At 58.1% G+C, this 114763-nt stretch overlaps 3 protein-coding genes and 2 long non-coding RNA genes across 12 annotated transcripts; 2 read left to right on the top strand and 3 right to left on the bottom strand.

The window, feature by feature from the left end:
• Positions 1-6957: 6957 nt before the first annotated feature.
• On the bottom strand, positions 6958-12461 carry LOC123809643. Of its 3 annotated transcripts, none has more exons than XR_006784035.1 (4): positions 10581-12461; positions 9700-9861; positions 8532-8627; positions 6958-8219 (listed from the first exon to the last, which is right to left on the bottom strand). XR_006784035.1 is itself a non-coding variant. In XM_045824862.1 (4 exons), exons 1-4 carry the CDS (start codon positions 10657-10659, stop codon positions 7722-7724), a joined length of 849 nt encoding a protein of 282 aa, XP_045680818.1. In that variant the 5' UTR covers positions 10660-10927; the 3' UTR covers positions 6958-7721. The 3 variants fall into 3 exon arrangements, 1 of the variants encoding a protein (XP_045680818.1); XR_006784036.1 differs by having other exon boundaries at positions 6958-8231; XM_045824862.1 differs by having other exon boundaries at positions 8518-8627; positions 10581-10927.
• Positions 12462-12662: 201 nt separating this feature from the next.
• Positions 12663-63970, top strand: ZNF710 (zinc finger protein 710). 6 transcript variants are annotated; one of them, XM_045824811.1, is made up of 6 exons: positions 12664-13058; positions 14471-14551; positions 53814-55305; positions 57871-58062; positions 58491-58665; positions 60448-63970. In XM_045824811.1, exons 3-6 carry the CDS (start codon positions 53842-53844, stop codon positions 60615-60617), a joined length of 2001 nt encoding a protein of 666 aa, XP_045680767.1. In that variant the 5' UTR covers positions 12664-13058; positions 14471-14551; positions 53814-53841; the 3' UTR covers positions 60618-63970. The 6 variants fall into 6 exon arrangements, with proteins under 6 accessions (XP_045680769.1, XP_045680767.1, XP_045680768.1 ...); XM_045824812.1 differs by lacking the exon at positions 12664-13058 and adding an exon at positions 13339-14080; XM_045824813.1 differs by lacking the exon at positions 14471-14551 and having other exon boundaries at positions 12663-13058.
• Positions 17179-20775, bottom strand: LOC123809655. The gene is made up of 3 exons (XR_006784049.1): positions 20676-20775; positions 18934-19143; positions 17179-18095 (listed from the first exon to the last, which is right to left on the bottom strand). It is a non-coding gene; the product is annotated as an uncharacterized LOC123809655 (long non-coding RNA).
• Positions 63971-64115: 145 nt separating the features above from the next.
• Positions 64116-79692, bottom strand: IDH2 (isocitrate dehydrogenase (NADP(+)) 2). The gene is made up of 11 exons (XM_045824837.1): positions 79488-79692; positions 70561-70652; positions 69436-69601; positions 67842-68002; positions 67614-67757; positions 67051-67187; positions 66718-66869; positions 65231-65343; positions 65000-65097; positions 64807-64899; positions 64116-64473 (listed from the first exon to the last, which is right to left on the bottom strand). The coding sequence occupies exons 1-11, from the start codon at positions 79600-79602 to the stop codon at positions 64386-64388; spliced, it is 1359 nt and encodes a 452-aa protein (XP_045680793.1). The 5' UTR covers positions 79603-79692; the 3' UTR covers positions 64116-64385.
• Positions 79693-104029: 24337 nt separating this feature from the next.
• On the top strand, positions 104030-109797 carry LOC123809652. The gene is made up of 3 exons (XR_006784045.1): positions 104030-106405; positions 106539-106778; positions 109215-109797. It is a non-coding gene; the product is annotated as an uncharacterized LOC123809652 (long non-coding RNA).
• Positions 109798-114763: the final 4966 nt, after the last annotated feature.

Consider the following 114763-nt stretch of genomic DNA (forward strand, 5'->3'; position numbering starts at 1 on the left):
GTGGAAATCCACAGGCGAAAGAATAAAATTGGACCCTTCCACCAAGTACCAAAATTGATCCAAAATGGATCCGAGACCTAAGCATAAGACCCAAAACTATAAAACTCCTTGAAAAAAAAAAAAAGCACAGGGGGAAAGCTTCGTGACACCGATTTTGTGACAAAAGCATGGACTGGAACAGGTATTTATTTGCATTCCCAGTACACAGCAGCATCATTCACAGTGGCCGGAAGATGACAGTCACCCTAACGGCCATCGACAAGTGAATGGATAAACGGAATATGGTGTATTGTATACAGGGGAATATCATTCAGCCTTAAAAAGGGAAGAAATCCTGTCACGTGCTAAGCATGGGTGGAGCCCGAGGACACTATCTAACTGATACACGCCAGTCACAACAAAGTCAATGTTGCAGATTCCGCTTACACAAGGCATATAAAGCAATCAGGTTCACAGGAGACAGAACGGTGGTTACCAGGGGCTGGGACAAGGGGAAGGCGGGAGTTTTTTCAATCCTCATTTGAGGATGTGTTTATTGATTTTAAAAAGAGAGCGAGGGGGAGAGAGAGAAATATCGATATGAGAGAGAAACATTGATCGGCTGCCTCCTGTACATGGCCCAAGTGAGGATCAAACCCGCAACCTAGGTATGTGCCCAGCCAGGGGATTGAACCTGTGACCTTTTGGTGTATGGACAATGCTCCAACCAACTGAGCCATCCAGCTGGCACAGGAAGTGGGGAGTTTTTGTTTCATGTGTACAGTCTCAGGTTTTGCCAGAGGAAAAAGTTCTGGAGATCTGTTCCACAACAATGCAAAATACACTTAACACTACTACTGAACTGTACACTTGAAAATGGTGAAGATGGTAAATTTTGTTATGTGTGTTTTTACCACTAAAAAAAAAGTTTTTGTCAACCATGCAAAAAAAAAAAAAGGAAAGAAAGAAAGAAAAAAAGAAACCTTTTCACCTTTTTAGGTGAATCTTAAGTGGCCCAGGTTTGTATACCATGGGCCCAAAGCAATCCTGGGTGGCTTCTGGGAGGAAGAGGAGCTGGAAGCTGGGCGGTGAAGGGTGGAAACGTTCGGGCTGGGTGAAGAAGGGGAAGTTACAAAGGGAGGAGTTAGTTCAGCAGCAGCAGCAGCAGCATTATCCTCGTCGCAAACATCTATTACAAGTGCCTGTCATGTGCGGGGCGTGTGGTTCATGCGTGTTCGCTAATTCATCCTCTGTGAAGTGGGGCAAGTCCCGGCTGCGCCCCTGTGCTCTGCAACAGGGTGGAGTCAGCCCGCCCCTGACACTCCCAGACCTCACCTCTGAATGACTCACATCCCCAGGGGTGGCAGGACACCCGATACCTGTCCCGCTCTGGCTGGCTGAGCAGGACCAGGTGGCCGGCACTAGGGGCATGGATTGGCATGGGGGCACCTCAGGTCCCTGTGAGCGCCCTCTGCTGGAGGCTCCTGGCCTGGCACGCATCTGCTGGCTCTGGGCATTGGGCCCAGTTGGCTTTCATTTTTTATTAGAATGATGGGATGTCTTTTCGAGCCTGGGCGATATTAATTACAGCCTGTTGTATAACCACCTAAGGTTTCATGCAGGACAGAGCTCTCTGTCCCAGAGGCCTCCGGTCCCTGGGACGCTCCCCCCACCCCACCCCACCCCACCCCAAAAAAGGACTTTTCAAAGATTCCGGACTCTCTCCACCTTCTGCTTCTCCGCCTGAGACTTCATCCCCTCCTCCGCCCCTGCCCATCCTCAGGCCCATCAGGCAGCCCCCTGGAGCTCCTGGTCATTCTGGAAGCTGCTCCTTAAGCACGGAGAATTCTAGAAACCCGATCTAAAAGCTGGACACCGATTCCTGCTCCGACAAAGAAATGTAGCAAAGCCTACTGTGACAGGGTTCTTCCAAGATGGGGCCTCCACCTCACCGACACCAGAAACACCAGAGTGAATCCACGCGCCGAGCCTGGGGGCTTGCACACCTCCGAGCAGGGAGCCCGTGGGAGCCGCCCGACTGGGCCTTCCAGGCACTGAGCCGGGGCAGCTGCCCGGTGCAGGATTCCCCGCAGGGAGAGGGGAGGGAGGGGGGACTTCTAATTGTCAAGTTCCTGAGCTCCCTGAAAACACTTATTCAATCCAGGAAACAGAAAGCAAACACTCACAACCATGGGCGATAAATAAAAAAGGTTTGGGATCCGAAAACCTTGTCCGTATTCGTCACGAGTGCTGGTTGGTTTGAGCAAAAGCACGTTTAGTTACGGAGACCCAGGGGGAGGCGCCGGTGCAGGTGGGAAGAGGGCTCGCGAGCGTCTCAGGGGCTCTCCTGGGTGAACTTCCCTTCCCGTGGTCTGGTTTCCCTCTTTCCCGACACAGGTGTACCCAGGAGAACACCCTCTCACGTCTGCTTTTTTACCAGGGGACGAGGAAGGCATGAGCCTTTGCCACTCCCCCGTGGTTCCGGTCATTCTGGACGCCCCCCCCCCCACAGGGAAGGAGAGGAGTCGCAGCAGGAGGTGGTCTGTCAGCACCTGGGCCAGAGGCGGCAGGGGGGAGGCGGGGCCTGCAGAGAACAAGACCCACTGGAGAGAGGAGGTGAGACAGCCGTGCTCTGTTCACTCCCCTCCCCGCCCCCCGTCTGTCACAGCCATGAGATGCTCACAGGCTGTGTGGAGCCCTCGACCTTTTGGTGTTTAGGGACAGCAACCAAGCTAAGCCAAGGTCAAGGTTCCTCTGCCGGCTGCTGAAGGCCCAGCTCTGTATCATCTTCTCTTTAACGTTTGAAAAAGAGTCACATTTGAATCAGCACTAAGCCTGTACATCGGTTTGACCTTTCCATCTGTACATTAGACACAGGGCATCCGACACAGGGCATGTCTTTCTTTGTTAAGGTCCTCTCTTGCATCTCTTAGGGAAAAAAATCTAATTTTCTTCACAAGGAAAACGCTGTGTTCTGGGCTAATTTATGTAACTCAGAGTTACCCATGCCTCAAAACGCTCAATGACTCCCCTCTCCCCCCAGTAAAACCATCTGGACTCAGAACTTTGGGGGGCAATGTTTTTGATAGCTTTCTTTTTTTTGTTTTTGTTTTGTTTTGTTTTGTCTAAAGAGAGGGAGAGAAACATCAATGTGTGGCTGCCTCTCATGTGCTCCAAGCTGGGGACCTGCCCAGCAGCCCAGGCATGTGCCCCGACTGGGAATCAAACCGGCAACCCTTTGGTTTGCAGGCTGGCATTCAATCCACTGAGCCACACCAGCCAGGGCTGATAGCTTTCTTAAATCCTTCTCCTGCTCATTTATTCCTGAAACAAGTACTTACTTCAGGTGCCCGCTCTGTGCCCACCCCAGTGTGGTTGGGCGGGGCCACAGCAGCATGCAAACCAGATTTCTTACAATGACCTCAAAATAAAACATTTAATTTAAAAAATCCCACTATTATCACAAAATGCTTAATTTTTTTTTTAAAGAAAAGTTCTCTTTTCTCAGGAAGTTCCTATTCCCGTGAGGAGAGAAGGGAGACACATCAGCAACTGAGCATATGTCTCATCAGCTGCTGAGACATGGAAATGGGGGTGGGGAGGGTGGGGGATGGGGAGGAGGAGGGGTGGGGGTGTCGCTTTAAAAGCTGATGGTGGCGGGGGGGGCGGGAGGGGCAGTTCTCTGTCCAGGGAGCCTTTGAGCAGAGACCCAAGGAGGTAGTTCACATTTTCAGCTTCTGATCCTCTCAAGGAGAGGAAACTCCACTATTTTTTTTTACCCTAGAAAACTATCTGGTTCATTCAAGTTTTCAAATCTGTCAGCAATTTCACATAATATCTTTTTCTATTTTCAGCTTGTGTCTGTTGGGATTGCCACCTTTACTTCACCTTAAGTTGCGTTTGTTTCTGTTTTATTTTTTTCTTTGTTACATTTGTCCCTTGTATTATTTGGACTTTTGTTTTTACTAAGAGAACCAGCTCAAAAACATAGGTATTATGTGCTCAACTGTTTGGTTTTTTTTTTTAGTTTCTAAATTACTCTTTTCTGCTTTGTCCCCTGATTCCTTCCTTCCTTATCTTTAGTTGGGGAGTTGCTTTTTAAAAAAAAATTATTAGTGAATGACTTCATGGATATTTTGTTTAACTTTTTCTCGGTTTCCTAATAACATCATCACAAAAGCTACAGAACTTTTTGGGTAAAACCTAACACGTGTCTTGCTGGTTTTCATAGGGGCAATTCTCTGTCATTTTTCTTAATTAACAGTTGGTTCTTGATTTCCTCCTTTCCCCAAAGGCAATGTTGGAGAATTTTCAATTTCTGATTTCTAATACGAGTTTCTCGTTTCAGCATATTGCAAACAGAGAGCTGGGCCCTCGGATGTCTGCATTTCAAATGTAGTGGGATTTTCCTGACGGCGGAAAATAAGATCTGTTCTTTAAACTCTTCTGCAGACCCTGGAAAGTGGGCTGAGCAACTGACAGCCCAAGCCAGCAGTCACTGTGTCCCCAGGAACTGGCGGACAGAACAAAATGTGAACAGGAAGTAAGCCTCAAGAGGAAGTGATTTGGATACAAAGGGACAAAGCACTGGCCTTTTTCAGAGCTGACTACGGGCCAGGGGCCGAGCTACACTAGGCACACGGCGGGCACCGTGTCCACGAGGGGCCGGGTGGGGTTGGTTCTTCAGAGCCAGAAACCAGGGCTCAGAGGGGTGCGAAGTAACTCCCTAAACTCTGTCCCCCTGCCCAAGGCCCTGTCCTCCCTGCTTTGCTGAGCAGGTCCCCACTTTCCTGTCAAGACCTATTTTTCATTATTTTTTTTTTCTTTTATTGATTCCAGAGAGGGGGAAGGGAGGAAGAAAGAGAAAACGTTGACGTGAGAAACATCGATCGGTTGCTTCTTGCACGCGCTCTGCCTGGGGACCAAGCTCACAACCTAGGTGTCTGCCCTGGCCAGGAATTGAACCTGCAAACTTTTGGTTTGCAAGATGACGCCCAACCAACTGAGCCACACAAGCCAGGGTTCAAAACCCATTTCACAAACTATCACCTCTTCTAAGAAAGCTTCCCAAAAGTGACAGCTAGGTATCCTTTTTCTGCTGACCAGTCTTTTTTAATTTTGTTTAAAGATTTTATTTGCCTATTTGTTAGAGAGGGAGAGACACATCAATGTGTGGTTGCCTCTCACACACCCCCTGCTGGGGACCTGGCCCACACCCAGGCATGTGCCCTGACTGGGAGTCAAGCTGGTGACCCTTTGATTCGCAGGCCTGCACTCAGTCCACTGAGCCACACCAGCCAGGGCATGTTTGCTAGTCTTAGGTTGCCCACCTTGGTTGCCTGGGGGACCCTAGAAGGTGGCTAGCACTTTCAGGGTTCTCAATAAATGTGTGGTGATGAAGTGAGGCAGAAAGGCAAAGGGAGGAGACCAAAAAGAGAACCAATATCTGGAAATTCGACACAGCAAAGCCACCCCCCTGTGGCACCCCTGCCAGTCAGGTGCAACCTGGGGGTTTCCAGGCAAACACAGTAACGTCCGCGGCTCCTTCCACCCACGTGCCGAGTGCATTCCAGTCCACACGGCATCATCCTACGTGCACGATCTCGTTTGACCTCGGCCGCGCAGGTCACCCCGATTCTAGGGAGTGAAGCATCCGCCTCAGGAGTCTGGCCAAGGTCACGCCAGTCAAAAGGGCCGAGAGCTCCTTCGACTCCAGTCCCTGCCGCAATCCGAGTGGAACCCAGGGTTCTCCTGACATTACAGCGTAGACCTACCTTACTCCTCTGGTCTCATCATCATACACAGTACTGTCTTTTTTCCCCCCAGAGACCACATGTTTAATGAATGCCGTCAAGGAAATTCATGCGAGTAACCCCCGAGGTTACATGCTGATGCATTTATCTGTCCTTATGAACGATACACATTTACTGAGCACCCCCACCCCACCCCTCACTCGCAGGCCCTGGACACGGGACCCAGGGGCAGGCTGGGGAGAACCACGTGCAGGGATCTGCAGGGTGGCCCCGCCCACAATCCCACAATCCCACAATCCCTGGGAAGGATGAATAAACCTTCCCTTTTCCTTCCCCACCCCCCCACGGCTTCCAGGCCTGCCTCCTCCTCCCCTGTCCTCCCAGTTCCCACCCCGCAACTCTTTATCTCCCTTCACAAAAAGCCCCATTCTTTTTGCACAATACACTTTCACAATAGAGAGTCTATTCAACCTCAGAGCCCAAATCATCAGCAACCAAAACACTGGTTCCTCTTTCCTGCCAGGCCCTCACACATCTCCAGTGCGGGAGAAGCAACTGCGTCCTGCCGCAGGACTTCCTGTTCGCTCCGCTGTTTCCGACTGTAAGCTCCTTGAAGGCCTGGCCTGGGCCCTTGACTATGGAGTGAACGAGAACCCTAAGTCTGTCCTCTAACTATATGTTGTTGTTTAAAAATAGTATAGCCAGCCCTGGCTGGTGTGGCTCAGTGGATTGAGTGCTGGCCTGTGAACTGAAACGTCACCAGTTCGATTCCCACTCAGGGCACATGCCTGGGTGGTGGGCTGGGGCCCCAGTGGGGGGGGCGTGCGAGTGGAAACCTATTGATGTATACATCGCACATTGATATTACTCTCCCCTTTCTTCCTCTCTTTAAAAATAAATTTTAAAAAATATTTAAAGGATTTATTTATTTATTTTTAGAGGGGAAGGGAAGGAGAAAGAGAGGGAGAGAAACATCAATGTTTGGTTGCCTCTCGCACACCCACTACTGGGGACCTGGCTCGCAACCCAGGCATGTGCCCTGAGTGGGGATCGAACTGGCAACCCCTTGCTTCCCAGGGCCAGCACTCAATCCACTGAGCCACACCAGCCAGGGCTAAAAAATTTTTTTTTAAATAATATAATCATTATAGAAATTTGGCAAATATGCTAAAAAAGAAGAAAATAAAAATCACCTATAATTAAAAAAAACAGAAAAAGCTTTAACTTATTTGCATTTCTAAGTCTTTTTCTTTTACATGTATTTTTGGGGGATAAATATACAAGTGTATACAACATTGCACAAAAATATAGTTCTGTTGCATATGCAATTTTGGATTGCTCTCAATATATTACCAACATTCCCCAATTCATTAAGCAGTCTTCAAAAACATGTTTTCTTAATAGCTATATAGTATCAGACCATTACTTCAACCGTTTCCTCATTGTGACTACTTCGGTTTTTTTCTTCCTTGACTTCCCTTTTCCTTTTATCTGTTTGTAATTTTTGCCAACATAAATAACATTCTGGTAAACATCCTTGACACGCATCTTTGTCCACCCTGCAGATTCTTACACACAGAATTCTAGAACTAAAGTTGCGGAGCCGAAGGCTGTAAACGTTTAAGTTCCCCTTGATCTCGGACATTCAGTGACATTCCAAAGGCTTTGTCCCAGTGAGCTTTTCTGTATGTATTTGTTTTTTAACTGGCGAAGTGAGCAGTTTCCTGTTTACGGTCCACGCCTACGTTTCCTTGGGCGTTATTTTTAGTCTTATATTTATGCAAATAAGGCCAGCGACGTCATTGGGAATCAATCCGCGCCAATACGCACCCTTGGTCCCAGGCGAGGGGGCGGTCCTTAGAGGTGGCTGCGTGGACGCCCCCTGTCTCTTCTGCTGGGAAAACCACCTGCCAATGCCGGATGTTCACCCCGCACAGACTTCGGCTTCCTCGGGGTTCCCCCCCCAAAGCCTGGATCATTCCTAGATTGTTACATACTTCTCAGAATGTAGGGTCGCTGCCCCTCACATTTCCTGTGGGACTGGGTCGCCACTGCAGGTCGCAGTGACGCGCCATTAGCCCCAGGTCCCCCGCCGTCTCCAGGGAGCCCTGGGCGCCCTTCCACTGAAGAAGGGATAATGGGAAGGGGGTCTGTGAAACGTCTGCCTTCTGCAGCCCCCCTCTCAGTTCGATCCCGGGGGCCGACACCTCCCCTTGGCGCATCCCAGCGCGGAGGGGTGGTACTAAACATCGGACAGGAAGCAGGGCCACGCCACCGATAGTTCTGCAAATGTTCGTCTGGATCCGTCGAGGAGAGCCGCGGGTCTGAATAATCCCCCGCTAGCCTCCCCGCGGTCCCTCCGGTGAGCACGCCCCTGGAAACACCGACGAGCGGTACTTCATCGGCGTTCTCAGTGTACGACACGCCTCCGCGTTTCGGAGATGGAGAGGAACATTCTGGGAGGTCTGTGGCCTGCGTGCGTCCTCCCTGGGGGAAACCCTGAGGATGAATAAACCGTGCAATAACAACCCTTCCTGCCCACTTCAGCTCGAGGGGTGGCCACCGTGGGGCTTCTGAAAGCCCCCCCCCCCCCGGGAGACCCCCTGGACGGCTTCTGCATCAGAACAGCCCACTTCTTTCTGTCTAGTGAGAGTCTGGAGGCTTGTTCCTGGGCCTGCGCAGGTCAGGAGCTGTGGCTAAACCCTGGCAGAGTCCGACCGTGACTTCAGGCCTAGTAACATTCACACCTGTTTCCCAATTTACGAAATACACTCTCATGCATTACCTGTCCTGTATTACCTGCCTTCATTCCTCCCAGTCCCAGGACGCTGACATCAGTGAATTGAAAAGGTGCCAGATGCCTTGGCTGGTGTAGCTCAGTGGATTGAGCATGGGCTGCAAACCAAAAGGTTGTGGGTTTGATTCCCAGTCACGGCACATGCCTGGGTTGCGGGCCATGTCCCAGTCGGGGCCATGTGAGAGGCAACCGCACATGGATGTTTCTCTCCCTCTCTTTCTCCCTCCCTTCCCCTCTCTCTAAAGATAAATAAATAAAACCTTAAGTCAGAGAGGGAAGTGGGTCACCTGCCCAGACAGGTTCTCCCAGGGAGGCAACCTGGACTAGAAGAAGATAAAGGGGAGGGAGAGGGGCCTGTCTCTTTAAAGAGAAAACAGATGCTCAAAGGAACTCCCAACTGGACACGGGCTGTGAACCCTGGCTCTGCCACCCCACGGCTGTGACCTCGGGACCTTTTTTAGATTCCTGTGCCTTGGTCCGTCAGAATATGGCATCTGCCTGTCACAAAGGAGACGGTATATTCATCACCCATAAGAGTGAAAACCTGGCAACACCCCACAAGTCCGACGATGGGTTTACACAAGTTAAGATGCGTGCACGTCACGGAGTAATGTTCGTTAAGAACGATAATGAGGATGTTTGTGGAGAGAGAAAGATATTTGGTGATACAGCATTGGGCAAAAGTGGCTGCAATGCAGTAGGTACAGGGTTACATCATTTTTGTCAACTTTGTAAAAATAACGTATCTACACGTGTAGTCACTCGTTTGTGGGGCAACGTTTCCTTTGTACAGTTTTGTTACGTGCACTTCCACGTGACTCCGTGGGCATGGAACGGCCACAGATGTATGTACACGGAACTACAGTGGCTCCGTGGGGGTTCCTCTTCCGTTTTGCTCAGCTGACTTTCCTATTCTTTCACAATGAACTCGTGTTATGAAGAAATAATAGACGTGCCAAATGATTACAGTACAGGACCTGGAACACTGGTGTGCCCGGATCCAGGGGGCAGGCACTGGTGCCAGAGTTCATCTACACGTGGCTTGGGGAACGAGGAACCCAAGCGAAAGGCTGAGATTTACATTGGACTCCAGAGGAGCCAATACTCCTTTCTCGCCTTCCCTCCCCTAGTCTGCCGCTCTCCACTGGGCAAACCCGGCCAGGTACCTACCCCTAGGGGCCCGCTTTTCCGACCCCTGTCTGTTCTTCCGGCAGGCTGCTTCTCCACGGAGGAGGCCAGCCCTTCGCAACCCATCTCCACACCCCAGTCGAGCTCCCTGAGATAACACGTTGGCCACCAAGACGAGACGTAGGTGTTCCGCACCCCGGCCTCCTGTTGGGACACACGGCATGTTTCAATGACCGCTTCCTCCGCTGAGAGCTCATCTCATTTCTGACATGGTGAGTCATTCTGGTTTCACCCCAGAACATAATCTCATGTTACGGGAGTAAAGGCACCTCCCCGTCACTCCCTGATTTATAAAACTCATGAACGGAAGCTACCACGTTATCGACACTCTGCACCGGACACCACGCTGTGTGTGCACGGGCTCATGCCAGCTTCCCAGCAACGCTGTGAGACCGGCGTGTTCACCCCCATTTTACAGATGAGAAAACAGAGACTCAGAGCGGCCAACTGGCCCAGGGGCGCGCAGCGAGGAAGCCTGGGTCCTTTATCAGAAGGCGCTGCCTTTGCAGCCCACTGACCTGCTCTCCCCCGTTTTATAAATGGGGAAACTGAGTCTAAGTCACCCAAGGGCATGGAGTTAGCAAGTCAAGAGGCTGAAATGGGAACGTCTCCCTGGTACCCGCTACCTTCTCCCTGCCCCCCCATGCCTGGTCATCACGATGCCTGGTCATCACGGTGGCCCTCCCTGCTGTCTCCTCCCCCGAGCATTCCCTGCCGCTGCCCTCGCTCCCTACTCCCCCGCACGCATCCACCCTGCAGAGATTACTTGTGGCAGTTCCCAGAATCCGTACGAATGTGCTCTCCTGCCCTGGGGGCTTTGGACAGGCTGTGCCTGCCCACACGTTTGCTCGGCCCAGGCCTACCCATCTCGGTGTAACCTTCTCCAGAAAGCCACCCCTGAACACCCGCGTGGACGCTTCCTTGGCTCCTCTGGATGTGCATCCCCCGGCCTCGTGGCTGCTTGTCTGCTCTCCGCTTCCCGGGTCTGCAAGGCCTGATGGAGGGCCAGGGCCGCTGGGGGTCCTCCGCGCCCAGCGCGAGAGCACGCACCCAGCCGACACTCAGGAGACATGTGTTCAATGGACGCTTGCCTATCAGAGCTACGTTGTGCTTTGTTGGAAGGATGCCGCTTCGGTGCCCTGAGCGGAAGGACCTACGACGGCAGAAACGTGGCTTCCCCGTGAGAGGGCAGAGCGGGCGCAGGCTCGGGGGTCACGGAGGAAGAGGGGTGTTCTCTGAGCTGACATGCACACCAAGGTGCCCTCCTCGCTCAAGCCAAGTCTCGGGCTCCTGTTTCCCCACTCCCAGTCAGAAACAAACCGTGTTCTGAGTGACGGAAGTCATCCCCAGGAGCTGGCTTAGGGTGGGGTGAGGGGCAGTGGCCTTGGGGCTCCAGTCACCAAAGGCCCAGGCCTCCGGGCTGGGGCGTGGGGGGCGGGGAAGGGGTGAAGAGCAGCAGGTCGGTCCCGGGAGGCTGCAGTCACGGAGGGGGGGAGAGACAATGGGGCTCAGCATCTGCTCCTCGCTGGGAGAAGGGACCCTCTAGTGAAAAGCCAGGGAAAGCAGGGAAGTGTGGGAGGAATTGATGAGAAGGGGCGGAGCCAAGGAGATGCAGCCGGGAGGAAGGAAGAGAAGGAAGAGAGGCGGGAGGCGAAAGATCCAGGCTTTCCTTCCTCTCCCTGACATGGTCTTGAAGCCGCGGCCTTCTCCGGCATTGTTTCCTGCGGAAACTCTGGGGGGTTGAGTCGGGGAGGGGGGGGCGCCACGGAGACCTCACGTTTTTTTCCCCAACCCCTGGCAGCAGCCCCAGTCCGAGTCCCAGGCATCCAGCAGGTGCTCAATACTTACTTGGGAAAATGAGGAATGTGGCCAACTTTGCTCTGGGAACTTTTCCCCTGTCATCTCCCCACTTCCCCGGAGAGGCCAAGGGCAGAGCAGGTCTTGGGAGCACGCCCAGGCGCCCCATGAATAATTGACCCTTCGTGGTGGCTCTGCCCGGCTCTGTTCCGAGCGCCTCCTGGGAGTCAAGACGCGGCTCGGAGGGGTGGGCCCTGCTGGTTGGAGGCCGAGGGTCCGGCCTGCCGGGGAGCTGGAGGGAGGCCAGGCTGTGCCAAGACCCCTGCAGGGAGGCGCGAGGGCCTGACCCCGCGCGGAGAGCGGCCACGCCTCGGCGCCCCCAGCCGTGAGAGCGGGGCCCAGGCCCAGGGCCTGGGATTGGAGGGTCCACCAGAGGACGACGACCCCGGCTCCCCCAGCCCCGTCCCCACGCGGGCCGGGCGCGCGCTCGCCGCCCGCGCCGCTCCCTCGAGCCTGGCTGTCCAGGGCTCTGCCAACAGCTGTTTCAAGGCTCTTTTACAGTTCGGCGCGGTGCGGGGACGTCTGCCCCGAGCCCATCTGCCTACTTTAAAAATACAGGAGTACAGAACACACCCAGCCCTCCACCTCGGGGCCGGGGAGGGGCGGCTGGGCGGCACCCGGAGCCGCGCCCCCCACCTCCCAGCTCCCCTTCCTGAGGACGCCCCAGGCTTCCCCTGGGCTGGGGGGTGGCGCGCGGTCCCTGGGGCCCCTTTGTGCCGGGCCGGGCCCCCCCACTTCCATGCGAGGCGCTGCCGCTGCCCCTCTCCCCCGCTTCACTTCATCTTTGTTCCCCTTTTCTGAAAGGAGAAAAAAAAAAAAGAGAGAGAGAGAAAGAAAAGGAGGAAAAAAAAAAGGCGTGACTTGATTTTCAAACGAAACTCCCACAGCCAACAAAACCCTTTTAGAGAAATAAGAAAGGAGGAAGAAGGAAGAAAAGAGGGAAGAAAAAAAAACCCGGGAGGGGGGGCCCCCGCAAACCCTCCAGGCTTTCCATTTGAGTGGGAGAGTTGAACCGAAAGGCAGAGAAAGAGAGGAAGAAAAAAATCCTGTCTGCGGTGGAAAGAGAAAAGAAAACTTGGGCTGACAGGAGGGGGTGGGGGGGTGGAAGGAAGTGAGAAAACAAAAGAGAGATAAAAGGGCTGCTTTTCTGTCTCTCTTCCTCTGCGAGCTGGGTTAGGAGGAGCTGTTTTGCATCCCTTCACGTCAGCCCTGCCTCGTTCCCTTCTTCCAGGGAGGGAGAGGAGCGAGAGGGAGAGAGAGCGAGAGAGAGACGGAGAGAGAGGGAGAGAGAGAGAGGGAGAGAGAGAGAGAGAGAGAGAGGGAGAGAGAGAGAGGGAGAGAGAGAGCCGCGGAGGGCGGGCGGCGGAGCGGGCGGCGGGCGCGCGTGGAGGCGGCGGCGGGCGCGCAGCAGCAGCCCGGGCGGTGGGTAGCAGGAGCCCCCGGCCCGCCGAGGGCCCCAGCCCAGGAGCCGCGCCCGGACCAGGGTGAGTGTCCCGCGCGGCCCCGGCCCCGCAGCCCCGGGCGGGTGGGCGGTCGGGCAGGCGGGCGGCGGCGGGGGCGCGGGGGGCGCGGGGGTGGGTCGCTGCGGCCGGGGCCGGCCCGCCCCCCGCCTGTCCCCGGGGACGGCCGCGCGCAGGCCCGCGCAGCGCCGCAAACATGTCGTCTTTCCCTTTCACTTCCACATTCCCTCCTGCCGGCAAGCTGGAGGGAGAGAGGGAGAGCGGGGGAAAGAGGGAGAGATGGCGTCTGCGGGGGGGGGGCGGGGAGCGGGAGCTGGGAGGAGGGGGAAGGGAGGGAGGAGAGCGCGCGAACGGGAGACGGAGGAGAGAGGAAGAGAGAGCGAGAGAGAGAAGCAGAAATGAAAGGGAAGCGCCGCGGTGGCGGCGGCCGCGCAGGAGGCCCGGGCCGTGGCGGCGGCGGCGGCGGCGGCTGCTGCTGCTGCGGGGCCCGCACGTGGGTGTCCCGGCGCCGGCGCGCTCCCCCCCGCCGCCCGCCCGGGACTCAAAGTTTCACCCCCCAGCCGCGCCGCCCCGCCCCTCGGCTGCCCACAAACTTTACTCTCCGGGCGGGTGGGGTGGCCGCGCGTCCCCGACACCCGGGGTGGGGGAGGGCGGAGCGCGCCTCCGGGGGCTCGGGGGTCCCCGAGGGCAGCCGTGCGCCGGGGGGCCCCCCGCCGGAACGGCGTCGGGGCGCCCCAGCCGGGGACCTGTTGAAGACGCTCGCCGGCTGGCCGGGTCCCCACGGGCCTGTCCGGAGTCTCCCGAGTCTCCGTCCTCCTTCCTGGTCGCCCACTCTCAACGTCTCCTCGCGGTCATTTTCCTAATTGGACAGAGATGGGGGTGTGATCCTCCGCGTCAGATTGGGGGCCTCGAGGCTGCCGGGTTGAGCGCGGAGGGGGGGCCCGGGGACCGTTGGGGCAGCCTTGCGTCTCTGCCCCGGCGCGCAGATCCCGCAGATCCGGCCCTCTGCCACCGCCCCCCCCACCCAACCGCGGACTTGCTAACTAGTGCGTATCGGGGTTTTTTTGGTTTTGTTTTGTTTTTCCAAGTTGCCTTTTAAGATGACTTTTATGGTCGCTGCCACTGTTTGCCTCCAGTCTGAGCTGTAGTTTGGGAAGATTTAAGAGGCCAGGGAGGTGCTTGTGTGGGTTTTAACTAACCCAAAACGGTCATTAATGTCTCTCTAAGCTCCGCGATGGTTGGGGCAAGGCGCAGCGTAAGCCTCACTGCCTCTCCATGGGGACCCTGTGAGGGGTTGGCCGTTCCAGGGAGGGACCCTTCTCCAGGACCTCCCTGGGGCTGCTGGCCGAACGTCCTAAATCCCCACCTGCTGCGATCTGGAGGGGATATAACCAGTGTCGGTGGGCTCCTGGGAAATTTGCCAAATTTCCCCACAGGTGTTCGGAGAAGGACTTTGCACCCTTGAGGGTCACCCAGCCAACTTTGAAGCTACTCTTTCAGCCCTGCCTTGAATACGTGTAAGTAACCACAGGCGGAGTTCGTGTCTGCCGCGCAGAGGGCTTTTGGAGGACCTGCCGGGCCAGGTCGGGAGGGCAAGAAACCCCACCCCACCCCCCAGCGCGGTGAGACCTGTGTGTGCCCTTCGTGTTCGTGACCAAAGCCGTGGACCTGTCTGGTTTTGATTTTGGAGACGAAGTATGGTTGTCTCTTTCTCATTAGGTTTAAAGGGAATGTTCTTTTCTAGAGCTTTTCCGGCGGTTTCATCAGGTGGCGCTCTGGCCAGGTGTCAGTCACCCTGTGCCAGGCACCTGCCCGTCTCGGAACGGGACCTCTTCATCGGTCGCCCGTGGGCTGCCGTAACCTGCAGAGCCTGGCCTTCTGGCCTGAGGGTAGTGTGTGTGGGCTGCTGGCCACTGGGGAGGGGGCGTGGGGCGTTTGGGTCACATGGTCCTCCCTGCAGGCTCCCCCGAGTGCCCGTGGAGGCCGACACAGTGAGGTGCAGCGGGGGCTGGCATCTCACTCTTCTCCCCAGAGCAGATCCCCCCGGGGCGAGTCCGTTCTGTGGCGTGTGGCCAGCAGGTCATTGGTTCTGCCCTTGGGGGTCATTTCCATTCCCCGCCCCCCCCCCCCACCCGGTGAGCCTTATTTTTAGGCTCCGTGTCTGGAGGAGACAAGGAGACAGGCCAGGTCTAGAGTGGTTTTCGAGTTGGAGGAAGACAGACGAGTGGGCCCACCGGAGACTTTGTACAACTTCTATTTTAGATGTGCCTTGCGGCCTGAAGGTGCTTCTCTCAGGGTTGTGCCTGGAAAGCCGGAGTCTGACACTGGGAAGGAGGGAGGGAGGAAGTGCAGGTGCAGGCGGGCGTCTTGGGAGTCGGAGCATGTCCCCCCTCACAAGGGCTCCCCATCAGGCTTGCACGTCCCCCTCCCCAGTCCCTGGGCAGTAGCTGGTGGCGTGGAACTAAGGGAGCCGTGAACCCGCTGAGTCTCCTGTCCTCGGGGGTTGATCCCAGCCCTTGGGTGTCCAAGCCAGAAGAGGAGCTTAGAGGTCGTGGAAACAGAAACCGAGGCAGGAGACCCGCTCCGGGCCCGGAGGCCCGCAGGACGCCGCAGAGCCAGCCCTTGACCCTGGACCTTCCGAGTTCATTTCCACGGCTCTTTCCACGGGGCTGCTGCCTCTCTGCCTGCTGGGGAGCCCTTCCTGGCTTTGAGAACACGAAACCACGGGCAGGTGCTCCGCGCGCGTGAGACAGGGGATGCGTGAGACAGGGGAATGGGGCCTTATTTTCCGAGCGTGTTCCGCAGACTGTCCGGGAGGATTTGACGGGCCGTGTGGCTGCTAGGGGGGAAAACCGGGTGCTTCTGGCTGTTTTAACACAGACTTCTTCAAAGTCTACCCGTTGAACAGGCTGTTCCCAAGTCACGCTTAGCGCCTTTTTTTTTTTTTTTTTAAATCTGGAATGCTTTCTTCATGCTTTGATACTTGCGATTGGTCTGGGGCAGAGGCGGGGTGTAAGGGTCTGACCTCTCCTGGTGGATCAGAGCTCCCTGTACACCGTCATTTCAGGAGGGTCCAGGTGTGTCTTCGTGTTCCCCGAGATGCCCCTGTGCCCAGCACAGGGCCTGGCAGGTAGAGGGCCCTCGGTAAATACCTGTTGTGAGTAAATGCACTGGATAGTTGGCACAAGATTTCCCTCCCGGAAGGGACGGACCTACGACTGAGGCAAGGACGCAGGGACAGGGAAGTGATTGATGGCGGGAGCCGCCGCGGCGTTGTGCGGTGAGTCATTGCTTTTTGCAAGCTCCTGACAGGTGAGGCGGGAGGAGCCGCCGGGGAGAGTCAGCCCGGAGTGGGGTGGAGCCAGAGGGTGGCGGCTTGTGCAAAACAACAGTGAGGACTGGATGCAGGAGAAGGATAATAATTATGTGTCTCGGGCCAGGCTTGGCCAAGCACTCGACGAATATCACCACCCTCAGTCCTCGCGGTTGCTAGCTACGGCGCAGTGATTGCCACTCGGCAGGCCCGGGGCACCGAAGCACAGGGGGGTTGAGTAGCCCATCCCAGGGCACCGAGCTGGCCTCGGAACCCAGGCAGGTCACTGACCGCAGACGTGGCCTCCTTAGGATGACGGCGAGGTCAGACGTCTGTGCTCACCCCAAGGAGATGGGCACTCAGAACGTTGGGACTCCTCGAAAGGGCGGCAGCGGGAGAACTGGAAGAGAAAGCAGCTGGCCTGCCGGGGAGGCGCGAGACTGGTCAGGGAGCGTGCCCCCCCCGCCGCTTTCTCGGCCAGGGCCCTCGCGGCGGCCGAAGACCCCTCTCCCAGTGACGACTCTAAGGGGAAGCATGTTGGGGGGCTTAACTGTTTTCCAAGCAGAGTGATTAGTGCAATGGAGACTGTTTCCCACCTGATAAAGCTTCAGGAAAACTTTTTAGAGGGCCGGGGGGAGTATGCTTTTCAACTTAAACTAGGGTTGTTATGTATTTGAAACAGGTGGGCATTTTATTTTTAAAAAACACTTTGTTTATTTTTAGAAGGAAAGGGAGGCAGAGAGGGAGAGAAACATCCATGTACGGTTGCCTCTCGTGAGGCCCCTATTGGGGACCTGGCCAGCAACCCAGGCACGTGCCCTGACTGGGAATTGAACCAGCGTCCCTTTGGTTCACAGGCCTGCACACAGTCCACTGAGCCACACCAGCCAGGGCTGAAACTGGTGGGAATTTTAAAGCTGGTATGTCCCTGTTGTCCTTGAGGCCAACAGAAGTTGTTTTCCTCACGTGTAAACCACGCCCACCTCCTGCAGGGTGCTGGCCCAGGCCATTCCAGACCCTGGCAGCCACCCTTTCGTCAACAGTGTGTGAGATTGCCCAGTCGCTGAGCCAGTCCCGCCCGCGTGGAGCTTGCAGTCTCCCTGGGAGACAGGCATTAAACTAATAATTACACAAATGCTCTTTAATTACAGTTGTTGCCAGTGCTTCAAAGGAAGGAGTGCAGAGGCCATGGGAGCTGATAGTCGAGGAGGAAGAGGCAGGGAGGCCCTTCTGCAGAAAGGGCATCTGAGCAGTCACGGGGCGGGTGGGCGGAGACGCTTTCACCAGGGTGGGGCAGCCCATTAACCTTGACCTCAACCCTCGCAGCTCCTTGTGGTCTGTGCACTATCAGCACTACCAGCTCCTGGGAGCTTGTTGGAAATGCAGAATCTCAGGCCCCCGGGGCAGACCTGCTGAGTCCGCGTTTTAGCAAGACGTGTGTGCAGGGTCAAGTCTGAGAAACGCTGACGGAATCAAAGTTCAGAACCGGGTGGCTTCGCTGCGAACGAGCTGGGTGACCTCGGGCAAGTCGTTGCCGTGGGTGACGAGGGAATCAGGTCAAGTCACAGGTTCCTTCTGGCCTCGCTGCTCTCGGGCTCTTGCTGGTTGGTTCAGCCTCCGGATGTGCTGAGGACCTGGGCTTACACAGCACCCACCTCGGGGGTGCCTTCCGTGGGGACGCAGCAGCTCTCGTCCACGCTCTGGTGGGACGTCGGGAAGCGGTGGAGAGGGGCTGGGCCCTGAGAGCTCTGGACAGGGAGCAGAACAATCCACAGAAAGCGTGTGGAGCTTTGTCGCACACGGAGAGATTGTCTTAAGGATCTGGCCTGAAGGGAAAGAGATACTGGCCGGGGTCAAAAAGGGCCTTGGGGAAGAAAAGTGTAACATTTTTGCGAAAAAGGGGAACCCAACACGAGAGTGGGAGGAACCTGCAGAACAGTTTGCGTGCGAGCGTGGGTAAAACGCTTGAAGAATCGCCGTGGCCTGGTTGTCCCTGAGGCCCTCCTGTCACTGGAGCGAGGCCCCACGGTCTGAAACTGGGGATCCTCGCGTGTTGCCGTCTGTGGGTGGCCTTCCGTCCCAACTGCCGCTGTGCAAAGCATTACGTCTGTGTGCGTGCGCTTTGCTGAGGAGAAGACCCGTGGCTTTCGCCAGCCTCCGAGGGGTCTCTCTGCAGCCGCCCGGAACTGGGGGCCAGTGTCTTTTTTTTTTTTTTTTTCAGTTTTTATTTATTGATTTTAGAGACAGAAGAAGGGAGAGACAGAGAGAGAAACATCGATTTGTTGTTCCACCTCCTCATGCGTTCAGTGCGTGATTCTTGTACGTGCCCTGACCGTTTGTCGAACCCGCAACCTGGGTGCGCCGAGAGGGTGCTCTCACTAGCTCCGCTGCCCACCCGGCCAGGGCGCCTGGGCGCCAGTGCCCATCTTGACCCATCTCCCCCAGCACTTCCTATGGGCCAGCCGCCCATACATGGGCCACTTTCCATGTATTAGCTCATTTACGTTGAATACCTTTCCAGAAGTCACGCCCTTAGGAAGTGTCAGAACCAGGATGGTACCCAGAGGCCCTGCTCCCAGAACCTACCTTCCCAACAGGGCAGGTGGGACAGGACGCACCGGGAGCTCTTGCTGGTCCAACGGAAGTTGAGCTTGGAGAGGCCCCTACTCCACGGGGAACAGGAAGGGTTTTCCCCAAGGAAACCAACTGGTCACAGTCACGAATACCATGGTCACGAATACGTTGCCGGGCTAGCCCACGAGAGCCGGGGTCACTGCCAGATCCACCACCTCGTGTCTGTTGGCCAAGCAAAAAAAAAAATGAGGAAATAAGACAGGTGCAGTGCTGCAAGCTAGATTAAAACTCCTGGGACCCCGTGGAAGGTGCTGAAAGCATCGCACTGTGGAATGAGGCGGGTGAGGGGGTGGGGGGAGATCGGTGCGGATTCCGAAAGGGGATTAAAGGAGGTCGGAGGCCAGAGCAGGGCCAAATGTGTGTCGGACCGACCGCAGCTTCAGAAGGGACAATAACTGGTTTTTATTACCTGCTAATTAATGTGTGTGGCTCGAGGACCCGACCCCTCCCCCATCCCGAGTGCCGCGCCCCGAGCACACAGGACTTTTTGTCTTCTCTTTTATTCCTTTCTGCGCTCTCGGGATTTTTTCTTTATCCGTGTGCATTATCTTTAAAATCTGTAAAGTCGTCAGTGCAGTGAAAGGGCCGTTAGAAGTGGGTTGACCTCTAGGGTTGGGTTTGGTCCCGTCGCCGCCACCATCCTCATAAAGGGCTTTCTGGTGTGAAGTATCTGTGCTCTGTGGCGCGTGTATTTTGGGAGTACCGAGAGAGCTCTCGGAAACGTGAGGGGGTTTTCGGGGTGCGGTCGGAAGCGGGGAAGAATAAATGTCGCCCCGCGGTCTCCCGCACCCCAGGTAGCTACAAAGTGGAGAATGAAAATCGGGTGACAGTGCTCAGTTCAGAAAACAGGAATGGCCACGTCCTGGGTGTGCACAGGGAGCGGTCACTTCTCCGATGACTCAGGTTGTGTGTGACTCGTCTTCTGGGCGGTGCCTGAGGGCCACCCCTGACCCCGTCCCATTCCCGATGGGGGGAGGGGCCGGCATCAGTGGGATGGGCTGCCAGATGGGGAATGCTGTCGCGCTTGTGTTTGGCAAACCAAAACACAAACAAACAAACAAAAAGAAACAATCGCCAAGGTTTAAGGGTTGCTGAGCCTCTTCCGAGCGACCTCCCAAGGCCCCCATGCCAGCTGGTCTCCCTCGGAGCATCCGGTGTCCTCAGGGGCTGGCGATTGGTTAACCACACCTTGTGACGTCAGATCCTGGGCCACCCCCAACCCCGTCCTCACCCCCCCAGCCTTTCACTAGCTGCATAGCTGCAGACCCCAAGACCTCCTTGGACTTGCCATTATTCCAAAATTCTGGACTCTTCCCCCCCACCCCCCCCACCACGCAGCCCTGCCCCAAACTGAGAAACCTGGCCCGCTCACCTGGGCCACGTGCCCCCGCCCTCGCAGCCGCCTCCCTTGGACGGGGCGCCCTCATCCTCCTGTGCCCCAGCTCCCCACTGCAGCTACCACACGCCTGGCTCCCTCCCCTTTGTCCCTGCTTCTCCTGACACCGCCCCCCCATCACAGATCACATCTCTGCATGCTAAGGCTTCGCAAGGAGGAGTCCACCCTGGCTGTCCCTGCTTCCTCTACCCGCCCCCTCTCCAGAGACTGTGTCACCCCCTATTCCTACCTGCTCTCCCAGAGGTCCCTGGCCACCCCCTGGTCACACCCAGTGGCCCCTTTTGTGGCCTCTGCTTACCTGACTCTTCCGTGGCAGGTACTGTGGTGGGGAATCTTGCCCCCAGTGGGTTCTGGCTCCTCACTCTGGGTCTTCCTCAGGCCTCTCTCTTCTGCTTTTCCTACCCCTCCCTCCCTCCCGGCTACACCCTGGGGCCGCAGCCTGGCTTCTCTGCTCCTTGTTTCCCTGGTCTGTGACAGGGACTCTGACCCATACCCTGTGCTCACGTCCCCTGTAAGCAGCTTAGGGCTGGGTTCCCACGCGGTCGAGCTTTGGATATCCGTGGGTTTCTCTCTTCCCATCTTAGTTCCTGCTTTCTGTTTCTTCTTTTTCTGGTTCTTTTTTTTTCTCTGTGCATTCTTTTACATCGATGGAACGTTGTTTTTTTTTTTCCCTTCACTCTATGTTTTACTTTTGTTGTACCGCTTCAGAACTTACACACTCTATTTCTGTTCTTTGATGCGTGCCGACTGCAGAAGGTTTCAAGTCAGGTCGGTGCCTTTTGGCGTTATTTTTCAAATAACACGGGAACCTCGGGAGGCTTTGTGTGGAGTCACTGTTGTCCCCGCTCACGCCCAGCGGCCGTGCAGCAGGCTCACCGCATCTCCTCTCTTGAACTCCGCACACTGGGCGTTATTTTTGGATGTGTTATACGTTGTTTAATCTTGGCTCTGGTTTTCCACGTATTTGCCATTTTGCTTCCTGAGGTTTCTCCTGGCATCTGAGGCTTCCTTTCTGGGATCAGAACATCATAGGGTGAGGGTCTTTTCATCGTCCACTTTCGGTTCCTGTTTGGCTGACACGGATTGTTCTGCTGGGTATAAAACGTCCGCTTGTCCGTTATTTTCTCATGGTGTTTAAAGATAGTATGATGCCGTCTTCTGGCCTTCCCTGCTGATGCTGAGAAGTCGGAGGCCCGGTTACCTAGGTAACCTCTTCTCTCCGGTGGTTGCTGGTGGTGGTGGTGCTGGTATGGTTGTGTGTGGACATGCACATGCATGTATTTGGTTGTGTGGGGACACGCACATGCATGTGTTTTGCAGTTCACTGTGATGTACTTAGGAGCGTATTTTATTTTATTTGGCTAACGATTCATTGGGCTTCCTGAAACCAAAGGTTGATGACTTTTTATCAGTTCTAGAAAGTTCTAAGGCATTATCTCTTTGAATATTGTCTCTCTATCCTCTGTCTCTCTAGCCTCTCCTTTGGAAACTCCAATTAGATGTACGTGAGATTCTATCCTTTGTGTCTCTTAGTCTTATCTATCTATCCGTTCATCCTTGCCTGGGACTTGCTTGTTGATTTTAGAGAGAGGGGGCAGGAGGGAGAAAGAGGGAGAGAAACGTCGGTATGAGAAACATTGATCGGTTGCCTCTCACACGCAACTCAACTGGGATCGAACCCACAACCCAGGCATGTGCCCTGACTGGGAATCGAACCTGCAACCTTTCAGTTTATGGGACAGGGCTCCAACCAACTGAGCCACACTGGCCAGAGCTTTATTTTCAATCATTTAGTTTTTTTTTGGTGATGTTTTCTGAGTAATTTCTTATTTGTCTTTCAGTTCACTAATTCTCTCTTTAGTTTTCTCTAATCTTCCGCTTAGCCTTTCCATAAGTTATTTTTAATATCAATATTAACTCACAGGTTTTAATACATGTAATGTGTTTTAATCCATTGCAGTTATTACCATTGATGCTCATCCTTGGAGTTTTTAATCTGGATGACTTTATTTTTTTATTTCTATGTTTCTACTTCATCCTTTTTCAAGGTCTTTTTTTTTTAATTAGCGATTCCTCTTTATTTATGTCTTGAATTCCCTGTTTTATTTCCTTTATCCCATTAAGCACACCTATTTTGTATTCTGCATCCGGCGATTCCGGGATCTGAAGTATCCGCAGGCACCCGTCCGTGGTTTGCTGCTCCTGCTGATTCCCACCCTCGAGGGTGGTTTTTGATTGTGAGCGGAGGTTTGCTAGAATCCTACCTGGGAGAGTTCTTTGAAGTATCAGACGAGAGAACGTCCCTCCGGGGAGGGTATGCTTCCTCCCGCCAGATTCCTGAAGGCCCGGCTGGTCCATGTATTTATAATTCTTAGCTTGCGGTCTTGAGGGCCTCCGCTGACCGTGGGTTCTCAGAGGAGGCTTTCTTAAACAACAAAAAAAAACCTCCTTCCACAGCTAACTAGTCCGGACTACTTTTTTCCTGACTCCGAACCACCTGATACCCTGCTTTGCCCCATTGTTCCCTTATGGCAAACGCCTTTTCTTCATCTTTGAACAAAGTCCTAGTCATTCCAGGTCCAGTTACAAACTTGTCTCTTTTCTCGGTCTTCCCCGCGTCACCGCTTAAAGGACGAGCCTCCCCTTCCACATCCATCGGCCACGGCTGCCTTACCTCGCAAGCTGCGGGTGTGTGGATTCAGGCGCTACGCTGGACTCTGAGCTTCTCTTTTCTTTCTTTTTTTTTTAATTGCATTGTGTGCTCAGCACCCCAAGTCAAGTTTCCTCCCATCACCATTACCCCCCCTTCACCTTCTCCTGCCTCCCCACCCCCCTGACTCTGAGCTCCTTAAAAGCCTGGAGCCGTGTCATTTAGTTCTGGAGCCCCGGTTCCTGGCTCCCTGTTGGGCAGAGTAGCTGCTTAATAGATATCTATCGATCGAGCACAATTTATGCCAAAATCAATACTCTCTTCTTCTTTAATAGTAATAAAAAAAATCACAAGCACTGACCTGCCCCCCGTGGTCTGGGACAGGTCCAGAGCGCCTGGTTGGACCTCAGTGTCCTTAGCTGGAGAAGGAAGGGCTGGTTCCGAGATCTCCACCTGCTGGGAGATACCGACATTCCGCGCAACCCGCGTGACTGTCAGTCACGGTGACACCGATCAACTCTCGGGTCACACATGGAGCGGAGGGACGAGGGGGCCGTGGAGAGGAGGAGCGTGGTGGCCGGGCGTGACTTGGAAGAGAGAAAGGAGAAGGGACTCAATGGTAAATTCATGCGAAATGAAGACGGCATTTAACCCTTTGTGACCTGAGGCAACCCGGTGGCTGTCTGAAAAACACAATGAACACGTTATCACGAACTACATTTCCGGTGGATTAAAGAGGATGCATATAAACCAAGGACCTCGGGAAAAGACGGAGTACGACTTAAATCCCAGAGACCATCCGGGGAAGGATCCGTATACACAACCCTGCACAAGTCAGAAACCTTCATAGACAGAGTCAAAGAGTCTCCGAGTTCTCGAGACTAGGAAACCGTCTTTGCAGCGTACCATAGAGACAGAGCTAGTGCCCTTCATATCTAAAGAGCTCCTACAAATCAACAAGAAAAAGACCATCAACGCCATTTTTAAAATGGGTGTGAACATGGACGGGGCACAGAAAAAACAAGTGCTTGTTAACCATTCAAGAACGGGTTCGGCCCACCAGCAGGAAGGGAAATGCAAGGGAACTTGACTGGGAAGAAATGACAGCGAGAACAGATACACATGATTGCTGACAGAATGCCCATCAGTACCACCTGTCTAGAGAGGACTTTGACAATACTTATTAAAATTAAAAGTGCCTGCGTCATTCTGGGAAGTCTTCTCACAGATATGTTGCACATATGTAACATGATGCGTTTTTTTTTTAATTGATTTTGGAGAGAGAAACATCAACTTGTTGTTCCACTTACTGATGGATTCATTGGTAGATTTTTGTATGTGCCCTGACTGGGGATCGAACCTGCAACCCTGGCGCATCGGGACGATGCTCTAACCAACTGAGCTGCCTGGCCAGGGCACATGATGCATTTTTCAAGACCCTTCGTTGCATCATTGCTTGTAAAAGCAAAAAGAAAAGAGGAAGCAAAGTTAACGTTCGCCCATAGAGAATGGGTAAATAAATTATTGTGCAACCGTAGCGTGCGGTTGTGTGCAGCTGTGCAACAGAATGCGAAAGCACCCGTGTACCCACGTGGTCACAGAGCAGTTAAGTGAGAGAGTAAGGGACAGTGTGGCTGGCTGTGCCTTAGCCCTGCCAGGATCCCTCAGAGACTGGTCACTGCGGTTTTCCCACGGCGGGGCTGGCGTTTCACGGTATCTGGTTCTACATTCTGAATCCTGTGCCTTATACATGTATTATCTAATAAAAAAAAGTCATCTTTGAAGAAGGAAAGGAGGTTAGGGTGGGAAGGAGGATCTCGCCTTCGCTGTGCATTTTCGCACGGGCTATTTTAGGCTCTCCCCTCTGCAACCCCGGAGAGGTGACCGTTTCCATAGGCCAAGAGAAGGAAGGTCTGAAGTCTAGAACTTGCCCACGTTCATGGAGAGATCCCTGGAACCTGGCTTTGGAGATCCGTGTTTTCTTGCTTCCTTCTTTTATCTCGAGCTGCCACGTCATGGGTTAAGGGCCAATGGTTGCCCACCTCCGCCTAGGCCCGCCCCCTCCCTGGGAAGTGAGTGTCAAGTTCCATCTCCCTTCACCAGCTGGGTTGCTGGCTCACTGAGCACCTATAGGGCGCTGCTGCTCGGGCGGCAGGTGGGGCCCCCAGCCCGGAGCCCAGGCAGCCACATCAGACACACCGAGGAGGATTAGGGATGGGCTTTGAGTCCTGCATTTGAAGTTCCCAGCTTTTATCAGAGTGTCTGAACCTTCACATTTTTTTTTTCAAGGGCACTTTCATTACTGTCTGTGAACTGGCCTCAGGTGGGTGCCAGGTGCGGAGGGGGGCAGCCCGTCCTGGTGCCTTCACTTCGTGTTATGGTGAACTTCTCGGGGCTCAAGGCACTGGGTACTTGCAAGAGTCTGGAAGAATGACTTTTGCTGTTTTTCTGTCCCCCACCTGCAATCAGATGGCATCTCTTTCATGGAAAGGAGGGAGAGGTGGGGGTTTTTGGGGGGAGGTATTTTTGTTGACTTGTCTCACAAGAACACCTGTGCTTTTTTCAAAGCAGGGTCTTAGCTACTTCCTGTTTGCCGAAGCTGAACACTGTATGGGGAGCACAGCTCTCCATATAGAATACGAGGCTGTATATAATGTATAGGTTACAGCGTCACCCGGGGGGGAGAATCTGATGTCCTTAAGAGACAGAATGTCATCCAGCAGCACCTGTCCTCATGCGCAGTGTCATTTATATGTTCTACGTTGGAGTCATCGTGTCTTCAGAAAGAGGCAGGGTCCTTTGGGGCTGAGGGAGGAATGCCCGCGGGGGTAGGAAGGCCTGGGGGCCCGTGGGCCAGGGCTGGCACCTGTCCCTGTGACCCACGCTGTCCGTGTTGGTTTATCCGCTGACGGAAGGGGAAGCGCTGGCACGTGGCACCTGCCCCCGGAGAGAGTGTGCGCCCAGCTGTGTGCTGAACGCACGCTCGGACAGGAAGCGCCAGTAACCGTCGGCCACATGGATGAGTTTTGATATCTGAGCGAGGCTTTCAAGTGTTTGATCAGAAAGAGGAACAGAGCGACGCAGACGTCCCTCCCACCCCCCCGTTGCTTCCCGGGCCCTTCCCGTCGCTGGGATGATGAAGTGGAGCCCTGCGGGATCTCCCCTCCCCGGAGCGCCCAGCCGTCTCTCCTGCACGCACGGTGCACGGTGCACGGTCCGCTCCCCACACGTCCCGACGCCGTCCCGTGCGGGCTGCTCCGTCCCCGCCTCCTGTCCTGTTGTTTGCTTCTGTTGTAGACCCTGTCACCGTTTCTCCTCCAGATTTCCCTTTTCAGGCCTTTATGTGTCCGGGGTGGAAATTCACTCCCCGTCGCCAGGTAGAGAGAGTCACAGTCTCCGCTCCGGCGGACGCCTCTTTTCTTTCTCCCCTCTGAGTCCATCGTCAGAAGAGATGGCCTTTGTCCTTTGGTTGGCCGAGGGCAAAAGTAGCATTTGTTTTGCCTTTTCACACCTGGAGCTCTCGGCTGGGGCTGTCACTGTCCATCTGTCCATCCGTCCGCCACTGACTTGTACCTTCTGGAGGGTCTCAGTTCCTTACTTGCCCCTGGAAACCACCTCTTAGTCCTTGACACAGTCTGAGGCGGTTTTCAGATGTCTCTGTCCCGTTCTGTGCGGGTTTGTTCTTTCCAAATGGAGTTCACATTTGAATGTCCAAGGAGTGAACCGTCTCCGGGATCTTGGATCTCTTCCTTTTGTTTTTGAGAAAATAGCTTTTATTGATTTCCTTTTCTTGTTACACAGAGATTTATGATTGTTGCAGAAAATTTAGGAAACAGGCAAAAAAGGAGAAAATAAAAACCACCTATAATTATTAATATTTTAGTATCCTCTGTATGCCTTTAAAATATATTTTTTAATTTTAAAAAATGAGGTCATAATGGATGTACGCTCTTACTCCTTTTAATTTTTTTTTTTTTTTGCTTTTACTGAACTGTATGTTATTAAAAATTCCATTAGGTTAAACATTCCCTTGCAAGTGACTTCAAAGGGCTGCGTTGGTGGCCTTTTGAACAGACGGGTCGCACGTATCTAAGCTCCCTCCACGGGCAGGTCGTGTCCTCTCTCTTTAAAGGGTGCTGGGGTGGCACCCTTGCCTGTTTTCACCCTGGGCCTGGGTGCATTTCTAGAAGTGTCTGCCAGCCACGGAGCCCACCACCTTAGCCACCCACCCAAGGACACGTTCTAAACGCTCTTGATTTAAACATAAAAAGTTACCGATGGATTTTAGAGAGAGAACAGATGGAGGGGAGAGAGACACACACACACATCGATTTGTTGTTCCACTTATCGTTACACTCATTGGTTGAGTCTTGTAGGTGCCCTGACCGGGGATTGAACCTGCATCCTTGGCCTATTGGGATAACATTCTAACCAAATGAGCTACATGGCCAGGGCTAACGGCTCTGGATTTAGGGGGTTAAATTGCTCCCTGAGAAATGTTGTCTAGTATTTTTTTTTTTAGTATTCCTTTTGGGTGAGTGTCGTGTCTCATTCTTTCTAAAAACCTGGTTGTATGTTTCGCTCACGCTGGTTAAGAGGGACTGACAGGGAAGGGACCCAGACCCAGGCCTGGTGGGAAGGCCATGGGCTCGTGGAGGCCCAAGCCACCGCACCCCCCCCCCCACAGCCCCAGAGACACCGCGCGCCAGCTGCTGCGCATCGGGGGACCGACAACAGGGACACACAGCCCAGCCACTTGCCGTGAGCGGCGCTTGCGTGTCCCTGAGCCAGGCGAGGCGTGCGCCGGACGAGAGGTGCGGTTGGGAGACGGAGGCTGCCGGTTCCCCTGGGGCGGGCTTTGTTTAAAATTTAATACGCTCTTCCTCTCTCTCAACACGCCGGCGACGGCGGCTTGGAGCTGCTTTGTCCTGTTCACCCCGAGATCTGTCTGTCTGCCGGGGGAGATCGCTCACCTCCTCGGCCCTGCCTCCCTTCCCTGCACGGCGGGTCCTCGCCATCCCATGCCCTCCTGCCCCCTCCCGCCCACCCTGTTGGTGACACAGTGTCCGAGATCCCACTCTGCACCCTCAGATTCCCGAGACACTTGTCACTTTGCTCCCTGGGCGGTTAAGAGTTGGGGAAGACAGGGGTCCACTTTGAATGGTGTTGCACTCACCAAGGGCACAGGTGGGGGACGGCTTTGGTGTCCGTGAGAGGCACCCACTCTTAGCAGTGTGGAGAGGGTTGGGTCCCAGGGGGAGGGTGTTCAGTCGGGGTGGCCTGAGGTGCAGCTGAGTGCGGGTTCCAGCCTCCGGTCCCAGGGGCTCGGCCTTCTGCAGGATGGGAAGCGCAGGAAACACGGGAACCGAGACCTGCCCTTTTTGGCACGAGGGGATGGGTGTGGAAGATTGCTCCCCACGGAAATGGCTCCAGAGCAAGGGGCAGGTCTTATTCCTAGTCAGGGGACTGTAAGCCGAGACTTTCCATCTTGGCTCGCCACCTCCCAGCCCAGGTGAGCCCTGGCCCTGCCGGCCGAGCCTCAGTTTCACTGCCTGTGAAGTGGGTCCGTGAACCCGCTTTCCATAGCTTTGCTCTGTGCTGTGCGATGCGTGGTTGTCGTTATTACCTGTGAAGTCGGGGCAGAGGCCCGGGTCGTTCTGAATCCTCTTTTCTTTCTTACCACTCCCCGTTAGTCACTTCTCTGTTTCTTTATTCAATCAGCAAACATTTATCAACCGCCTCATGTGTGCTAAACTCTGTGACAGAAAGGAGAACAACATGGTCTTGGTCCCCAGCAAGCTCGCCCCCGGAAGGGACGCCGGATGTGTTAACAAGAGCACAGGAAGTTAGTTCTGGGAATGTGGTGCGGGCTGGGAAGACTGCCTGGTGGAGGTGGTGTTTAGCGGAGTCTCGGCAGACCAGGGGAGCCCGGGCAGAAAGGAGAGGCACCCTTGAAGAGTCCGTCAGTGGTGGTTTGATAGGACGGGGAGGGAGGAGGGTAGGCTGGAGTGGTGGGTAGGGGCCGCGCTGGGATGTGCCCAAAGGCCTGGGCTTTGTCCAGAGGCGCGTGGGAGCCGCCGGCGGGCCCTGTGCGCAGAGGTGATAGATTGATCGCTCTGGCGGAACCCCCGGGGCTGGGGGCTTGCGTTGTCATGGAATCTGCGTGGGGAAACCCCCTTGGAATTGCTGATCTGAGGGTGGAGAAACCCCTCAGAAGAATAAATAGAACATTTTTGCTTGAATTCCTTCTCATTTCACCTAATGCGTCTGCTCTGCACCAGCTGTTTACACAGAATTTGCAAAAGCCCGTTTTCTATGCTTGATTGTGTTTTCTCAAACTCCCCAAGAAATAAATAACCCCAACTGAAATGTTTCCACCAGGGTTTTTTTTTTTTTTTTATTAATTGATTTTAGAGAGGGGGGAGGGGGGAGAGAGAGAGAGAGATTGATTGATTGATTTGTTGTTCCACTTATTGATACATTCATTGGCTGATTCTTGTACGTGCCCTGACCGGGATCGAACCTGCAACCTTGGCGTATCAGAACCACACTCTAACCAACTTAGCTGCCCAGCCAGGGCCCAGGGTGTTTTGTTTTTTAACACATGCACATAGCTACTGCATGGACTTCAGAGTGGCTGAGTACTTCTGAAGTTTCACACGAGTGCGAGAGCTCTTCGGGCTGGGTCTCTCCCAGTCCCGGCAAGGGGCGGAGAAGGGGAACCAGTGATGGCTGACCGCCTGCTCCAGGCCAAGTACCGGGCTAGACTCCTCGCTCAGTGACCCTGCCAGAAGCAGCATTCCGGCCCCATGTTAGAGATGGGGAAACCGAGGGTCATGGAAGGGGCCGCTTTCCCAAGGCCTTGCCGGCCCCTGTCAGGGGGAGTCGCGGGATTCGAACCCCGCCGAGTCCGAAGTTCCTGCTCCGTCCATCCGGCCCCTCTGCCACCCGGTCCCTAGGCCACGCCCAGGCGGCGCGTGCGCATTTTCAGGAGCTCGGGCGCCCTTTGAGGAGCTGAGTACACGGCGCGCATGTCTTGGCCCCTCGCTGCCCTTCCTCTCGGCTGCTGCCTTCTTTGCTTGGCCCTCTCTCGAGAATTCCCTGAGGGGAGAGGCCCCTCGGTCCACTTTCTCTTCCGTGACTTTCGGACAGTGTCGTCTCCCTCCGACTCAGGGGCCCAGAGTCCCCACCAGGCTGGGCCGGCCCAGCTGGAGGCCAGCGGGGGAGACCTCTGAAGGCCGGCCTGTGCCCCTCCCCCCTCCCCCCTCTCTGCCTCCGTCTCCCAGCGCAGCGGACTCGGGTCCGTGGGGACGAGGACAGCGGGACAGGAAAGACCCGGGTGCAGCTGACTCCTGGTAAAAAAACTCCAGGGGGAACTTAGCCCAGGTGGCACGTGCCTGCAAGGGGCGTCTGCCCGCAAAGTGCGTCTGCTAGTCCCGGGCTGGTGAAGTGAGGGATCTCCCAGGGAGCACGGGGAGCCTCCTCCATCTGCAATGCCTATCGCACGTGTTTAGATTTATTTATTTATTTATTTATTTTTTAGAGAGGGAAGGGAGGGAGAAAGAGAGAGGGAGAGAAACATCAATGTGCGGTTGCTGGGGGCTGTGGCCTGCAACCCAGGCATGTGCCCTGACTGGGAATAGAACCTGCGACACTTTGGTTCGCAGCCCACGCCCAATCCACTGAGCTACGCCAGCCAGATCACACTTCTTCCTCTCTCATCCTTTCTCATCCCTGCTCTCTTCTCCAAGTGGGCAGTCGCAGGGCGGGCTCCCGGATCTCTCTGGAGTTTTTGGTCAGGTAGGCTGACCGGACAGCTTTGGAGACATGCGGCCACTCTCCCTCCAGAGCTGCTGGTCCTGGGGTACGCTGGTGGGACGGCGGAGGTGAGCATCAGCACCTTATCCAAGTCCAAGGCCAGCGGTCGTCTCAGTTCAGAGGGGCTCTGGCAGTTGACCTGGGGTTGAAAACGCACCAGTCCTTGTGGTTCAGTGGATCGAGCGGCAGCTTGCAAACCAAAGGGTCACCGGTTCGATTCCCAGTCAGGGCACATGCCCGGGTTGCAGGCCAGGTCCCCAGCAGGGGACGAGTAAGAAGCAACCACACATTGACACCCTCTCTTTCTCCTTCCCTTCCCCTCTCTCTAAATTAATAAAATCTTTAAAGAGAGAGAGAGAATGAACTGCATGGTTTAGTCGGTTGGCTCATCCCAACAAAGCGAGAGGTGGACGGTTTGATTCCAGTCAGGACAGGTGCCTGAGCTGTGGGCCAGTCCCAGGTTGGAGGACATGCAAGAGGCAACTGATGGGTGTTCTCTCTCCTTCTCTTTCTCCCTTTCTGCCCCTCTCTATAAAAATAAATAAAATAAAATCTTTAAAAACAATGACCAACACCATTTAGTACCTTTATCTATTTAGTACCTTTATATATATACATATGTATATATATTTCCTCACTGTCTATTTCAACACTCATATGTAAATACACTACATTTTAAACGTGGTTACAAGCACACCAAACTTTATATCCTTTTTCTTTTTCCTTTGCCATAACATTATGGCAAGCAAACACGTTTCAAAAGCACTTGGGCTTTGCAAGCGAGCGTGGGCTTTGCAAACATTTCTGTCAGCCACCAGCACGCAGCTGCAGCTGTAAGAACGCAGGCACTTTCTCCCCAAGACAGAAGTGGTGCCAGTCGGGAGAGCTTTGATCTCCAGTCAGTAAACCAAACTGTCGTAAATGTAAACAGACTGAAACTAGGGCCCAACCACTTGAAAAAAAAAAAAAGTAAGACACTCCCCTACATTGCTATTGGGTGAAGGAAGAAATACAGTATATAGGGACAGATACTTAGAAGGCCTTGAAAACCAGAACGCCACGTCATCAAACCTATGGGAGACAGCTGGTATTATTCTCGTTGCCTTAAATGCTTTTATTATTAAAAAAGAAAGAAAGGGAATAAATCAAGCATTTAGCCTGAGATCTTAGGGAGGGGGAAAAAAAGCAAAAAGAATAAAAAAAACAGGCCCTTAGGAAAACAGGAAGGAAAAAAAACAGTAAAGGCAGAAATAAAGGAATTTAGGAAATAGCACAGTGAAATTAGCAAATATATCTAAAAGCTGATTCTGTTTTTAAACAAACCATAAAGCAGACTAAGCTCTGGCAAATCTATTTGAGAAATAAAAGAGAAAAAATAGAAATGAAACATTGCAGTCGATAGATTTTTTTAAAAATAAAAAATGGATGCACAGGAACCTCAGTTACAGGAATGTGTTTCTGAGTGTGTCTATGTTGCCAATTGAGAAAAAAAAAATCTGTGATCATTATCAGGGCATTGCCCCCTCTACTCCCCAAAAACACTGGTCTCAAGTGTTTTTGCCAGGTAATTACTTCCGATTTGATGATGCTAATAATGCTGGTCTGCTCCATGCCTCAGCACAAGATGGAGAGGCTGCCGATTCCTCCTACAAAGCAAAATAAGCCTGGTATTAAACGTGACAAAGAGGCCATATTAAAGAGTGAAAACGCTATGTCGGAAATAGAATTCAATACCGTATTAAATAAGGCATCCACCATAACCCAGGGGGGCAAGGGGGCGGGGCTGGGGGGGGCTCGTCAATAGGAGAGAAGCTTAATATAGCAACTGCGTCACACTAATGGGTTACAGAAGCAAAAGCCATTGATTCCAATATATGCGTGGGGGAGACTGATTGAAATCAAACAGCCATTTCTGCCTAATCAATATGCCAAAAAAGGGAACAGAAGGGGGCATTGTTAGCATGCCTGAGAGTATCTATTTCAAACCAATATCCACGGTTGGGACTGACTGGGGAGCAGTCAAGGCGTTCCTGCCGGAACCAGGGACAGCACGGGAGGCCGGCCGGCCCCACCCCTGCCGAACGCGGCTGCTTAAATACTGGTCAGCGTGGTGATTCGGAAGCAGAAATGTATCGTAAAGAGGGAGGAAGGGCGACCGTACGTACAAGTTATACCAAGCCCAGAGCTAGAGGCGGATTTCCAAAGTTGTTTATTATTTTTTTAATAAGAGTGCTCTTTTTAAAAATATTTTCTTTATTTATCTTTAGAGGAAGAAGGGAGGGAGAAAGAGAGCGAGAAACATCAATGTGTGGTTGCTGGGGGTCATGGCCTGCAACCCAGGCATGTGCCCTGACTGGGAATCGAACCTGTGACGCTTTGGTTCGCAGCCCGCGCTCAATCCACTGAGCTACGGCAGCCAGGGCTTGCTTATTATTTTTTAAATCTTCATCCAAGGGTATGTTTATTGGTTTGAGAGAGAGAGAGAGAAGAAACTTCAATGTGAGAAACATCGATCAGTTGCCCCCTGCATGTACCCTGCCCAGGGATCGAACCTGCAACCCAGACATGTGCCCTGATGGGGAATCAAACCCACAACCCTGTGTGTGTGCGTGTGTGTGTGTGCGTATTTGAAAATACCAAGTTTTTTTTCAAACTGGAAGGCCAAGGTGTGCTCCACGAGGTCTAAGACCAGGTCAATTCACTGCACGACGGATGCTGTCCGGAATTAATATTTGTTGAGCACGTGACTGAACGCAACGCAAGTTTTCAAAGCACAATACCAGTTTTCACCTTTTGTTTGTTTGTTTATTTTTAAAGATTTTACTTATTTGTTTTAGACAGAAGGGAAGGGAGGGAGAAAGAGACGGTGAGAAACATCCATGTGTGGTTGCCTCTCCTGTGCCCCCCACTGGGGACCTGGCCCACAACCCAGGCATGTGCCGGACAGGGAATTGAACCGGTGACCTTTTGGTTCACAGCCTGCGCTCAATCCAGTGAGCTACACCAGCCAGGGCTATAGTGGCCTTTTTCTTCTGATTAAACCAGCCCGTGCTTGGGCTGGTGTAAACGGAAGCCCGTGTCCATCTGCAGGAAGCCAGCAGCGTTTCAAAGGAGGTTGAGGGCGGTTGAGGATGATGGGTTCTGCCCTCTCTCCTGAGCCCTTGTGAATCTCCCATGGACAGAGTGCTGCAAACAAAGCTCAGCCTCCCGGAGCCCCTCAGGCCGGCCGAGTGCGGTTGAGTGTAAATGCCAAGAACACTGAAGAAACTCAAAGGCCTTACTTTCTGTTTTTAAGAGAGAGGAGAGGGAGGTGAGATGACCGTGGAAAATTGAACGCGCCCCTCCCCCCCCCAAAAAAAGTGGCCATTAAGAAATCACGTTTCAAATATTAGGAAAAGGCAAATTTGAGGCTCTCCTACCTATGAGGAAAATCTCCCTCCAAGAGGAAAGAGATCCATCTGCATTTTAAATCCTGAAATTTAGGAACACTCTCGTGCATTCTGAAGCCGGCAGCACACAGAAGTACGGGTGTCGTGGACCGGAACTGTTCTGCAGGGTGTTACCTGGCCAGCGGGAGCTGGGTGCGGACCTTGAGAATAAGGCTGAGAGACTTTTATAGTTTGACGTTGCAGTGACAACACCCAAGTGGGTGATTGGCAGCTGCCTCTGGAACAGGGCGGGGGGGAGGGGGGGGACCAGTGTGGGCGTCCTGTACCCCCTGCGGCCAGGAGCTGCCTCAAGGGATTCGAAGAAAACGGATCCTCCACCCCAGGGAGTTTGGGAAGCGCTGGGCGTGTTACCGGCAGCGGGAGTTTGAGCGGCAGCGGGAGTTTGAGCGACAGGGGAATCGGGGGAGAGGTGGGAGACCCTCGGTCCCAGCAGACCTGTCCCTGCAGACGGGAGGCAGCTGCCACGCCAGCTGGCCGCTCTATGTCGAGCCCCTCCACGTGTCCCCTAGGACTCGAGTGAACCCCAGGAGGAACGCATGGGCCCGCCGGGCAGCGAGACGGCTCGAGACCCGGCCCCGGGATCTAGCCAGCCCTGGTCCTGACCACTGGGGCTCTTCCAGCACGTGGCCTGGTCCACTCCCTCTCTGTCTTAACGCCTCGGGACTCAGAAAACCGGGAGTGAGCCCTGGCCAGCGTGGCCCGGTGCGCTGCAGCGGGGTCCCCGTACACGGAAAGGTCCTGGGTGTGCCTGCTGGTCAGGACGCACGCCTGGGTTGTGGGTTCGGTCCTAGGTCCGAGAGCGTGCGAGAGGCGGCTGATCGCTGTTTCTCTCCCTGCGGAAGGGCCCTCGCGTCAGACGGGAACGAGACGTGCACACCGGGGGCTCGACGCCCATTGCGTGCCCAGGAGAGAGGAAGGGTTCTTTGGGTTGCTTTGTCGACGGTACTTGAAAGAGTGGATTGCATTGTGCGTCTCCAGGAAGTTGCCAGCTGTCCTCCCATTTCCGAATTACTGTGTGTGTGTGTGTGTGTGTTTTCTGTTTTCTGTGCTTGTGCTGCTGCTGCAGCCGCCGGGGTTGTCAGGAAACAGCCCTTGGTTTCCTGCTGATTAAGTCAGTTCCCGGAGGGTCCTCCCTAGAGCAGCCAGGGGGGCCTGGCCTGCGGGGCCCGGCCTTGCTCTGGCTCTGCCTGGGGCCCCAAGGCTCCGCCCTCCTCAGGCAGGTGCATGTCCTCTGCGCACCTGGCACCTGAGGGGACTCAGGCCTCTTTCAAGTCCCCTCCCCCCAGGTCGGGCCTAAGAGGTTTTGGTCGCCTGCACTGTGAGCCCTCGGAGAGGATGCCGTCAGGTCCCCTGCCCCTTCGGAAGAGGCCTGAAGGCAGAAAGGGCCCCAGGCTGAGGTCTCCGAGCCCAAGATTTCTCTGCAAGTCCAGAGGGCCCCCGTCTTTGATCTTCAGAAGGAAGGTTCTAGAGGGTGGAGGGGCCGGTAGAGTGTTGGGATTTGGGGTCCCTGGCCTGTGAAGGGCCAGCGGAGGAGCACGGCACTGCCAGGGGAGGGGCCTGGGCTTGCCATGGCCACGAGGCCATGATCTCAGCCCCAACACCCTCACTCCCCGCTGCAGGCTGTCGGCGAGGAGCGAGGAGCCGAGACTCCCGCAGAAGGGGCCCAGCCGCTGGGGGACAGGCTCTCCGGGTCTCCCGGGAGCGGGCAGGTGTTTTGGGGCCGGCCCTCGGTCTCAGCACGCCCCACCCTCCCTGCGCGCGGGGACTCGGCCTGGGCCCCGCTGTGCCGAGCGCGTGGACGCCCGCCCAGCCCCTCACGGGCTGCATCCATTTCCCCGGAGTCCGCCCGGCCCTGCAGCCGGGGCGGGAAGCCCGGCGCCCGCTCAGCCCTAATGGCTGAGTCAACAACGCCGGGGGGGACGCGTGTTTGGTGAGCAAACAGGGCGCAGCCGCGGAGCCGCGGAGCCGGACCGCTCACTGCCTTCCCGCTCCCGCGTTTCCAGCTGCGCGTCCTCTGCAAAGGTCACCGAGGCCCGCTCCTTCGAGTGGGAGGCCTCTTGTTGGAAAGGGAGTGAGGGTTTCAGGGTGGGGGCAGCGGAGCCGTGGAACCCAGGCGGGTCCTCCTGGGCCCGGGGCCTGGGGTGCGGGGACGGCAGGCACCCCAGGGCTCAGCGTGCCCTACCCTTGCGAAAACCCAGCGGCAGGCAGCATGGGGCGGCTTCTTGGTAACATAGCGACCAGCATCCAGACCAGCCGCGTCCTGAGACGTGCCCCCCGCCCCCCGCCCCCCAAGCCGGCTTTTGTCCAGGGCTGGGGTGACTTCTGCTTCTCCTTCCTGCCCGTCTCTGCCCTGCGTCTCCCGTTCCCTGTGAACTCGGCCAGCCTCCAGCCAGGCCCTCCCTCCCATTCCTTCTCCTTTCTCCCCCCCCCACCCCCGCTCCTTCTCCACAGCTCTCTTCCTCTTTCCATCTGTGTTTATTGGAGAAAAACCCTTCCTGGGTCCTCTGTGTGACATTTCTCAGCCACGTGCGCATGGTCCTGTTTGATTTTTCACGTCCCTCCTCGGATACCGAAGCCTCTGGCCGGAGTGGCTCCGGCGAGCACCTCCCCCGCACCCCTGCCCCGAGAGGGACGCCCCTTCGGTGGCCTCTGGCTCCGTCCAGATGGTCTCTGTCCACTGGGAGCCTGGGATGGATCCTCATTGTTGGCCGCTGTCACTCACCACCTCCCCCCAACTCAGCTGCCAGCCCTCCTGGCCGCAGTGGAAAGCAAGCTGGCTTCCTTCTTCCTCGTGACACCCCAGGAGCCCGGGGGGCAGACCTGGTGGTCCGAGTTCCCGGGGACAGGCCTGGGGCCGGAGGCAGGGGCTGTGAGGGGGTTAAACAGAGAAGCCCAGGGGGTTATCTGCCCCGCCCCGCCCCCCCACCCTCTTTGCACTGTCACCAGAGGATTTCCACAGCAGCCGCTGCGTGTCCCCTCTGCGTGAACCCCTCCTCTGGTTTCCCCCCTGCCCGTGCATGGCACCCAGGCCCTGTGTGAGGCCGCCAAGGCCCTGCCCTCCCGCAGAGAGGCTGGCCCGGGGCGGGGGGGGTGGCAGGCTGTGGAAAAGACACTGGAGCCACACCTGGGAGAACGCTAGGGGTTTGGGAGGTGGAGAGAAGGAGGCGGGGCCCTTACAAGGAAGGGCTGGCCCGGAGGCCAGCCAGAAGGTGGACATCGGGAACGGCTGGGAAGAGGGGGCCGTGTGACCCTGGTGAAGTCCAGCCCTGCTCGGAGGCCCTGGCCCCTGTGGGGGGTAGCGCCCCACCCTGGTGTGCCCGCCACTCACCCGAATCACCCACGTCGCTGGGGGCGGCCCCACCGTGTGTGTTTGCGTCTGCTCCCTCTGTGCCCCCCAGTCCCAGGGACACCCCCCGCCCCGGGCGCTTGCACCTCAGGAAGGCGGCAGGAAGCAGCTGCCGGGCCTTTCCACGGCGGGGATGCGCTGGCATTCCTCTCCGTGGGCGGGAAGGCTGCCCTGCTCCATCCGCCTGCAGCCCTTGACCAGGGCGAGCCGCGTGAGCAGAGAGGGCCCCCCCCGCCCCCGGGAGGGTCAGCTGGAAGGGACCCGGTTCAAAAGAGGAGACTGAGGCTGGATCACCAGCCAGCGCCTCATTTTCCGCATTGGGCCGCGTGGTAACCAACTGAAGACGGGCCCGTCACCCTTACAGAACAAGTCACAGCCAGCCGGCACGGTCCCTTCCCTCGTAACCTCTGGTTTGGAAGACGCCAGGTGTGGCAGCAAAGCGGAGAGCCTTCCTCTGGATGCTCCCGTGGTTACCGCTTCACCGCGCTGCCTCCGTCTCACTCGCTTTCCAGCGGTTCTGCTGTATCACTTCCAAGTGCGTTACGGGGCCGGGGGCGCGATGGTTCGCCCCTAAACCCTTTGCCGAGGACATTTCCCCACGGAATCACAACCCGATCATCGCAGCTGAAACGGGACCCGTCGTTAGTAACGCCATCTAAAAGGTGGTGCTGTTCAAATCCCCCCCAGTTCGCTTGAACCAGCCCGACGCAGAAAGGCTCACGCGCCGGCGTTGGGTGGGGGTTGCGCTTCCTTAGCGTCTTCTAACCTAGATCGATGCCCCTGCTCTGTGTGTGCGACATGGCTTTGAAGAGGCCAGCAGGCCGGCCGTGCCCGAGAACGGGCCGATGGGCCGTGGCGTTGTCTGAGGACGTTCAAGTTTGCAGCGTTGGGAGACTCCCCCCATGAGTTGCTTCATTGTGTCTGAAACAACCCTAAGGTGACAGATACAGTTGAGAGTATCTCCTTTGTCCCCTGAGTGAGTCATAGGATGTCTCGTCCCGCCCCCACCGAGAAGAGGAGGCTCTAGTAACAGTATTTATAAAACGTTGCAGCAGACCGGAGGGTTATTTCAGTTGACTGCACGGCCAGCCGAGCCCTGGCTAGGCTTGGGCAGGCGTTCTCCTCGTGCCGCGGACGAGTGGGATTCTGGGAGGCCGGGCTCGTGCCCTGGTCTGCGGCGTTAGAACCGGACCGGAGCCCGGCCCCTCGGGCCCTCGCTACCCGCCCTGGGCCTGGCTGCGGCGGCAGCTGGGAGACGGGGCGGAACAGATACCTTGGCAGTGCTCACCCCAGGGCTGGCTCGATTACAGGGCGGCGGCGGCACCGAGCCCCAGCCCTGCACCCAGCCCGTGCAGCACTGAGCGCTAGACTGAGAATATTGAATGTGCTCTAACCTGTCTCGGTGACTCCGAGTCACGGTGAGGAGTTTAGTCACTGAACCGTGTCCCGAGGTGCTGGAACAGCTTGCTCCACCCTGCCGGCTCCCAGGCTGCCATTTGGTCATTTTTCCTCCTGCACCCGAGGAGCGGGCAGCTGTCACCGCCCCCTCCAGCAGCCCTCCCGCCTCCCTGCTCCTCCTCCGGATTTGCATGTTGCCTCTGCCCGGGCTCAGAGGGAGGGGCTCTGTCCCCACCGCACACGAGGGGTGCTGCTGCTCTTCCATGTGTCAAGGTCAAAAGCCCTAGGGGAAACATTGTAACATCCAGCAGGCGAGGCTGGTGGGAACGTGAGCGTGCGTGCGTGCGTGCGGGAGTGCCAGAGCAGGCTGGAGGGCACTTCGGGGGCATCGGGACCACGTGGCTGAGAGGCCGTGCAGGCTCCAGCTGGGCCGTGTGGTGACGGGGGCCCAGGGCCCAGGCCCGCACGCCGGCCGAAAACCACGCAGCCGAAGTCGGATGTCAGTAGATACAGCTCAGCGCTGCAAGCGCGTTTGGTCTCTCGCTGCCTTGACTGGAAGGACACGCTCTGCAATAATCCACAAAACAGACAGAGTAGGCTCACCGGCCAGGTGAGCGGGAAGGCTTCCGGCCAACAGAAGGCAAATTAGCGGCTACGTTTTTTAGGGAATCAACATTTTATATGCGGGTTTTTGACTGCATGGGGGTAGGGGTCGGCACCCCACAGCTCCGGGCTGTACAGTGACTCCGCGAGTGCCTCCTCTGGAACGGCTTCCCGGACCCCCCACGTGCCCAGGGCCCCCCCTCCTCTGGGCCCCCCGCCCCCACCCCCGTTCTCCGGTCTTGTCCTCACACAGCCCAGCTCACGCTAAACTGGAACCCTCGCTTCCTCGCCTGTGGCTCCCACCCCACGGGGGGCCCTGGAGTGCGGGGCTGGGGCTTGCTCACGCCCAGGAACGCGCCGGGGGCCGGTGGTCCTCCGCGGGCGGGCGCTGGAGGTGCACTGGCTGGGATCTGCGTCTGCCGGGTTGAAGTGCAAGGGCCACGTGCTCCCAGTGGTTCAGCGACATTCCTGACCCTGCGCTCCCCCCCCACCCCCGCCCCCGCCCCGGGCGTTTTCCCGCGTCTCTGGTCTCGGCTTCCTGGTTGGGCTTGGGGGGGCCCTCCTGGGCCTGTTCCAGCTCAGAGGCATCCGTTCCCAGAGGCAGGGTGTCCTTCCCGGGATCCGAGGGGTCCACAGCCCTCTCCAACACACACACAGCCCCCTCCACACACGTCCCCCGCTAGACCGGCCTCCAGCCTCTCCGGGCTCCGGCCGCTGGCTGGTCCCGCTCCCTTGAACGTGCCAGCCCAGGCCGCCGCGCTCCGCACAGACGGACCGCTCGATCAGTCAGTCAGTCAGTCAGTCAGCCCGCCAGCCTTCCCCCACTCCGCCTCTCTGTCCCCAGGCTCTTCCCCGGCCAGCGTGGGGCGGTCCCCAGGAAGAAGGATCCTTTGCGTCAAGGTGGCCTCGGGTCAGGTTCCGTCTTGACGGGCCGAGGATTGAGAGACGCAGGAGGAGTAAGAGAAGGAGAGGCCTGGGGGCGGGGGCGGGGTGGTTCGCCCGGGGTCCCGGAGGGACGTCCCGGGAGCCTGTCGGTGACTCGGCTGAGCGCCCGGTGTGGGCAGGGGCCGCTGTCCTGTGCGCCGGGCCCAGCCCACGGGACACCCCCGGCGACGGCTGATGCCGGAAGGGCGGAGGCCGCACACCCGCGCCTGTCCTCGAAGAGGCACCTGGGGTTCTCCGGGGACCCCCGTCTGTCTTGGAATCGCTGGGGCCTTAGCTAACTCCGGGAGGTGCCTGTCTGTGGTGACAGCAAGCCTCGGTGCCCACCGACGCCCCTGCCTTGTAAGGACACCGATGGGACAGTCGGCAGCCAGGGCACAGGGCCCGAGCCGTCGCTGGAGTGGACACCCGTCCTGGGCCCGTGAGAGTGTTGTTCGTTCCGCACGTGCTGAGCGCCGCCCTCACCCCCGCCCCACCTGGACACAGGCCCCGCAGCTGGAGGGCGGAGGGGGCGGGGCCCAGCCTGCAGCCGGAATGGCCCCTGCGCTCAGACCCGCCCCTGCGCCCTCGCACCTGGGCACCTGGGCGCTGGGCCGTCCGCCAGAACAGACCAGAGGGCCAGGCCCCTGGGGGCCAGCTGGCCCACAGCGCCCCCGAGGGGCGGTGTCTCTCCGCCTTGGCTCGCCCAAGGCCAACGGGAGGGAGGCCGCGGCCAGGCGGCCAGGTGGCCAGGCCGGGCCCCTGACGTGACGCTGATGGCCGCCAGCGCCTGTCCCCTGCTCCCCGAGGGGGAGCCCTTCCCTCGGGCATGAGGCGCATTTCGGGGCAAGCCTTTTAAAGCCGCTCTCGGGGGCTTCTGCCGCGGAACCGAATGTGTGTTCCGTCGGGATCAGCGTGCCGCTCGGCCTCGCCCTCCCTCGCCCCCCCCCCCCCCGCCAAAGGAGAGCAGGGGCAAGGGGGAAAAGGTCCGCATTGTCGCCGTGATTGGCACCTCCCGTGCATGCGGGGTCGCCGCGCGCGCGGGAGCTGCTCCTTTTCAAGCCCCCCTCGTCCCCGGGCCGGCCGCATTCACGCCGGGACGCGCTTTCTTTCAAAGCCTCTGTCTTCCTCTCCCCTTTGTAGCTCGGCTCGCGGCCCCTCCCCGCTCCCGCCTTTTATTCTCGGCTCCGCCCGCTCCCCCGGGACCACTCCTCTCCTCTCTTCCCCCGCCCTCCTTTTCTTCTTCTTCTTCTTCTTCTTTTCAATCCCTCCCTCCTCTCCCCCCCCCCTTTTTTGCCTTTTTCTGTAACTTCTTTTTTCTTTTTCTTTTTGAATAGCGCTTCTGTTTTCCAGGGACGGGCCAAGCAGAGAAGTAGGTTTATTTGAGGAAGGGAGAATGTGAGTGTTTGCATTTTTCTCCAGGGCTCTAAATGTGTTTAAAAAAAAAAAATCACCACGCGGGAGGCTGGTTTCCTGTGGCCCCGGCACCAAGAGGGAAGGGAACCGGTCACCGCCGGACAGGAGGGGCGCGTGCACCCCAGGCCGGGTGTCCTCGCTGAGGAGCCCCACGGGGGTCACCCGGGGCAGCCGCAGGCGGGATTCAGACATGGTCCTGGGGGCCGTCTCCCTTTCTGCCCAGGCTTAGGGTGGCCTGGACATGAGGGGGAGGGTCAGAGGGGGACGAGGACCCCCAAAACCTGCCTCCTCTGGGGGGAGCCGGGCCTTCGCGGCCGTGGAGCTGAGTGGGAGGAAGAAAGCCTGGTTCACACACAGCACGAGGCCGGCCGGGCCAGGCCTCCGGGGCGGGGAGGGCCGAGAGCACGGCGGCCAGACAGGAGGGATCGGAAGTGGCCAGGGACCCGAGGGGGCGGCGATGCCTGGAGTTTACACGGGGGCGGGTGGGGGGTCAATGGGAGTTTCGACGGCTGGGGAGGCCGCAGGCCCCGGGCAGAGGCCAGCACCGGGGAGAGAGAGGAAGCCACACACGGGAGGAGGGTTTCTTCGAGGAAGCCCCCGCAGGAGGGGGCCCCAGAGGCCCAGGCCTGAGCCCCCGGCCTCTGGCAGTATGAAGGAGGCCGAGGAGGGGCAGAGAGAGGGCAGCTGGGAGCGGGAGGAGGCGGGACCTGAGCCTCCGTAACCTTCAAGGGGACAACCAACCGAGCCTCAGGAGAGGGGACGGCGAGCAGAGGCCACAGAGGCCGTGGCCGTGGGGCTGGACACCGGTGTTCGGGGGGTGGAGAGAAGGCAAGAAGTTAAGCGGCGCTAGGGGCTGCCCCGGGGCGTGCGTGGAACAGAGGCTGGGTGGGCCCAGGCAAGAGAGGGTCCCTTCCGGACCCGGCTCTTCTCTGGGCGGGAGGGGCCTCAGGCTGCAGGTCTGGGAGGCCCTTCGCCCTCCTCGGAGCACAGGGCCGAGGGCCAGGGCTGCACCTGCAGGCCCCGGGCCGTGGGAGCTGCAGTCTAGCCCAGAATCGCCCAGGGTCCCTCGGGAGCATGTCTGGGAAGGAGCCCTGGGGTGTGAGTGGCGGGGGGACTGGAGTGAGAGTCCCAGGCCTGGTGGTCTGGACTCCAGGAGCCTGCGAGGGCGAACCCCAAGTCTCCACCCTCGGCCACGCCCTGCCCCGCCGGCCCGCGGTATCGTCCAAGTATGAATTGAATCCGTCCACAGGTGTGGACGGGATACAGCTCGGTGCACAGCCCCGTGACGTGGATAGCCCCACACAAAGGCCGGTCCATCTCCCGCCCCTCAGAGCACAGGGCATGGAAGGAGGGGGGCACTATCCTCCCCAAGGGAACCTGGAGGGGGCAGCGCCTGTCCCAGGACAGGTGGGACGGTGCGCAGGCTCCCAGGCGGTGACTGGGGCCCGGGGAGAGGCAGGTCTGGGAAGCGGATCTGAACCCCCTCAAAGAGTTGCAATCCATTCAGGGGACCCCCATTGAGCACCTACTGCATGCCTGTTTGGAGGATGACACACTCTTTGGAGGACAGGCCGGGGCTCTAAGAGGCGGGGCGGGGTGGGGGGGGGGCTGTGCCCTCCCTCTGGGTCTGGTGACTGAGACGGGGTGAGCTGTGGGTCAGGGCAGCCGGGGGTGTGGTTGGCTGCCTGGGGATCCGTTTTCCGGGGACGGCACCTGGACAGCTGGGGAGCAGGTGCATCCTTGCGGCCGCGCCAGGTGGGGCAGGCCACCGCCGCCCTTCCTGGCCCTACCTGCTTCTCGGGCACCTGCTGGCAACCCTGGAGGCTGCTGGAGCAGGCCTGGCTGCCCGGCAGGTTTTTCCGGTTTGGGCAAGAACGCCTCCGTACACCCCATTAAGCACCCACAGCGGCCCTGGAGATGAAAGGCAGCCCCCCCTCTGGGGGCGTGGGGCGGGCTGGGTCTGCATTTGGGAGCAGGCTTTGGAGGCAGACAGGTTTCCGGGGCTCTGTGTCCAGGGTGGCAGAGGACAGAAGCCGGGGGTGGTCAATCCCCCTCCACGGATGGGCATCAGGAGGCCTGGCTCCCCCTGTAACTAGCTTTGTGGCCCCGGGTGCGTTCAGAGCGCTGCCAGGTTCTGCAGCAGGCACCTGGCATATTCTGCTGGGCACCGCCCTGTACACGTCGTGAGACGAAAGTGGCAGAGGTGGGATTTGAACTGTGGGCCTTCGGGGGTTCCAGAGTCTGGGCTCTAAACAGGTGCTTCTCGTCCTGTTTCTTAAATTACCGTTTGTAACCCTTGCAGACTGATCTTGTATCAACCCCACCTGGATGCCAAGAGCAGCGTGCAATTGCCGTGAGTTGAGAGCAGTCCCAGGGAGCCTGCTCTGAAGGCGGCCTTAACCTGTCCGGGCCTCGGTTTCCTTCTGTGCAGGACGGCAGTGAGGGTGGGAGCGCCGGCCACCCGGACAGCGGTCCGTGTTAAAAATTAGCGCCCGTAGTGTCGGCCCAGGCTGGCTCGGTAGCTCTCCGGACAGCCAGCCAGCCTGTGTGCTCCGGTCGGGGTTCTGTGACCTGGGGGACGAGAGGTGGCGTCGTGCCCGGGAAGGGCTTTGTAAACCGTGGAGGGCTGTGCCCGGGTGAGCGGGTGTGCTCCTCGCCCGGCTCATCTTTGAGTCCCAGGGGAGCTGACGTTCCATCCAGGGCTTGGGCCCCAAGCGCACCCGCACTAGGCCCCCCCCGACCAGCCCTCGCCGCCCCACAGGTGGGCACGCAGGGGCTGCCGCCCCTCCTGTGCATCTCATCCCTCTGCTCTCTCTGTGAAAGTATCGTTCGTGAGGCGGCGGAGACGTGCGTCTCCGCGTTGCTCCCGCCTGCAGCTGACGGCGGCCTGCGTGGACGGCTGTGTCTGCGTCTGTGTGTGCGTGCGCCTGTGTGTACACTGTCAGCCCAAACGCTCCGCCAGCTGTCCCTCCCCCCCGGAGACCCACGGCGGCATTACGTGAATGAGAGAGGCATTCTGGACGCCTCTCCTGGCATAAATCCGTCCTCGCCTCGGGTGTGTGGGTGACTGCAAAATCAATGTTGATTACGACAGCGGCAGCTTCATGAGGCGGCGGCGGCGGCGGCTGCCAAGGACCGAGGCCTGGGATGAATCACCACGCCGGCTGCTGGGCGGGCAGGGAAAGGGCTCGGCGCCCAGGCCACACTCCTCGCCTGGCTGGTCCCCCTGGGCACACCTCTGTGTTCCCACTGCCCGGCCTTGGTGCAGGGAACACCACCCATCACGCTCCCAACAGCCCTGGGAAGTGGGCACCACGATCCCATGCCCCAGAAGGGGAGACTGAGGCACACACAAACCCACGTGTCGGGCTGGGGCCAGATGCCACCATGCGTGCTGAGCCTCGGTTGCCTCCCACGTGCCAGTGGACACGGAAGAATGTTCTGACTCCTTAACGCTTAAAAAGGGGGAAAAAAAAGCAGCAAAGTGACTGGGTTCTCTTGTGGTACCCCGCATGTTTATTGCTTGTTTCCTGTCTGGTGTTTTGCTCCGCTGTTCCGCGGTTCTTGTCGCTCTGACCAAAATGTGAGGTCCCCGAGCGTGGGGATCTTTGCGCCCCACCAGCAGCCAGCACCAGCCTGGCCCCTGGGAGGGACAAGAGTGATAAAGATACTGTAATAATAGTCGCTTCCGGTCACGGAGCCCTTGCTGCGCACCGGCCTCCTTGTTTCCTGCACTGCCTCGGTGCCGAGAGCAGAGCGTCTAGGTCAGGTCCAAGGACCCCACCCGTCCGCCGCTCTGCCTTCTGTGCCTTGGTTTCCCCTCCTTCCCTGTCAAGGGGGCTTTGTCTCCCATGATCCCATGCTCTGTATCTGTGACCTCATCGGACACAGGCCCGGCCTGACCGACGCGCTCCGTCCAACGTGGGTCCTTTGTACATCGCTGTCCCCGCCTCTCGGGCAAGGAAACGGAGTCCCCGGAGGGTTGAGGGACTTTCCCCGGGCCACACGGCTCCCCCCGGGGCAGAGCTGGGTCCCTCTCCTCTGTGTCCTGCTCCTGGGGTTCCTGGGGTGCTAAGCCAGGCTTTTAGGGGGGAAGCGGAGCTGCTGTGTCCTTGGCACGTCTGTGGGCTCCAAAGGCCTGGACGCCGGGCCTCGCCATATGCGGGGGGCGGGGAGCCAGGACTTCCAGGGAGGGGATCCCACGCGAAGGTGCTTCCTCTTCTCAGAGGCAGCTTAGGGTCACGGCAACGAGTGACTTTGGAAGAACGGGTGGATCTCACGGTCCCGTCTGGAGCGAGAGGAGCCGGGACCCTGGGCAGCCGCTTGCTGTGTGTGCCGAGGGCTGAGGCCTGGGTTTCACCCCCCACCCGGCAGGTGGGGTGGCAGGGGCTGCGGGTGGGTGGGCTTCCCTGGAGGGCAGGGAGCTCCAGCCACGGTGGCACTGAAGGGTGAGGCTGGGCCTCGCACCCACCCTCTGGGTTTTGTTCTGGCTTCGTCCTGAGGGGCCTGCAGCTCGGGCTCGGGGAAGGGAGCTGAGCCCCCTGGGGTGCCGTTGCCCCCTGGGGTGCCCTGTAGCTCCCCTCTGCCGGTTGTAGGTGAGATCAGTCCAGAGCCCGCACGGTAGCACGCAGGGGGTCCATTCCAGGATTTCTGACTTGACCCTCAGGGATGACCCGAGAGAAAGGAGGCTGGGACTGAGCTGGAGAGGCCGGGCTGATGCAATGGCGTACTGCGTGCGTGCGTGTGTGTGTGCGCGCGCGCGCGCGCGCGTTTTCCCTCCTTCCTTCCATCTTTTTTTTTTTTAAGCGAGAGATAAATAAATGTCGCCCTGAGATGACAAGAGAACATTGAAGGAGATGAAAGGAGAGGAAAAGGGAGTGAGAGCCCAGCAGCAAAGGACAGAGGGGCCCTGGGACCGTGCGCTGCGAGGAGGGGAGAGATGAAAGAGGGGGAAGATGGGAACGCAGGACCGAGCAGCGGAGCGGAGGATGGGGTTGCCACGGAAACGGGAGGAGGGGAGGCTGGAGGGAAGAGGCTGAGGGCGCCGCACGCACGCACGCACGCACTCACGCATGGGGCTGGAGGCCCGCTGGACGGAGCAGGGAGGGAGCCACGAGGGGCTGGCTCCCGGGGCGGAGCCAGGCCCCACTGTGGGGAAACTGAGGGCAGCGGGGGAGGAAGACACGACGCGGAAAGCGCATCCGTGCGTGGACCTGGCAGGGTGGAGGGAGCTGGGTCTGGGGCCTGGGCGGGCCTGCAGGCCCTGCCTCTGTCCCAGCCTCAGTTTCCACTGCTGGGAAACACAAGTGGGGCTCCCCAACCCAGAGGGCCGCCGGGAAGCCTCATCACGACACCTGACCGAGGTCCGACCCGACAGAGGCGCCTGGTGCTCCTTCACTGTGGTTCTTGTCTTCGACCCGTGAACTTGGGAGCCCGGGTTTTGTCAGTTTTTCCCCTGTTGGATCAAGCTGGTAATCACTGGGTCCAGCGTCCTGAACCTGGGTGGGAGACAGAGGTGCTTTCTCGCCCGTGGGGCGGAGCCTGCCTGAAACTGCCCCTGGGCCCAGGCACTGGACCTGAAGCTCAGGGAAGGCATGAGCAGGGGCTGCTGGGTGGGCTCCTGGGCCCGGCCCCAGCCCCCGGGACTCCGTGCAGCCAGGGGGCGGAGGCACGTCTGGGGCAGAGGCCAGCAGCTTTGCAGAAGGCTCAGGCCAGGATTTCCCCCACGTCTCATCCACCCACCCATCCATCCATCCCAGGCCTCAGTGAGGACGTGGGTTCCTTTCCCCTTTCCTTCTCGTAGGGCCCACTCTGCTCACCTCTGACCCGGAAACGGATGCAGTTGTGAATCAGTGGGACCGCACCAGGGTTCTCCAGAGAAATGGAAACGGTAGCATTGATATACACACACAGACAGAGAGATTTATTTTAAGGAATTGGCCCCCACGACTGTGGGCGCTGGCAAGTCCAAAACCTGTAGGGGGGGGCCGGAAACTCGGGCAGGATTCCTGGGATAAGGTCTTGAGGCAGAATTCCTCCTTATCTGGGAGATTCCAGTCATTCTCTTAAAGCGTCAACTGCTTGGATGAAGCCTGCTGGAGTTGGGAAGGGTAGCCTTCGTTCTTTGTGGTCGGCTGGTTGCAGGAGTTAATCACGTGTACACAGGAGCTCGGGGCGTCACCTAGATGAGTGTTTGACCAACCGCTGGGCACCGCAGCCTGGCAAAGTCCCACGCGACTTTAACCTGACCCTCCCAGGCCGTGGAGGGCGCCCTCACCCTGCCCCAGAAGCTGCACCTGATCCTCCGGCGTGAGGATTCTCACCCGCTGCAGGGAAGGGCAGTCCCGGCAGCGCGATCAGCCTGTGCAAAGGCCCTGAGGCAGGAAACAGCCATGGGGCGTGCAGAGGAGCAGGAGACTTAATGAGGGGGTCAGGTGGAGCCTGGTTGGGGGACTTCACCCTACTGGACATGAGGCTGAGGGTGGGCATTCTAGTCCCTGCTTCGCCGCCCCACTGTGTGGCCTTGGACCTGTGTCTTCCCTTCCCTGGGCCGCAGAGACCCTCAGGCCCCCGTGTGGTGTGTGGGAGGGTGGCTCAGCAGGTCTGTCCACAGAGAAAAGGGGAAGCTGGGGCAGAGAGTCCTCTGAAGAAGAGACACGCCCCCGCCCCCACGGCCCCTTCCCCTGCAGAAGTGAGACTGAGGTTTGCACAAGCCTCCAGCTTTTGCTTTCGCTTCCCCTTCCCGTCTGCGGACGTGAGCAGAGCCTGCCCTGACGTCTGCACGGAGGAGACAAGGAGGGCAGGGCAGTTTTGCCGCACGTGGACGTCCCACGGGTGACTTCACAGACGTGTCCAAACCTGGGACCTCCTTTCCCCTCTCGGGGCCCAGGTCCCTGCCCCACCCACTCCAGGTTTACCTCCTCCGGGAGCCTGAGGCTCCGGGGGGGGGGGGGGAAGGGCCCCGAGACACCCAGACATGCGTGCACACACGCACACCAGCAGGTCAGCTCGCGCCAGGGCAGAAAGGGAAGCAGGAGCCAGATCCCAGAGGTCTTGAGTGACAGGAGGAGGAGCGGGCCCCTCTGTTGTCAGCTCTGTGGGGCCCTGACTGCCTCTTCCAGGCCTCCTGCCACCCAAAGGTCGCCCGGTGCCTCAACTGTTGTTTGCACCCACTCTGGGCCGCTCCCTGAGCATGGGAACTTTATTTTGGTCCCTGCTGTGTCCCCACGACCAAGACTGGCACCCAGCAGGCACCCAGTAAATGTGTAGGGAACCAGTGATCCGGCGGCAGAACCGGTCGTCGCACCCTCTGGGTCGCCGGGGGGGGAGTCCAAGCCAAGATGAGGGGCTCGGGGGCCACCCTGCCCTCCCACAGAACCCCTGCTAGGCCCCTCCAAGGCAGTCATCAAAGGACATCCAGGACCGTGTGCTTGGTGACACCCCAGGCAGCGGCCCGGAGACCTCCCATGTCTCCAGCGGGCAGTGGGAGTTAGCCGAACAGGCAGAACCCGCTGGCTCTGCCTTCAAAATGGTTCCTGTCCCGCCAGCCCCGAGGCCAGCCGGGGCCGGAATGCGCCAAATACCCGCGCTCTAACCCGCTGTCCACATTCTGGGGACCCCGGCCCCCCACAGGTCCCTGGCCCTCCCCTGCTGTCAGAGCCAGGGGTGCCTGTAGGGGTTTCAGTGAGAGGAGGTGCGGTCACCAGCGGAAACCCTCAGGGGCCAGGCGACCTGCCCAAGGTCACGCAGCAAGTCACTGATTCGTGTGACAAGCGCACGCGTCAGTGTTGCTAGCAGGAGAGGAAAGAGCGGCGGGAGCTCTGGGCCCTGCCTGGGTGAGGGAGGCTCTCTGCTGGGCCTCAGCCCTGACCCGGCCTCTGGCCCCTCCCCGGGGGCTGGCCGCCCTCAGGCCCCGCTGCAGGCTGGAGGGGGAAGGGGGCCACGCGGAGCCCTGAGAAACGGGGCAGGCCAGGGCTGCGGGTCACACCACACGGCCTTCCTCCCTCTGCACTCGCTCCTTACCCTCCCCCTGCCCGTGCTTTTGTTTCTTGGCCTCCACAGCCTCTTTCTCTCTTCCTCCCTCCCTCCCTCCCTCCCTCCTTCCCTCCCTCTCTCCCTCTGCTGTGGCCTCCCTTCCCCCATTCCTAGTTCACGTCTTTAAACGGTAATCAGGCACCTATTCCGTTTCCTCTGTTTCCCTGCTTTTGCCATTTCCTTCCTCTGCGCCCAGGGGATGGTGGGCTCCCCGCTAGGAGGCCAAGCTGCACCCGAGGACACCCCTCCCCTCACAGCCAAGGGCCAGTCTGAGCTCCCCTTGCCGTGGACATTGTGCAGAGCTTTTGTTCTGAGCCCACAGCACCAGCGGCCAGGCGAGGCCCACCAGCGGCCAGGCGAGGCCGAGCTCCGAGGACAGTGCCGCAGGGGTAGCCCCAGGCGGAGGACAGAGCCCGTCCTGGCACGCGGGGGGTGAGAGCGTGGCCGACCCTCCAGGGCCTCAAACGGGGGTGCTGTTGCCTGTGCGAAGGAGCCGGACGAGGGGTGAGTGGGGGGCCAGGAAGGTGGCCCAGGAGGAAGAGGAAGCGTGACATGGGGCTGCAGAGTCCCCGGCTTCCCACTAGTCACTTCCACGTGTGCCGGAGAGAACGCGCATGCGGGGTGCGGGCAAATAAGAGGCCCTGTGCCTACCTTCTCTCGCGGCCTCCGTCTCAGCAAGCAGAGCCCTCGCTCTGCGCACGCGCGAGCACAAGCGCATGCGCACGCACATGCGCACGCACAGACGCACATGCGCGCGCCCGGCTGCCCCGGCGCAGGCATGGACGCAGGGTGGCCCCTGGGAGCGGAGACTGGGCTCCCGGCCGGGACGTGCTGTCCCAGGGTGCACAGACGGTGGAGCCGGGCAGCGAGCCCGTGCTGCCCCCGCCCCCGCCCCCACCCCCACCCCGTGAGGTTGTTTCATGGCGAAGTGGCTCACTGAGCGTGGCACTCCATGATGGAGACCTAGCGCTGCCACCCGTGTGTGTGGTCGACGGTTGGCAGCTCTGTGTCCTCTCCCCCACCCCCAACACTTGGGCACGAATCCCTTAAGAGCAAGGCCCTGGACACGTCCCCTTGCACACCTGGGACAGGCTCCTAACACAGAAACACCCTCTCCTCAGCCTCAAAGCCACGGCCACCTGCCTGTCACCCTAGGGAGGGGACACCTGGTTGCCGGAGGGGGGGGGAGCAGGCTTGGCTTGTGCGGGGCGGGGGGGTCCTGGTGTTATCGTTAGGAACAGCCCTTTCACTCTAGATGGTCCCACCTAACAGAGAGAGTGAGTCACACGATGACCCTCCCTGGAGGGGACCATTCCAGACATGGGCTCCGGCCCCCACAGGCAGGTGCTGGCCCATTTTGTCCCCAGCTCATCTGCCGGTGGAGTGACCTTTGTCTTTGCCTCTGTTCCCTGGAGGCGGTTGCCAGGGGAGGGGCCGCCAGGGGGAGTGGGGCCCAGGAGGAAGGGACAGGGAAGGGGACTGACATTCACACTGGCCTCATCTCCCTCCCCACCTCGTGTCAGGCATTTCATAGAGACGGAATAGAAACTTGGGGCCGTAGAGACAGAACAGGGACCTTAGAGATGAGGAAACTGAGACTCAGTGGGAGGGGACCTGCCTGGGCTACAGAGGGGCCACATGCAGATTGAACTCAGAACTCAGGGCCAAGTTCCCAGCACAGAATCCACTGCTGAGGGCCAGTTCCTCCCCTCTCCCTGCCCACTGGCCTTGCCCCTGGGGAAGTCTGGGAAAAAAGCTGGGCTGGTCATCTGCTCAAACCCACGGCAGACACGAGGGCGCCGCTGGGCGCTGCGTGAGACCGGTCGAAGGGACAGGGCCCCCGCCTCTCCGCCTGCACCGCCAAGCACAGGGCCCGCCCGAGAGCAGGGATTTAGCAAATAGTGTTTGGTCCCACCAACGAGCAGGTGAGAGTTCTGTTTCCAGAGGTGGTCTGCAGTCTCCCAAACCTGTGCTGAGCTGGGGGCCCCAGAATGGAGATTCCTCTTAGCTCTGTGGCTTTCGTCAGCAAAGGCTCCTTCCAGAGACCTGGGCAGCGGAGAGCAGTGCTGCTTCGTATCTGTGAGGGCGTCCCGAGGAACTGAGCTCCTTCCCCAGAGTGACAACGAGGTCACAGCCCTTCCAAGAATAGGGTTTTCATCCCCACTTTTAGATGGGGGGACAGGCGCAGAAGTGACTTTGAAATAACAGCGCTTAGTCGCTTGCATGTGGCAGTGAGGACCTGAGGCTAAGCTGCCCCTCCTTCCTAACGGGGCTGGGGGTGCGCCCCTCCAGCCTGTTCCAGACGGGCTCGACGGAGCCCCGAGTCCGAGGTCCCTTCCATCGGACCCTTTCCACGAGAGCTCCGCTTCAGGCCTAATGGTTAAGTCTTTCGAGTCTGTGTCGAGGAAGCTAAATTCCTGTCTCGGGGATTTTATTTTTAGCCGGCTTCAGGAAGGGGAGGTTCTGCTGGCCTGCGGGGGGTTGGAGGGGAGACGCCAGGCCAGGGCCTGTTTCCTGAGGAAGGATCGCCGCTGGGCCGAGCGCCAACTGTGGCCCCATTTCGGGGGGAGCGGGCGAGGCAGGCAGGAGCCACCCCAGGAATGGCGTGCCTCCCATGCGCCCAGTCCTGAGCCGGGAGTGAGGGCTTCCATCTGGAGTCTCCAGCTCAGGCCGTGGCACTCCCACATCCGGGCACTGCTCCTGCGAGCTGTCGCCCCTGGAGGCCAGGAGAGGCCGGCAGAGGGCACCGGGCCGCGGAGCAGGGCAGCGAAGCCCCAGGAACAGGTGGAATTTGAGAGCGGAGGCTGCTGGTGGGAGGAGCCAGGAGCTCAGCGGGGTTGGAAACTGGGTGCGAAGAGTGGGAGCCCCAGGAGACGCCCACGCGCTCGCTCGGGGTCTGCGCCTGGACAGGTGGGCGCGTTGGCTTTTTAAAGGACGTTCTAGGCCTCACAGGGAGGGAGGCTGAGAAGCTGGGGGCCAGCGCCCCCTTCAGACAGTTGCCTGAAACAGGTTCGCTTTTGCCCAGCCCTGCTTTCGAATCCGATCTCGCGTGGCATCCCAGCCCGCAAATCAGAAAACAAAATTTTATTTTTCATCCGTACACGTTTGGACATTTAATTGCGTCACATTGAAAACTAGGACCCGTGGGGACCTGGTCACTGAATGTCGGGGTGACCGGTGAGGTGGAAGCCACTGCGGGAGGTCGGCCTTGGCCCTAATTGACATGTGCATTGTTTGCAAAACCGAAGCCCCTCCTCATTCGTATGGACAGGCCGTCGCACGTGGTGACAGTCGTGTGACACCTCACCGTGGTCTCAAGGCCCCGGCAAAATCAATCACCTTGGCAACCACGCCGGTGGGGCCGCGGAGTGCGTTGGAATGAGGTGCGCTGCGTATGCGTGGGGGTAGACGGGTTTTCTAACATCGGCTTTTAAGAATAGAGGAGTCCTTCCTCCTTGTGGTTTCTTCATCAGGAGGACGTGCAGGGCGTGCTTTGAGAACCGCTCCGCCTCCCTGTTTTACAGACGCGAAGACTGAGGCCAGCAGGGGGAGGGGCCGGGCAGGCTGGCCCAGGATCCCGCAGGGAGATGCGGAGATGGGCAGAGACACGAGGAGGGGGAGGGGTGGTCCCTGCTCCCTGTAATTACGTGTGCCCTGCGCCCCAGGCAGGAGTAATTTGGGGTACCCACACACCCCAAATTAGCCGATCCCTTGCTGACTACGTGTGTCTGTCTGTCTGTCTGTCTGTCTGTGCAGCAGCGAGCCCGCAGCACTAACGCGCCCTTCTCCCCTCCCCCGCAGCGATGCCCTCCTAGCCAGCCGCCCAGGGATGGAGGGCTTCATGGACTCAGGGACACAGACGGACGCCGTGGTGGTGCTGTCCTTGGCTCAGGCTGCCGTGCTGGGCCTGGTCTCGGAAAATGAGCTCTTCGGAGCCACCATAAGCGCCGAAGCCTTCTACCCGGACCTGGGGCCCGAGCTGTCCGGGGCTTCCATGGGGGAGCCCGGGCCCCCGGGCCCCGACGTCTACCAGCTGGCCTGCAACGGGCGGGCCCTGGAGGAGCCCGCGGAGGAGGAGGTGCTGGAGGTGGAGGCGGCCTTCGAGAAGCACACCCGGCGGAAGACGCGGCCGCCCGTGCGGCTGGTGCCCAAGGTCAAGTTTGAGAAGGTGGAGGAGGAGGAGGAACAGGAGGTCTACGAGGTGTCCGTGCCCGGGGACGACAAGGACGCAGGCCCCGTGGAGGCGCCGGCCGAGGTGGTGGGCGGCGGCTGCGAGTCGCTGGTGCAGAGCAGCGCCGTCAAGATGATCGACCTCAGCGCCTTCAGCCGCAAGCCCCGGACGCTGCGGCCCCTGCCCCGAGCCCCGCCGCGGCCAGAGCTGGATGTGGCCCCCTACGACCCCCACTTCCCCGACCCGGCCCGGGACGGCTTCCCGGAGCCCAGCATGGCGCTGCCAGGGCCCGAGGCCTTGCCGGCGGAGTGCGGTTTCGAGCCGCCCCCGCTGGCGCCCCTGAGCGACCCCGAGGCCCCCACCATGGAGTCCCCCGAGCCCGTGAAGCCGGAGCAGGGCTTCGTGTGGCAGGAGGCAGGCGAGTTCGAGGCGGACGCGGCGGGCTCCACGGTGGAGCGCCACAAGAAGGCCCAGCTGGACCGGCTGGACATCAACGTGCAGATCGACGACTCCTACCTGGTGGAGGCGGGCGACCGCCAGAAACGCTGGCAGTGCCGCATGTGCGAGAAGTCCTACACGTCCAAGTACAACCTGGTGACGCACATCCTGGGCCACAACGGCATCAAGCCGCACTCCTGCCCGCACTGCAGCAAGCTCTTCAAGCAGCCCAGCCACCTGCAGACGCACCTGCTGACGCACCAGGGCACCCGGCCGCACAAGTGCCAGGTGTGCCACAAGGCCTTCACGCAGACCAGCCACCTCAAGCGCCACATGCTGCTGCACTCGGAGGTCAAGCCCTACAGCTGCCACTTCTGCGGCCGCGGCTTCGCCTACCCCAGCGAGCTCAAGGCCCACGAGGTGAAGCACGAGAGCGGCCGCTGCCACGTCTGCGTCGAGTGCGGCCTGGACTTCTCCACCCTGACGCAGCTCAAGCGCCACCTGGCCTCCCACCAGGGCCCCACCCTCTACCAGTGCCTCGAGTGCGACAAGTCCTTCCACTACCGCAGCCAGCTGCAGAACCACATGCTCAAGCACCAGAACGTGCGGCCCTTCGTGTGCACCGAGTGCGGCATGGAGTTCAGCCAGATCCACCACCTCAAGCAGCACTCGCTCACCCACAAGGTACGGCTGCTGCCCCCGTGCACCTGCGTGCGTGCGCCTGCGTGCGCCTGCGCGCCCCTGCGCCTCCCCCGGGCGCTCGGCCGGAGCCGGGGCCCCGCCCCCTCCTGTCCATCACCCCGCGCTTCCCAAAGCAGCGGGCGAGATTCTTCAGGGCATCCTAGACGTGGTTCGCAGGGGAACAGTTCCTGTTTTTCTAGTGACGTTTATGAAAAACATATAATGGAGAGTAGTTGTCTTTTAAATAATCAAACCTGACTTACTTAAAAAGTTGGGGTTTTTTTTTGTTTTTTGTTTTTACTGAAACGGTTGAGAAACCCTGGGTCCTGCCTGCCCTCCTGCTTTATAGATGGGAGGGACAGAATTACAGACGGCTTCCTTTGTGCCTCGTAACAAAAGTATGGCAAAAACTGCGACTTTCCTTTAGGAAAAAAGCTAAGTATATTTCATGTAGAAGAGAACACATTCAGGAAGAATATAATTTTTAAAGATTTTATTTATTTGTTTCTAGAGAGGGAAGGGAGGGAGAAAGAGAGAGAGAAACATCAATGTGCAGTTGCTGGAGGCCATGGCCTGCAACCCAGGCATGTGCCCTGACTGGGAATCGAACCTGCGACCCTTTGGTTCGCAGCCCGCGCTCAATCCACTGAGCTACGCCAGCCAAGTACAGGAAGAATATTAGCTGTGGAAGAGTACAGCTGGGTTTCGAATGCGGCCAGAGTGGTGAAGTGGATTGTGGGGAGGGAAGACGGGGCCATGCTGCTCTCAACCTTGATCTCTCCCCCTCCTTCCCCCTGCCCCCTCCCTTTAGGCCAGTCGCCACCCCACCTTCCGGCTGGCGTCACCTCCTCTGAGAGGCCCTGATGGCCAGGCAGGTGGAAGGAGGCCTCTCAGGTCCCACATGCGACGCCGGCGCTCGGCCAGCGCCTTGGTTTCCACCCCAAACCCGGCCAGCTGCACACCGTGAAGCGCTGTGCAAACTGTGTCCTCTCTCCATAGGGGTGGCCTCAGAGACGCCCCAGGGCAAACCGGTGTCCCTGCCTCTCACCGTGGACGCTGCCCGGTGACAGGGGAGCAGCAGCGTGCCGGGCCAAGGACCCGCCCCGCCCCGCCCCGCCCCCGCGCTGGGACGGTTTCCGCTAGAGCAGACACGGTGTGTAGGCTCGGGGCAGGTGCTCCTGCGCTCGGCGGGTGTAGCTGCCAAGAGCATCGAGTTAAGAAGGATTCTGCAGCAGAATCTGGGCTCAGCCCCAGCCCCAGAATGTGCCCGACGCACAAACCAGAGGCGGATTGCCAGCATCTGCGGGGAGTGCGAGCGCAGCGTGCTAAGTTCACAGCCTATTTATTTGCCATCTTTCTCCTCTGCTGAAACTCCGCACCTGTCTGCAAAGTGTTAAAGGATACATAATGCAGCGAAGAAAAGCTGAGAGGCAAAAATCAAAGGCTAATCCGATTGGAAACATTCCTCTCGTCAGCCTAAATTTGTACCATGTGCCAGGTGCTTGCTGGGTGCGCTCCCAAAGGGCAGGGCCCCCTGGTGGTCACACTTGTCTCCGCGCCTCCAGCGAGCCTGGGAGGCCCGAGACACCCCCCCGCCTGCTAAGAGAAATAGACACCGGAACCGGAACCCTTCAATTAGGATCCAACACTGTATCAGCGACAGGGATGGCAGCTGCCACCGGAGAAATGTGTCTGTCCCGCTGGGATTCCACTAACTGACTGGGGTTCCAGCAAAGAGCTCAGCTCCCAGGTTTTGCCCTAACATTCCTGGGCCCACAGCACCCTGCCCTGCTCTGGGGCCACCTCCAGACCGTGTGGCAAAGCCCAGTGACAGTCCAAACCAGAGACTCTGTCTCCCGGCGCCGAGTGCCCCACACCCCACCAATAGTGAGAATTGCCTAGGGAGCCTGCCGAGCCCCCAAATCCCACCGAAGGGGAACCTCCAGGGAGCGGCCTGAGCAGCTGCTCCTTCATCGAGTCACACGTGGTCCTTAGCGCCAGGGACGGTTGGAAAACTCTCGGGCGTCAGTGAAGGCCTCCGAGTTTTGAGGGGCCTAAATTCTACATGACTTGAGTGTCACCGTTTCCTCAGGTGCCCGTACGGTGGCTCATACTCTCAGAGGGGTCTGTGAGCAGGAGAGACCACTGAGGAGAGAAACACACGGGTACATTCTGGACGGGAGGAAATAGACCTGCGGCTACCAGGCTAAACCTGCGTCTTCCAGGCCACAGGCCGGCCCTTCATGCCTGGTGTGGTGATCGTTTGTAGCCGCGTGCCTGGTCTGTGGTTGCTGAGTGAATGAATGAATGAATGAATGAGTGAACTAAAACATTGGCCTGGCGAGCCGGAGACAGCAGGTGTGTAGGTAGGAGCACGAAGGCCCAGCCCATCTCTGCCTAATACTGGAAGGCTTCCTGGAGTAGGGGGCCTTGCCCTGGCACTCTCCCCGTGGTTTTCAACTGGTGGTCCGTGTTTGGGACACCACCCCCCCCCGCCCCCGGGAAGTCGTTTCCCTGCAGCTGCACAGAGGCTCTGGCCCTGACCCTCGCTCGCCCCCACCCCCGCAGGGCGTGAAGGAGTTCAAGTGCGAGGTGTGCGGCCGGGAGTTCACGCTGCAGGCGAACATGAAGCGGCACATGCTGATCCACACCAGCGTCCGGCCCTACCAGTGCCACATCTGCTTCAAGACCTTCGTGCAGAAGCAGACCCTCAAGACCCACATGATTGTACACTCGCCGGTGAAGCCATTCAAGTGCAAGGTACGCGGCCCTCCGGCGCCACGGCGGGGCGGTCCCCCGGGCGGCCTGGCCAGGGCAGGCGAGTCGCCGTGTAGTGAGTGCACAGGGTCGGCCTGGTTGAGGGGAGCCGCCTGGGCTTCGGGGAGTTGGAGTGGGCGGTGGGGCTTCAGATCCCACAAGCGGCTGAAGTTGTTTGTGGTTTTTGAGAGTGGGGGGCATCCTGGCACAGCCACAGGGAAAGAGCCCAGGCCCGGGACTCAGAGCCGTCGGAGACCTGAGCCCCAGATTTCTGACCACTCTGGCTCAGGGAGTGCGGGGCAGCCCCACAGGCAAGAGCGGAATGAATGAGCACTGTCCATAGCACGCAGCTCAGCCGTGGAGGTGGGAGGGGTCGGGGTCCTGGAGGGCGGTCGGGCGGGCGAGCTGATGGGGCCCGGGGTGCCTTCCAGGTGTGCGGGAAGTCCTTCAACCGCATGTACAACCTGCTGGGCCACATGCACCTGCACGCGGGCAGCAAGCCCTTCAAGTGCCCCTACTGCTCCAGCAAGTTCAACCTCAAGGGCAACCTGAGCCGGCACATGAAGGTCAAGCACGGCGTCATGGACATTGGCCTGGATAGCCAAGGTGGGTGGGCCACGCGCAGCGGACGGAGCCAGAGCGGTGCCCTCACGGCACATGCAGGAGCCTCCTGTCCTGTGAGGGGGGGCGGGAGGCTGGCCAGGCCTGAGACCTCACTGGGGTGGGCTCAGGTCTGGAGAAGGGACACGCTGGAGGGCCACTGTGGTGATGGGGGGATGTTCGTGTACTCTTCAAAGGACTTAAGTGGGCTCACGTAAACTAAATAATAAAAATGACAACATTTTATGGAGCGCTAATTGTGTGCCAGGCCTTTATTAACTCACGTGACCCTCACAGGGAGGTGGGTGCCGTTTAACAGAGGCGGAAACTCGAGGACCAAGGAGTTAGGTCACTCAAGGACCGAGAAGTTAGGTAACTCACGCAAAATCACAACACACAGGAGGCGAAAGACACTTATCTCGTTACTGAGCAATGACGTGAAAATAAAAGGATAGGAAAGAAAGTATTAAATGGGAAAACGGCAACTGGAAAAGTAAGGGAGAGCCAGGTGAGGTCACAGTGCCACTCGTCTGATCAGCACGCAGAGGGGAGCTCTGAGCTTCCCGGTAGCCAAGGCAAAGAGTGTGCTTGTCCTCATGGGCACAAGATGGCTGCCAGTAACCTACAGCAGCGATGTGCTCCCTTGTCCATATCCAGTGGGAGAGTTAAGAGCCTGCTCCCCTTTGCTCTATGAAGCCAACCATTTGGCCAGCAGTGGGCTTTCCCCTTAGACCAGTGGTTCTCGACAGAGGGAGTGAGTCTGTCCCCCAAGGACATTTTGGCCACATCTAGACACATTTCTGGTTGTCCCCAACTGGGAGGGATGCTGCGAAGCATCCCACAAGGCACAGGGCTGTCCCCACAACAAAGGAGATGGCCCCAGATATTAATAGGGCCAGGGATGAAATCCCTGCCTTAGACTCACCAGGGCTACTGCCCCCTGGTCTGAGATCCGGTTCCCCCCAAACACATTACGTGTCCTGGGTGGACGGGGCAGAACGCACACTGGGGCTTAGCCCCAGCCCCTGGTGGCCACCCTCCCGGGGTCCCCAGGTCTCACCCCAGGCTGCCCTCCTCCTGTGACTCACTGGAAGGCAGCCCAGGCCTCCAGTGTGGAATTTCCTCTCTGGCTCCTGTTCCAACAGTAAGAGCATTATAATAAGATGTTTATTTGATAAAATTAGAGGAGGGCACACTCTCTAATTACGAGTTTTTGCCTTATCCCCTGTGTTACCCTCCCTGGGGAGTTTGTCCTTGGAGAGCCAGGCCCCAAGGACCACCAGATAGAACTGGCTCACAGCATGAATGGGGTCAGAGATGGGCTCCCCCTCGCTGCTCCCCAGCGCCCCCGCCAGGTGAGGCAGAGCAGCGCAGTGGACGAAGACAGCCGCCCTTGCCTGGGCCCTTTGGCAAGCAGACAGGCCTCTCTGAACTTCCTTTTGGTCTCCTAACCGGGGTCCCTGGGAGCGAACTGATGAGCTCACGCCCAGCATGCAGTAGGTGCCAAATGAGTGCTGACGCAGAGACAGGGTACAGGGCAGCAGGCTCTCGTGTGGCCAAGGGGACCACATCGCAGGGAGTAAGTGTATGACTCAGGAAGGGACCACAGAGGCAGGGCCCAGAGAAGAGCCCAAGGCCAGGCCTGCGCCCTGCCCCGCCCCGCTGCACACCCAGGTCTAAAGCTCAGGTCTGGGAAGCCGCTTCCCAGTGGCCGGCTTCCTGTGTGGGGGTGACCCCCCCGCCCCCGGGAAAGGCGGCACGCGGCCTCACTGTGCACCTCTCTTGCAGACCCCATGATGGAGCTGACGGGCGCCGACCCCTCCGAGCTGGACGGCCAGCAGGAGATGGAGGACTTCGAGGAGAACGCCTTCGCCTACGCGGCGGTGGACGGCGGCGCCGAGGCCAGCGTCCTGACCGAGCAGGCCATGAAGGAGATGGCCTATTACAACGTGCTCTAGCCCGCGCCGGGCCGCCCGGACCGGGGTGAGGAGGGCCCGGGGCGTGGGGGTGAGGCCCGCGGGCCTCGGGCTGCGCCTGCCGCCACAGAGGCGCGAGCTACTACTGCCCCACTGCCCGGAGACCCCCCTGCTCCCCGCCGAGTCGTGTGCACCACGAAGGACTTGGAGACCAAATGGACTGCACCCCTGGCCTCGGCTGTGAACCAGAACCAGGCCCCAGGCGTCCCAGGGGGAGGGAGGGCAATGCAGGGGCCCAGGCCTGCGTCTCCGAGCCTGCTGCCGTGGGAAGGCGGGGGACGTGTGGACAGGGGCTGTTTGGGGACAGGTCCCGAGGACACAGGTGCTGGGGTGTGTGTCCCCAGGCCCAGCAGAGCTGGGGCCGCCCTCCTGCTGGCCCCGCAGGGGTCCTGACACTGGAAGAAGAGGCTGCTTGAGCCAGGTTTTGTTTCTCCTCCGGACCAGCTCCTGCCTCTGGGGGTGCCTGAGCTCCTGGGCTGGTCGGCACCGCCCACCCCTGCCTGCTAGCCCCCCGGGAGCTGCACGGAGCCCAGGCCCCAGAGCCGTCTTCCCGCCCTGTCCGTGGACAGCCAGGCTGGGCCCCTGGCGTCTACCTCCTGGTGCCTCCCAAGCCCCCCGACCCCCGCCCCACAGCCAGCGTGCTTGGGCCGACCTGGCTGGTGGGAGAGCAGACGCACCCCAGAAATCCACCCTGAGAGCACCCTCTCCGGCCACCCCCTCACCCCTGGAAGGTCCCCATCTTACAGCCCTAAGATGGATTTCCACAAATGTCATCCAAGTCTCGCATGATCGGGGCCAGGGTCCCCGCCCACCCCCACTCCGAGAACAGAGCCGGGACACACTAACAGACGGAGGGAGGCCCCGTGCGCAAGGGTGCAGGGCGCGGTGCGGAGGTCACGGGGACCCAAGGGAGCTGTCCTCCGAGGAGGCCAAGGACCACCTGGGGTGGGGGGGCTGGAGCGTCTTTCTTATTTAAAGCATAACAAGTGTCCCCCCTGAAGACAGGGACAGTCCAGTCAGCAGGCTCCCGGGAAGAGCAACATGGAAAAAGGAAGGTGAAGACCACAGAGGGGAAACAAAAAAAAAAAAAAAAAGATTTTTTTTTTTGGAGCACATGGGGGTATTCGGAAGGTAATTTATTATTACTTTTTTTTCCTTTCCAACTGTGTCGCCTATTACCTTTTCGGACGGAGGCCGTTCTCTTTCTCCCTGCGGAAGCTTTCTCGTGTGCCATGCGTGCTGTGTGCCCCCCCCAGAGCGGCCTGGCCGGGCAGGACCGGGCCCGGCAGCGGTGCCCGCCAGAGGCTCGCCCGCACTGCTGCTCGCCTCTGTCCCCACACCGGCTCCTGCCCCTGGAACAGAAGGTGGCAGGCCCAGGGCAGGGAGACGGCACATTCAGGAATGCCAGGGCGCCCGGCCTCCTGCCCGCCTCCCAGGCTCAGAGGCCTCCGTGGGGAGGGGCGGGCAGGGCTGGCCCCCCCCCGCCCCCAAGGCATGGAAGAAGGTGAAGCCACCAACTTCACAGCCTCGAAGCCAGGGGTGGGCGGGGCACCGTGTTGAGATGCATCGGCACCCAAGGCTGGACCCCCCCCCCCCCAGCGGAGCACCGAGCCAGGCCTCGGGGTGGCTGTGACCGGCACCGAGGGGAGGACAAGGTGGCCTTGAGATCGGGCAGCCAGGCGCGACGTCCTTCTCTGCTCCAGCACACACGAAGCCACGGGTGAGAGGGCTGAGGCCACCAGCCCCCCAGGTGCCCGCCGTGATGACCCTCAGGTGGCAGTGACTCCGTCACTGTAGAAGACATTTTCTCCTGCTGAGCAGAAGCATCTTCCCCTGCAAACTACCTCTTCCCACAACGTCTTTCTCCCCTGGTACCAAAAAGAACCCTGTACCTCCTCCTCCTCCTCCTCTTCCCCTCTCCTGCCAGCGCAGTGGCCTTGGTCTCGGGAACCCAAGGGAGAAGGGGTGGGCCCCAGGGTGGGGCGCTCCTCCCCCAGCCCCGCCATCAGCTCCGGCCCTCTGCGAGGTTCGATACTTGAATGCCCCTGCCCGGTGCCTTGGGCCCCGGGCGCAGCTAAGAGACGGGGAGAGCACAACTCACGACTGGAGCTGGGGCAGGGTGGGCTCGGCCGGGCTCCCGTCCCCCCCCCCTCGCCCCCAGCCTTTGCAAAAGAGGTGTGCGGCCTCTCGGGTGACTCGGAAACTCCTGAACGAATACCACTCTAACTTATTTTGACCAACCGTTTAGAACTTCCCACTTGTGCAAAGCCCTACTGTGTTTTTACGTTCCTGTTTAAAAAGAAAAGTTTACTTAGCAATAATTATAAATAAATGAATATTCTTTAGCGCGCGCGACTGCGAGTGCTTCATTCCACCCTCCCCACCCGGGACCATCCGCGCACTGGCGAGCTCACCTGCAGCGCCAGGTGCCTGCAGGGAGCTGCCCCGAGCCCGGGGGAAGGGGACCGGCCAAGCCACCGCAAGCACAGAAAAGCTGCATCCCCCTCCTGACCCACCGGCAGGGCTCCAGGACAAGGGCCAGCTCACCGTGCCACCCTGGGCTGCGGAGGCTGTGCGTTCTGGGGAGCTGCCAGCCCTTCTCCTCTGACGGGCAAGAAGGGGCTGGAAATCTCGAACTCCCTCCTTCCCCGCCCGGGAGCTGGGCGGACCAGCGGGAGCCCGCCGGCTTTTCTTCCCACAGCCCTGGCCGCAGAGCCGTCCTTCCCACCGAAGGGGGCGCCAGTGAGGCGGGCCGCTGGAGCCCACCTCCCACCTAACAGGCCTTCTTCCCAAGGGTTCAGTTCTAGGAGCTGTGCGAGTGCCCCCCACCCCAAATTTGGGAAATGGACGCAGGGCTGCCAAGTATCTATTTTAGTGAGTGAACAGCATATAACTCTTCCCGAGGACATTCTAACACCAAAAAGTGTCACAGAAGAGTGAGTAGCCCTGTGAATGGGATCTATTGAACCTCCCAGCAATTTATCACCTTACTGTTCTAGTTTTGCTGGAGTGGAGAAGATGACCAGAGCCTGGGACCCACTGTCCTGGACTACACGGGGGCCTCGAGCACGCCGCCCCCCCGGGCCCCCAGCCCCCCGCAGCTGCTGAGCAGGCCTTGTCATTTGCACCGAGAAAAGGGCGGAGAGGTCCGGAGATGTTTAGAACGTTAAAACCAACAGAGAAAGAGATAAATGAAAATGTAACCAGAATCAGTCACCCCAAAATGATACAGGAACCGTGCTAGGAAACTCCAGGGAACCCACAGGCCTGCGACCCCAGAGTCACAGCGGCTACTCAGGTGGCTCCTGCTGGATGGTACCGGGTCCCCCCCTGACTTGATGGAGCCGGTGGGATGGGGACCTAATGGGGGGGGGAGGGCCCCGAGGTGCTCCGGTCTGTCCCTGGCGGAGACCCCAGGCCTCTGACGGCCTCCAGGCCCCCGCTGCCTCCTCCCCCCGAGGGACACACACAGCAGACGGGTTTGTGAAGAGAGTTTAGTAGCTAAATATGGCACCGTGTGTTCCAAGGGCGATATAAATTACAGTATGCGATACATACTGGCGGGCTGAGGTAAAACACACTTCCTGCCTCCCGTCACCGCGAGGGGAGACGCAGGTTCCTTTAAAAACATTTATAAAAAGTGTCCCCTAGGAAGGCCTCCGGAGAGGGCCGGGAGGCTCACCCTCCGGCGCACGGGCGAGGCTCGGCGTCCACCGCGGGGGGCGGGGCGGACCGCGCGCGCGCGCCCCGCTACTGCTGGCCCAGGGCCTTGTCCAGGTTGTTCTTGATGGTGTCCAGGAAGTCCGTCGTGTTCAGGAAGTGCTCGTTCAGCTTCACACTGCGGAGGGAGCACGTGCGTGTGAGGGCAGGTCTCCATCTCTCATGCCCCTGGGGCGGAGGAATGGGGGCAGGGCCAGGCTGCCTGGAGCCCGAGGCCAAAGGGCCGCAGCCAAGTCGGTGGGAAGCCGGGAAGGCCTGTCTGTCCTTTTCCAGGTGAATGGGCCCCTGGGTACAAGCTGTCCTGGGAGAAGCTGGGAGGTGGGTATGGGAAGGGGTGGTGGGCACCTGTCCCGCCCCGGGGCTCCTGGCAGCCAAGCTGACTCTCCAGGGGGCCTCGGCTTCTCCCCCCCCGCCCAGAAGGCCAGCCCTGCCCTCTGCCCCGGCCACGCACTTGCTGAGGCCGTGGATGCAGCCCGCCAGGTCCTTGGTCATGGCTCCGCTCTCCACCGTCTGAACGCAGACCTTCTCCAGGGTCTGGGAGAACCTGCCGGTGAGGGGGCGAGGGGCAGAGTGAGACCCGCAGCGGGGTCAGGGCCCAGCCCCCGCCCGCCCCGGGCCCGCTCCGCGCCGGCCCCCGCACTCACCGGATGAGGTCCTGGTTCCCGTCCAGCTTTCCCCGGTGCTCCAGGCCTCGCGTCCAGGCAAAGATGCTGGCGATGGGGTTGGTGCTGGTGGGCCGGCCCTGGGGGAAGGGGTCACAGGGGAATTCAGAGCCAACAAGGCAACAAGGGGACAAGCTGGATGCCGCCTCCCACCCCTCAGAGCCAGCGGGGTCTGGGCCCCCGAGGGAGACTGTACGGGTCCCCCCCACTGACCTTCTGGTGCTCCCGATAGTGGCGCGTGACTGTGCCGTGAGCAGCCTCGGCCTCAATGGTCTTCCCGTCCGGGCAGACCAGCACGGACGTCATCAGGCCCAGGGAGCCAAAGCCTGAAGGGCGGGAAGACCCTCCCCTAAGTACGGGTGCCCCTTCCCTTCAGGACAGCTGGACTGAGTGCGCCTGCGCTCCTGCTGTCACTCAACTCATGTCCCCGCCCACCCGTAACTGGGAGGAACACATTTCTGGTTTGTCTACCCTGGTGAGGGGGTCTCCGGCGCCCGGCAGGAGAGCACCGGGAGGTGGCTGTCATTGGCCTATAAATCATATATCGGTGGCCCCACCTCCAGGTGTCCCAGAGCCCGTGGTCCTCAGGACCCAAGACCTCAGACAGTTCTGTGCACCCCGCCTGGCTCACGGCCGAGAGGCCATTTAAGCAGAGAGAAGGAAGCTGCTGGCAGCTCGTCCCAGCGCCTGCTTCAGCGGCTGCTCCTTCCCGCTGCTTGAAAGCTTTGTGAGGTCCTTCCAAGGCTCCCCAAGTCCCCTTGGAAGCCCTTCCCGGCCACGAGGCCTCCTGGACTCCAAAAGCACCCCGGACACCACAATAAGAATTAGGAACTCCCAGGAAAGAAAAAGTGGGCGACTCCGGTAGAAAAACTCTTCGGCTGAGGCGTCAAGCTGTTACCTGCGCCTTCTCCCTCCCCCATCCCCGGCCTCTTCAGGGGTAATTCCCATGCCTTTCTCTCTCTGTCTGCTCTGGCTTTTCATCCCTCCAGCCCAGGTGGGACTTGTTCCCGCTGGTGACAGGGTCGCCAACGAACTTTGCAAAATGAAGCCTGGAGGCTCTCTGCCTTTTCACGGCAGCCAGGCCTGGGCTCCTCTTTCCTCCTCCTCAGGAGCTGGACCTCGGCCCTCGCACTCTCCCTCGTTTCCTGTCCACGCGGAGCACTCCACGCGGCCTCCTCCCACCACCTCCCCCTGTTAACCACCCCCCCCCCCAACACTGGGCTCTTTCCCACAGTTCCTCTCTGGGGGCTGGCCCAGGCTCTCTGCCGGAATCTGGTCGACCCTTCGGGACGCTGGAGGGCCTGCGGATTTTCCATCTTCCCTGGTATCCTCCTGCATCCTAAAGGTTCCCTGGGCAAAACGAATGCTCTGCACTTCCAAGAGCTCCCAGCTGTGCTCCATCCCACGTCTGCTTTCACTGGAGCCCAGCCGAGTCGCCTGGGCCCTCCCTGCACAGAAACCTCGGCGCCAGCCTGAATTCCTGCATCCTCCTTCCTTCCTCTTCATCCGCAGCAGCGGCCCTAGCACACTCGTCCAAACCCAGGAGTGGACCCGCCTCCCTTAGCTGCCGGGGAGCTGTCGCCCCCTGCCGTCCACGGGGGGACCTTGCAGTGAGCCGGCAAGGCTGAGGTTTTCCACCAAAAGGGTCTGACAATGACCCAACGACCCGCCCCCACAGGGAGCAGGGCGCTCCGGCATACCCTGCGCCAGGATGTCGGACTGCACGTCGCCGTCGTAGTTCTTGCAGGCCCACACGAAGCCGCCGGAAGACTTGAGGACCTGTGCCACCATGTCGTCGATGAGCCGGTGTTCGTACCAGATCTTATTCTTGTCGAAATCGGTCTTATAGTGCCTGGAGGCAAAGGGGCCTGTTGTGGCAGGCGGGCGGGAGGCTGACCGGTTGGGGATCCCTCCCTAGGCCGAGTGCATGGGGACAGCGACCTCCCCACGTAGGATGAGGGCTGGGGTGGCGGAGGGGGACAAGGAGGAAGGGCTGCGGCAGCCGGGAAAGCGGTGCAGGGAGAGGCTGTTACTTGTCAAAGATGTCCTGGAAGATGTCCTTGAAGCGCCCGTCGTAGGCCTTCAGAATGGTGTTCTTGGTGCTCATGTACAGCGGCCACTTCTTCTGGATGGCGTACTGGAAGCAGCTGTGCGCAAACCCCGAGATGGACTGCAGGGGGAGAGAGAGGTCCCTGCGTGGTCCCGCCGCGGCCAGGCTCCGCCCAGGAATGGCGCCCTTCCCTGCACACGACCCTGCCTGGCAATCGTCTGTTGTTCCTGCCCGCCCAGCTCCCCTCTCCCCCACTTGTGGGAGGGAACAGCCCCCCAGCTTGGCTTTGGAAAGCCAGCTCCCTCTCTACGGTCCCTAGACCCTCTGGCTGGGATGGGAAAGGGACCTGTCTTCTCGAGTTGCCCTTGTGTCTGGCTTATCCAATCAGAGCGCGCCTCTCTCTCGGGGCCTCTGTGATTGGCTCAGAGGCGGTCATGTGGGTGAGGCTGGCACTTCTGCGGGAACCAGCGGAGATGGCAGGGACACGCCTGGAGCAGGGACCTGCTAGGCTGGGGGAGAGGCGCTCAGGCTCAGTGCCCGCCTCACCTCGTCAGTGTTGTACATGCCCATGCCCACGCCGCCGGCAGGGAAGTTGTACACCTCCCACTCCTTGGGACTGCTGCCATCCTTCGGGGTGAACACCATCTTGAAGGTGCCGGCCCGGTCGGCCACAAAGTCTGTGGCTTTGTACTGCGGAGACGAGAGGGTGGGTCAGGCCAGAGGCTCCGGATGGGGGTCGCAGGCCAGCCGAGCCCGACGCCCGCGAGGGCCCACCTGGTCGCCATGGGCGTGCCTGCCAATGGTGATGGGCTTGGTCCAGCCAGGGACAAGGCGGGGGATGTTTTTGCAGATAATGGGCTCCCGGAAGACAGTCCCACCGAGGATGTTCCGGATGGTCCCGTTGGGACTCTTCCACATCTTCTTCAGCTTGAACTCTAGAAGGGCAGAGATGGGGTGGCGCCGTTGCAGGATTTGAAGCAAGCACGCAGCCGGAGGAGGGTCCTCACACTCCTGCAGCCGGCGGAGTGTAGAGTGCGCATGTGCGGGCTTCGGAGCCCAGCGCCACCGCCTGCCTGTGCGTCTGGAGTAAGTGCCTTAACCTGAGCTACGAAATGAAAGTACTGATGAAATACATAGCCCTGGATTGAGCGCGGGCTGGGAACCAAAGTGTCCCAGGTTCGATTCCCAGCCAGGGTACATTCTTGGGTTGCAGGCCATAACCCCCAGCAACCGCACATTGATGTCTCTCCCCCCCCTCTCTCCCCCCTTCCCTCCCTAAAAATAAATAAAATCTTTAAAAAAAGTATTTAAAAAAACATAAATATTAAAAAAAAAAAGAAAGAAATACATAGCCCTTCGCGCTGTCAGGAGGATGAAAGGGGCTCCTAGCCCAGTGCCTAGCCCCAGGCGGGCCGTGGGGCGACTATTCTTACTCCCACGTCACACTGGGATGTCCGGCTCAGTCGGACCATCCCTGACAACACACCGCCTCACTCCAGACGCTGTGGTTCCTGCCCAGGACTGCCGCTAATGGCAGGGTCCGCCTCCAGTGCCTAAGACCATGACGCTCGACTTCCTTGTCCAGAAAATGGCGATATATAAACCCCAGGGTTTGGGAGAGAGGGGAAAAAAAAAAGCCTAAGAGAAGAGCTTAGCATGAAAATGATTCCAATACACTAAGGTCAGTACAACCCAACAGATAAGGAGGAGGCCTGGGGGGTCCAGATCCCCGATGCTGTGGGAAGTAGGGAGACAGAACTCTACGAACGCCTAACCCGCCCTTTCTTGGAACTTTCCAAACCGAGCCTGTCTGTCCACACAGAGCCATGTCTTGGAAGCCTCAAGAGCAGCCCCCAGAGCCAGGGGCCAGCAGCCGGTCCAAGCCCAGTGGGGGCACCTCTCTGAGACCCCTCCAGGCTGCACGGGCAGACCTGCAATCATACCAAGACCGTGGCGGGGTACCAGTGATACCCCCCGGGGCCTCTGCCCCCAACCCCCGAGACTCTGAAGGACACAGGTGGGACACGCAGCCCTCCTCTGGACAGAGGTGGCCCCAGGTCTCTCTGTCAACCTGCCTATAACGCCGTCCAGGGGGCCACAGGGGCTGGCTGCCCCAAGAGGCCGTGGCAGCATCAGCATGAGCTTCCTCCTCCTCCTGCTCCCTGTCCCCGATGGCACGGCCACTGGCCGGGGCCACCCAGCACAGCAAAAGCACCGCTGGTGCGGGAACAGGAGGGTGGATTCTGGCCTCAGGTCTCCCACGCCCTGACTGAGCACACGCTGAGGCCACCCCAGCCCCACCCACAGGGACCACTGTCTTCCAGGCATCCAGGGGGAGGTGGCGGTAGCCCTGTCCCAGCCCCCACACCTTCCACGCGGGCCTCGTCGGGGGTGATGGTGGCGCACTTGACAGCCACACTGTACTTCTGGGTGGCCAGCGCAGAGTCGATGGTGACCTGGTCGTCAGTCTTGTCCCGGTGCGGGAGCCCCAGGTCGAAATACTTGAGCTGGACGTCCACGTGGGGCAGGATGAGCTAGAGACAGATGGCCAGGGGTCAGGGGTCAGCCCAGAGGACTCTGACTCAGGGGCACGCGCAGGCTATGGCGGGGGACACTGAGTCAGGGCTGGGGCTCGGGAAGGCTGGTGGGGGAGGGGCAGCACAGCTCAGGGCTGGCGTCAGCCATCGCTCAGCGGGGCCTAGTCACCGCTGGAGGGCGGCCGGCAGACCAGATGCAGCCCCTCAGAGGGGGCTCATCCCAGAGCACAGACCAGGTGCCCCCCTCAGTGGCCCATCGGCTCGGCCACACCCCAACTCCAGCTGCATCTGTGCTCCCTAAACAGTGGGCTCCCGCGTCTTCCCCATTCAGGAGTGGCGGCGGATCTCAGCCTTCTCCTTGTGGACCTACACACATTTGGGGGGTCTTCCCATGGACAGCACTCTCTCCCAGGGGGACCCCGGTGACTTGGAGAAGCCAAGAGGCCGCCCTGGGGATGTTGCTGCGGCGGCTCACACGTATCGCCGCCCTAGAGCACAGCCCGCAGCCACCGCTCACGATGACATCCCCGAACCACTGAGGAAAGGTTAACTCCGTGCGCAGCGGCGCCGAACACCAGCCCTGCGCTCCCCCGCCCCCCGCCCCCGCTCCCCGGAGAAAGCGCAGCGGAGTTGAGGGGGTCAGGGTGGGCGGGATGCAGCGTCAGCCTCGAACCTGCACACGGTTTTAAGACACGCAGACTTCGGCACCAGCACGAGACACAGACTGTGGAGGGCAGACCACGGCCAGATGTCAGAAAGAACCGAGAGTGGTCTGGACACAACAGAAATGCGGGCGGGACGCCGCTGCCCACCGGGGGACAAGTGAGGCGGGCGGATGCGCGTGGCCGGAGGTGGGGCCCAGGAGAGCCGGGCTGCGGGCTGCAGGCTGCAGGCTGCGGGCTGCGGGCTGGGGCGGCCAGCCGCGTGGAAAGCCTCAGGCTTCGGGAGGGAGCTACCTTCTCCTTGATGAACTGCCAGATGATACGGGTCATCTCGTCGCCGTCCATCTCCACCACCGGTTTGGCCACCTTGATCCTCTTGTCGGCATCTAGAACGGGGGTGCAGACAGCGCATGGCGACCCTGGGGAGGCCGGAGGGGAGCCCCCCTCCGCCCCACCAGACCGGCCCCCATCCAGGAAGGAGCAGCGGTCAGCCAGGACCCAGCTGCCCAGTGTTCACGCCCCTCCTGTGGGGGGGGACCTGGACCCCCCACTGAGCGTGGCCGGCCGGGACCCGTCGGATCTCCTTCCCTGGAATCTGAAGGCAGAGGCGGCCACCCAGGGAGCCAGAGCCCACGGGGGCTGCCGGGCCCAGCGGCAGGCAAGTCGGGAGAGGCTGCGCCGGCGGCTGCCGCCAGCTGGCCGCCCAGCACACCCCGCAGTGCCCTCTCGTCCAGTCCGCGCGGTGCTCGGAGCTGCCCGCGTCCTTCCAGTAACCTCCGCCACAACGCCCTCTCTCTCAAAGCCAGCCTGCCACTCACTCGGTGTGCTGCCTGCAACCCGAGACCCCGACGGATGCGAAGCGAGAGGGACCGTCTTAGCACCTCCGGCTGTGCCCGGCGGTGCACGCCGCCCCCACATCATTCCGCTCGGTCCTCGAACCGCTCCCCGCTCCCAGGGGGAGGATCATTGCTCCCCTTCAAAGGTGGGGAGGCTGAGCGTCCTTCCCGGCTCCCTGCCCGAGGGCCGTTCGCACCTCGCGCCGCAGGAAGTGCGCGCCGCCGAGGGCCCTTGGGAACGGAGCTCAGGTCTCCGGCTCAGAGTGGCTCAGGGGGGCCAGCCTGGCCACAGACACACATCACAGGATCACAGGACCGGTCACGAGGCCGACCCGGGCCCTGGGGGAGGGCGCAGGGGAAACGGGAGCCAGGCGGAGCTCTTCAAGGAAATCCTGACGCGTGAGAAAAACCCACAGCCTGGGGAGCGAGTTCCAAGGAAAACTCAGGAAAACGGCCCGTCCCATTAATCTTAATTGGCGCAGGCTGCCTCGGGGGAGACTGGTTGCCCCTCAACCGAGCTGTCCACGGCCCCCCACGGTCCACACAGGCGCAGTGAGGGGCCCCCCGCCCCCCCACCAGAGATGACAGAAGAGGGTGTTCACTTGAAAACACCACCACCCCTGGGAGACGGGACAGCTGCGCGGCTGACAAGATGGGACAGAAGCCCGTGGCAACCACAACAGCGTGACCGCCGGAGCCCGTGTCGGGCGGAAGGGACCACAAAGCCCAGCGGACCGCACCGCGGCGGCCAAAACACAAACCACAGCCGCGACTCGGGGTGACCTCCTGACCCGCCAGGACAAAGGTTAACGTGTGCAGCAACATGACCCACTTCCCGAAGACATGCAAACAGGTGGCTGTGGCTGTTCCCATTTGTTTCGTTTTTCTAACGTAGAAAGAACCTCAGGGCTTATTCAGAAAGACAAATGAGACCACGGAGCGTGGCTTCTGGCAGAAAGAACATGGATCCCTCACTCAAGTGCAGCCTCAGTGCCCTTGTGGGTCAGATACACAGACACAGAGGCCGCCCTGGACGGGCAGCTCAGCTGGTTAGAGCCTCGTGCCAATGCACCAAGGTTGCGGGTTCAGTCCCCGGTCAGGGCACGTACAGGAAACAACCAATGAATGCATGAGGAAGTGGAACAACCAACTGATGTCTCTCTCTCTCTCTCTCTCTCTCTCTCTCTCTCAAATTAATAAATAAAAATGTAAAAGAAGGAGAAGCAGAAAGCAGCACCGACTGGAAAGACCTCACTCCCTACAGGACAGGGGTTTGAGGTCCAAGCTGTGGAAACTCCTTCACCTTTTCTGGTCCACAGCGTCCATGGAGGGGCTTCAGGACCTGCAGGATGCCAGGGGGGCTGCGGCAGGGCTAGCTGAGCTTCTAGGAGCATCTCCTGTGAGGTTATTTGATGAGGGCTCATCCCATTTTTAAAGAATATATTGAACCCTCCCCGAGATCCCTAAGGAGAGATTCATTTAGGGGCCAGTCGTAGAGGTTTCAAACTTGACTTCGTTTTGGGTGTCAGGCTGGCAGCCTCTGCCCTACAGACACCACGCTTCCTCTGCGAGGGAGTTTGAGGTCAAAGTCACCGCACGCAGGAGTCGAACCCTCAGAGGCTACAGGGCCCACTCATTTACAACCAGGTGCTGAGCGCCTCTTCCGGAAACCCCTGACACACAGCAGGGCTGGCCCCGGGGGAGAGAGTATGAAAGGGAAGACCCAATGGAAATGAACAGAGAGGAGGCAGAGCCTTTAGCAAAGTCAGCAGAGCAGCCCTGGCTGGTGGGTGGGGCTTCGAGGGCTGGGTGTCAAACCCAGGGCTTGCTGGTTCCAATCCCCATCAGGCCTCAGGCTGGGGCTGCAGGCCCCTCCCCTGCAGCCCAGTTGTCCCCTGCAGGCTCCCTCTCCCTCTCCCTCTCTTCCCTCCAGTCGTCTGAGGTTCCTCTCCCTCTCTATAAAAATAAACAAACAAACAGGGGCCAGGGCAGGGGAAAGTCATGGAAGAAAAAAGGGGACAACTTTAACTGAACAATAGAAAGTTGTTTTTTAATACACAAAATCTTTTTTAAAAAATCGGCAGTACAGCCTGCCTGGAAGCCAACTTCTCAGAGGAGCTGGGGACAGCGAGGGGAACCGAAGCGGCAGAGATGCACTCTGTTTGACCTGGACGGTGCTTTCCTCAAATACTAAACGGTGGCCGAGGTTTAAAAATCAGGAGATTGTAACAATGACAACAAATAGTAATAACAACCCGATTAACAAATGGGCCAAGGACTTGAGTCAGTATTTCTCTGGAGTGATAAAGAGAAGTCCTATGAGCCCGTGAAAAGATGCTCAACATCACTGGGGCAATTTAAAACCACAACAAGGCCCTGGCTGGGGTGGCTCAGTGGGCTGAGTGGGGGCCTGGGAACCAGAGGATCACGGTTCCGTTCCCAGTCAGGGCACGCGCCTGGGTTTCAGGCCAGGTTCCCAGTAGGGGGCGCCTGAGAGGTGACCACACGTTGATATTTCTCTCCCCCTCTCCTTCCCTTCCCCTCTAAAGATAAAATCGCAAACACACACACACACACACACACACACACACACACACACAAAACGAGATACCACCTGACACCCACTAGAACGGCTGCTACCAAAAAAAATCTGAACAACAACAAAAAAAACAGAAAACAACAGGTGTGGGTGAGGATGTGGAGAAGCTGGAACTCGCACCCTGCAGGTGAGGACGGAAACTGGTGCAGCTGCTGCAGAGAACCATGTGAAGGTTCCGCACCGTTTTCTCTGGAACTGCCGACCCCATATGGTCCACAACTTAAAACTGGAATCACCGTCTGACCCACACACCCCACTTCTGGGCGTACTGGAACTAAATGGAAAGCAGGGCCTTGGGCACCCGTGTTCACGGCAGCCTGATGCACTATAACCAAGACTGGGGAGGGACCCCTGTCCGTCGGCGGATGAATGGATAAACCAAGTGTGGCGTGAACCTTCGAGAGGAGAACGGGACTTTGGACCCTAATCCAGGAAAGGCAAGAGAAACTCTCCTCCCGAAGGTTACACGATGTCGGTGACTCTAAGTCTTTAAAGACTAGGCTCCCAGCTCGTAACCATGGAGGTACCTGCTTTGAAACGGAAGAAGGAAGAATCTCCGTGTTTTAGTGATGCTGGGACAAACTCAACGGATCTGAGGGCTTGTTCTTTTTTTTGTTAAGATTTTATTTATTTGTTCTTTTTTTTGTTAAGATTTTATTTATTTAGTTTTAGAGAGGGAAGGGAAGGAGAAAGAGAGAGAGAGAGAGAGAGAGAGAAACATCAATGTGTGGTTGCTGGGGGTTGCCACCTGCAACCTAGGCATGTGCCCTGACTGGGAATCGAACCTGGGACACTTTGGTTCCCAGCCCGCGCTCAATCCACTGAGCTATGCCAGCCAGAGCAGGGCTTGTTCTTTTGTTTCCATTCCACACAGGCAACTTTGCTACAACGTGGTACACTTATGTAAATGATGCATGCTACAATGTGTACTATACTTCCATACACAGTGTCTACTACGAGGTGGTGTACTTACAGATACAACATCGCCACATTTCCCAAGCCCTCTTTCAACCCAGCCCCAATGAACATCTTTGGGAAGTAACCCCTATGATAAATTGGAAGCAGTATTAACTTTGTAAAGATTGAATAACTCTATCCCCTCAGTTTTTCACAATTCCTTTACCTTCCTCAGAGGGTCGATACATTTTAACTAGAATATTTTTAAGGCAGAATGTACATAGAATGGACTATTATTCAGCTTTGAGAGGAAGGAAACCTTGTTGCAAGCCACAGCATGGACAAACTGCAAGGACATTAGGCTAAATGAAACAAGCCAGTCACAAAAAGACAAATGCTGCGTGATTCTGCTTCTATGAGGTGCCTGGGGGAGTCCACCAGCCATAAACACAGAAAACCGCGGCGGCTGGCCCTGGCCGGGGCTGGAGGGAGGGGGAATGGGGAGTTATGGTTTAACGGGTATAGAGTTTCAGATCTGCAAGACGAAAAAGCTCTGGAGATTGGTTGCACAATAATGTAAAAATATTTCCCAGGCCTGAACTGCAGACTTAAAAGTGGGTAAAATGGCAATTTTCATTATGCATTTGTGAAATAGAAAAATAAAAATTTAATTTAAAAAATTAAACCAGTCAAAAAAAAACAAACCCAGGAGGTTTTACTCAAAAAACCCAGCCTGTCTGGTGAAGGCGCTGAGAAGCACGGACTGGTGGCCAGGAAACAGTCAGAGGGATGCAGAGTTCAGCAGAGGGAGCTCAGTCAATAAGATGTTATAACTCTGTACGGTGCCAGGGGGGTCCTGGAAACATCAGGGGGCTCACTCTGTAAACTGTATGATTGCCTAACCACTGTGCTGTATCCCTAAAACTAATGCAAAATAATATTGGTTATAAACTGCAATTGAAAAACAAATTTAATTTACAAAATAGAATAAAAAATAACAAGGAGCCCTGGCTGGCGTAGCTCAGTGGATTGAGCACGGGCTGCGAACCAAAGTGTCGCAGGTTCGATTCCCAGTCAGGGCACATGCCTGGGTTGCAGGCCATGGTCCCCAGCAACCTGCACATTGATGTTTCTCTCTCTCTCTCTCTCTTTCTCCCTCCCTTCCCTCTCTGAAAATAAATAAATAAAATCTTAAAAAAAAAAACAAGGAAAAAAAATCCAGCTTCTTTTGAAGAATGAGCTGCTTCCACGTGGTGAGCCGGTGCTGGCTCGTGGCCCGAATGGGCTGGGCCGAGGTGGCCCATTCCTTCCCGCCAGGCCTGCCACGTGCCCCCCCAGCGCACCCCAAGGTGTCAGAGTTTGAGACCTTGTCTGCTGTTCGGCCAACACACTGGCGGCACTCCCAACGCCAGCCCCTCTGGGGGACGAGAGGTGAAAAGCACCCTCAAATCCAGGGAGCAGCGCCCGGGCCTCCCTGAAGGTCTCCAGGGGACACGGTGACATCTTTCTCCAGAGCAGGCACCGCACAGGCGCCGTCCCCTGGGCCAGCTCGCGGGGTGGAATTACATCGGTCACGGGAGGCCCGTCAGGCCAACCGTCCCTGCTCTGGGTCTCGCGGCACCCAACACCAAGGCAGGATTTCCAAACCCGCCCCCCAATCCCAGGACCTGCCGGCTGCTCCCAGCTCAGGGCTCAAGGTCCCCTGAAAGGCAGCCACGCCCAAGACCAACCGCCTCCACCGCATTCCTGCCCCGTGCTCAGCCGGCGCAGCCCAGAGGGGCGTGGAGCCCCGATTCCGGGGAGCGATCCTGGAAGATGTTTTAGTGTTTCCCTCCCTTTTCCTCATCCAAAAAAAAAAAAAATCCTGCTAACTCTTCCTTCAAAATACGTCCAGAATCTAACCCCTTCTCACCACCCCCAGGGCCACCACCCACGGCCCAGCCATCCCAGAGGCCAGGGTGCTCCTGTTCAAATATAAATCAGCTGGTGACAGGGCACGGCCTCTCCTTTCAGTCCCGGCTGGCGTGGCTCAGTGGGTTGAAGAGCCTGTCCTTGCACTCAGAGGTCCTCACAAATGGTCTGCCAGTGCCCCCCACCCCCGCACCGGCCCCCACGAGCTGGCCCACCTGTCACTCAGGTCGGATCGTGAGCCCTGATCCACCAGCCTCACGCAGCCGGCTCCCCGCTCTGCGTCTCCCACGGGTGAAGGAGTTCCCTCCACCTTGGCCTTGTCCCTTGCCGTTCGCTCTCCCCTTGATAACAGCAGGGCCTGTTTCTTTCGCCCGCTCGGGGCTGCACTCAGCACGGCCTTTCCTGGCCACCCTGTCCAAACCCTCGGGCACGCACCCTCGCTGCTTCTTTGCTCCCCCCTCACCCTGTGCCACCCCCCCAGCCAGCGTCTGTCCCTGCGTCAGAGCTGAAGGTCCGCTGACGGCAGAAATCTCTGCCTCTTGTTCCCAGCTCTGTCCCGAGCACCTCGCCCAGTTCCCGGCACACAGCTGTAGGCGTGAATGGATGTCATGGTATGGCCAACACAGCCACCTCCTGTTTGAATGAAATGCGCTTCCCCCTCCCCCACCCCCACCCTGCTGGGACGCGGCGCCCCGCGGAGGCTGGTGACGTCACTGCATCAGACCAGCAAAAGCCGGACACCCGGGTGGCGACCCTGCCAGGCAAGGGGCCCCCTGCTCTGGATGAGCTCACAATGTATATATAGTGGATTAACACTTGCCATCTGCCGGCATTTGAAACCTGGGTTTACAGCAGCATTCACGTCCGGGAATCAGAGAGCGGATTCCAACACCCAAACACCCTGAACGGAGTCAGCGCACGAGGCCTCCGCCTCACGGAGAGACGCCCCCGGGTTTTCCTCAAAGCTTACGGGGGCCCAGACACAACGGCCAACCGACCGAAAGGGCTCGGATGCGGGCGGGCAGGCGGCTGTCGTCTGACCCGATGTGGCTGAAGCGAGGCTGCATGGAGAACACGCAAGAACCCTGCTGGCCTGCAGACGCGCTGAACAATCACTAAGTAGTGCGCCCTGGAATCTAGGAGCGCAGGCGAGTCACCACGACCCGGAGAGTGAAAGGGCAGCTGAGAAAACCAGGACGCTCCCAGGCTAGCGGCTGGGGCAAGGGAAGGCTGCACGGCTGATTCTCCCACCGAGAGAATCCTTCCGCTGGTCGGTTAGTCGGCGCGGACACCCCCAACCAAACGCTCCCTGCTCAGAACCACAGCAGCCGAGGCTGGAGGCCTCCGAGTTGCAAAGCTACGAAGAGACGCGCGTGGGAACCACCAGGCAGCAAAGGAACCGGGTGCTTTAGCTCCCAAACACTCTTCCCTTGTCCTCGAGCGGAGTGCCCGCGGTTCTGTCTCCGGCAGCGGCAGCGCCGCCAGGTGCCGGGAGAGGAGAGGCCGCAAGCGCATGGTCTCACGTCCAAGTCCAACCCCAGGCATTCTTCCCAGAACAACCAGCTCACGGGGGGGACTTCTAGAAGGACCTGCAGCTGATTGCTTTTTTTTTTTTATTTTTCCACCTGCTCTTTTTATGTGTTACCAAAATTCAGGCCCCTAAAAGGGCTGTGTGGGAAGGGGCGGGGGGGATATGTTTCTTTTCTTTTCTTTTCTTTTTTCAGTCATCAATGCAGAATCCCGGGGAAAACCTGTGAGCATACCTAACTTGCACCCTATTTTGCTGAAGGGGGTCGTGCCTGATGGGAAACTTGCTTTAGGGCTTGGGGGCACTCGAAACTTTGGGATTGCCAGGCTGACCCTGTAGGGAGGCAAATCCCAGCCGATCCAAAGCAGGAATGCCCCTTTCTCCTTGGGGTGGGGGCGGGGGTGGAGTGCCCGGGCCCAGGCTCCAGTTAGCTGCTCCCACACTGGGTTAAAGATTACCTACCACCGCAGGCAGGCCAGGCCGCCCGGGGCCCACCCCCCTTCCCCACTCCTCCAGGGACTCCTGGCCAGGCCAGGACAGGGGTTTCCTTGACAACAGACATCAGCCAGGGCCAAAGGACCTGCATTGTTTTCTGCCGTTTGCACCTGGCGCGGAGGGGCAGGCTGTGGGCGATGCCCACAGCCCAGCGGGGGCAGCCTGCACTGATTATGGAGGTTCGCGCTACATCCTGCTTCTCAAGATCCGGCCGCTGTCTTCTCTGCTCAGGCGGGAGCTAAGGGTGCCGCAGAAGCTGTGAACAGCGAACGACTCGGAGCGTCTCCGCACTGGTGAGCGCGGCAGGGCCCCGGAGCGGCGCAGGGCCCGCGGGCCCCGCGAGGAAAGGCCCATCAGACAAGGACAGGCCCAGGATGGAGCCTCAAGTGCAGCCCCAAGGAGAAGGGGGTGGGGAGCCCAAACAAAAGGGCGAAATGAAAAGCACGCTCCCCCAGCTGTCGCGCAAAAGGCTCCAAAAATAGCTGACGAGGGCCTGGCAGCGAGGAGGAATTACAGCGCGCCAGGCTGAAAGGGAACGGGAAGTGGCTGCCTCCTCCCTCCCGCCTTTGTCTGAGCAGAGACGGCCCGCGAAGCGCGCCGGCCCCCGGTCGGTTGCTCCGCTTTCGCCAGGGCGGGCAGGATCCCCTCCTGGTCCGGGACACCTCCGGCGCCCCTTACGGTTACATCTGGGGGCACGAGGCAGCCCGGAGCTCCCCCCCGCGCACGGCCGCAGGGCTGGCATCGCCCGGGCCACCAGTTGCCACCGTCCTTCAAGTCCCCGCCACTGCTCCTGGCGCGGCCTGGAAGCTTGGGGCAGGGGACGGCGGAGCGACGCGGGCTCCGGCTCTTTGTGTGCCCAACCCCGCGGTGGTCCCGGTCGCGCTCCCGGATCCCCGCCCGAGGCCGCCACGTCGCGGAGCCCGGCGCGCACCCGCCCGGACCCTCTGGCACTCACAGTGGCGCCGCGGCTGGTCCTGCAAGTTCGGGCCTGTCAGGGCAGCCGGCGCCCAGGCGGGCCCGGAGCCCGAGGCTCTGCCGAGCGAGCGCACGACCCGCAGGTAGCCAGCCATCCGGAGCAGGCGAGGGAACCGAGCGGGCAGGCAGGATCCGAACGCCGGCCGCTGCTTCGGCTGCCTGGCGGCGGGCTGCCCAGACCTGGGCGCCGGGCGCGCAGGCACGGCCGGGGCGGGGCTGCCGGGGCCGCTGCCCCATTGGGCCTCGCCCGGACTAGGCGGGACCAGGCGGGGCCGAACCCGCCCCTGCGCGCCACCGGCGCTTCACCGGCGAGGCGGGAAGCCCGGCTGGACCCGCGCCAGAGGCGGGTGAGACCCACTGGGACCCGCGCGCGAGGGTCGGCTCTGGAGGATTAGGCGAGCCGCCAGCGAGGCCCACCCCTTCTCTCCAGGACACCCCATTAAAATCGGGGTGTCAACTGCTGACACAGCTTAAACCCCAAAAGGCGAATCTAAGGAAACACCTGCTCCCCTCGCGTTTGCGGGGCTGAACCCCTAAGGCGCGCGAACCGAGTGAGCATTCTGCGCTCTTGGGCTAAGACCGTGGGGGACCTCGGGCCGCCTCGGGCTCGCTCTCAGCTGCTCCTTTCCCCCCCAGGGGCTGTGTAGACTGGCGGGAACCCCCTTCTGCGTCTCACCAGAAGGTCGAGCTGCTACCCCCCCCCAGAAAAAAAAAGTCATTCAGCCACACACTTTCCTCCTGTCTGAAGGGGAAGGAATGGATTCTCACGGCAACAGGCCTGCGCGCCCTCCGCGCCTGCAAGGCTGGGGCGCACGCCGGGCTCGGGGACACAGCTCCCAGGTGTGCCCTCAGCGCACAGCCTGGGCCGGGCACGCTCGGCGTTCACCCAGATAAACGCTTCCGTTTTGTGCCTGTTTTCATGGAAAAGACAATACTCGTCGGTTCCGTCCTAAAAAAACCAAACCCATTCCCGTCTCCCTCCACCCGTTTTTCTGAGAATGAGACATCACCAACCAGGCTGGGGTTTTATGTAGAAAAATCGGACGCCAACCCCCACCTCCCCCAGCCATCCCCCCCATCACAGGCACACTTCAAATACACTGCACCTGTTCCTGCTCCTTCAGGGTTAACATCGCCAGAAGGAGCGGGCCTATGACACGACCTTGGGTTTGGGACCGCACAACTTCCTTCTCGCGGTCCCCGCCAGGCGGAGCTCCTGCTCCGGCCCCAGGTCCCGCAGCAGCCGCGGCCCAGGGGGAGGCTGCTTTTGCCCCCCGCCCCCGCCCCCAACGTCTGAGGCCGCAGTCCAGCGCCTGCTGTGGGGCCAGCATGTCCCCGAATGACCTGCTATCTCTCCACCCTGTTCCCAACTCTCTCGCTCAAAACACAAGCAGAGGCCGTGGAAGCCTCCGGAATGCGTTCCCGTGCCACCCGGTCTTCTCAGCACCTGGACCGCAAGGTCCACACCTGTGAAGTGGGACAAGGTGCCCCCGGAGGGTCCCTCTGACCCAGACATTCAACATTCAGATTCACGTATGTCTGCCGTACTATGGACTTTTTTTAACAATTTTTTGCTTATTGATTTTAGAGAGAGGGAAAGGGAGGGAGAGAAACATCAACACGAGAAACACGGATCAGTGGCCTCCGGGACATGCAAACCCAGGCATACACACGCCTTGACCAGGGACCGAAGCTGCGACCTTTCCGTTCTCGGGACGACGGCCAACCCGCGGAGCCACACGGGCCAGGGCCGTGCTGCCGGCTTCTGAAATGCTCATAAAGACATTGCTGCCCATCCCCAGGGGCTCATCTGTTCCTCCACATGACTGACGGGTGTGTCAGGGCAGCACTGAAGCCTCCGTGTATTCCAGAGTCTGACCTTTGCCTTTGCCTGCAGAGGGATGGGGGGGGGGCGGGGGGGGGGAGACCTTTGGGGGGGGTTGCGGGCACATGCATTCTTTGTAGGCGCAGCAGCAGCAGCCCAAGGCAGTGGAAGCAAAGTCTTGGTTAAACTGCCCCTCGCTGCCCGCCTCCCGGGGCTGCAGTCCCAAGTCTGCTTTCCTCACGCAGTGCCTGTTCGGGGAGGCAGCCAGTGTCAGCTCCGCTGGCTCAGAGAGGTCAGGACACTTGCCCCGAGTCACACAGCTGGCAAGTAGTAGATCTCTCCTTCACACCCATGCACCTGGCTCATCGATCACTGCTCTTTGTAAGATTATATTTATTTTTAGAGAGAAGGGAAGGAGAAAGAGAGGGAGAGAAACATCAATGTGTGGTTGTTTCTGGCAACCCAGGCACGTGCCCTAGCTGGGAATCGAACCAGCAACCCCTCGGGCAACCCCTCGGTTCGAAGGCGGGCACTCATCCACTGAGCCACAGCAGCCGGGGCCGCGCATGGCTCTTTTACAGAGAAAGGACGGGGAAGCCGGAGCCCTTACGTAATGTACTTTCTGGAATTCCTGGGGGCGGCCCGGGAAGCCGCTTCAGGGACAGATGGTGTTTAAAGAAAAGGGGCTGAGATCCTCCAGGTCGGCCCGCAGAATGGGAACGTCCCTGCCCTCCACCTTCGCGATCAAACCCCAACCAGTCGCTGGGTCTGGGTCGGGGGCGCGTTCCCTGGGGAGGCACAGAAACGCCCGTCACTCCGTCCCTGCCCTGCGGGAGCGAGACACAGGTCCACGCGATCAGCACGGAGCAAGCACGTGTCCCAGGAGGAGTTTAGATGACACATCAGGCACCTGGCGGAGGGAGAGTCACCCCTGATGGGGGGACGCCTGTCAAGCTGGCTTTTCAAGGATATTTAAGGTCTGCAGCCAGGAGAGATGAGGGGCATGCATTTCATCAGACAGACCCTCCAGGGCCTTTGTTTTGTGGGGTGTTTGTGGGCATCTGGCAACCGCAGGGCAGGGATGTCAGGGAATCAGGCCTGGGGAAGGTAGGAAGGCCAGGGTGCCTGAGCCAGGGGCCTGCGGCCTGACTCAGCGCCCTAGGGGGACCTCACGAAGGGCGAGACTCCAGAGATGGCGTAGAGATAGCAGGGGCAGCTCCCGGAGCTGTAGCTGCAGCAGGGGAGAAGTCAGTGACTCAGAGGTGTGTCCCCCGGGGCAGGAAGAATGGTGTTGCCATTATTAGAAAACCACAGCCTGGGGGGGGGGCGGGGGGCGGGAGGAAGGGAGGGCCATGGGGAAGGTGCAGATGGCCGAGCTATTTATGGTCATCTCTGAAGTGATTTCCCGGCCAGCCCTCTGTGCTCCCTCCCTCCCTCCCTCCCTCCCTCCCTCGCCCCCTCTGCCTGCCCCCCGCCCTGCTGCAGCTGGGAGCAGGTGCTCACAGTCAGGTATTTGCAGTAGCCCTCCACTGCCTAATACAACAAAAGCTGAGAAGCGTATAGCATTTCTTGCCTTTCCTCATCCTTCTCACTTACATTTCCTCTCCCCAAGGACCCACACTTCAGCCATTGCCCAGAATCACCCCTGCCTCTGGGCCTATGCACTGTCCCTTCCTTTCATCACGTGGACTCTGTCCACGCCTCGTGGGCAGACCCGACTCCTCCGTGGTGGGCAAGAAGACCAAGCCCGCCTTCTGCAGCCTGCACTGGGGGGAGAATGGGGGGGTGCACAGCATTCAGGTACACCTGAGTCATCACACAAGGTGAACAACCCCCAGACACCCTGCTAATAAAAGAGGCAGAAAGGAAAAACAAACAAACAAACAAAAAAACAGGCAGGGTCCAGAATCAAATTTGGAAGATTAAAAAATACTATATAATTTCGTATTATAATTTTGAAGTTTTCTCACAGGTTGCTTAAGTGAATCCTAAAATTTCCTAATAAAACCAGCCCTAGCTGGTGTGGCTCAGTGGACTGAGCACTGGTCTATGAACCAAAGCATCACTGGTTCGATTCCCAGTCAGGGCACATACCTGGGTTGCAGGCCGGGTTCCCAGTAGGGGGCGCACAAGAGGCAACTACACATTGATGTTTCTCTCCCTCTCTTTCTCCCTCACTTCCCCTCTGCCTAAAAATAAATAAAATACTTTAAAATTTTGAAAATTAAAAAAAATTCCTAATAAAACCAGAAAGTTGGAGCAAGAGGAAAATGATTCAAAGGTAGGCAGCCTGAGGTGACCTCTGAAAATGGTCCGCTAGTCACTTGACCCGGAAAACCTCACAGAGTCATGCAAATCAAGAGGTTAAAACTTCTGTGTTCACTTGAACAACACTGGTGAAACAGCCCAGGCCGTCCAGGGCACGCATACCCGAAAAGCCACCAAGGACTGAAGGGTGTCACCTTACAGGAAGCAGTGCGTGCCCTCCCGTCGTCACGGTGGTGGGGTTGGCAGGTGTGCCCAGGCCAAACCAGGGGGCCGGGCACAGGGATGGCGGCCCAAAAGGAATGCTGAATTTTTTGCTGCACATGCTTAAAAATGCAGAGGGTAATGCCGAGCTTAAGGGTCTGGAAGGAGACTGTTGGTCCTGGAGCCCATCCAGGTGAACACAGCTCCCAAGATGCATTGCAGAACCTACAGAGCTCTCCTGGCCACACTGAGAGGGTCCTCACCAAAGAAGAGCAGCTTGTTCCTAACCCAGAAGGGGAGTCTGCACAGAAGAAACCAAAGAAATGAAACCTGATGGTCTGCAAGTAATTTCTGCATAAAATACTAATCAAAGTTTTTTTAAAGATTGTATTTATTTATTTTTAGAGAGGGAAGGGAGGAAGAGAGAGAGAGAAAGATCAATGTGCGGTTGCTGGGGATCATGGCCTGCAACCCAGGCATGTGCCCTGACTGGGAATCGAACCTGTGATGCTTTGGTTCGCAGCCCGTGCTCAATCCACTGAGCTACGCCAGCCAAGCAAAGTATTTTTTTTAAATTCATGTTTCAGACATGCATTCAACTGTAGCCCAAATGAACAAACATGTTGTCTCCTGAAATGTAACTGCTTCAATGCTCTATCGACGTGATTCTAAGATGTCAGCCTACCAGTCCATGCCACGCCTACCTCATGGGAAGGTTGAGCTGTAGGAATATATTGGGTCTTTGCTGCATTCCTGGGGCAGAGTTCCTATCACCTGTGGATTTTCCTGAGTGGTAGCAGTGTCCCTTGTTAGTTATAAGCATCATTTCCATGGAATGAAAACTCCTGTGCTCAGAACCCTCTGGACCTCACTCTTCGTCCATCTGGTCGACCTCAGCAGGCATCTATGTGCTGATAATGCTTCATGGGTAACTGGGGCGTTACTGTGAAACCCGCTGGCTCCTGCGACACCGTGTGCTGCAAGGGGCTCTTTTCCCATCTCTTATTCGTTTTAAATTCATGCTTAACTGCTGTTCCAGAGAAGAACTATAAAGAGCTTTAACCTAAACTCATTAAAACGGTTTCTTTATACTCCCCTTTATGCATTTGGTGTATACTGCTGATCTTTAACAAGGAAATAGTCTTTGATGAGGCCAGGAGAGACCATGCTAACATCTGAAAAAGCTATGGAAGGCTTCTCCTTTTCCATCATTAGATTTGAGTTGAACATTTTTAACAGGGAGACCCCCCAGATTGCGTCATTTCCATTGTGTGGCATTACAGGGCCCCCCAGTGTCGGTCTGTCCTGTCCTAGTCATACCTGACTAGCTCAGGGGACTGCCTTCTGCAGAGCGACCTGACGTCTCACTGCACTTGCTCGGTCGGTACGTAGAATTCACCTTCTTTGCAACTGTTGACTCTTCCGTTGTGGTTCCACGTGTGGTCAGACGTGTAAGTTCTGTGTGTTCTTGAAAACAAACCAACAAACAAAAGTAGCGCCCTAATTGTAAGACGGCAGAGTCGGGCCCCTGCCCTTCACGTCATGTTTGTCAACTGTGTCCCTCAAACCGACGTTCTTACATTTTTTTATAAGCTCCAGAGATCTATTCATTTTGGAGAAAGGAAGTAAGAATTCCACCCCCATGCGGTTGCGGGGTGGTTGCTCTTTGTCCAATAATTCCTTCCAGGCGTGCCGAATACATTTTGAAGTTATCTTGTTGTGTTAGATTCCCGCCTATTATATTTCCCTAGTGAAGTATTCCTTTTCTCGTGAAGTAATGATCATCTTATACCTACCACCTAGTGCTTTTTGCTTCAAGATTTGTTTTGAGGCTCATTATGCTGCACCATCAGCTCTATCTGGGTGGGTGTTTGCTTGATACACATTATCTCATGCCTTTCACTTTCATTTTCCGCTGGGGCCTGCGTCCGCACGCAGCTGGCTGCTGTCTCTGTAACAGACTGTGGCAGGCAGCTGGCCTGCACAGCGTGTCTCGGCCTTTGAAAGTCTCTGTCTTTGGAGACACATGGAAACTCTCCGCGTGCATAGGGATTACTGAACACTGTTTACTTATTTGTGTCGCTTCATTTTCCATTTTCTATTTGCCATGTTTTTCTTTCACATTTTTCTTTTTCTTTTTTTTCCCAATTAAATTTATTGGGATGACATTGATGAATAGGATCATGTAGGGTTTAGGTGTACATTTATTTCTTTTCTTTTCTTTTCTTTATTTTTTTTAAAGATTTTATTTATTTATTTTTAGAGAGGGAAGGGAGGGGGGAAAAGAGAGAGAGAGAGAAACATCAATGTGCAGTTGCTAGGGGGCCGTGGCCTGCAACCCAGGCATGTGCCCTGACTGGGAATCGAACCTGCGATGCTTTGGTTCGCAGCCCATGCTCAGTCCACTGAGCTACACCAGTCAGGACTATTTCTTTTCTTTTAAAGGATTGCATTGACTTATTTGTAGAGAGAGGAAAAGAAACATCGATGTGAGAGAGAAACATCGATCAGCTGCCTTTCACGTGCATCCTGACCGGGGACTCAACCTGAAACCCAGGCACGTGCCTGGACCAGGAATCGAACCGACAACCTTTCACGTTGTGGGCCGATGCCCAGCCAACTGACCCACTGGTCGGGGTGTCAGGTGTACATTTCTGTGATGCCGGATCTGTATATTGCCCTGTGTGCCCACCACCCAGAGTCAAGCCATCTTCTGTCACCCTGTGTCAGGCCCCTCCCACCCACCCCCTGCCACATTTCTTTTCCTTTTTTTCTCAGTTTTATTGGGATATCCTGGGCAGACAGTCTAAAGGTAATGTGTACAGCACCATGATTACATCCAGCATGATTCTTTTTGCTTCTTTTCACATCCTTTTTCCTTTTCTGCTGGATCAGTTAAGATTTCTTTAATCTGCCCTGGCTGGCATGGCTCAGTGGACTGAGCACTGGCCTGCAAACCAAAGGGTCGCAGGTTCGATTCCCAGTCAGGGCTCATGCCTGGGGTGGGGGCCAGGTCCCCAGTAGGGGGCTCATGAGAAGCAACCATACATCGATGTTTCTCTCCTTCTCTTTCTCCTTCCCTTCCCTTCTCTCTGAAAATAAAGAAAATCTTCAAAAATATATTATAAAAAAAAGATTTCTTTTCTCTCCCCCACCCCCTTCTGCAATTTGGAAATTATACATTCTACTTCCACGCGTTTAGAAATTAAATTCTCAGCTCGTTGTTCCACTTATTGATGCGTTCATTGGTTGCTTCTCGTAGGTGCCCAATGGGATATGAAACCTGCAACCTGGGTGTATCAGGACATCACTCTAACCGACTGAGCTACCCAGCCAGGGCTATTAACGAAGTTTTAATCATGGCTGTGTCTAGCAACCGGCCTGCAAAATTCCGGAGAACGTGACAGCTGGTTCCCTGCGCCGGGATCAGCCGCCTGCAGCCAGCCTGACCCGGCGCTCGGGTCCTCTCTCAGAGCCCGCTCTCTCGGACGGGTGGCCTCTGCGTTCAGTTCAGGGCCTGGCAGCAGGACACGCACCCGGACAGGCTCAGGGCGCGTCTTCGGGACAGACACTCCTGTGCCTGGCAACTGTGTCCCCTCCCCCGCCAGGACACAGCCCCAGAAGCGACCTCTTCCCTCCTTGGCCCTGAGCTGCAGGCCGGCCCACCCGCACCTGCCCTCACTTCAGCACGGGCCCTGCCAAAGGCGCGCGCAGGGCGGGCCCGGGCGGCAGCGTGGTCAGCCGGTTGCTGGACTGGAGTCAGGTGCTCGCAAGGGCGTCCAGGTGGGCAGAGGGGAGCAGCAGCCTGTGGAGGGGGGAGGCGGGCAGCAGCCCGCTGCTGGGCACTCAGACTCAGGACGGCCGCGTTCTCGGGGGCAGGAGAGCCCTGGGCAGTTCGGCCCTGAGGTCTGCTCCCCTGTGTGTGTGTTCCAAAGCCTGGATCCACAGGTCCGCTCCTCAGTGCCACCTTGCCGTCTCCACGGCGGCCGTCCCCTTGCAAACACCAGAGACGGTCATATTGCTGAGGGTGTCACCCACTGGGTACCTGCTCTAGGATGGACCCGCCGCAGGGCCGCGCCGCAGCCCACGGAGGCGGAGACCGTCCCCATCCCAGCTCCGGGGAGGGGGAGCCCGGGACGTGGCGCTGATTCGCCCACTGCCCCGTGGGGAGGACCCGGGTTTCTCCTTTCCTTCTCACCTGTCTTCCTGCAGTGGCCTCCCCATGTCAGACACGGGGATGGCTCATCTCGGTCAACCTGCTGCTCACACTGCACGGCGTTCTCGTCCTGGAGGCCGTGGCGGGAGCCGTGGGTGTGAGATGGTGGCCCCGAGGACAGGCGGAGCTGTGAGGATGGAGCGGGGGAGGGGAGCAGGGAGCCTTGATGTGACCCTGGGGACCTCCAGCACCTCAGAGCCCCTGAGGAAGAGCAGACCCAGAGGGATAGTCACAGAAAGTGGGAGAGGTCCAGGGGACAGGACACAGTGAGGAAGCTACAAAAGGGACAAGCAAATCAGCACCCAAAGGTGCCCCCTGGATTTAGCAACCCCGGGGCTGTCCGTGACCTTAGCAGGGGCTGTTTCTATATTTCTCTGCCAGATGGTGCGGAGGCCGGGGCAGGGGGAGCAGAGGCCAAGAGCAGCAGGTTGAAGGAAGGCTGGGAGACCTCTTCCGAGAAGGAGAAAGCAGCCCTGGCCGCGTGGCTCGGTGGGTTGGAGTGCTGTGGGTACACCAAAAGGTTGTGGGATCGATCCCCGCCTACCTTGTGGGATCTCTCTCTCTCTCTCTCTCATCAATAAAACATGTCCTGCGGTGAGGGCTTTAACAAAGAAGGAGAAAGCAGGAGAGAGATACTAGGCAGAAGGAGGGCTTTGGGATCTGGGTTTTAGGTTGGACTTTTTTTTTTTTTGTCTCGTGTTGTTTTTATAAGCTGGGAATGCCCTCATTGAATTTGCATGTGGAGGAAGGGGCTGGCAGAGGCGAGGCCGAAGGTGCCAGTGACAGAGGGCGGGGTGACGGCAAGAGGGGACTGAGCCCACACACTGGGGCGTCCAAGCTGAAGAGAGAGGTCGCTGCTCGGTGGCCTCTAGGGAGGAGGTGGAGAGGGAGGGGGAGGGGGAGGGGTTGTGGGGGCCCCTGAGCAGATTAGGGGCGGGTGTGACACCCAGTTTGGGAGGATAGGATAAGGAGGCCGCCAAGACAGGCAGCTGAAGCAAAACGTGACACCTGCGAGGGGACAGTCCCCCCAGGTGTCACTGCTCCAGAAGCCTTGTCCTGAGACCTCGGCGTGGGTGTTGGTTCCGTCCGCAGCCATGGCGTTCATTCCTCATGTCCCTTCTTGCCACCAGGCGGTGACTCTCTCTCTCTAGGTTCGAGGGACAGCTCACCGTGACCCCCCATTCAAAGCTGCATGAAAGTGTTTCTGGATTTCTTCCCAGCCCGTCAGGGTTCAAGATGCCAGCTGTCTGCAACCTGGAAACCAGACGCAGGGTCGGCCAGCACCTCGAGCTTGGACATCCAGAGCCAGCTCGGTGATTTCTCCGCCGCCGCTGTGTCGCGGGATGTCCCACGAGGCGGGCGCTATGGTCTCCTAAGGTCTCCCCTGACTCGGCCCCACAGAAAAGACGGCCTCGGAACTGGCCCCTGTGGGGTCAGCCTAGTTGCAGGCATTCATGGCGAGCGTCGGCCCTTTGCCTTTGAACTTGATGCGTCTCTTCCATAATGTAGACCTGGGTTTCACAAGGAGGAAGAGGTCTCCTCTCTGATCTCTGAGTCGCGGCGACTCGAGAGCTGCCTAGGAAGAGTTCTGTGATCAATTCGCCGGGCCTGCCGAGGGCAAGGGGTGGGGCGGGAGTCACCCCTGGGTGCCGCGAGCACTCGCCAGGCTGGTCGGAGGAAGCAAGCTGATGGACAGAAGGGGGGCCTTGCAGAAAAGCCTGAAAAGGGAAGAGGTGAAAGATTCAGCAGACATCTTGGTTTTTTGGTCTCCTCACTGAGTAGCTTCTTTTAAAAAATATATATATATATATATTATATATATAAATATATAATATATATATTTACTGATTATATATAAAGTATATATATATATTTACTGATTGATTTGAGAGAAAGAGGGAAACATCAGTTTGTTGTTCCACTTATTTACGGTTTCATTGGTTGTTTCTTGTACGTGCCCTGCCCGGGGATCGAACCCACCACCTTGGCGTATCGGGACCGTGCTCCAACCAACTGAGCTGCCCGGCCAGGGACCTGGCTGAGTAGTTTCAAGCACAATGGCTGCTGGTTGGGAATGCGTATGTCTCTTTGGGGAAGCCGAGGCAGCGGGTATCCAGAAGGACAAACAGCAGCTGTGAGTCTGCACACAACCCCCCCCCCAACCCCCCGCTGTTGAATTCCGGGCCCAGTGAGCGGGGCAGCTGCCCAGCTTTCCGGGCAAGGCTGCCTGTTGGCACTGGGGCCTGAGGAGGGGGGGGTTGGGGGTGGGGCAGGGGCTCATCAGAACAGCCACGTGGAGCCAGAGCCGGTCTCCCTGCCAGAGGCAGGCACAGGCTGTCCCCTGCGCAGCCCGGGCCTGTGCTCCCTGTGCAGATGGGTTTGGGTTCTGTGGGGCCTGGAGCTCCCGGAGTCGGGTTGGCCCGGCCACGGCCACGGGCAGGTTGAGGGGGAGGGTTGCTTTTTAAGAAAAGAATACAAAATTAGGAGCGCAGCCTTGGAAGGGGCCCAGGCCAGTGAGGGCCCCTCCCTCTTCAGGGAGGGAGGGGTGTGGAGAAGAAAGTAAAGTAAAACGGCAGGGGACCTGGGTCGGGCAGAAAGGACTGGGGGAGGCGACTGGAGGCGGGAGGAGCCGGGGAGGGGGACGGCTGGGCTGCAGACCAACTGGCAAGGAGCCGGCCCAGGCGGCTGCTGCGTGAAGGGCATTCTGAGGCTGACTCGGGCTCGGGGAGCCCGGGCCCCGGAGGAGATCAGTGCGTCCGGAGCGTGGGGAGCCAGGGCCGGGTTCCGGGGGCTGAGCTCCGATGGGTGGGCAAGGCTGGGCCCCCCACCCCGGGCCCGGCTGGCCCGGCAAGGACACCACTTCTGCAGGGTCTGTGGGCAGCCGTCCCACAGGGATGGCGTCCCAGGGAGGCTGGCTGTGTCGTGTGTGGAGGGGGGCTGGCGGGAAGGTGACACAGAAGGTGACGAGTGCAGCCGCTGGGAGGGTGTCACTAGGACCGGGTCCGTCTGGGTCTGACCGTCAGGGAGACAGCCACCAGGACGGAGGGTGGTTCCTCCCGGTTCCCTTAGAGGCTCCCTCTGCTGAGCCTCCCCCCACCCCCACTTACTCACGGTCACCCCACAGACCACTGTGAGAACAGCGGCGTGTGTGTCTGTCCTGCCGGGATCCATGCGTCTGGGCGGCTTCGGAAGTCCTGGGTCCACCTCGGGGAGGGGGGGGTGTCCTTAGCAACCCCAAGGGTCTGGGGATGAGCACCCGTTTTGAGGATAAGTGACAGTCACCATGGGGTGGCAAGGACAGCGAGCTATCTGGGAACCCTGCGGGGTCCGGCTGCACAGCCGCCGCCGCCGTGCTCCAACCTCCTTGCGAGGAGCGGTCCTGGCTGCCAGTTCACAGTGGAGCTCGTGGGGACCTCTGAGGCGCTCAGACCCCAAACTGGAAGCACACAGCACAGGGCCGGGGGAGACAAGGAAGGAGGGACCGCATTGCTGGGGTGCCCCATGGGTAGGTCTGCCTGTGGAGCCGGGGGAAGAGGAAACTGGAGTGGTTCAGGGGGTCTTCAAGCCGGGAAGGGGGCCTGCGGGGGACCGGCAGTGGGCGTGGCTGGGCTGGGGGCCACGGGAGGACCCGGAGGTGAAGCACCGGAGCCCCCGGTGGTGCCTGCGGGCCGGTGCAGAGGACTGGGGCTGCACCCCTGAGTTTGAGACTCAAACAAGGGGCGTTTGGCCAGATCACAGGTCTCGGAGGCCAGGAGGAAACTCTTCGCTCGCATCTCAGATGATGAGGGAGAGAGAGAGAAGGGAGAAGGGAGGGGAGTGAACCAGGGGGATAAACCGGACAAACACCCCCCACCCCCACCTTCACAGGGACCTGGCAGATGAGGGGGAACAACAGCTGGGGAGGGGCCGGGGCTCCCAAGAAAAAAAGCCAAACCGACCATCCAACGAAGAAACCGTGGACAAGGACTGGAAACAGGGCTGGACGCCTTCGTCCCAGTGATGTGCTGGCCGCGGTGAGGCCCTGGCCCAGGCCGCTGCAGGGGGGTGGGGGGGTGGCAGACAAAGCTGTGTTTGGGGAGGCCCTACGGTGACGCCTGTGCTGAGCCGCCAGTCGGTGGGAGGAGACCGAAGGGTGGAAATGGCGGGGGTCAGCCACACTCTAGCGCAGGGGACTTGGCTGGGCCCCCAGGGGAAGGCGGGATTATAAACACAGACAGGAGAAATACCTTCCTCAGGCGGGGCTGTCAGTCAACAATGAGCCAGAAGGTGGCAGTGTTGACCCAGGCAGGGCCGAGTGGGGCAGGGCCTCCGGCAGAGATGTCCTTCACCTGGCAGAGCCAGTCACCAGGTGTGCAGCTCCAGATGGCCCCTCGCCACCACCCACGCCCGCCCGGCCTTCCTCCCTTGGCTGGGTCCCCGGCTTGGTCTGCCCGTGACAAAGTGCCACGTCAAAGGCCTGCGTGTCCGCTGGGGAGGCCCTGGCCTTGGAGATGGAAATGGAATCTCCTCCCCCTCCCCCCATCTCACACGCAGTAGGATCCCCCAGCATCCTCCTAACTGTTTGCAGGGTCCTGGCGGGCTCGTTTCCCCATCCCCCCAGCCGGGATTCTGCACCGCTCAGCTCCCGGGCCCCTGCCCCCCACGTCCTGGGCCTGAGTCTCCCGCCTGCTGTGTGCACGCCCCTCCTGCCCTGGGCGTCCGTCTCTTAGCTGGGACTTCTCCTGGCAGGAGATGCAGCCTGAGGCAATAGAGGAGTATCTGTAGCAGGGAAACGAAGAATTTAGAACGGAATGTTACAGATCCTGTTCTTTAAAAGCCCTATGGCGTTGACATCCCAAGGACTTCTCTTCAGAAATAGAGAAACCCATCCTAGCATTCATAAAGCATCTCCAGGGATTCTTCACAGCCGAGACAATCTCGGGAAAGAAGACCACAGTCGGAGGCCTCACACTTCCTGAGTTCAGAACTTCCTGCACAGCTATAGCAATCGAAGCAGTGTGTCACTGCCACAAAGACAGACATGCAGCCCTGACTGGTGTGGTTCGGTGGATTGAGCGCTGGACTGTGAACCAGAGGGTCCCTGGTTCGATTCCCAGTCAGGGTACATGCCTGGGTGGCAGGCCAGGTCCCCAGTAGGGGGCGCTGGAGGGGGAACCACACATTGATGTTTCTCTCCCGCTCTTTCTCCCTCCCTTCCCTTCACTCTAAAGATAAATAAATACAGCCTTTAAAAAAAAGAAAGAAAAGAAGAAACCCGAAGTAAACACCATTGGTGAGGACATGGAGAACTGGAGCTCATGCGCCTCCTCAGTGAGGGAACCCAAACAGTGCAGTCGCTGCAGGGCCCAGGGTGGCTACCGCGGCCGTCCTGCCACGTGAAAGAAGCCAGACCCGAAGGACAACCACTTGACGATTCCACCTATGCGAGGTCAAGTTCATAGACACCGGGGGGCAGAATGGTGGCCGCCAGGGGCTGGGGGGATGGAGAGTCGCTATTTCGCGGGCACAGGTTTTTGGTGTGGGGAGATGAAAACCGTTCTGGAGACGGAGACGGGGATGCTGGTGGCACAACAGTGTGACTGTCCTCGACGCCACCGAGCGGCAGCCCTAGACGGGGTTAGGATGGGCACTTGTGTTGTGGGCCTTGTGCCGCACGGTGTCGCTGTCCCCGCCTCCCCTTCATCTCTTTCAGCTCCGCTCCTCGTCCCAAACCCCCAACAGTTGTTTAATTCCTCCCGCGTTTAACCACCTCCCCTCGACGATGCCCCTGGCACCTCCCCTTCCTCGGCCAAACGGCCGACGGAGCTCTCTTCCCAGACAAAACTGCTCTCACCCTGCTAACCGCCTTGAGCCCGCGCCATCTGCTGCCCGCGCTGCCCTCCTGAGACACGGAGAAGTCCGCGTCCTCCGCGGAGGCCCCCGGTCCCGCTGCGCCGGCTGCCGGGCTGAGGGCGGACCTGGGGGCCTGGGGGCGGCCCTCAGGAGTGCATGCATCAGGGTCAAGGCCGCTTTGGGCAGGCTCTCGGCGGCCGGCCAGCAGCCCCTTCTGGCGGTGTTCCATCTGTCTGAGCATCGCGGACGAGCAGGGTCTGGGGAGGACACAGAGCGAGGATGCCCCGGAGTGCGTGTGTGCGCGCGCGCGCACATGTGTTTAGATTCCCCCCCACCCCCAGAGGTCGTGGGGGTGGGGGGCACGGTGGAAAGATGAGAGCAAACGCCCAAAGCTCTGGCGGTGGGCGGACGTGACAAGCTGAGCAGGAAGCAGGCGACGCGTTCCGGGCGCGGATGCGGAACGCGGGAGCAGCGAGGGCACCGCGAGGACAAAAGCCAGCGCGCGATCAGCACTTGCCGCGTGCCGGGCCCGAAACAGCGCCGGCAGCCGCGGTGACTCTCGCTGCAGACACACAATGAAACGAATGCAAGCTGCGGTGCAGTGATAGCTATTCTACGACCTACCGTTTATGTTATTTATTTTATTTTTACAAAGGAAACAAAAATAGCCATGGGGTTGTAAAGTACAGCACAGGGGATATAATCCATAATAGCTCTGGTGTCAGAAGGGTACTGGGTTTACTGGGGTGACCACTGCGTGATGTAATATTGTACACCCACTGTAACTGAAAAATTAAAAAAATATTTTTAAAAAATGGAACAGAAGTTTATTAATGTGTATACCTAATGTAGACATGGGAGAGACCCAGGGGGAAAATACGTAACTCTTCCACATTTAAAAAAAAACTTTAAGGTGACATTAATTGAAAGTATATTCTAGGTAGCCCACTAAATGCAAAATATTATCATGTTGGCATGCAGTCAATGTCAGAAGTAATTAACAAGATATTTTACACTCCCGCCCTGGCTGGCATAGCTCAGTGGATTGAGCGTGGGCTGCGAACCAAAGTGTCGCAGGTTCGATTCCCAGTCAGGGCACATACCTGGGTTGCAGATCATGACCCCCAGCAACCACACGTTGATGTTTCTCTCTCTCTCCCCCTTCCCTCTCTAAAAATAAATAAATAAAATCTTTTTTAAAAAAAAGATATTTTACATTCTCTTTCCATCTTGTCCTCAAAGTCTGACGTGCACACTCTCTTCCTGGGGCCCCACTCCCTCTGGACGAGACACGTTTCAGCTGTTTCTGGGTGTGGCTGCTCTCCTGGGCAGAGTGGTTTAGATGTGTTCCTCCAACATGTAAGCCCCGTGACTACATTAATTTACTGAGCCCCCATAACTATGCTTGTGTCATCCTCATTTTAGAGATGAGCAAAGTGAAATCCCAAGCAGCTGAGCTGGGATCCGAACCCCCACGCTCAGGTTGAGTGTGGGTCCAGAACCAGGTCTCCTTAACTCTGTGAAGACCCTGTCTGCGAATGCACATCCCATTCCGAGGCACTGGGTGTTACACGTGTGAATTTGGAGGGACACGCTTCAGCCCATAACATGCAGGTGACACTTTTGTGATGACAGAAGCAACCTCATGTTCCCCATAGAACATTGGGAAACTTCAGAAATCAAGAAACAAAGGTCAGAATCTCTGAAAAAAAAAATCGTACTGATTGTTTTGTGGAAGGATCTACAAAAGGTGAACAGTTAGAGCTTAGATGTGGAAGGGAATTCTAAACAGACGGCACTCAAAGATAAATGAGCTCCCTGGCCCAGTAGGCCAGTTGGTTAGAGCATCGTCTCACTGGCCAAGGTTGAGGGTTTGGTCCCCGGTGAGGGAACATACAAGAATGAACCAATAAATGCATAAATGAGTGGAACAACAAATTGATGTTTCTTTCTCTCTCCCTCCCATTCTCCCCCTCTAAAAATCAATAAATAAATTTGTTTTAAAAAGACAGCCCTGTCTGGTGTAGGTCAGTGGATTGAGCACAGCCTGTGAACCAAAGGGTCCCTGGTTCAATTCCCAGTCAGGGCACATGCCTGGGTTGCAGGCCAGGTCCCCAGTAGGGGGCGCTGGAGAGGCAACCACACATTGCTGTTTCCCTCTCTGCCTCCCTTCCCCTCTAAAATAAATGAATAATCTTTTTTAAAGGCCTTTTAAAGATTTTAAAATTTATTTTTCTTTTTAGAGAGGAAAGGGAGGGAGAAAGAGAGAGAGAGAAACATCAATGTGCGGTTGCTGGGGGCCCGCCGGCGGAGGCCACGGAAGACGGGAGCCTGTCCTGGAGGGGGCTTCGCCTTCGGACCGGCAGGGAGGGCTGCGCAGGGGCCTCGCGCACGCGCCCCCCTGCAAGGAGCCAGCCCTGCCCTGATCCCAGGCGGGCGGCAGCCTTTGCAAACGAGCTGCTGGCTACTTGAGATTAAGGTCCCAGGGCCTGGACTAATTACACCCTGGCTACTGAGGAAGAGGGTGCTGAGTCACGGGCAGCGGTCCTTGCAAAATTACAGTGGAAAACGAGAGAGGGAAGGTTGGCCAGGGTCAAAAGGCCATTCCCGTTTTGGAAAGAGGAGAAAGCGGAGCCCTCCAACCCTGGGCGGAGCGGGAGCGCAGGGGCGATGTGGGCCGTCCCAGCAAAGGGGGGGTGGTTCTCGGGGGGACCAGCGTGGGCTCAACAGCCCCCGCTCCAGACCCTCCACAGACCCTCGCGACACTGGTTTGTTGCCGTGGAGACGGGGAAACAAGGAGCAGATGCCAGTCCATTGCGGTCGGAGGGGGGCAGACGGAATCATTAGAGGCCCCCTCCCCCATCTCCCGATCCGTGGGTGGGTGTCAAGGTGGCGGCAGGTCGCCGGGTCTAAGACAGAATGCTCTGTCCGGGCCAGCATTTTCCATCCGGTGCTGGGGATCAGCGACAGCACCGAAAACAGGAGAGACAGACTCTGTCCTTGTGGAGTGTGCTGGCCAGTGTCCCCTGTCCATTCACCAAGGACGGTCTGCTTTTGCTTCATGGGAATACAGCTATTTCTCTGACCTCATGGAGGGAGATGGGGCCCAGGTATCACAGGTGTGGTCCTAGGGCGGTGTGATTGGGCAACTGGTCCATGCAGGTGAGACCCCAAGCTGCTCCCCGAGGCTCAACCCCCTCCCCCCACCCAGGCACCCCCTCTCTTCCTTGCACCCGTTCGCCTCAGGCAATGCTGATCCCCGCGCCGCAGGAGGTGCCTCAGGAGGGACCGGCCCCCCTGAGGGCGCTCGGTCCAGAAAGGAGCACGTACCCCAAGGCGACCAGCACTCTGGGGAGACAGAGGGGTGACCTCAGGACATATTTTCTCCCTCCTAAGAGAAAGGCACACACTGTCAGTTAGAAATGTTTTTTATCAGCAAGGAGCGGCCACCCCAGCCCCACGGCCCACACCCTGCCGAGCAACGGTTTCGGAGTGGGGACCTTTAATGAGCTCAGCACCAAGCCTGGAGGTGGGTGGTTCCTGATCTCGGCCTGGTGGCGAGTTTGTAGCTCTTGTCATCTGTAGAAGACACTGGCCAGGGAGCAGGGGGCTGGGGACTGGGATGGAGTCGGCTACAGAGAGAAAGCAATGCTCTAATGTCCAGGGCTCTGGACGTCAGGGACAGCGCCGTCACCTTGGTTCCACCCAGGTCAGGGACAGAGGGAGACCCCGGCACCCAAGACCAACGACCCAAACGACACGTGAGCGGCGCTGGTGGAGACACGAGTTCACAGAAAAGGGAAAAAAGTCGCTTCCCTTACGCAGATGAAAAAGTGGTCTGTGTCTCTCATAATGAGAGCAACCGAAAGGGACGCAGCTTGGTGGTGCCGCCTGGCACCGAGCAGACGGGCAAAGGCGGAGAGAGGCCTGACCACGCGTTCCGTCGGGAAGACGGTGGAGAAGCAGGCGCTGTCACGCTCCACGGGGAACGGGCACAGTCCCTTCATGTCCTCACGGCGATGCCCCATCAAGTGACCCGAGGCCCACGGGGCTTCCTAGTAAATGCCAATGAATGTCCTCACCGGCTGAGCCAGATTCAGCAGGTTTCTGTTACCTACGACCAAATACCGTCCCGCCCGCCCCCCACCCACCCACCCCCAAAGCTCAGGAGCCCAGTGGTTCTGTCCAGTAGCCGGATGACAGAGTCTCACTGGGTCATTTAATGATGAGCCAGATGCAAACCGGTACAGGTCTTCCCACAGGGCAGAGTCTCTCCCGGAGAACTGGCCGAGAGAGCCCGGCCCGAAAACACTGTCCGGGGTGATATTCGGTCCTTGTGGCCACCAGACGGGCTGCCTCTGAGGGCTTCAGAGTCCCGGTGGGAGAAGCTGCCTTGGTCTCGCTTGACCGGAGGCCCCAGTGCCTCCAGCTCGTTGTCGAATTGACTGTCTTCCGTGGAATTTGATGCTCCGGGAGCACCTTACGAGGTTCCTGCGTAGCCCCAAACCGTGCAGTGATTGCTGCATACCCAGCCGTCAGTGAGTAAATCGGCCTCCTGTTTGTCTTTTGAAAAAAGCCACAGTGAAGACCAGACAGGCCCAGTGGGATCCTGGAATCCCGCGGTCCGCACACCCAACATTCCTCGCCAATGACCTTCCTTGTCTGAGATGCGGTTAGACGGCTGGCTCCCGCTCCCTGGCAGCACCGTTTAGGTGCTGCGAGTCCTCGCCCATGCCCTGTGTGCTGAGCCCCGGGGCCGGGACAACCTCCCGGACTGGTCTCGGTCAGAGCAGTGGACGGCTGACACTGGTCTACGGCAGCCCCACCCACGTGCAGGTCCGCGCCAACCCTGCCCAAGTTGTCCGCGGTGACAGCGAGGATTCCTGAGTTCTGGAGTTGGCAACCAGGATCTGAAGGAATTGGTTTGCTGCCTCCTGAGATACAGGCAGGGCCAGGACAGAGGTGTAATCAGGGCAGCCTCCCCAGGGTTCTGCTGACAGGGGGTACTCTGATCCCCCCTCCCACGTCTCAGGGCTGCTAGGGGTAGTGAGAGGTGCACGAGGGGGCCCGGCCCCCCGATAGTGGTTCGTGTTCGATCGTGCGGCAGCCGGAGGGAAGGCGTGAGGCCTGGGTGGGGTCTTTGGCGTGGGCACACCATGCAGGGAGGTCCAGGTGGGCCGCTGTGCCTTGCAGGGTGGAATGGTCGTATCTCCAAAGACGTGCGGGTGCTGGCCGCCTCCTCCTCCTGGATGTCGGTCCAGCCGTTGAGGCCTCCGTCTGTGGGTCCGGCATTTCCCCAGACTCCTCTCCAACGATGCATCCCGCAGGTCTCCCGCCGTCCACCGTGTACCCGCTCTGATTACTGCTCTCAGCCCGAGCATGCTCAGCCCAGGCCCGGCCGTGGACCAGCGGCTGCCTGCACGTTGTATCACGCGTGGATGTTGTGTCTACGGCGGGAGAGGCCCCTCGGAGCAGAACCTGTCTTGTGTTGTTTTGGAACCTCCTTCTCCACCTACCGCCACCGCCGCCGGCAACCAGATAAGGCGTTACGTAGTGGACAAAAATGCTTGTCTACCGGCGGGCATTCCCGGCACTCGGAGGCTGGCCTCCACCGTAAAGCAGCGCTCTGTAGGTGAAAAGCTGGGTTTCCAAGGCTGAGGAATGTGTTCAGAGGAACCTCCTTATTTGTGCAGTTCACCGAGCAGGCGAGGTCTGCCCGGAGAGGGAGCTGGGAGAGCCACGGAACACTGGGAGGCCTGTTGCATAAGCCTCACAGAACGTGTTGACCCTGGGAGACTCTGCGGAGCTGGCGAGTGACCAAAACTACAGTTTCACAGCCGCCTGCCTGAGCATACACACTGTATTCAAAGACATTAGAGTCACGAGCGTTTGCCTGGGCTTTGGGGAAAAAATCTAAAACAGTTTCTCCCAGAAGTCTTTACTGTGAGATTCCTGGGAATGGCAAGCTGTGTAATTTACATGATTTATCGGTGTGCTTGGCTTCTCAGAAAGGTATTTTTTAAAGATAAAAAAGTAAAGGTGCAAATGATCAGTGTCCAGGAAGACAAAGGTGCACGGCAGCTTCTGGCCACGAGGGGGCGCCATCTACATAGTGCTGGGCTCTAAGGAGCCAACGAAGGGGACTGGGGCTGTGCCCAGGTAGCGCGCTTCAGCCCCGGCTCTGCAGCCCAGGTGCAGGGCTTGGCCTGGACGTCAGACCTCTTTGGTGACTCAGGCGGCTCCCAAAGCCGTGTCTGTCTGGGGTGCAGAGGGCCAGGAGTGGTCAGGCCGGGGAGGAGATCGTGGTGAAATTACAGACTGAACAGAACTGCTGCGCTGGCAGCGGTGCGCGGGAGCCAGGAGGGCGGCGGCGGTGTCTGGGGCATGACCTCGGGGCACCACTGCGGTGCGGGCTAGGGGGCTGGGTGGAGCCCGGCCGGGTGTGGCGACCACAATAGAGCTGGGGGCCCCACAGAGACTCGGGGGGCCTCTGCTGCCTGGCCAGCCCGTGGCCGCCCCGGGGCTCTGTGATGTGGCTCAGGCAAAGTCCACAGTTTCAGCCTGGTCCCCTGTGGCCTGGCTTCAGGCTCCCTTCCTCCACAGCGCCTTCTCTAAAAGTAGCTCTTCTCCAGCCCGGCTGGATGGCCTGCCTTTCTCCCAAATAACTTGTACTTCCTTCCTTCCTTCATCCATTCATTCACTTATTCTGACATGCACCAAACACGTAGTGCCCACTGTAGACAGGCACTATGACGACATAAGACATCGTGCCTTGCCCTGGCTGATGGGGGATAGGAGGGCTCAGTCGGCTGGAACATCATCTCGTGCACCAAAAGGTTGTGGGTTTGATCCCACCTAGGTTGCAGGTTTGATCCCCGGTCAGCACGCATATGGAAAAAAACCAACTGATATTTTTCCTTCACAGCAATGTTTCTCTCCCTCCCCAATAAACATATCCTTGGGTGAGGATTTTTAAAAAAAGACCTTTTTTTTAAAGACATTGAGTCTTTTTTATTTTATTTATTTTTAGAGAGGGAAGGGAGGGAGAAAGAGAGAGAGAAACATCAATGTGCAGTTGCTGGGGGCCGTGGCCTGCAACCCAGGCATGTGCCCTGACTGGGAATCGAACCTGCGATGTTTTGGTTTGCAGCCCATGCTCAATCCACTGAGCCACGCCAGCCAGGTCAAAAAAAGACTTCTGGTCAAGATGGCGGTGTAGGCAGACATGGCTGTCTTCTTCACACGACCACATCAAGATGACAACTAGGTGATGGTACAGAACAACCATCATTCAGAACCGTCAGACCCTGAGTCAATGCAAGTCTGACAACTACAGAATTAAAGAAACCACATCCATCCAGACTGAGCCTGCAGGCTGGTGCCCTATCGGAGACTCCATCAATCTGGCTAGCACTGTTGGACCCGCCTCGGAGATCCCCTGAGACTCCACCTCGCCCAACTTACTAGCCCACCCAAACTGCTTTTCCATATGATTAGCTGGTCTTGGCTCATCCTTCACAACTTCCTGAACCCTCTCAAACAAGCAGCAGCCGGCCTTAGTGAGCCCTGGGGCCCCTCACTAGCAGCAGCCAGCTTTGCATCACAGCTTGGCTTTGCCTGGCAATCCCCAAGCCCAGCATAAGCAGCAGCCATCTCAGATTGCTTTATAGATCAATCAGGGGTGGCCCCAAGCAAAACACAGGTGGGGGCTGACTGTGTCCTGTACCACCTGGGAAACCCCAGGGCCAGCACACCCAGTGGACAGCTACAGACCACGTCGAAGCACCACCATCCGGCCCCTGCACAGCTGGTCCTCCGTGGAGGGCAGAGGCTGTGGTCAGTGGTCACAGCCAGTCCTTGCAGCTGACTGGCCTGGGCAAATCCCTCCCATTGATCTGCCAACAGCAACCAAGGCTCAACTACAAGAGGGGAGTGTACTCAGCCCACAGGAAGCGTGGACCTCTAGTACCCAGATTGGGTGATAGGGGAGGCTGTGCCACTGGACCCTACAGGACACCTACTATATTAGGACACACTACCAAGACATGGAGTCACGGCAGCCCTACCCGATACATAGAAACAAACACAAGGAGGCTGCCAAAACGAGGAGACAAAGAAACATGGCCCAGATGAAAGAACAGGTCAAAACTCCAGAAAAAGAGCTAAATGAAATGGAGGTAAGCAATCTACCAGATGTAGAGTTCAAAACACTGTTTCTTTTTAAATTATTTTATTGTTGTTCAATTACAGTTAAAAACACTGTTTATAAGGATGCTCAAGGACCAGAGTGAGGACCTTGACAGCATAAAAAAAGATCCAGTCAGAAACAAAAGATGCTCTAATTGAAATAAAGAACAATTTACAGGGAAACAACAGCAGAGTGGATGAAGTGGAGAACCAAATCAATGATTTGAAACATAAAGAAGCAAAAAACAACCAGGAAGAAGAAGAAGAAGAAGAAGGAGAAGAAGGAGAAGGAGAAGGAGAAGAAGAAGGAGAAGAAGAAGAAGAAAGAATCCAAAAGAAAGAGGTTAGTGTAAGCAGCCTCTGGGACAACTTTAAGAGGCCCAACATTCGCATCATAGGGGTGCCAGAAGGAGAAGGAAAAGAGCAAGGAATTGGAATCTATTTGAAAAAAAATAATGAAAGGAAGCTTTCCTAATTTGGTGAAGGAAACAGACAGGCTAGTCCAGGAAGCACAGAGAGTCCCAAACTAGATGGATGCAAAGAGGCCCACGCCAAGACACATCATAATCAAAATGCCAAAGGTTAAAGATAAAGAGAGAATCTTAAAAGCAACGAGGGAAAAGACAGTTTCCTACAGGGGAGTTCCCGTAAGACTGTCAGCTGATTTCTCGGAAGAAACCTTGCCGGCTAGAAGGGATTGGCAAGAAATATTCAAAGTCATGAAAAGCAAGGACCTTCAGCCAAGATTGCTCTACCCAGCAAAACTCTCATTTAGAATCTAAGGTCAGATAAAGAGCTTCCCAGACAAGAAAAAAAAACGGAAGGAGTTCGTCATCACCGAGCCATTATTATATGAAATGTTAAAGAGGCTGATTTAAGACAAGGAAGAAGATCAGAACTGTGAACAATAAAGTGGCAAAAAATACAAATCTATCAACAACTGAATCTAAAAAACAAACTCAGCAGAGGAGAAGAACAGAGACGGAGTCATGAATACAGAGGGCGTTTTGATGGTTGCCAGGTGGGGGGGTGTGGTGTGGGAGAAAGGGTGACCAGGTGAGGGGGTGCACAGGCACAAACAGGCAGGTACAGAACAGCCACGGGGACGTACAGCACGGTACGGGAAAGGGAGCGGCCGAGGAACTTACTATACTCCTGCCCCCTGGACGGGAACAAGGGTTGGGGGATGGCCTGAGGGAGTCGGGGGTGCGGGGAGGAGGGGGGCTAAGGGGGAAAAATCAGGACACCTATAACAGCATAATCGATAAAATATAATTTTTAAAACAGACATTGTGCCTTTAGGAACACTGCGCTCTTAGGCTTCCGTGTCCTTATTTATTTAGGCTTTCCTCCCCGCCCTGCCGCGCCCGGCCAGACTTTCCCATCCCCCCCGGGGACCTCTCCCAGCCTCTCCAGCTCCAGGCACTCCCTTCCGATGACCCCCCCCAGTGAGAAGAGGGACCTGGCCTGCCCCAGCCCCTGCTCTGCAGTGAGTGTGCAGCGCAAGTGGGGGCTGAGTCAGGAGTTGTTGACGTGAATGAGTGAGGTGTTCTTATCTGTGCCTGACTTCACAGCCCGATTGCTGAACACTTTCCCTCGGCCGGCCAGTCGTCCGGTGCTGCCCGTGGCGTCTCTCCCGCTGCGAGGGCGTGTTTATGACCTACTGGACTAGCGCGTGGTGGTTGGGTGGCTGGGTCACACCGGGCTCTTGCGTTGCAGGCGAGGGACGGAAAGGAATGTACTGGCTCACTGGACCGCACCACCAGGGCATGGGCAGGAAGGGCCGAGCTTGCCCTGGGGTGACAGGCCTGTGGGGTTGTGACGTGGGGACACTCCTCCACTGAGCGTGTGTCCGCCCCCTGCTTCTGCGGGCAGGTTTCCTCCGCCCAGAAAACGTCTGTCAGCGGGTCCACGTTCACTCCTTCGAGTTCAGCAATCCAAGATGGCTAGGGTTTTCCTCTGCAGGTCCATTTTTTTAAATTTTATTTATTGATTTTAGAGGGGAGGAAGGGAGAGAGAAACATCGATTTGTTGTTCCACTTATTGACACTTTCATTGGTTCACTCTTGTATGTGCCCTCACCGGGGATTGAACCCGCAATCGTGACGTATCTGGATGGCGTTCCAACCAACCGTCCAGCTGCAATGTTTAAATCCTGGCGAAAGCTCTGGTAGGCGTGGTTTTCCTGGATGACGTGCTCTTCCCTTGGACCAATCACTGTGGCCCGGGGCAGGGATGTAGGATGATTGGCAGCCCTGACTTGAATAGCAGTGTTAGACTAGAGAGGGAGCAGCTGATGCTCAAAACACGGATCAGAGAGACACACACGGCCCCTGGGAAGGGCTGGGACCCCGCCCTGATGTATCACCTACAACAGACGTAGTACTCACGTTTTCACGGTTTTTCGTTATTGGGGACAGGGACCAAACAGGCCCGTAGCGCCTCTGTGGACAACAAAAACTTAGTGAATATTGGCCGATGTACAGCAAAAGATTCTGGTGGTGGTTGTCATTGTTTTCGTGGCAGAAGCCCCTAGTAGACGCCCCTACACTTGCCATGAGCCTGCAGCTGTCCGTCCCGGGCGGCGTCACGAGGCTTGTCTCGGGGGTGGAGCCAGAGAGAACGTTGGTGGCCGAATTACCACCCGCTGTTCCTCCGGAGAAAACCCGCTCAGCCCTGCCGTGTGAGTCAACCCTGGCTTTTTCCCTCGAACGGAAAATGCCTCGAAGACTGGTGTTCCTATTTGCGTTTCTGTGTTTATTTTGGTAGAAGGCAGACCAGACAACTTGGTAAAACGCCGTCTCCCGTGGATGGTCTCCGGCGCGTGGCCCTTTCCACAGATGAGACACTCCTCTCTGAAAAGCTCAGAGGAGCCCCGTTAGGTGGAGTTACTGTGCTGCTTCCTTTGGTGGGGAAACTGAGGCCCGGCGCTGGTCATGGGCCCAACCAAGGGCACAGAGCCGTGGGAAGCGGGGAGGAGGGTGGTGAGATGTGTGTCGGTCCAGAGCCGTGTGCCAGAGGCTTGGAGGACGCCGAGTCATTCCCTCCGCACAGTCATCCGCTGAGCTCAGACTCAGACGACAGGCTGGGTGAAATGCACACGCCTGCTCCAAGGTCAAAGACACAGGGAGGGCCGGGCTACGTTGAGTCCAAAGCCCATACCGTTTTACTTCCTTATACCGTGCAGACTCGGCACAGGTCACCTCGCCTCCGTGTGCCTCTGTTTCCTAATCTGTAGAGTGGGGACAGCAATGGAGCCCGCCCCGTGGGTTTGGTGCCAGGGTGAAGTGAAATGACACCCGTGGGCGGCAAGAGCTCCGAAGGTGGACGCCGCGGTGGAGGTTGTTGACATTAACACCGCGGGACCTCCCTCAGGTGTCACGAGGCAGGCCGCTCCCTGGTGCAGGAGAACCAGATCTCGTGGGAGCCCCGGCCAGGCCCAGGTGCTCGGAGGCCCCGCGGCAGGTGCCTGGGAAAGTGCGCAAGGGGAAGAAAGGGAACAAAGGCTCCAGGTGCTCAGCTGGCGCTTTGTCTGGCTGAAAGCCTCGTTTCCTGGTTTCCTGCTCGATCAGGTTGCTCTTGGCTGGCTGGGCTGGCGCAGCCCGCCCCTCCTCCCCGCCCCTGCAGCTGAGGGGGGAGGGCTGGGCTGGGGATGCAGGGCAGGGCCCAGCTGGCCAATGCCCTTTCTTTCTGGGGCCTAGCCTGGGGGGGTCTCAGTGAATGAGACCCAAGCAGGAAGCCATGGGGCCCTGGGTCCCCTTCCAGCCTAGGAGCCTCGGAAAAACACCCTCCCAGCCTCCCCCGTGGCGGGGTAGCCCTGGGAATGAAGGTGGGGGCTCAGGGGCCAGGATCAGAGACCTGGGCTTGAATGCCAGCAGCGACAGAGTGACCTCGGCCCAGCTGCCTTTCTCTCCGAGTTCCGGTCTCCCTAGGGTGTAGCTCAGACGGCTGGGCTGGTTCACAGATAAAGCTCCCCCGGGCCCTCGCATGTTTCTGGGGCGCCCAGTGCCGCCTGTGGGAGGTGGCGCGGCAAACCCCGTGGAGGGTTATCGCGGCACAACACGAGCTACATCATGTGGGCCCTCGGCTCACACCTGCTGCCGCCCCGCCCGCCGCCCTCTCCCTGCCACTCGCCTCCTGCAGTTCCTTGAACTGGAGTGTGTTCTGGCCTCAGGGCTTCTGCCCATGTCTCCTGCCCGTGTCTCCTTGTTCTGGAACACCGTGTGCCCAGGCGTCGGCATGAGCTGTCCCTGTCGCTCGCGTCTTAGTGCCTGGGCGTGACCTCCCCAGAGAAGTCTTGTCCGGGCCCCCTGAGCTGGCCCCTGCCTGGTGCCTCTCTGTCCACCTCACCCTGCTTCGTGTCAGAGAGGTACGTGCCGCTCTCTGAAGCGATCTAGTTTCCGTTGTGTCACCCTTTAAAAAGTTTATTGTTATTTTTCAATTGATTTGTTGTTGTTGTTGTTGTTCCACTGATCGATGCATCCATTGGTTGCTTCCTGTAGGTACCCTGACCGGGGATGGAACCCACAACCTTGGTGTAGCAGGACGACGCTCTAACCCACGGACCACCCAGCCAGGACCAGTTTCTTGTCTCTCTTTTCGTTGCCTGTCTCTCCACCGACATCTAAGCTCTGTGCAAAGGGGCCTTGTCTGTCCTTCCTCCCGCTGTCTCCCCAGCCCCGGAGCAGGGCCTGGCGCTCGGGGGCTCTCGCTAAACCCCGCCCCCTTCCCGGAAGCGGCAGGTACGTCCCTGGCCGTCCCTGGCCCGCGTGAAGCCTCCCCGAGCTGGGCAGCGGACCAGCGATGTGATGAGGCAGCACGCATTCCTGGAGTGAAAACACTTTAGGGTTGCAAACGCACTTTCACATTCGGGCGGCGCTTCCCTCGCCGCCTCACGCGGACCTACCTGTCAGACCGGTGGGGCGAGCTCAGGAGCTCCGTTTTATGGATGAGAAAACCGAGGTGCCCAGAGGCTGAAAGCAGCTGTCCAGGGCCCTGCGTGTCAGAAGAGCAGAGTCTCAGAAACCCCTCCCGAGGCTCCAAGCCCAACGTGGGAAGGCCTTCCAGGCGAAAACCCACCCTTCCAACCTGTCTGCCCCTGGGGGGTTGTGAGCCACAGACACGTATTTAAAATCGCTGCACGGGTGGGGGGGGGGGAGCGGGGCAGGACCCTCATCTGCGAGGCTCTCTCCCGCTCTGAGTTTTCCTGGGACTCTGCGGTATGCGGAGACGCCTTTAGGTCTCACCCAGGAAAATCTGTTCCTCCGCTGAGCCGTCTCAACGACGTCTCCTCTCTCCTGCGGCTGCGGACCCCCCGCCGGGCCTGGGCTCAGCCCCTGGTACTGCGTTCCCAGAGTCCCTTGCAGAGTCCTGGGCCCTACTCGGCGTCGTCAGCCCCATTCGGTGTCCCATGTATTCGACCACAGACGAGGCTCAGGGCGGGGGCCGGGACTGGCCCAGCAGGAAAGCAGCGAAGGCGGGTCTACGACTCAACTGCTGACCCAGCTGGTCCTCCTGACCCCACTCGCCCGACCGTGGATTCACTCCCAACGGCACGGCAGGGAAGGTGGAGTGCTCCCCGGTGAAAATTGTTGAAATCATAACGCCACATTTAAATGTCTTTATGAAGCTCATTAAGGGCTTATTAAGTCTTGCAATGACCTTTTATTTACAAAAAAAAGACTTTGTTTATGTATTTAGTTTTAGAGAGGGAGGAAGGGAGGGAGAGAAGCATCAATGTGTGGTTGCCTCTCCCACGCCCCCAGCTGGGGACCTGGCCCGCAACCCAGGCATGGGCTCTGGGCAGGGATCAAACTGGGGACCTTTCGGTTTGCAGGCTGGCGCTCTACCCGCTGAGCCACACGAGCCGTGGCTGCTATGGCCTCCGCTAGATCCACGGCGGGGAGGGAGGGGACAGGATGAGCCGGGCTGCCCCGGCTGCGGGGGGAACAGGGGGCAGGCCCCTACGGGAGGGCAGAAGTCTCCACCACCGTGCGAGGGAGGGTCTGCCGGTGCACACAGACACAGTGCGCAAGGGGTGCGCCTCAAAATGCCAGTGGTGGCCTCTCGGGGTGACTTCTGTTCTCTTCTTTATGCATTTTGGTATCATCTGATTTTTTTTCACCCTGAGAAGCATTCCCTTTATTATAATAATAATGACAGCGACAACAATAATCACAAAAGCCGTTTTCACGTTGAGAAGCCATCGGAAAAAGCCCCTGAATAGACATAAAGAGACGGACAGAGGCCCCCAGGCCTGTTTCTCCCGGGGGTGCTAACGATTGGCACCACGAGCCCTTCCCGAAGGTCGTGCCCTGTGCTGGGAGAAAACCAGCGAAAGATGACTTGCTCACGGGGGACTGTTCGTGAGTCAGAACGTATTCAGAGCTCTGGAGTTTCCAGGCCGTTAACCGAGCCGCCTGAACCCATCAGCTCGGGTCAGCCCAGCCCCACTTGCGTCTACACTTGCTTTCCTGCCCTGCCTGCTCTTCTGGGGCCGCCCCTCCCCCCGGCTTCGAGCACACGCACTCACGCGGACACTCCCCGGCCCCTCGAGCGTAAAACCTGGGAGGGGCGAGGGCACGCTTGGCTTATTCATCAGTGCACCCTCCAGAGCGCTGAGCTGTAAACTCCCAGATAAGAACCAAAAAAGAACAAGCAGATATCGGCATTTCCTTTCCCACGAATGTTGCAACAGACTGGACTTGGTTTAGAGCATGCGTTTTGTGAATAACCAGAAAGAACTTACAAGTCTCTCCACAGTGGTCAGTATATATGTGCATATGTAATATACATTACGGTATATCCAGGAGTTAGAATACTATACAGCTGTTAAAAAGAATGGGGGTGAGGCCCTGGCTGGGTAGCTCATCTGGTTAGAGCATCGTCCCAATATGCCAAGGTTGCAGGTTCGATCCCCAGTCAGGGCTCATGCAAGAATCATGAATGCATCAATAAGTAGAACAACAAATCGATGTGTCTCTCTCTTGCTCTCTCTCTCTCCCCCCTCCCTTCCTCTCTAAAAATCAATAAAGAAAAAAATTTCAAAAAAAAAGAGTGAAGTAGATCTATGTAAAATGACCTAGGAAGTGGTGGGTTTTAAGAATAAGAGGGACGTTGCATAGCAGTGTGCATGTTATGCTCCCAGACTCACGGGTGGATGTCTTCTCCTCACACAGCGATGAAAACTGCAGGAAAACGTAGACTCGGACGTGGACTGTCCCATCACCACTTCCATCAGTCAGGATCAGCCAGGGTGTGCTGTGGTAACAAACACCCCTGAGCATCTCAGTGGCTTCAGACAACAAAGACGTATTTCTTGGCTCCATTCCCACCGCGGCTGGCAAAGGCTCAGCTCCAGGCAGCCAGCACCTGAGTCATCACGGCACCTCTGTCCTCTTAGGACACCACCTCCCCAACGTGAGGCTTGTGGGGGGTCACCAGTGCAAGGGGAGAAAGCATGGGCCCCCCTAGGGTCACACGCCGCTCTCCCCTAGGTTTCACTGGCCAAAGGCAGTCACGTGGTTACACCTAATTTCCAGAGCACGCGGACGCCCAGCCCGTCGTGTGCCCCGAGGGAAGGGAGCTGGAAACATGGGCGAGCCCTGGGAACCTGCCGCCCGCCCCGAACAACCACCTGCCGCAGGCCCTTCTCCTCACCTGGATCTGCACAGTAGCTTCACCGCAATTCCAAAACATAACACAGATTTTGCAGTCAGGGAGAGCTAGGTTTGAATCCAGTTTTATAAATATATCTATCTATCTACCCCAAATATATATATGTTACTCTCTCCCTTATCCATGGGCAGCCTCAGTCTGAGACATTACATGGACAATTCAAGAAATAGACAGTTCACAAGTGTTAAATTGCACGCTGTTCTGAGCAGTGAGATGAACTCTCCCACCGGGTGACCCCCCAGGGGAATCGTCGCCCCGCCCAGCGTCTCCGCCCGGTACCCACTTTGTAGCCGGCTGTCGAGGTGTCACAGTGCCTGTGTCCAGGTGACCCTGACTTTACTTCATAACGGTCCCGAAGCTCGAGAGCAGTGATGCTGACGATTCGGATGTGCCTCAGAGAAAGCCGGGTTTTCTTTTCCTTCCTTTCTTCTTTCCTCTCTCCCTTCCTCTCTCCCTTCCTTCCTCCCTCCCTTCCTCCCTTCCCTCCTTCCTCTCTCTCTCTTTTTCTTTCTGTCTAATCTTTACCCAAAGATATGTTTTTATTGATTTGGGAGACAGAGAGAGAGAGAGATAAACATCAGTGTGAGAGAAAAACATTAATCAGTTGCCTCCCGTATGTGCCCCGACTGGGAATCGAACCCACAACATTTTGGTGAATGGGGCGATGCTCCAACCGACTGAGCCACCCAGCCAGGGCCCAGGATTTTCTACATGACGTCTCAGCCACCCCTCTGTGATGATCCTCCTGTCTACAGCGAGAGTTCAGACTACAGTCCTTTTCGGCTGAATGCACTTCATGTCCACAGGGAGCTACCCCTCCCCCACTGTTCCTGGGGCGTCCCGGGCCCCAACAGTTGTGCCCCATGTATGACATGCCAACCGTCCCCAGACCCCGGACTTCAGGCCGGGCTTTGGAGAACTCAGGTCCGCCCCCGGGGCCATCGGGAGGGGGAAGGGCCGGTGCTCTCGGCCGGGCACCTGGCCCGCTGCCCGCGGGACCAGGCGAGAGCTGCCCACGAGGGCTGGCTGGGGAGCTGGCTGGGGGCCGAGGGCTGTCTCTCCCTCTGAACAGACACAGGCAGTCTGTTGAGATTCTGGAAACATCTGACCTTTGCAGAGCATCTCGAGAGTTGTCAGGGAGGGCCCGGGGGGGAGGGCCCGCGCTCTCTGTCAGCGCTGTAACCCTTTCCACACGGGCCCGAACAACAAAACGAAAAACGAGACCCGTCTCCAGGGAACTAGAAAGCTTTGCAGGCCTGTGTTCCTGCGGGTTTTCTGGGGGAGGTAGGTCACGCCTGGGGGCACAGAAGAGACTTTTTGTTTTACTTTGTGGATTTTTAGAGAGAGAAAAACACTGATTTGTTGTTTCATTTCTCTATGTATTCATTGGTTGACTCTTGGATGTGCCCTGACCGGGGACTGAACCCACGACCTTGGCCTATCGGAATGCCGCTCTCACCATCTGAGCCACTTGGCTAGCCCAGATCCCTGACACCTCTGGTGTCCTTTTCTCGGTTCCCGGCCTCGGTTCAACAGGACGAAGGGCCTGAAGGGCGGGGAGCAGCTGAGAGGGGAGCCAAGCGGGCAGCTTAGACTGACCGGCAGCTTAGACTGACCGGCGGTGCATTCCTGCGTTCATCCTACAACCGTGCGGGGGGCACCTACTAAGTGCCAGGCACTCTGTCAGCCTCTGGGGACACCACGGCCGGGTAAACCTGGTAGACACATGCCCTGCCTTCGGGGACACCCATTCCTGGAGGTGCGGGTGAATCCCATCCGCCCAGGGGGAGGCGGCTATGAACACAGCGGAGGTGGGGGCTGGGAGACGCATCGCAGTGCCGCTGAGAGGGCCTGGGGTGGGTTGACTTCATGCAGGAAAGACGTTTGAGCCGGGACGTCCGGCTTTGCTGGTGCAGAGCAGCACCCAGCATCTGCCTCTGGGAGCTCATTAAAATGCAGAACCTCACCCCGGTCAGGCGACTCGCTCGGGGCGTTGTCCTGGGCACCAAGACGTTTGGGTTTGATCCACGTAGGGGAGGCGACTGATGGCTGTTTCTCTTTCTCGGTCTCTCTCTCCCATCCCCCTTCCTCTCTCACAAATCAATAAACTGTCCTTGGGTCAGGATTAAAAAAAAAAAAAAAAAAAAAAGCAGAGCCGTCGTCGCCACCCCAGGCCCGCAGCGCCCAAACACGCGCGTTCACAGGCTCCCCCGTGTGCGCATGTGTGAAGGTCCGGACGCGGCGCTACGGGCCGACCGAGGTGCGGCCTGGACCTGGAGGAAGTGGAGACGGATCCGCGGGGCGGGGAGGGGCTTGCTGCAGGGTGCGGATGGAAGTCTTGGGGTGTTTGTGTATTTGTGCATGTCAAGAAACATTTTTTTTATGAGTGGGAGAGCACCGAGCACGCTTCAGCGCTTTGAGGAGTGAACGGGGGAGCGGGAGGGGGGTACGACACAGTGCAACGGAGGGGAAGATGGAGGAGGTGCGGCCCTGCGGGGCAGACGGACCTTCGGCTGCAAACCGGAACCTTCCGGGGCGGGTCCGTCCACACGGCAGAACTGCAGAGACAGAGGAGGCCTGAGCAGCGGGGGGCGTGTGGGTCCAGAACCACGGGGCTCCGGCTCTGGACCTCGTTTGTGGCGGCGGTTCCCCAAATCTACGCACGGGAGGATTGATTACTACAGGGGACACAGCCCCCCTCCACACACACACACACACACACACACACACATAAGGGCGTGTAAAACCCAGTGAAACGCAATGGTGAGGTCTGTAGGCTACGTGACAGTGTTATTATACCCCTGTCAATCACTCGGCCGGACCACGGAGCTGCAGTTCTGTAAGGTCGCCACGGGGTCGGGGGAAACGGCGGGCAGTGCTCATAGGACGCTGCGCACTGTCTTGTGACTTCTGTGGATCGATAGTCATTTCAAAATAAAAAGGTAAAGAAAAGCACGCATGGACCCTTACACAAGACACCTTTGGCAGGGACTGCAGAGGAACAAAAGCACGTGTATGAAGCGCCTCGGAGTGGCCGCCTGTGGGGGAGGGCGTGGGAGGGGGGCCGGCGAGGACAAACGGGAATAAACGGCCACATTCATCAGGGGACCCAGCCCCGTGGTTGCAGGGCTGGGAGCTGACAGGGTGATTAAGTGCGGCCTCTCTGCACCTGAGGTCCACAGCCCGGGAAGCGGGCAGCGGGGAGGGGGATCAATAACCTTGAAGATAAGACCTTCTCTCCACAGAGTAAAGCTTTTTGCTTTATTCAATAGGAGGCTGGAAGAAGGTTGGAGGGGGAGGAGAAGCAGAAGGAGGGGCAGGGAGAGGGGATGCACCAGGGCGGAGAGAGAAGGAGGAAGAAAGCGTGGGGGGAAGGGAACCGGAGGGGAGAGGGGCGGCGGACTGCAGGCTGGGGGCTGGTCTGGGGACCCACGGGTCCTGGCTGCCTCAGGCCCTGGAGCTCCCAGGCCCTCGATTCCAGGAGCGGCCTGTGCCCCGCAGGACAGGACGTGCTCAGTGCGGGGACTGGCGGTGCCAAATCTTCGCCTAGCCTCCTGCCTTCCTTGTGGGCGAGCAAGAAAGAGCCAATGAAACGAGCGCACGACTGTTAAAGCCATTCGCACAGGTCAGCGGCGGCATCACCGCTGCTGTGAAACACAGAGTTCTGCAACTCACTGGACGGCCGTGGGGAGGAAGGAAGAGTACTGGGGACGAAAGGAAACAGTTGAGGAAGTGCTTAGAGGCTTGATGATAAGGATTTGCACCTGGACGTGACTTCCCATCATCATGAACAGTTACAAACGAGCTAAGGACCTGAGAGCTGGGAGCTGGTTGAAAATGGGTGATACATATACACGCTAGAATCCATTTAAAACGAAGGCCTGAAAGAATTTTTTAAATGATTTTACCTATTCACTTCCAGAGAGAGGGGAAGGGAAGGAGAAAGAGGGAAAGAAATAGCAATGTGTGGTTGCCTCTTGTGCGTCCCCTACTGGGGACCTGGCCCGCAACCCAGGCATGTGCCTTGACTGGGAATCGAACCCATGACCCTTTGGTTCACAGGCCGGCGCTCAGTCCCCTGAGCCACAGCAGCCAGGGCTGCAAGAAGTTTTAATGTTATGGAAAAATGTCGAATATATTGCTGTTCTAGGGAAAGTTTATAATTATGTACAAAGTAATTTAAAAAATATTTTATGGGTTGATTGGTTTTTGAGAAGGAGAGGAAGGGAGAAAGAGAGAAAGAGAAACATCCATTTGTGGTTCCACTTTTTTATGCCTTCCTTCGTTGCTTCTTGTAGGTGTCCTGACCGGGGATCGAACCCGCAACTTTGGTGTATCAGGATGATGCTCTAACCAGCTGACCTACCAGGCCAGGGCCCCCAAATAATTCTTTCTATAAAAGCTGTAAATGTATAACTACATAGAAAAGAGACAGGAGGACAGTCACTAAAGTATTAACACCCTTAACCTGAGGCCTTGGGTGCTTTACATGTACATTTTATCTAAAAAAAAAACACAAGTTTTAGAAAATATTAACACTGGGGGTCTCCAGGTAGAGTGAAATCATGGGTGACACTTTTTTTTAATTGTTTTTTTGTTTTCCAACCTTTTTGTAGTAAATATGTGTTCACTTCGGTAGAGAGACGACCAAGTCGCCGCTTCTTTCTTTTTATGGGGGAGCATCGTCCGTCCAGGGACTGCGCTCGGCCCTCAGGCGGATATCTGGGCGGGAGGCGCAGAGAGAGGCGCAGCGGGCCTGCCCCGGCCCGGGGCGAGGCTGGCCCGTAGCCTCGGGTTTCTCCAGCCCCTGGCCCAGCCAGCTCGGGCCAGCTCAGCGGCACACACACCCAGAACGCGGTTGTTTCAGGAACCGCCCTGAGAGCGGCTGCGGCCTTCCTGGAAGATAGCAGAGCCAGCTCACTAGCCCCGGGGAGGGCCGGGCCAAGGTCACTGGCTACGTGCTGGATATTTATAACCGTATCTCACTCGCTTCGTTTCACTGTTACCGCGCGCGTGCGGGCGGCCCATCCATGACCGCGGGCGGAGACGC

This window comes from Phyllostomus hastatus, unplaced genomic scaffold, assembly GCF_019186645.2.
Source record: "Phyllostomus hastatus isolate PE091 unplaced genomic scaffold, TTU_PhHast_1.1 phas_scaffold_555, whole genome shotgun sequence".
In the NCBI taxonomy this organism is placed as follows: domain Eukaryota; kingdom Metazoa; phylum Chordata; class Mammalia; order Chiroptera; family Phyllostomidae; genus Phyllostomus; species Phyllostomus hastatus.

Bases quoted from the DNA above. Each gene is read 5' to 3' on its own strand.
- LOC123809643 (XM_045824862.1), bottom strand. From the start codon at position 10,659: ATGCACATCCAGAGGAGCCAAGGAAGCGTCCACGCGGGTGTTCAGGGG. The intron at 9,862-10,580 runs GTAGGCCTGGGC...GTGTCCCAACAG, and splicing joins AGAAGGTTACACCGAGATGG to GAGGCCGGGGTGCGGAACAC. The intron at 8,220-8,517 runs GTAATGCATGAG...GGTTTCCCCCAG, and splicing joins AGGCAGGTAATACAGGACAG to GGAGGACGCACGCAGGCCAC.
- ZNF710 (XM_045824813.1), top strand. From the start codon at position 53,842: ATGGAGGGCTTCATGGACTCAGGGACACAGACGGACGCCGTGGTGGTG. The intron at 55,306-57,870 runs GTACGGCTGCTG...CCACCCCCGCAG, and splicing joins AGCACTCGCTCACCCACAAG to GGCGTGAAGGAGTTCAAGTG. The intron at 58,063-58,490 runs GTACGCGGCCCT...GGTGCCTTCCAG, and splicing joins TGAAGCCATTCAAGTGCAAG to GTGTGCGGGAAGTCCTTCAA.
- IDH2 (XM_045824837.1), bottom strand. From the start codon at position 79,602: ATGGCTGGCTACCTGCGGGTCGTGCGCTCGCTCGGCAGAGCCTCGGGC. The intron at 69,602-70,560 runs GTAGCTCCCTCC...ATCTGTCTCTAG, and splicing joins GGCAGTTCATCAAGGAGAAG to CTCATCCTGCCCCACGTGGA. The intron at 64,474-64,806 runs GTGCGTGGCCGG...CTCCCTCCGCAG, and splicing joins TGCATCCACGGCCTCAGCAA to TGTGAAGCTGAACGAGCACT.